General features: G+C 47.3%; 7 protein-coding genes and 3 long non-coding RNA genes across 14 annotated transcripts in view; all 10 read left to right on the forward strand.

Moving 5' to 3' along the window:
- The window catches only part of LOC147651059 (uncharacterized), a 7,684-nt gene extending 4,796 nt beyond the window's left edge, over nt 1-2,888 (forward strand). For both annotated transcript variants that reach the window (XR_015274811.1, XR_015274812.1), the window contains exons 12-16: nt 750-868; nt 1,317-1,387; nt 1,602-1,689; nt 2,399-2,480; nt 2,699-2,888. The gene's annotated coding sequence lies outside the window, so the exon portion shown is untranslated. The remainder of the gene's footprint in view (nt 1-749; nt 869-1,316; nt 1,388-1,601; nt 1,690-2,398; nt 2,481-2,698) is intronic.
- An 18,744-nt stretch (nt 2,889-21,632) lies between these two features.
- LOC147651060 (uncharacterized) lies at nt 21,633-29,440 on the forward strand. 3 transcript variants are annotated; one of them, XM_086845645.1, is made up of 17 exons: nt 21,633-21,717; nt 21,829-22,114; nt 22,210-22,483; nt 22,812-22,903; nt 22,989-23,090; nt 23,370-23,494; nt 23,571-23,733; nt 23,820-23,926; nt 24,143-24,256; nt 24,403-24,521; nt 24,681-25,766; nt 26,087-26,372; nt 27,292-27,418; nt 27,867-27,937; nt 28,152-28,239; nt 28,949-29,032; nt 29,251-29,440. In XM_086845645.1, the coding sequence occupies exons 3-11, from the start codon at nt 22,441-22,443 to the stop codon at nt 25,718-25,720; spliced, it is 1,905 nt and encodes a 634-aa protein (XP_086701771.1). In that variant the 5' UTR covers nt 21,633-21,717; nt 21,829-22,114; nt 22,210-22,440; the 3' UTR covers nt 25,721-25,766; nt 26,087-26,372; nt 27,292-27,418; nt 27,867-27,937; nt 28,152-28,239; nt 28,949-29,032; nt 29,251-29,440. The 3 variants fall into 3 exon arrangements, with proteins under 3 accessions (XP_086701771.1, XP_086701770.1, XP_086701772.1); XM_086845644.1 differs by having other exon boundaries at nt 21,646-22,114; XM_086845646.1 differs by having other exon boundaries at nt 21,646-22,114; nt 26,092-26,372.
- A 10,944-nt stretch (nt 29,441-40,384) lies between these two features.
- LOC147651061 (uncharacterized) lies at nt 40,385-45,170 on the forward strand. The gene is made up of 10 exons (XM_086845864.1): nt 40,385-40,677; nt 41,006-41,097; nt 41,183-41,284; nt 41,564-41,688; nt 41,765-41,927; nt 42,014-42,120; nt 42,337-42,450; nt 42,597-42,715; nt 42,875-43,960; nt 44,281-45,170. Exons 1-9 carry the CDS (start codon nt 40,635-40,637, stop codon nt 43,912-43,914), a joined length of 1,905 nt encoding a protein of 634 aa, XP_086701990.1. The 5' UTR covers nt 40,385-40,634; the 3' UTR covers nt 43,915-43,960; nt 44,281-45,170.
- Nucleotides 45,171-45,441: 271 nt separating this feature from the next.
- On the forward strand, nt 45,442-47,636 carry LOC147651062 (uncharacterized). The gene is made up of 4 exons (XR_015274971.1): nt 45,442-46,131; nt 46,346-46,433; nt 47,142-47,225; nt 47,444-47,636. It is a non-coding gene; the product is annotated as an uncharacterized LOC147651062 (long non-coding RNA).
- A 20,691-nt stretch (nt 47,637-68,327) lies between these two features.
- Nucleotides 68,328-69,417, forward strand: LOC147651063 (G2/M phase-specific E3 ubiquitin-protein ligase-like). Its single transcript, XM_086846672.1, has 3 exons — nt 68,328-68,630; nt 68,959-69,050; nt 69,136-69,417. Exons 1-3 carry the CDS (start codon nt 68,588-68,590, stop codon nt 69,415-69,417), a joined length of 417 nt encoding a protein of 138 aa, XP_086702798.1. The 5' UTR covers nt 68,328-68,587.
- Nucleotides 69,418-69,492: 75 nt separating this feature from the next.
- Nucleotides 69,493-72,445, forward strand: LOC147651064 (uncharacterized). Its single transcript, XM_086846673.1, has 7 exons — nt 69,493-69,641; nt 69,718-69,880; nt 69,967-70,073; nt 70,290-70,403; nt 70,550-70,668; nt 70,828-71,913; nt 72,234-72,445. The coding sequence occupies exons 1-6, from the start codon at nt 69,493-69,495 to the stop codon at nt 71,865-71,867; spliced, it is 1,692 nt and encodes a 563-aa protein (XP_086702799.1). The 3' UTR covers nt 71,868-71,913; nt 72,234-72,445.
- Nucleotides 72,446-73,160: 715 nt separating this feature from the next.
- Nucleotides 73,161-75,585, forward strand: LOC147651065 (uncharacterized). Its single transcript, XR_015274965.1, has 4 exons — nt 73,161-74,081; nt 74,296-74,383; nt 75,093-75,174; nt 75,393-75,585. It is a non-coding gene; the product is annotated as an uncharacterized LOC147651065 (long non-coding RNA).
- A 27,193-nt stretch (nt 75,586-102,778) lies between these two features.
- On the forward strand, nt 102,779-110,586 carry LOC147651066 (uncharacterized). The gene is made up of 17 exons (XM_086845635.1): nt 102,779-102,863; nt 102,975-103,260; nt 103,356-103,629; nt 103,958-104,049; nt 104,135-104,236; nt 104,516-104,640; nt 104,717-104,879; nt 104,966-105,072; nt 105,289-105,402; nt 105,549-105,667; nt 105,827-106,912; nt 107,233-107,518; nt 108,438-108,564; nt 109,013-109,083; nt 109,298-109,385; nt 110,095-110,178; nt 110,397-110,586. Exons 3-11 carry the CDS (start codon nt 103,587-103,589, stop codon nt 106,864-106,866), a joined length of 1,905 nt encoding a protein of 634 aa, XP_086701761.1. The 5' UTR covers nt 102,779-102,863; nt 102,975-103,260; nt 103,356-103,586; the 3' UTR covers nt 106,867-106,912; nt 107,233-107,518; nt 108,438-108,564; nt 109,013-109,083; nt 109,298-109,385; nt 110,095-110,178; nt 110,397-110,586.
- A 10,843-nt stretch (nt 110,587-121,429) lies between these two features.
- Nucleotides 121,430-125,638, forward strand: LOC147651067 (uncharacterized). 2 transcript variants are annotated; one of them, XM_086845861.1, is made up of 11 exons: nt 121,430-121,456; nt 121,558-121,823; nt 122,152-122,243; nt 122,329-122,430; nt 122,710-122,834; nt 122,911-123,073; nt 123,160-123,266; nt 123,483-123,596; nt 123,743-123,861; nt 124,021-125,106; nt 125,427-125,501. In XM_086845861.1, the coding sequence occupies exons 2-10, from the start codon at nt 121,781-121,783 to the stop codon at nt 125,058-125,060; spliced, it is 1,905 nt and encodes a 634-aa protein (XP_086701987.1). In that variant the 5' UTR covers nt 121,430-121,456; nt 121,558-121,780; the 3' UTR covers nt 125,061-125,106; nt 125,427-125,501. The 2 variants fall into 2 exon arrangements, with proteins under 2 accessions (XP_086701987.1, XP_086701986.1); XM_086845860.1 differs by lacking the exon at nt 121,430-121,456 and having other exon boundaries at nt 121,490-121,823; nt 124,021-125,638.
- Nucleotides 125,639-127,206: 1,568 nt separating this feature from the next.
- On the forward strand, nt 127,207-128,782 carry LOC147651068 (uncharacterized). The gene is made up of 4 exons (XR_015274962.1): nt 127,207-127,277; nt 127,492-127,579; nt 128,288-128,371; nt 128,590-128,782. It is a non-coding gene; the product is annotated as an uncharacterized LOC147651068 (long non-coding RNA).
- The last annotated feature ends 10,476 nt before the right edge of the window (nt 128,783-139,258 follow it).

Genomic DNA, 139,258 nt, shown 5'->3' on the forward strand with positions numbered 1-139,258 from the left:
ATTTCTACTTGCCAAGGTTGTGGGAGATTAATGAGAGGTAACTCCTGCTTGCATCTCAGGAATTTCGAGGTGCACGCCTTGAGAAGGCATTGGGATTTTTGCAGAGTGGTGAAAAAGCTTCTTGTTGTGCCCTAAACTTCTCAAACAAGGAAAAAGGTGACACAGCAGTCATACCAAGTTACCTAGAGCCCAAGAGGATTTTAAGGAAAATGGGTGTTAAGGTAGAGGGAGGAGCAAAATCCTGGAGTTGACCCCAAGCTCCATGAACATTCTGTTAGTTACCAAATTCTATTCCTGGACCTTCAGAAAAAGGAAACTGAATGACACTGAAGGATCATTGGGGTGTCCTAACCTCAGATAAAGTGAGGCCTTATGAAATGAAGATGAAGGAATATTTAATCAAGTCACAGTCAGGTAGGAATGAAAGGAAACCGTGCCGAGTTATCCAAAATATTAAAATGCAACAACACAAAGCAACAGGCCCAGCACACTTGTGCTGTATTCAGGAGCTATTCACTGTCTTCTGGATGCAATGATAAATATTTAGGAATACATAGGAGATGCCTAGAAGAAAGTGGAAGATCCTGGAGCAGAGCTACAGCTCAGGAAATCAGGGAGGAGAAGATTCTGTCCTTCCTAAATCTGTCTTTCCCGGTATAAATATTTCACTTGAAAGAAGGAATTTTTCCTGGCAAGCAGAGAAATAATCTGGTTTTGGCTTTCTTTCTCTTTTGCTGCTGGTTTTGCAGGGCCTCACATACTTGGAACGATAAAACCGGAAAAAGTCACGTGGCAAGAGGATTCACATTTCCAAGACATCACTTCTGAGAGTGCTGATGATGTCAGAAATTGCAAAGCACCAAGAAAGGCAAGTTCCATTTGTATTTGTTGTCTACTTGGCTGTAGTAGTTGGATGCTGTGGGAATATTAGTGGCAGCACTGAGGAAATGGGAAACTGACACTGCACACCTCTGAGCAAGGAAAGTCATCTTGGAAAACCACTGGTGCTGTGTGGAGTCCAGAGTCCCAGCAGCCCATTGGATGTGAAGTTGAATGTGAAGAGAGAGAAGCTGAGCACAAGAAATGGACTGGGTTGTTTTGGTTTGGCCAACCCCAAACTGAGTTTGGCCACAAGGCAAAGACACAGTCAGTTTTTGTGTCAAACGTGGGGTCTTTTTATAGAAGGCTTTATTTGCATACTATGCAGTAAAGCTCTTCCGTGTATCCCATTTCTCTGAGGCACTACAGCTCTAACTCGTGCCCATGGGATTTGATAGGACCTTTTAGGATGCTAAAACCCCTTTGTACTTGTCTAGGGTTCTTTCTCTACCACGCACAGAAAGTGCTAGAGTTTTCTTCTTCTCCATAGATGACGCACGCCTAAGAGGTATGACACAACTTCCTCAGTCCCCTTTTGTATATTTTTCCCTTTTAAACCCTTACTGGACTTGAGTAAGGAAGAAAAAATGCTGCCTGGTTATGAATGCTCTGTAGTCAAAATTTGCCATCCTTTCTTGTGGTCAAAGTTGTGGTAGAATCCCATGAGACAGTCCTGGTAAAAAATAAAGGCTGAGCAGCTTTCTGCCTTTCCTTTCTTTCAGATAATTACCTCATAGCTATAGGAACGTTTAGAGCTTAGCAGAAAAATAGTCACTAGACAGGTTAGCGAGACATTTGGGATCCTTTCAGGTAGGTCTATCTCCTTTAACTTTTTCCTGTCTTTCTGGTGTTACTGTTAGACATGCCGAGTGTTCTTGTCAGCCACATACGTCCGTGCGGTTCTTCATCCTAATGAATCTGGGGCTTGCTCTTCTGAAGCCAGTGAATTTTCGATTTAAAAACAAAGACAACAACAACAAAAAAAACCATACACAGCCCCCAAAAATTACACAGGCCACCAAAACAATTGCTTGTTCTATTTTGTAGAATATAGTCTCAAGACAGGCTTAAATGACGTTTGTTTCTTGAGACTTGCTAGATAACGCGGATGAAATGTATGGCTGTGTTCATACAGTTACGGCCCTGCAATCTTCCAGCCCGTCTGATTTGCAGGGTGTGTCAGAATGGAGATCTCAGCCCCTGGCAGGCAGCGCTTCTGGGGCCAGCTGTGGGATCCTGCTGCTGAGCATTTAATGCAAGAGCTGCTGTTTCACTGCAATTTAGATTTCAGCATGTTCAGGGAGACAGCTGCTGCCTTTCATTTTTCTTAGTACACCAGGCTACAGTAGGGAACATTTCTGCTGGAGCCAACATGTGGTGGGGGAGAAGAGAATAGGAGGGACGTGGAGGATAGAGCTTCTGACTTTATTGTGTTGTTCATTCATGATTGTTGGGAGCAGCAGCCGAATCAGAAGAGTTGAACCCTATTGATTGGTGTTGTGTTTTCTTTTGTGCACAGGGCCTAAAGTTATTTTGTAGATCTGTAGAGCTCAGTGAAGACAAAGTGGGTTGGGAAGACATATGTAGATTTATTGCTTGAGGTGAGTATGGAACATTGGCTCCCTGGTAACTGTGGCTGAATGCTGAGCATGGGGAGGGAACACGGCTATGGATGTGCATGCAAAATTAATTCAGGACCTCCAGAAGAGCCTGAAACTTTGGAACTGTCAGGGAACAAATGGGTGTTGGTATACTGGTGTGTGTAACATGATGTTGTGATGTCCAGCCAAGTAAACCACTGCATCTCTCTCTGTTACAGGAGCAGCTAGCTAGCTAGATGTAAGGGAAGTGTTTAAGAGAAACAGTGACTTTAGAGACTTCTGCAAGTAGTGGATTCAAAAACTTCTCCTAGGAATATGTTAGATTTTCATTAATTTCTGGATCGTCTAAGGAAGCATAAGAATTCCATAGGGAAACTGAACCCAAACTAATAAACCCTTTCTTGAAAAGAATCGTGTAATATTTGTTCCTTGAAGAAGTTGCCAAGCAACCTTACCGTTTAAATCCTTTCAAGGATCTAAGAGCAATGTCAAAGGCCTCCCAGGCCTGGGCCAGGCTGGGCCGCAGCAGTGCCCCCAGCCCTCCAGGAGCCTACGGGCTCTGCCAAGCATAAAAAGACACTGCCCCCAGCCCCGGGGGCTTGGCCTGACAGCCGAGCCCAGAGCAGCAGAGCTGTCACACTCCCCGCTGGTTCTGGTCGCTCTCAGGCGCGAGCAACGCCCGTGGGTGCCCTGGACAGCACAGGAGCAGCACAGGGGCACTTGCCAGGGCCTGGAGAAGCACAGGGGTCAGCTTCTGCACGGCGACACAGCAGGCATGCTGCAGGGGACAGAGCCAATGGCAGCCAGTGTCAGCAGCTCTGTGGGGCTCTCAGACCACAGCGTCGTCCCCAAGGGCTGCTCTGTCCCTGCCTGCGTGCCTGCCTGATGGGCAGGGCTGGAGGCCTTGGAGAACAGCGGCCATTGCGGGCACGGGGCTCCCAACAGCTGCCCCCTGGCCCAGCTGGGCCCCACTTGAGGAGGAAGGAGGCTGCCAGCCCTGGCCTGCCTGAGCAGCTCCTGCCTCCTTTGGCCTCTGCTCTGGGCCCCACGCTGGCCACCCCGACAGCCCCTGGGACAGGCTGTGAGAGGGGCTGCTTTGCCCTCACCTTGCTCACTAACATCAGGGCCCTCCTGCTCCCTGTCACACATGATTCTGGTCAGGGGTGAGTCCCTGTGCAGGAACACCACGGTCTCCTCCACGTGCGAGTCCTCTCTCTCCATGGCAGAAAAAAAAGAGTGCTCCTTCATAGCAGCATACTTGTCTTGATACTGTCTCATGGTTTCCGTGGAATCGAAGCACTCAGCTCCCTTTACCTGGGGTATTTGAGGGGCAACTGTATCAAATCCCAGCATTACATTGTTAGAACTGTAGAGAGCAATGGCTAGCTAGCAAAGGTCATGTTCCCATGCAGCAGTTAGCTGGGAAAGAATTAGACAGTAGAGTTCGGTTAGTGTGAGATGTTGCAAAGTCAGGAAGACCTTAGTGATAACTGTTAACTGAGAACAGGACGCTGTGATCAGAAGAATGTGAATTCAGCATAGGTGAGCGATCACAGGAATGTGGAATTAGGTGGAGTTGACCTTAAATGAAAATATCCAATAACGAGCTTGCTTTTGCACTAGGTATGAGCCTAATTATTGAAGCTATATAAGTGGTTTTAGAGTTACCAATAAATGAGACTTGCTGATCATTCATATTGAGTGCTGCATTTCTTCCGCCAAACTCATCAAGGTGCCCAAACAGCAGGGACCTTTGGGACCTTTGGGATCTTTGGGACCTTAAAAAGGAGTTGGAGTCAGCCAAGGGAGTTGGTGTCAGGGGACGGGTCCTCCGCAGCAAGGACGGCCAAACGCAACAGCTGTGCCGTGTTCCAGGCAACCTCACAGGAGAGTCCTGGTCAAAAAGCAACGTTGCCGCGCCCCAGGCGTCCTTATAGAAGAGTCCTGCTGTAAGGTGCTGCTGAAACTTTGTAGGGGCTGCAACAGCACGCACTGACAGTAAGATGGAAAGGCAAGCAGCATATGATTTATTTACCTGCTTTTTAGAAAAGCGACAGGTTAAAGATTTTGATTTGTGCAAGGAGCTTCCTGGACTTCTTGCTTATGGGTATGCCCGGGGGTGTTTTCAGAATCCCCATACAGTCCATGAATTAAGTGAGTGGCAAAAATTTGGAGATAAATTGTGGGAAGCTGTTTTAAATGATGATAGAACTGCTAAAAAAAATGGGAAAACTGTGGCGGACAGTTCATAATGTTCTTTTGCAGTATCAGGCTGAAGAGGCAGCTGCCACAAAGGCATCTGCAGCTATGTCAAAAAATAGATCATTAGAGGGAATGAATGAGTGTCCATTGCCACCCGCCACGAATACAGTAATTTTGACTCGCCCCGCGCCATCACTGACCCCTGCCGCAGCTACTAATCCTTTTGTGCCATCTTCAATACCTTCACCTACTAACCTTGCTTCTGGAACGGAGCCTTCGGCACCGTTACCACCCTCCCCTATGAGAAATCCTGAGGTAGGGCATGAGTTAGGTGAGGCTATTGCACGGGAAAGAAGGGAGACATGGGCTGCATTGGCACGGAATATTTTGCAAGAGGGTGATCAGGAAATAGCAGACGCTGTATTGGAAGTAGCATGTCCCGTAACCTTTGCATCAATTCAACGGGGAGGAATACAAGCTCAAATGACAGCTTTAGATTGGAAGTGGTTAGCACAGTTGTGATCTACAGTCAGTCAGTTTGGAGTGACCAGTGAACCGGTTAGACAAAGGATTGATTATTTGTGGGCTACACAGATTTTGTTGCCTGCAGATTGTAGGAGTATTATGAAATTGATTCTTAGTCAGCATCAGTGTGATAAGCAAGAGACCCTTTTGTTCACCTAAACATGTAGCTACGATGCTTTGCAAAACTATGCTTTGTGGAATCAGGATGAGGTTGAAGGTTGCTACTGACGCTTGCATAAATCACTAACGGCCTTGCGAGCTTTCTTGAATTCCAGAAAGTCACCATAGATAAGCCTTAACAGAAAACAGTGAAGAAAGGTCAAAAGGATAAGATTGAGGAAGACCTATGATCTTCATCCCGCGACCACCAGAAGGCAGAAAAAAGACCCCCTAGCAACCGGAGACACATGCGCAGAGACGCCAGAGAAAGGACACGTAACCCGGAAGCCGGGTTAAAAGGGGGAGTACGGAAACCAGCGGCGCGGCAGTTGCGTGGAGCGGGAATTCTCCTGCTCCCCTGTCACCCAGCGCTGATCTATTGCTTATTGCTTGCTTGCTGTGATTAATAAAACTTTTCTCTGATTGAACCATATCACTCTCTTGAGGGAATTCATAACAAATTTGGTGCCCGTGACTCGGATGCAATCTGTAGGGCAGATTCTGGGCACTGCCAGGGGGGCGCCCCGCTAATATTTAGCGGCCCGGAGGACCGGTTTCTGCCTCGGTTGCACCGACGAACCTAAATTTAAGGCAAGTAGCAAAAGGGAGACTGGTCGACCCCTTAAAATCTGTGCACAGAGTCCGGACGAAGCCGCGGGACGCGTGAGTATTACGGGAACCGTTCGGTTGGGGTCAGGATCCCGGAGTGTGGCGAAGTGGTGTGTGTGTGAGAGGGGGACTGGTAGCCAGATTCCCCAAGCGAGTGCGGACCCTCAGTAGTGCGGTTCCCATTGGCCCGCGAGGGCGTGGGCCACGAACCAGGGGAAGTGAAAGAGGCTGTGTGATTTGAAGGCACTCCGGAAGAATGGGGCAGGGGAAGAGCAAGCACCCTGTATCTATTAAACTCCCACCGGTACCTAGAGATAGTCCATTGGGTTTTATACTAGATAATTGGAAGCATTTCCCGGGAACAGAAAATAAAGATAGGGCAAAAATGAATCACTATTGTGTAGAAGTATGGGGAGGAAAGGAAATTTCAAAGAATGTATTTTGGCCTATATTTGGATCAACCGAAGATTGGGTTAAACAAAAATTAAACTCCTGGGTAAATACAAAGATCCTCTTTAGCTCAGAGGAAAGTGCTTATGCAGAGACCTGGGTAGTAAATCCCGAGGTTTTTATATTTGACAGAGAACTCAGGGGAGGGGAAGGGAAAGAAAAAGAAACCCCGAAAAGAAGATGCTTTGATAATCCCCCCCAACTCCATTTGTACCACCACCACCACCACGAGCCCCTCCCCCTCCAAACCCCGAGGAGGAGGATTTAGACATGCCAGATGTGGGGCCTGTTACCAGGAATAGATCCAGAAGGAACCAGGAGAACCTATTCCCATTAAGAGAGATGCCAATGGGTGGCCCTCAAGCTGGAATAGGGTTTATATCTGTCCCCCTTAGTTCGGGGGATGTTAGAGACTTCAAAAAGGAAATGGGGCATTTGTTGGAAGATCCATTGGGGGTTGCAGAAAGAGTTGATCAATTCTTAGGACCCAATATGTACACATGGGAGGAATTACAATCTATCCTGAATATTTTATTTACGGCAGAAGAGAAAAACATGATTAGAAGAGAAGGAATGCGCATTTGGGATGCTCAGCATGTCCAGGGACCACTGGCAGATGTAAAGTGGCCCCTCCAAAATCCCCATTGGGATGACCAAAATCCAGCGCACAGAATAAATATGCAGGATTTGAGGACTATTATAATTCAAGGAATTAGGGAGGCAGTCCCGAGAGGTCATAATATAAATAAAGCATTCAATGAGAGGCAAAAGAAAGACGAAACTCCTACGGAATGGTTAGAAAGACTAAGAAAGAGTTTTCAACTATATTCCGGAATGGATCCAGACACCCAATTGGGGCAAGCACTGCTTAAAGCACAATTTGTGGCAAAAGCCTGGGAGGATATTCGGCGGAAGATAGAAAAATTGGATGGGTGGCAAGACAGAGGTTTGGATGAGCTTTTGCGGGAGGCACAAAAAGCGTATGTTAGGAGAGAAGAGGAGGCTCAGAATCGGCAAATTAAGATGATGGTGGCTGCTGTGAGAGAGAGTAGAGATCAAACCTGGAAAGGGAAACAACAGAGACCGATCAGAGATTCAAATGAAAGACAGAACACTAAGGTTTGTTTTTATTGTGGAAAGAAAGGACACTTTAAGAGAGAATGTAGGGTGAGGATCCAGGATGAAAAGATGTTCAAAGAAGACTAGGGGGCTCAGGGGCTCCTTATTCTGGGGACCCGAAAACACCAGAAAGAGCCCTTGATAAAGTTAAAAGTGGGTCCCCAGCACCAAGAAATAACATTCTTGGTAGATACTGGAGCTGAGAGATCAACCATTCAGTTTTTACCTAAAGGATGTAGTATATCCAAAGAAACTGCCACGGTAGTGGGGGCAAAGGGGGAACCCTTTGAAGTGGGGGCTATTAAAGATGTGGTGATAGAATCAGAGTCAAAAATTGGGTTGGGAAATTTTTGATTAGTACCAGAAGCAGATTATAATTTGTTGGGACGGGATTTAATTATTGAATTAGGAATACATTTAGATATAGTTGATAAGGAGGTGAAGATAAAGCTATGCCCTTTAAGAGTGGAAGATGAAGACAAAATAAACCCAGAAGTGTGGTATACACCTGAGAGTGTGGGACAGTTGAGGATAACCCCATTCTTGGTCACTATTAAGAACCCAGAAATCCCAGTTAGAATAAAACAATATCCCTTGTCACTTGAGGGACAAAGAGGGTTGAAACCAGAAATTGACAGACTCTTAAGTAAGGGACTATTAGAACCATGTATGTCACCTTTTAACACACCCATACTGCCAGTAAAGAAGCCAGATGGGACTTATCGCTTGGTACAAGATTTAAGAGAAATTAACAAACGCACAGTAGCACGGTTCCCCATAGTTGCAAACCCGTACACATTACTAAGCAAGCCGGGACGCAACAGTTTGTGGTACAGTGTTACAGATTTAAAAGATGCATTCTGGGCCTGCCCCTTTGATGAGACTAGCCGAGATTATTTCGCATTTGAATGGGAAGATCCAGATACGGGGAGGAGACAACAACTGAGATGGACAGTATTCCCCCAGGGATTCACAGAATCCCCCAGTTTGTTTGGGCAGGCATTGGAGCAGATTTTACAGGATTATCAGACAGACCCAGGAGTGACCTTGATACAATATGTAGATGATTTGCTTTTAGCTGGGAAAGAGGAGGAAGATGTAAGGAGAGAGAGTATTAAGTTGTTAAATTTCCTGGGTTTAAAGGGATTGAAAGTATCCAAGGCAAAACTCCAATTTGTAGAAGAAGAAGTAAAATATTTAGGCCATTACCTTAAAAACGGGGAGAAAAAGATAGACCCTGAAGGGATAGAAGGAATTCTGTCACTACCGGTTCCCAAAAATAAAAGGCAGATACATGAAATCTTGGGGTTAACAGGGTACTGTAGACAGCGGATTGAAAACTATAGCAGCAAAGTTAAATTTTTATATCATAAATTGACACAGGAGGGATTAATGAAATGAGTTCAGAAGACACAGAAAAATTTCCGGGAGCTACAAGAAAGTTTAATTCATGCTCCTGTCTTGAGTCTTCCAGATTTGAAAAGACCCTTTCATTTGTTTGTAAATGTGGAAAATGGGATTGCCTTCGGAGTCCTGACTCAGGAGTGGGCAGGGAGAAAGAAGCTGATAGGGTATCTATCAAAGATCTTGGACCCCGTGAGTAAGGGCTGGCCAACTTGTCTGCAAGTAGTAGCAGGATGTGCCCTACTGATGGAGGAAGCTAGGAAAATCACCTTTAATAGCAATTTGAAGGTAATGTCCCCCCATAACATTCGGGGTGTGTTACAACAAAAGGCGGATAAGTGGATTTCAGATGCTAGACTTCTAAAATATGAAGGAATTTTAGTTGAGGCCCCAAACTTAATATTAGAAACCACTGCTTTACAAAACCCGGCTGCATTTTTGTATGGAGAACCCGAAGGCGAACCTTTGACACATGACTGTAGAACTACAATTCAGGAACAAACCAAAATTAGACCTGATTTGGAAGAAGAGGAATTAGAAAGCGGAGAAAAGCTGCTTGTGGATGGGTCCTCCAGAGTAATAGAAGGAAGGAGGAAAACAGGCTATGCCATCGTACGAGGACCTGATTTACAAGTCTTAGAATCAGGTCCATTAGACAAATCTTGGTCAGCCCAAGCCTGCGAATTGTATTCAGTATTAAGGGCATTGAAACTACTAGAAGGAAAGGAGGGGACAATATATACAGATTCCAGATATAGTTACGGAGTGGTGCATACGTTCGGTAAACTGTGGGAAGAAAGAGGTTTAATAAACTCCCAAGGGAAATATTTAGTTCATCAAAAACTGATAATTGCAGTATTAAAAGCCCTGAGAAGGCCCAAAAGGTTGGCAGTGGTTCATTTGAAAGGACACCAGAAGGGAATGGACTGGAGGAGTAGAGGAAATAATGCCGCCGACCAGGAGGTGAAACGAGTGGCATTACGAACCATGGTCCTAAAAGAAAGAGGGGGGCATGAAGAAATTTTGAAACATAGGGATAGTGACTTAAGAAGTAGATTTACTGAGGAAGAGAGGTTAAAACTCCCAGAGACAGGAGCAATAGAAAACCCAGAGGGGAGATGGTTTCTCCCAGATGGCCGGGAAGTACTACCAAAAGCCATAGCTCAAAGAATATTAGAAAAAATACATCAAAGGACACATTGGGGAGCACAGGGGTTAACAGACTATTTTGCTGCGAGGTATATGAGCACAGGTATCCGAGACTTAGCTAAGCAAATTACTAGAAGCTGCCTCCCATGTTTACGAACGAATAGGAAAAATCTCAGAAAATTACCGTATGGAGGGAGACCCCTGGCAAAAAGACCCTTTGCAAATATTCAGATTGATTTCACAGAACTACCAAAGGTAGGGAGACTTAAATATCTCCTGGTCCTAGTAGACCATCTCACCCATTTCGTAGAAGCTTTCCCAACATCTAGGGAAACTTCACAAACAGTTGTAAAGGTGTTATTAGAAGAAATAATCCCTAGATATGGAGTACCAGAGACAATAGACTCTGACAAAGGTCCCCACTTTACATCAAAAATAACTCAAGAGGTGGCAGAAGCATTAGGAATAAAGTGGGAACAACACGCCCCTTGGCACCCTCAAAGTTCTGGAAGAGTAGAAAGGATGAATGGGGAAATAAAAAAGCAACTTACCAAGCTGGTGATGGAAAGGAAATTATCATGGGTTAAGCGTGTTCCACTAGCCCTTGTGAATATTCGAACCCAGCCAAGGGCAGATTTGGGAATTTCCCCTTTTGAGATGTTATACGGTATGCCCTATAATATAGAGGAAGTTCAAACACATCCAAACGTGAGTGATCAATACATCAATAAGTACTTAATAAAATTAATGAAGTTCAAAAGGGCATTGTGGGAAAAAGGGATGCTAGCTCCAAGACCACCATTGGATTTTATATTACACCAGGTACAACCCGGAGAGTGGGTGCTGATAAGAAGTTGGAAAGAGAATCCCCTAACACCGAAGTGGGAGGGACCGTATCAAGTCCTACTAACAAGTGATTCTGCAGTCCAAACAGCAGAGAAAGGCTGGACACATGCGAGTCGAATAAAAGGACCTGTGAAGCCACCAAAAGCTAATAACTGGGAAGTGGTTAGCCCGGCTGGGGATTTGAAACTTAAGATATCCCAAACAAAATAACATCTAAGAGCTATTAACTTGCTTAGAAATTTATGAATAGTAAACTCCATAAAGGCTTTTATATAGAATATAAAATACCTCCATCTAGTGGTGAGGAAATATATAATAGAAGTGTTAAAATAGGCTGTGCTTTATGCCGAGGTTGTTATCCTTTTGTCTGTTTTAAATGTATAATATGTGAAGAACATTGGTGGACCCACGGTCATATAGGCTACCCACCAAGAGGGCTGTGTAGATCTTGCTACACTGCCCAGAGGAGACTCACTGATTGGGCCCTAGTAACCAGAATACAAGCGGGAGAGTTTGAGACAGGATCAGAGAAGTGGTGGGCCATCTACTCTAAAGGAGTCAATCCCTCGTATTATTGTTACCATCCAAACGAACCTGCGCCTTTTGTAGCAAATATAGTAGCTGGGTTGTGCAGACGGTGGCTCCAGGAATTGAGGTGCAATACCCCTTTAGTAAAACATAAAAGTTGGGAAAAATACATACAAAGAATCAATAAAAGAAGGAGTAATTCCCCTCCTGAAGAGTACTCTTGCTGCCGAGAAGATGGTACACCCCGTGTCCCGCGGCAACCGGGTCGACGACGGCAGAGGCAGAAGAGTAATAAACTGTGGAGGGAAACACTCCAATATACATGGGACCAAAAGGTCATGGTCCTGGAAATGCCACAAGAGTGGGAATGAGACAACCCAGCAAAATAATTTCAGGGGAATCCAAATTGACACTTCACAAAAGAAAAGCCTCTATTATAGCAGGGGAAGCCAATGCTCATTAAAGAAGTCAGTAACATTTATAATCTTAATCAGCACATTTTTTAACATTTAACATTTGTACAAGCAAGACTCACGAACCCTTCAATTGGTCTTTAATTTGATGGGAAGACCAGGTCATTATCCAATCACAGATCACCTCTGAAGCCCCCAGCTTTCAAGTTACACTAGACTCTCTCATTAAGTGGAAGGGTACTAGTTATAAACGGCCCGGGTGTAAGGTACTATATATGTGCCCAGCTTCTAATCCAGGCAGAGGATATTGTAATTATCCTGGTGAATTTTATTGTAGATATTGGGGCTGTGAAACAATTTCCATGGGGTGGAAAGTACAGAACCCAGATAAGCATCTAAAGGTTGAACGGGGTCCACACGGATGTATAAAGCCCAGGACAGATCCCTCGGGGGCAGTAATGTATGTTGGGACTTGCAAATTTCACTATATCAATATCACACAATCCCAAGACCCTGGGTGGTTATTGGGACGAACTTGGGGTCTCAGGGTATGGGAACCTGGAAAAGATCAGGGAATGCACATTCTTATAAAGGAAGAGGTGGTTCCCCATGATTCGAGATCTGTGGGACCAAATCCAGTGGTGTGGGGAGCAGTAGACCCCAAAGTAAGGGATCAGAATAACCATTCAGAAAAACTAGAAAATAGCAAGTTCCAAGTATCAACCACGGTAGGGATACCCCAAGAATATGGAAACGAAGCCCTTTGGAAAATTTTACAGGCTACCTTTAAAGCGTTAAATAATACACACCCAAATTTAACTAGGGAATGTTGGTTATGCTATAACATTAACCCACCCTTTTATGAAGCCATAGGCTCCATAGCAGAACCAAAAAGGGTAAACGGTACCAATCCTGCTGCCTGCTTATGGAAAACAGGAAGAGAAGATACCCCAGGAATAACATTATCTCGAGTCACTGGAAAAGGAAAATGTCTAGGAAATGTGCCCCCAAATAAGAATCATTTATGTCAGACAAAAATGCAGATTAAGGACCCTTGCAAGCCAGCTCAGTGGCTGATTCCAGCAGCTAATACTAAATGGGTTTGTAACACCTTAGGAGTAACCCCATGTGTTTCTATAACAGCCTTTAATGAAACCTACGAATTTTGCATACAGGTTATAATAGTTCCCAGGATTATTTATCATTCTGAAGAATATGTGTATACACAATACCAAAACCCAGAACATCATTTGGTGAAGCGAGAACCCCTCATGGCACTAACAGTAGCCGTATTGCTAGGCATAGGAGGAGCTGGACTAGGAACAGGTATAGCATCCTTAGCGAATCAACACCAGGGGTTCAGAGAGCTTAGAATTTCAGTAGATGAGGATTTAAGAAGAATCGATAAATCTATAGAAGACCTCACAGATTCCCTAGACTCGCTAGCTGAGGTGGCCTTGCAAAATAGAAGGGGATTAAATCTATTATTTTTACAGCAAGGGGGCCTATGTGCTGCGATCAGGGAAGAATGCTGTGTATATGTAAACAAAAGTGGGGTAGGAAGAGAAACTATGGCCAAATTACGGGAAGGACTGGAAAAGAGAAAGAGAGAACAAGAAATGCAACAAAGTTGGTACGAATCCTGGTTTAACTATTCTCCCTGGTTAACAACTCTGCTATCTACCATAGCGGGACCGCTAATTTGACTAATTTTAGGACTTAGTTTTGGCCCTTGCATTTTCAAAAAAATCATTAGCATCATGAAAAGCAAGTTAGAAGCAGCTCACCTTATGTTAATACAAGCTAAATATGAAACCTTAAATGGGGAAGAGACAGAAGATTATTTAGAACTAAGTAAAAGAGAACTACAAAGATTTAGCGAACAAAAGTAAGGCATAGAAAAAGGGGGGGATTGTGATAAGCAGAGACCCTTTTGTTCGCCTAAACATGTAGATACGATGTTAGCAAAACTATGCTTTGTGGAATCAGGATGAGGTTGAAGGTTGCCACTGACGCTTGCATAAATCACTAACGGCCTTGCGAGCTTTCTTGAATTCCAGAAAGTCACCAAAGATAAGCCTTAACAGAAAACAGTGAAGAAAGGTCAAAAGGATAAGACTGAGGAAGACCTATGATCTTCATCCCGCGACCACCAGAAGGCAGAAAAAAGACCCCCTAGCAACCGGAGACACATGCGCAGAGACAGCAGAGAAAGGACACGTAACCCGGAAGCCGGGTTAAAAGGGGGAGTATGGAAACCAGCGGTGCGGCAGTTCCGTGGAGCGGGAATTCTCCTGCTCCCCTGTCGCCCAGCGCTGATCTATTGCTTATTGCTTGCTTGCTGTGATTAATAAAACTCTTCTCTGATTGAACCATATCACTCTCTTGAGGGAATTCATAACAATCAGCAGCTGTTGTTTAATGCACAGCGGCAAGCTTATTGTCAAGAAAGTGTAAATGTGCAAAGACAGGCAGGTGATTCACTGCACGGGCTAACTTTGGAAGAACTTACAGGATTAGGAGCATATAGTCAAGTGGAAGCACAAGCTATTCTGGGGCTACCCAAGTTGAGAGAAGGGATGCGGTTAGTGCAAGCTGCATTTGATCGGATTAAGGAGCCAGGAGGTTATTCCATCTTATATGGGTATTAAACAAGGGCCAGATGAGCCATTTGGAGCATTTATTGATAAAGCGGCTGCAGCTATAGAGCGGGCAGGTGTTCCTGAATATATGAGGGGAGCATTATTAAAACCATGTGCATTACAAAGTTGTAATGCAGCAACCAGGTCAGTTTTAAATTCCCTAAATGCTAACTGGACTATTGAAGAGGCATTAGAAAGGATGTCTAATATACCAGTGGGCTCACAGGCAATATTAGTCCAGGCAATTAAAGAACTAGGGCAAGGGTTAGAAAGCAGGCTGCAGCTACTCAGAGTCAGGTTTTAGCAGCTCTTGCACCCCTACAAGCACCTACAACCAACAATGGCAGGATTCCAGCCTCCCGACTCAAATGTTTTCGCTGTGGCAACCTTGGACATATTTGGAAGGAATGTACTGTGCCATCTGTTTGGGGCAATCACTGTCGGTCTAATACCCACGCTGATAATGTCTGCCGCCGGCGATCGGGAAACGGGAAGGCCAGCGCGAGGAGCCGCCGCGCCAGGACACAAATAGCAGCTGCCGGAACATCAGTGCTTCAACTTCCCTCCAGCCTGCCACAGCAGGGAGCCTCGGCCTGGACCTGGCAGCCTCAGTGACTGTGGATTTATTGACATCCCAGCCCTACAAGATTCCCACGGGAATTATTGGACCAGTGATAATAAATGGAAAAGCTGTGGGTGCAGTAGTGTTGGGACATTCATCTGCTAGTCTAATGGGACTGTTTATTTTACCTGGAGTAATTGATGTGGACTATTCTGGTGAAATATATATCATGGCATATACGCTGGCACCACCAGCCAGAATTGATAAGGGACAGGGAATTGCACAATTCGTGCCACTACCGCAATATACCCATCAGTTGACACCATTGAAAAATCAATGACAGGGTACAGGTGGATTTGGTTCTACAGGAGGACTTACATTACTTACTCTGGACTTAAACACTTGACCCAAGCAAACAGTTGTTCTCAATTATAACGGAGAATCCCATCAATTAGAAGGATTATTGGATACTGGAGCAGACTCAAGCATTGTTGCTCCACAGTATTGGCCCCAGGAATGGCCTTTGTTGCCTAGTACGGTTACTGTTAAAGGGGTGGGAGGCTTAACTTTGGCAAAAAAGTCTCCACAAATCCAGATTCAATTAGATGGGAAGGTCATCAGTTCTGTTTTGTCAATTGTCCCATTATCAGACAAGGTTCAATTTCTAATAGGGAGAGATATTTTGTCACAACTTGGTGTTATTTTGACCAGTGAGCACCCTTTAGAATAGAGGCCATTGTTTGGACTTTCCCACTCCCACTTAAATGGATAATTCAGGAACCAGTATGGGTTGAACAGTGGCTTTTAAAAAGGGAAAGTCTGCAGTAAGCTCATCAATTAGTGCTGGAACAATATCAACAAGGACATTTAAAGTTGTCAACAAGTCCTTGGAATACCCCTATTTTTGTTATAAAAAAGAAGTCTGGGAAATATCGATTGCTGCATGACTTACGTGCAGTAAATGAACAATTGGAGCCAACGGGGGCACTACAACCCGGTTTGCCCAAGCCTGCAATGTTGCCAAAAGATTGGCCCTTGTTAATAATTGATTTAAAGGACTGTTTTTTCACTATCCCACTGCATGAACAGGATACTTGCAGATTTGCTTTTACCTTGCCTTCATTAAATCGAGCAGAACCAGACATGAGATTTGAATGGACAGTTTTACCACAAGGTATGTGTAATTCTCCTACCTTGTGCCAGCTTGATGTTGATAATGCTTTGCAGCCACTACGTGTTCAGTGGCCTACAACTATTATTTATCATTATATGGACCATATTCTTTTTGCTCAGTCGCAACCTTTTGCAGATAAACAAGTTAAAGACATTCAAACACAACTACTTCAGAATGGACTGCTTGTTGCACCTGAGAAAATACAGCTGTCATCCCCATGGAAATATCTCGGGTGGACTGTAACTGAGCAGTATGTTGCCCCTCAGAAACTGTCATTAAACCTGTCACTTCTTACTGTTCATGATGCTCAGCGATTGCTAGGAGATTTACAATGGCTTAAACCTGTTGTGGGTATTCCTAATGAGCTTTTACAATCCTTACAACCTTTGTTAAAGGGTACTGATCCTACAGCACCTATACAGGTCACCAGTGAACAACAAGAAGCTCTCAATAAAATAATGGACTGTATCCAGACAGGTGTTGTTCGTAGGTGAGATCCAGACTTGGACATTAACCTTACTGTATGGTTTGGACCTCAACATCTCATCGGCGCCTTAATGCAACAACAGAAGAAAACAGGGGAGATATGGGTATTAGAGTGGTTGATGCCACCACTACAACAGAGACATACTTTAATTCAAAAAATTGAAATTTTAGCAAATTGGATAAAACAAGGGCGGAAGCGATTGTGCCAAATTATGGGTGCAGATCCAGCTGAAATTCAGATAGCAATAAAAAAGGACACTTTAGATTGGTATTTAATTCACAGTTCGACACTGCAAGAAGCATTGCTTGACAACAGCAGTGTGGGCAGTACTGAGGAAGTGCCTCGAATACCAGTACGATGGATAGGCCAGCAGAATTGGATTGAGAAGCCCAAACGATCATTTGTGCCAACAGCAGGGGCATCAAGTGTGTTCACTGATGCTGGAAAGAAATCTCGTACAGCTGCTGCTATATGGCAAGATTCACAAGGACAATGGAACCATCATCCTATTCCAGCTCAAAAGGAGGATACATTACAAATTCTGGAATTAGTCGCTGTTGTTTGGCTTTTGGTGCAGTTTAAGGGTCCTGTTAATGTGGTAACTGATTCTTCATACGTTGCAGGAGTGAGTGACCGTACTGAAAATGCAGACATAAAGGAAGTAAGAAACCTTTGTTTATATGAACTGTTTTTGCAACTTCAAAGAGCAGTAAAATTGAGGATGGCTGCCTTTGCTATTATCCATATTCGTAGCCACAAATGGCATGTGGGTTTAGGAGAAGGAAATGCTAGGGCAGACCGATTGGTTTCACTGTCCCAAAATAGCCCTGTCCCATCACAGATATTAGCTAGAGAAGCTCATGCTAGATTGCTTGATGGCTATTATGCCATCTTTCACCAAAATGCAAAAGGTCTCCATTGGGAGTTTCCGATACCATTAGAGGAGGCTCGGGCTATTGTCAAAGCATGTCCTATTTGTAGTTTTCATACTCAAGGCAGTGGATTGGGTCTTGGGGTAAACCCTAGAGGATTACAGGCTAATGAGTTGTGGCAAATGGATATTACTCATGTTGCAGAGTTTGGGAGAGTTAAATATGTACATGTCACCGTCGATACTTATAGTCATTACATCTGGGCTACAGCTCAATCTGGCGAGAAAGCACAGAATGTTGAGCGACATTTAGTAAATTGTTTTGCAGTCATGGGAGTTCTACGTTCTATTAAAACAGGCAATGGACCTGCTTATTGTAGTAGTAGAATTAAGCAGGTGATGCAATCATGGGGAATCAAACACATAACAGGGATTCCACATTCCCCCACAAGTCAGGCAATAGTAGAACAAGCAAATGGTAGCTTAAAACAATATCCAAATAAATTTAGGGAGATCAAAGATCCACAAGAACAATTATTACGTTGTTTATTTGTTTTAAATTTTCTGTGTATTTTTGGAAACAGTGATTTGCCTGCAGCAGTACATCATAGTGCACCTGAAGCAGAGAAAACTCAAAGTCCAATATGGGTTCGCTATAAAGATCCAAAAACAGGTCTGTGGGGAGGTCCCAGCAAGGTACTGTATTGGGGACTGTCATGGAGTTACTTTACCTTTAAGGGAGTTGGAGCTGCTGGGAAGTGCTTGGAGTCTTTTCTCCTGGCCAATTATCGGTCATTGCTGGGAATTGACAGCAGTTTAGGCCATTGAAAAGTGGGATCAACTTGTGAACCCTACCTTAAAATGTAAAAGCAGAGCTCTCTGGGTTCTCTTTGTTTCCTGGCTGTGGAGGGTGGCGGAGCCCCAGGCCTCCCGTCCCTGACCAGGCCATGCGGCCGGGCGCGGATGGGGCCGGGCCTGCCCCGTCTCCCGGCCGGGAGATGGGGGGGCCCAGGGAAGGTTTTCCTCGGGCCTGGGCCGGGCCGAGCCGATCTCTGGCTCGGCTGCAGGTTTTGCTGTAACTAATTCACTAGAAACCGCCCAGTGAAGAAAGAGAGAGGCCCTGGACTTGCAGTGGGTTGGAACAGCGACTACACGCTCCAGAGCAGCCATGAAGAACTTTCCATCACAGACGGCTCCAGCTCCTGTTCGGCAGAGATCTCCGAACCATCTACAAAAGCCTGGGCAAGATGTTAACTCTTTCATTACCCAGATGAGACTTGCGGATTAATCTTTTTATCCAGAGAGAGAGAGAGAGAAAGATCAACATGAAAAGAGACTTTATAAACTACCAGTGACAAGAAAGAAAAGAAGCTTCAAGAAAGGTAGAGAATTAAGAAGATGCTTTAATTAAGCTGAAATATCTCCCTGTTAAAACTATGGAGATGGACAATGAAGTCCTGAAAAGAACTCCTTTAATTCATGATATAAGATCTAGAGAGGAATAGTGTTCAAAGTGTAAATTTGAGTAAAGAGTAATTATAGTATAGTGAAGTGCTGGGAGATTAAAAGCCTTGAGAGGCAATGAGAAAACTGTTGAGAGATTTAAAGCCTTGAGAGGCAATGAGAAAACTGTTTTCTGGTGAAGCTCACAGAAACAGATGAAGAAGACTTTTTTTGCCTTTGAATAACATATCCTTAAAAATGCTATCTCTAGACTCATGGCCCATACATACTTCAGAGTGATGTGAAAATGGGAGGAGTGAACTCTAATAATAGCAGCTCTGAGCAGCTAACATTAGGGCAATAGAAAACTATAACAAAAATAGTTTTCTTGTGAGAAACTCCATAAATTAACAGGAAGAAACTTCTGTTTCTCTATACAGACTGGTGAAAAGACTAGCAAGAACTGGGACTGTTTTAACCATCAGAGTTCCAGAGTTTTTGTCTCTGTTGTCATGTGAACAAGGGAATAGTGGGTAGATATAGATGCTAAATCTGAACTACAGTGCCTGTACAAATTGCAGGCCGCATGGCTCCTCAGGCTGCTTGAGAAAGTATCCTGGGAAAAATATGAGAAGGAATTAAAACAATTCTCAGGGACACTAAACAGCCTTGCAGGTGTTGTTTTGCAGCCTCTTGTTTCTCCTTGCAGGAGACAGTCAGGGGGGCAGAGTGCCCCTGACCAATGATGGTAATGTAGCACTTTGTTAGCCAATAAGAGTTTCTTTTCTGTACTTTCCACGTATCTGTCTATAAGAGAGAGCTGAAGCAATAAACTAAGGAATTCTCGTGTTGTGACTCCCTTGAGAGTCCAGTGTCGTTCTTTCTAGCCGTTCCCAATCGGAACGACAGGTAGATAGGGGATGGAAAGGTTGTTCTGGAAGTTTATTCTGGTGTTCTTATTATTGTGGTTTGTCAATAAACTTTCTTTTTTTTCCCTTTTAAGTTGTATGCCTGTTTTGCTCTTGTTCTAATCCATATCTCACAGCAAGAAGTAAGTAATTTTCTTAGTTATTAGTTTAAAACCACGACAGGGACGTGGTTATCTTTGTGTGCCTACCCCCACACGGCCTGTCTGGGTGCCGAGCCGATGGACTAAACCTGCCGATCCCAGTGATTTACCTTCAGCTGATCCAGAAAATTCAGCAGATACTTCCCGCTCTCTACCATCAACATAGAGATGAGACCCTGATGAACTCTCACATGCAAATCTTGTGTACAGTACCAAATTGTGAATGTTATCCTTTTGTATGTTCCATTTGTAAAGTGTGTAAAGAAAAGTGGTAGACACATTCTAAGTGGGGTCGATCGCCAAGAGGGATTTGCACAGAGTGTTACAAGTTTGAAAGAAATTTGACTGAGATTGCATTACAGGAAGGTGTGCAAACAGGACAATTTGAAAAAGGATCTGATCGATGGTGGGAGATTTATGCTTTTGGGATAAATCCGGAAAATTATTGTTATCATCCTAATACCCCTTTACCATATATTATTGAAATAATTGCAATACGTTGTTGCAAAACACTGACAAAAGTCAGGTGTGATATTCCAGGGGTAAAAAATAAAAATTGGGAGCAATTCTTAAAACGGCAGTCTCGAGAAAAAGGGTCTTTCCTTGAAAGTTATCCCTGCTGCCGAGAAGATGGAACACCCCATGGTTCGATGCAACCGAATCGACGGGCGAGACAGAGGGCTAAAAGAAAAGGGAAGCAAGATCTCACATGGGATCCAGCCAAGATGCTGGCCGAACTGCCGCAATCCGTTTAAAGTCCTTAAAAGGCTATCTCTGATCCGGTTATTGCGGTGGTTTACCATAATAAAGGGAAATGAAGGGTGTACAGAGAGGCTGTATGCGGTCCTGAGCAACTTCTTGCCTCAGCTGGCAAAACTGAAGCTAGCTACAAGCAAGAATTTAACTCCCCCTATCTCTGCTGGGAAAGAATCAATGCTGAGAGTGGAGGAGAACCTGTGTTTGAACAGACAGCCAAAAGAACACCCCTGGTTTCCCCCCATCCCCTGGGCCTAGCTTAAAGCTGCAGGACCCATGTCCGGGCGTAGAGCAGATGACAGGGGAGACAGTGTCATACAGTCAACCTAGACATTGCCCTTGAAAGGTAACCACTCCTTCGTGGGCCTGGATACTTTTAGGGAAACATGAAAAGCAAGGCAGTGCTTAGGGAAGCTGTGTTTTTTCAATATATTTGCTAGAAGGAAAACTTGGACCAAACTAGCAACGTTCCTTTACTGTGGGAAAAACATCCTCCTGGTTTGGACTACCGAGACAAGGACGGTTGAAACCTCTCCAGTCAGACGTACACAGAAAACTCCCAAGGAATTCTGTGGGTTTCCGCTGAGTCAGTGTAAAAGATGATGTTTCTCAGGAGCTTTATACTAATACTTAATACTAAATTTTTAATACAAAATGTCAAAGTTATTAGATTATTAGATGACAGGCGAATTGCGGTTGGGAGGCAGCTGACGTGGTCCCCAGCTTGATAAACACTGTTCCCAACAGTGATCAGCACGGGCATGAAATCAGGTTCATCTCAGTTTATTGCCGAGAGGTCTAGAGGAACATGTCAGTGCACCAAGAGCAGGTTTGGAATCTGTGCAGTGCAAGAGACTCTGCACAAGCTCTCTGGGCAACCGACTGCCAGGGGCAGGAGCCCTGGGGTGGCCGTGCCTGAACAGCACCTTTGTGCCTACAGTGCCACCCTCGATGGCTGCCCTGGAGCCTGGGATTGGACCCTGGACTTGCTGCAGGAGTCTCTGGCCTGGTTCCGTGCTGACCAAAGGCTTGGAACCATGTCAGAACCTCGGTTGCCAAGGGGGTGGCCTCAAGTGGCTGCCGGGCATGTGAGGCCATGGCTGCGTGAATCTTGGGAGCAAGATGCTGATGTCAGAGTGGCCATTGTGACGCGTGCGACCAAAGCCCCAAAAGGGAAGGCTGGGCTCAGGCCGTGTGTCACTGCGACCTGGCAACGGGAGGAGAAGGTAAGGCAGGGAAGCAGCTGCCCAGGGACCAGAGGGGCCCCACACCTCGGCGCTCTGGGCCTGTGCTGCAGGCTCACCTGCCTCTCCCTTCCCAGAATCAGCGCAGGAATATCCAGAGGAGACGGCGGTGTTCCTCAGCGCGACGACGGGAGCAGAAGGCGGACAGGAGCAGGGCTCACGCAGGGCTGACCAGGGAGTAGCACCCTCGTAGCTCTGGGCCTGTTCTCCAAACTCCCATCACTTTTCTTCCTCCCACAGAGAGAGAGGACCAGCACCTGGCGGAGACAGCGGCGTTCCTGGACAGGGACTCAGCGCTGACAGCCGCCATGTGCGACAGGGAGCAGGAGGGCCCTGATGGCAGGGAGCCAGGTGAGGGCAAAGCAGCCCCTCCCACAGCCTGGCCGAGGGGCTGTCGGGGTGGCCAGCGTGGGGCCCAGAGCAGAGGCCAAAGGAGGCAGGAGCTGCTCAGGCAGGCCAGGGCTGGCAGCCTCCTTCCTCCTCAAGTGGGGCCCAGCTGGGCCAGGGGGCAGCTGTTGGGAGCCCCGTGCCCGCAATGGCCGCTGTTCTCCAAGGCCTCCAGCCCTGCCCATCAGCCAGGCACGCAGGCAGGGACAGAGCAGCCCTTGGGGTCGATGCTGCAGGCTGAGAGCCCCACAGAGCTGCTGACGCCCGCTGCCATTGTGTCTGTCCCCTGCAGCATGCCTGCTGTGTCGCCGTGCAGAGGCTGACCCGGACACCTGCGGCGACAAACAGGAGAAATACGGGCTCTATGCCCACATCTTCTGCCTGGTGAGTGGCTCCGGGCACTCCCTCCAGCATTGCAAGGGGCAGTCCCTGCCACCCTGTCCTCATCAGCTCTTCCCATTTTCTGCAGTATTTTGCCACGCTGCTTTTCCGGCAAGCAAAAAAATGTGTTGGACTCCTGGGTTTCCTCCTTCAAGATATCCAGCTTGCAATCAGGCGGGCGGCATGGAAGGTGAGGGCCTGGCAAAAGAGCAGGGAGATTTGTGCCAGGAGAGGCTGGCCAGAGCTTAGCCCAGAGCCCCAGCAAGGAAGGCTGGCCATGCAGCCGGCTGTGGGACAAAGTCTGGCTCCCAGCAGCTCCGTGGAGCCTCTGGCACAGGAGCTCCCCTCACCAGCTGGCTCTGTGGGCTGAGCGCCAGCAGCGGCCCCATCCTGCTCTCTGCCTGCAGCCCTGGGGCTGCCTGGGGAGGTCCCCAGGCTGCCGCTGATGGGGCTGCCTGGCTCATTCCAGCACTGCTGCGTCTGCGGCCAGAGCGGGGCCACCATCCTGTGCTGCAAGGAAGGCTGCAACAGATGGTTCCACCTGCCCTGTGCCAAGGAGGGCGGCTGTGTCACGCAGTACATTGCCCCATACAGGTAGCTCCTCTCCCCTTCTGGCCACCCTTGGGGAAGGACCAAGACTTTCTCATTAGGCCCATCCCTTTGTCCCCAGGTCCTTCTGCCCTGAACACCGTCCAGTGCAGATGGTGCAGGTGACTCCAGAGCCGGGCACCGAATGCCCCATCTGCATGGAGCCAGTGGAGGACAGAATGACCTTCAAGACCATCGTGTGCCCGACGTGCAAAAGAGCCTGGTTCCACAGGGACTGCCTCCAGGTGGGAGCCATGCCCTCAGGCCTGGGACACAGCAGGTGCTCAGCAGCACCAGGGCCTGGCTCACACTGCTTCTGTTTGCCCTGCAGGGACAGGCCATGCGCGCTGGTCTTTTGCACTTCAGCTGCCCCCTCTGCAGAGATAGTGAGGAATTCCTTGTGGAGATGTTCCGCATGGGGATCCGCACCCCCATCAGGTTGGTGTCCTTCTGCGGGGCTCACAAGGCAGGAGGGTGCAAGTGCCGTGCTGTGCCAGGCCCTGCCCCAGCAGTCCAAGCCCTGCCCCATCCAGGGAGTCTGGACTTGCGCTTCTCAGGGGACTTGGAAAAGCATTGGAGGAAGAGCAGGGTCACCCTGTTACCTCCGTGAGGGCAGGGCAGAAGAAACACATCAGCTTTTCCTTTCTCCATCAGAGGGCCAACATGGGAAGACAACAATGCCTTTGCGGATCTAGGAGAGAGGCACAGCAGGTGCAATGCCAGGGAATGCCTTTACCCAGGAGGCAGGGAGGAGGCAGAGGAAGAGGGGTGAGTTGGGAAGCTGCACCCGGGGCTCTGCAGGGAACCTGTGTCTCAGGAAGGGCTGAAAGCAGAAGGAGCCAGTGGTGCTGGGCTGCACAATCCCATGCTGGGACACTTTGTCTTCAGTGCCATCAACCCGTTTGTTTTCCCAGGCCCTGGGAGCTGCTCTTGTGCTCCTCCTGTGCTGCTGAGGGCACCCACAGGCGCTGCTCTGGCCTGACAGTGAGGACAACCCACTGGGAGTGTGAGAGCTGTGCTGGTCTCGGCACGGGTATGAGGCAAAGCAGGCGGGTGTCCCTGGGCTGGGGCCAGTGCCCAGGCTGGGCACGGCAAAGCCCATGGGCTCCTGGAGGGCTGGGGGCAGTGCTCTGGTCGGGCATGGCCTGCTCCAGGCCTGGCAGGCCTCGGACATTCCTGTTTGCTCTTACAGCTGCCACGGAGGAGCCAGAGCTCAATGGCCCCAGCCTGACCGGACAGTCAGGACTGGAATCTTCTCAGGGCCTCTCAGAATCTGAGGCCATCAGCCCCACCAGCAGCCCGGTGTCATCGGCTCTGGCTCCCCGTTCTCCATCTCCAGAGGCCAGCAGCCACAGCAGCCCCCAGCGTGCAGCCTCATCCTTGGCAGACAGCAGCAGCCCAAGCACATCAAGGCCAAGACACAGCAGCTCCATGGGCCCTGAGGACAGGGTCCATTCCAGGCGTGCTGGGCCTGACCGCAGGCGAAGCCGCTCTCGCCAGCAGAGTCGGGCCACAGATAGACCCGTCCGGTCACGGAGTCGCCGTGACAGGAGCAGCGAGACAAGACCAAGGGCTGAGAGGCCCAGGCCCAGGGACACACCATCGCAGGCTTCCCCCAGATGCAGCTGCCCCTGCTGTCAAGCTCGGGCCTTAAGTCCACCTGTCTGGTCAAGGAGTCACTGTGACCAGAGCAGCAGGACAACATCAAGGACAGAGAGGCCCAGGCAAAGGCAGACACCATCGCGGGCAGCCCCCAGACTCAGCCGATCCCGCCAGGAAGCTCAGGCCCAGAGTCCACCTGCCCGGTCGAGGAGTCGCCGAGACAGGAGCAGCAGCACAACATCGAGGGCAGAGAGGCCCAGGCAAAGGGAGGCACCATCGCAGGCAGCCCCCAGACGCAGCCGCTCCCGACTACCACGTCAAGTCTCGAATCGACCTGTCCAGTCCAGCGGTCTCCAGGACAGGAACAGGAGGACAGCAGCAAATGCTGAGAGGCGCAGGCAAAGGGAGACATCCTCGGGGACGTCCCCCAGACGCAGCCGCTCCCGCCTGCAACGTCGGGCCTCAAACCGACCTGTCCGGTCCAGGAGTTGGCAGGACGGGAGCAGGAGGACAGCAGCCAGTGCTGAGAGGCCCAGGCGCAGGGGGACACCGTCGGGGACGTCGCGCTGGAGCAACCGCTCCCGCCAGCCACGTCGGGCCTCAACTCGGACCTCTAACAGCAGCACGTAGTGTCATCTTCTCTTTCTAGTCCCTCTGTTTGTGGCTGTAAGTGAAGGTGAGAAGGGTCAGTACAGGGACCTTGAGATTTGCAGGTCTGTGGAAAACCCAGACTAGCTCTTGGCATTTCTATGATCCTTGATTTCTATGTTACCATGTATTGTGAAGGGAAAAGCCACCTGAGGACATAGCTAATTAAAAAGGACACTCATTGCTGCCTTTAGACAGATATTTCCCCACTGCTTCCCCTTGAAAGTGAACCAGTCCTTAATGGCTTGGATACGTTTAGGGAGACATGACGAGCAAGGTGGCTCTTAGGGAAGCTGTCTTTGAAAAGGCCGTGGGCTGTGTTGCTATCCTTGATCAATCTCATTTCAGTATAGCCTTTCTTCAGTAAAGCAGAGGGAGAAGGAAGAGAGTGAGACACTGCCTCAAGTGTCTGGAGAAATCGACTGCGACACTGCTGCTGATTTAAAAGACTTGCTTGGACCTTCAAAGGTCAAACCGGAAAAGACAGTGGAAATAGCCTGGGACCAAGAGGATGCGCAGGACTCTGCCCCAGACGAACGTCTGGGACCTTTGCCTGAAAACGACGGAACTCAGGAGTCGAGTGCTTTCAAGTTTTCCTTCTTTGAAGACACAGAGGAGTTGGGCATCAAAGAAGGTAACAGCAGAACCCTCCTAACGGAGCCATTTCTAAGGAACAGCTTCTGGCAGGCACTGTAGAGCAATATGGTGTGAAGAAGGTCAGAGGATTTTAATCCAGAGGATTAAATCCAGAGGATTTTCAGCAGCAGAAGTTAGTAATTATGCTGAAGTATTTTGATCTTCATTTCTACTTGCCAAGGTTGTGGGAGATTAACGAGAGTTAACTCCTGCTTGCATCTCAGGAATTTCGAGGTGCACGCCTTGAGAAGGCATTGGGATTTTTGCAGAGTGGTGAAAGAGCTTCTTGTTGTCATCCCCTAAACTTCTCAAAGAGGGAAAAAGGTGACACAGCAGTCATACCAAGTTACCTAGGGCCCAAGAGGATTTTAAGGAAAATGGGTGTTAAGGTAGAGGGAGGAGCAAAATCCTGGAGTTGACCCCAAGCTCCATGAACATTCTGTTAGTTACCAAATTCTATTCCTGGACCTTCAGAAAAAGGAAACTGAATGACACTGAAGGATCATTGGGGTGTCCTAACCTCAGATAAAATGAGGCCTTATGAAATGATGATGAAGGAATATTTAATCAAGTCACAGTCAGGTAGGAATGAAAGGAAGCCGTGCCGAGTTATCCAAAATACTAAAATGCAAGAACACAAAGCAACAAGCCCACCACACTTGTGCTGTATTCAGGAGCTATTCACTGTCTTCTGGATGCAATGATAAATATTTAAGAATACATAGGAGATGCCTAGAAGAAAGTGGAAGATCCTGGAGCAGAGCTACAGCTCAGGAAATCAGGGAGGAGAAGATTCTGTCCTTCCTAAATCTGTCTTTCCCGGTATAAATATTTCACTTGAAAGAAGGAATTTTTCCTGGCAAGCAGAGAAATAATCTGGTTTGGGCTTTCTTTCTCTTTTGCTGCTGGTTTTGCAGGGCCTCACATACTTGGAACGATAAAACCGGAAAAAGTCACGTGGCAAGAGGATTCACATTTCCAAGACATCACTTCTGAGGGTGCTGATGAGCCGGAGATGTCAGAAATTGCAAAGCACCAAGAAAGGCAAGTTCCATTTGTATTTGTTGTCTACTTGGCTGTAGTAGTTGGATGCTGTGGGAATATTAGTGGCAGCACTGAGGAAATGGGAAACTGACACTGCACACCTCTGAGCAAGGAAAGTCATCTTGGAAAACCACTGGTGCTGTGTGGAGTCCAGAGTCCCAGCAGCCCATTGGATGTGAAGTTGAATGTGAAGAGAGAGAAGCTGAGCACAAGAAATGGACTGGGTTGTTTTGGTTTGGCCAACCCCAAACTGAGTTTGGCCACAAGGCAAAGACACAGTCAGTTTTTGTGTCAAACGTGGGGTCTTTTTATAGAAGGCTTTATTTGCATACTATGCAGGAAAGCTCTTCCGTGTATCCCATTTCTCTGAGGCACTACAGCTCTAACTCGTGCCCATGGGATTTGATAGGACCTTTTAGGATGCTAAAACCCCTTTGTACTTGTCTAGGGTTCTTTCTCTACCACGCACAGAAAGTGCTAGAGTTTTCTTCTTCTCCATAGATGACGCACGCCTAAGAGGTATGACACAACTTCTTCAGTCCCCTTTTGTATATTTTTCCCTTTTAAACCCTTACTGGACTTGAGTAAGGAAGAAAAAATGCTGCCTGGTTATGAATGCTCTGTAGTCAAAATTTGCCATCCTTTCTTGTGGTCAAAGTTGTGGTAGAATCCCATGAGACAGTCCTGGTAAAAAATAAAGGCTGAGCAGCTTTCTGCCTTTCCTTTCTTTCAGATAATTACCTCATAGCTATAGGAACGTTTAGAGCTTAGCAGAAAAATAGTCACTAGACAGGTTAGCGAGACATTTGGGATCCTTTCAGGTAGGTCTATCTCCTTTAACTTTTTCCTGTCTTTCTGGTGTTACTGTTAGACATGCCGAGTGTTCTTGTCAGCCACATACGTCCGTGCGGTTCTTCATCCTAATGAATCTGGGGCTTGCTCTTCTGAAGCCAGTGAATTTTCGATTTAAAAACAAAGACAACAACAACAAAAAAAACCATACACAGCCCCCAAAAATTACACAGGCCACCAAAACAATTGCTTGTTCTATTTTGTAGAATATAGTCTCAAGACAGGCTTAAATGACGTTTGTTTCTTGAGACTTGCTAGATAACGCGGATGAAATGTATGGCTGTGTTCATACAGTTACTGCCCTGCAATCTTCCAGCCCGTCTGATTTGCAGGGTGTGTCAGAATGGAGATCTCAGCCCCTGGCAGGCAGCGCTTCTGGGGCCAGCTGTGGGATCCTGCTGCTGAGCATTTAATGCAAGAGCTGCTGTTTCACTGCAATTTAGATTGCAGCATGTTCAGGGAGACAGCTGCTGCCTTTCATTTTTCTTAGTACACCAGGCTGCAGTAGGGAACATTTCTGCTGGAGCCAACATGTGGTGGGGGGCAAGAGAATAGGAGGGACGTGGAGGATAGAGCTTCTGACTTTATTGTGTTGTTCATTCATGATTGTTGGGAGCAGCAGCCGAATCAGAAGAGTTGAACCCTATTGATTGGTGTTGTGTTTTCTTTTGTGCACAGGGCCTAAAGTTATTTTTTGTAGATCTGTAGAGCTCAGTGAAGAGAAAGTGGGTTGGGAAGACATATGTAGATTTATTGCTTGAGGTGAGTATGGAACATCTGTTCCCTGGTAGCTGTGGCTGAATGCTGAGCATGGGGAGGGAACACGGCTATGGATGTGCATGCAAAATTAATTCAGGACCTCCAGAAGAGCCTGAAGCTTTGGAACTGTCAGGGAACAAATGGGTGTTGGTATACTGGTGTGTGTAACATGATGTTGTGATGTCCAGCCAAGTAAACCACTGCATCTCTCTCTGTTACAGGAGCAGCTAGCTAACTAGATGTAAGGGAAGTGTTTAAGAGAAACAGTGACTCTAGAGACTTCTGCAAGTAGTGGATTCAAAAACTTCTCCTAGGAATATGTTAGATTTTCATTAATTTCTGGATCGTCTAAGGAAGCATAAGAATTCCATAGGGAAACTGAACCCAAACTAATAAACCCTTTCTTGAAAAGAATCGTGTCATATTTGTTCCTTGAAGAAGCTGCCAAACAACCTTACCTTTTAAATCCTTTAAGGGATCTAACAGGAAAACATATTGACAAACCCGGTCAGGCAGTGTTTCTGAGCTGGCGCTGATGCTCTCGGGTTCCGGGGAGCCACGGGAAGGCTCCAGTCCGGACTGTCCGGTCAGGCTGGGGCCACTGAGCTCTGGCTCAGCTTTGGTGGCTGTGAGGGCAATCAGCAATGTCAAAGGCCTCCCAGGCCTGGGCCAGGCTGGGCCGCAGCAGTGCCCCCAGCCCTCCAGAAGCCTACAGGCTCTGCCAAGCCCAAAAGGACACTGCCCCCAGCCCCAGGGGCTTGGCCTGACAGCCGAGCCCAGAGCAGCAGAGCTGTCACACTCCCCGCTGGTTCTGGTCGCTCTCAGGCGCGAGCAACGCCCGTGGGTGCCCTGGACAGCACAGGAGCAGCACAGGGGCACTTGCCAGGGCCTGGAGAAGCACAGGGGTCAGCTTCTGCACGGCGACACAGCAGGCATGCTGCAGGGGACAGAGCCAATGGCAGCGGGCATGAGCAGCTCTGTGGGGCTCTCAGCCCGCAGCATCGGCCCCAAGAGCTGCTCTGTCCCTGCCTGCGTGCCTGCCTGATGGGCAGGGCTGGAGGCCTTGGAGAACAGCGGCCATTGCGGGCACAGGGCTCCCAACAGCTGCCCCCTGGCCCAGCTGGGCCCCACTTGAGGAGGAAGGAGGCTGCCAGCCCTGGCCTGGCTGAGCAGCTCCTGCCTCCTTTGGCCTCTGCTCTGGGCCCCACGCTGGCCACCCCGACAGCCCCTGGGCCAGGCTGTGAGAGGGGCTGCTTTGCCCTCACCTTGCTCACTAACATCAGGGCCCTCCTGCTCCCTGTCACACATGATTCTGGTCAGTGGTGAGTCCCTGTGCAGGAACACCACGGTCTCCTCCACGTGCAAGTCCTCTCTCTCCATGGCAGAAAAAAAAGAGTGCTCCTTCATAGCAGCATACTTGTCTTGATACTGTCTCATGGTTTCAGTGGAATCGAAGCACTCAGCTCCCTTTACCTGGGGTATTTGAGGGGCAACTGTATCAAATCCCAGCATTACATTGTTAGAACTGTAGAGAGCAATGGCTAGCTAGCAAAGGTCATGTTCCCATGCAGCTGTTAGCTGGGAAAGAATTAGACAGTAGAGTTCGGTTAGTGTGAGATGTTGCAAAGTCAGGAAGACCTTAGTGATAACTGCTAACTGAGAACAGGACGCTGTGATCAGAAGAATGTGAATTCAGCATAGGTGAGCGATCACAGGAATGTGGAATTAGGTGGAGTTGACCTTAAATGAAAATATCCAATAACGAGCTTGCTTTTGCACTAGGTATGAGCCTAATTATTGAAGCTATATAAGTGGTTTTAGAGTTACCAATAAATGAGACTTGCTGATCATTCATATTGAGTGCTGCATTTCTTCCGCCGAACTCATCAAGGTGCCCAAACAGCAGGGACCTTTGGGACCTTTGGGATCTTTGGGACCTTAAAAAGGAGTTGGATTCGGCCAAGGGAGTTGGTGTCAGGGGACAGGTCCTCCGCAGCAAGGACGGCCAAACGCAACAGCTGTGCCGTGTTCCAGGCAACCTCACAGGAGAGTCCTGGTCAAAAAGCAACGTTGCCACGCCCCAGGCGTCCTTATAGAAGAGTCCTGCTGTAAGGTGCTGCTGAAACTTTGTAGGGGCTGCAACAGCGCGCGCTGACGGTAAGATGGAAAGGCAAGCAGCGTATGATTTATTTACCTGCTTTTTAGAAAAGCGACAGGTTAAAGATTTTGATTTGTGCAAGGAGCTTCCTGGACTTCTTGCTTATGGGTATGCCCGGGGTTGTTTTCAGAATCCCCATACAGTCCATGAATTAAGTGAGTGGCAAAAATTTGGAGATAAATTGTGGGAAGCTCTTTTAAATGATGATAGAACTGCTAAAAAAATGGGAAAACTGTGGCAGACAGTTCATAATGTTCTTTTGCAGTATCAGGCTGAAGAGGCAGCTGCCACAAAGGCATCTGCAGCTATGTCAAAAAATAGATTATTAGAGGGAATGAATGAGTGTCCATTGCCACCCTCCACGAATACAGTAATTTTGACTCGCCCCGTGCCGTCACTGACCCCTGCCGCAGCTACTAATCCTTTTGTGCCATCTTCAATTCCTTCACCTACTAACCTTGCTTCTGGAACGGAGCCTTCGGCACCATTACCACCCTCCCCTATGAGAAATCCTGAGGTAGGGCATGAGTTAGGTGAGGCTATTGCACGGGAAAGAAGGGAGACATGGGCTGCATTGGCACGGAATATTTTGCAAGAGGGTGATCAGGAAATAGCAGACGCTGTATTGGAAGTAGCATGTCCCGTAACCTTTGCATCGATTCAACGGGGAGGAATACAAGCTCAAATGACAGCTTTAGATTGGAAGTGGTTAGCACAGTTGTGATCTACAGTCAGTCAGTTTGGAGTGACCAGTGAACCGGTTAGACAAAGGATTGATTATTTGTGGGCTACACAGATTTTGTTGCCTGCAGATTGTAGTATTATGAAATTGATTCTTAGTCAGCATCAGTGTGATAAGCAAGAGACCCTTTTGTTCGCCTAAACATGTAGCTACGATGCTTTGCAAAACTATGCTTTGTGGAATCAGGATGAGGTTGAAGGTTGCTGCTGACACTTGCATAAATCTCTAACGGCCTTGCGAGCTTTCTTGAATTCCAGAAAGTCACCAAAGATAAGCCTTAACAGAAAACAGTGAAGAAAGGTCAAAAGGATAAGACTGAGGAAGACCTATGATCTTCATCCCGCGACCACCAGAAGGCAGAAAAAAGACCCCCTAGCAACCGGAGACACATGCGCAGAGACACCAGAGAAAGGACACGTAACCCGGAAGCCGGGTTAAAAGGGGGAGTACGGAAACCAGCGGTGCGGCAGTTCCGTGGAGCGGGAATTCTCCTGCTCCCCTGTCACCCAGCACTGATCTATTGCTTATTGCTTGCTTGCTGTGATTAATAAAACTTTTCTCTGATTGAACCAGATCACTCTCTTGAGGGAATTCATAACAATCAGCAGTTGTTGTTTAATGCACAGTGGCAAGCTTATTGTCAAGAAAGTGTAAATGTGCAAAGACAGGCAGGTGATTCACTGCATGGGCTAACTTTGGAAGAACTTACAGGATTAGGAGCATATAGTCAAGTGGAAGCACAAGCTATTCTGGGGCTAGACAAGTTGAGAGAAGGGATGCGGTTAGTGCAAGCTGCATGTGATCGGATTAAGGAGCCAGGAGGTATTCCATCTTATATGGGTATTAAACAAGGGCCAGATGAGCCATTTGGAGCATTTATTGATAAAGCGGCTGCAGCTATAGAGCGGGCAGGTGTTCCTGAATATATGAGTGGAGCATTATTAAAACCATGTGCCTTACAAAGTTGTAATGCAGCAACCAGGTCAGTTTTAAATTCCCTAAATGCTAACTGGACTATTGAAGAGGCATTAGAAAGGATGTCTAATATACCGGTGGGCTCACAGGCAATGTTAGTCCAGGCAATTAAAGAACTAGGGCAAGGGTTAGAAAGCAGGCTGCAGCTACTCAGAGTCAGGTTTTAGCAGATCTTGCACCCCTACAAGCAGCTACAACCAACAATGGCAGGATTCCAGCCTCCCGACTCAAATGTTTTTGCTGTGGCAACCTTGGACATATTTGGAAGGAATGTACTGTACCCTCTGTTTGGGGCAATCAGTGTCGGTCCAATACCCACGCTGATAATGTCTGCCGCCGGCGATCGGGAAGTGGGAAGGCCAGCGCGAGGAGCCGCCGCGCCAGGACACAAATAGCAGCTGCCGGAACATCAGTGCTTCAACTTCCCTCCAGCCTGCCACAGCAGGGAGCCTCGGCCTGGACCTGGCAGCCTCAGTGACTGTGGATTTATTGACATCCCAGCCCTACAAGATTCCCACGGGAATTATTGGACCAGTGATAATAAATGGAAAAGCTGTGGGTGCAGTAGTGTTGGGACATTCATCTGCTAGTCTAATGGGACTGTTTATTTTACCTGGAGTAATTGATGTGGACTATTCTGGTGAAATATATATCATGGCATATACGCTGGCACCACCAGCCAGAATTGATAAAGGACAGCGAATTGCACAATTGGTGCCACTACCGCAATATACCCATCAGTTGACACCATTGAAAAATCAATGACAGGGTACAGGTGGATTTGGTTCTACAGGAGGACTTACATTACTTACTCTGGACTTAAACACTTGACCCAAGCAAACAGTTGTTCTCAATTATAACGGAGAATCCCATCAATTAGAAGGATTATTGGATACTGGAGCAGACTCAAGCATTGTTGCTCCACAGTATTGGCCCCAGGAATGGCCTTTGTTGCCTAGTACGGTTACTGTTAAAGGGGTGGGAGGCTTAACTTTGGCAAAAAAGTCTCCACAAATCCAGATTCAATTAGATGGGAAGGTCATCAGTTCTGTTTTGTCAATTGTCCCATTATCAGACAAGGTTCAATTTCTAATAGGGAGAGATATTTTGTCACAACTTGGTGTTATTTTGACCAGTGAGCACCCTTTAGAATAGAGGCCATTGTTTGGACTTTCCCACTCCCACTTAAATGGATAATTCAGGAACCAGTATGGGTTGAACAGTGGCTTTTAAAAAGGGAAAGTCTGCAGTAAGCTCATCAATTAGTGCTGGAACAATATCAACAAGGACATTTAAAGTTGTCAACAAGTCCTTGGAATACCCCTATTTTTGTTATAAAAAAGAAGTCTGGGAAATATCGATTGCTGCATGACTTACGTGCAGTAAATGAACAATTGGAGCCAACGGGGGCACTACAACCCGGTTTGCCCAAGCCTGCAATGTTGCCAAAAGATTGGCCCTTGTTAATAATTGATTTAAAGGACTGTTTTTTCACTATCCCACTGCATGAACAGGATACTTGCAGATTTGCTTTTACCTTGCCTTCATTAAATCGAGCAGAACCAGACATGAGATTTGAATGGACAGTTTTACCACAAGGTATGCGTAATTCTCCTACCTTGTGCCAGCTTGATGTTGATAATGCTTTGCAGCCACTACGTGTTCAGTGGCCTACAACTATTATTTATCATTATATGGACCATATTCTTTTTGCTCAGTCGCAACCTTTTGCAGATAAACAAGTTAAAGACATTCAAACACAACTACTTCAGAATGGACTGCTTGTTGCACCTGAGAAAATACAGCTGTCGTCCCCATGGAAATATCTCGGGTGCACTTTAACTGAGCAGTATGTTGCCCCTCAGAAACTGTCATTAAACATGTCACTTCATATTGTTCATGATGCTCAGCGATTGCTAGGAGATTTACAATGGCTTAAACCTGTTGTGGGTATTCCTAATGAGCTTTTACAATCCTTACGACCTTTGTTAAAGGGTACTGATCCTACAGCACCTATACAGGTCACCAGTGAACAACAAGAAGCTCTCAATAAAATAATGGACTGTATCCAGACAGGTGTTGTTCGTAGCTGAGATCCAGACTTGGACATTAACCTTACTGTATGGTTTGGACCTCAACATCTCATTGGCGCCTTAACGCAACAACAGAAGAAAACAGGGGAGGTATGGGTATTAGAGTGGTTGATGCCACCACTACAACAGAGACATACTTTAATTCAAAAAATTGAAATTTTAGCAAATTGGATAAAACAAGGGCGGAAGCGATTGTGCCAAATTATGGGTGCAGATCCAGCTGAAATTCAGGTAGCAATAAAAAAGGACACTTTAGATTGGTATTTAATTCACAGTTCGACACTGCAAGAAGCATTGCTTGACAACAGCAGTGTGGGCAGTACTGAGGAAGTGCCTCGAATACCACTACGATGGATAGGCCAGCAGAATTGGATTGAGAAGCCCAAACGATCATTTGTGCCAACAGCAGGGGCATCAAGTGTGTTCACTGATGCTGGAAAGAAATCTCGTACAGCTGCTGCTATATGGCAAGATTCACAAGGACAATGGAACCATCATCCTATTCCAGCTCAAAAGGAGGATACATTACAAATTCTGGAATTAGTCGCTGTTGTTTGGCTTTTGGTGCAGTTTAAGGGTCCTGTTAATGTGGTAACTGATTCTTCATACGTTGCAGGAGTGAGTGACTGTACTGAAAATGCAGACATAAAGGAAGTAAGAAACCTTCGTTTATATGAACTGTTTTTGCAACTTCAAAGAGCAGTAAAATTGAGGATGGCTGCCTTTGCTATTATCCATATTCGTAGCCACAAATGGCATGTGGGTTTAGGAGAAGGAAATGCTAGGGCAGACCGATTGGTTTCACTGTCCCAAAATAGCCCTGTCCCATCACAGATATTAGCTAGAGAAGCTCATGCCATCTTTCACCAAAATGCAAAAGGTCTCCATTGGGAGTTTCCGATACCATTAGAGGAGGCTCGGGCTATTGTCAAAGCATGTCCTATTTGTAGTTTTCATACTCAAGGCAGTGGATTGGGTCTTGGGGTAAACCCTAGAGGATTACAGGCTAATGAGTTGTGGCAAATGGATATTACTCATGTTGCAGAGTTTGGGAGAGTTAAATATGTACATGTCACCGTCGATACTTATAGTCATTACATCTGGGCTACAGCTCAATCTGGCGAGAAAGCACGGAATGTTGAGCGACATTTAGTAAATTGTTTTGCAGTCATGGGAGTTCTACGTTCTATTAAAACAGGCAATGGACCTGCTTATTGTAGTAGTAGAATTAAGCAGGTGATGCAATCATGGGGAATCAAACACATAACAGGGATTCCACATTCCCCCACAAGTCAGGCAATAGTAGAACGAGCAAATGGTACCTTAAAACAATATCCAAATAAATGTAGGGAGATCAAAGATCCACAAGAACAATTATTACGTTGTTTATTTGTTTTAAATTTTCTGTGTATTTTTGGAAACAGTGATTTGCCTGCAGCAGTACATCATAGTGCACCTGAAGCAGAGAAAACTCAAAGTCCAATATGGGTTCGCTATAAAGATCCAAAACCAGGTCTGTGGGGAGGTCCCAGCAAGGTACTGTATTGGGGACTGTCATGGAGTTACTTTACCTTTAAGGGAGTTGGAGCTGCTGGGAAGTGCTTGGAGTCTTTTCTCCTGACCAATTATCGGTCATTGCTGGGAATTGACAGCAGTTTAGGCCATTGAAAAGTGGGATCAACTTGTGAACCCTACCTTAAAATGTAAAAGCAGAGCTCTCTGGGTTCTCTTTGTTTTCTGGCTGTGGAGGGTGGCGGAGCCCCAGGCCTCCCGTCCCTGCCCAGGCCATGCGGCCGGGCGGGGATGGGGCCGGGCCTGCCCTGTCTCCCGGCCGGGAGATGGGGGGGCCCAGGGAAGGTTTTCCTCGGGCCCGGGCCGGGCCGAGCCGATCTCTGGCTCGGCTGCAGGTTTTGCTGTAACTAATTCACTAGAAACTGCCCAGTGAAGAAAGAGAGAGGCCCTGGACTTGCAGCGGGTTGGAACAGCGACTACACGCTCCAGAGCAGCCATGAGGAACTTTCCATCACAGACGGCTCCAGCTCCTGTTCGGCAGAGACCTCCAAACCATCTACAAAAGCCTGGGCAAGATGTTAACTCTTTCATTACCCAGATGAGACTTGCGGATTAATCTTTTTATCCAGAGAGAGAGAGAGAGAAAGGTCAACATGAAAAGAGACTTTATAAACTACCAGTGACAAGAAAGAAAAGAAGCTTCAAGAAAGGTAGAGAATTAAGAAGATGCTTTAATTAAGCTGAAATATCTCCCTGTTAAAACTATGGAGATGGACAATTAAGTCCTGAAAAGAACTCCTTTAATTCATGATATAAGATCTAGAGAGGAATAGTGTTCAAAGTGTAAATTTGAGTAAAGAGTAATTATAGTATAGTGAAGTGCTGGGAGATTAAAAGCCTTGAGAGGCAATGAGAAAACTGTTGAGAGATTTAAAGCCTTGAGAGGCAATGAGAAAACTGTTTTCTGGTGAAGCTCACAGAAACAGATGAAGAAGACTTTTTTTGCCTTTGAATAACATATCCTTAAAAAGCTATCTCTAGACTCATGGCCCATACATACTTCAGAGTGATGTGAAAATGGGAGGAGTGAACTCTAATAATAGCAGCTCTGAGCAGCTAACATTAGGGCAATAGAAAACTATAAGAAAAATAGTTTTCTTGTGAGAAACTCCATAAATTAACAGGAAGAAACTTCTGTTTCTCTATACAGACTGGTGAAAAGACTAGCAAGAACTGGGACTGTTTTAACCATCAGAGTTCCAGAGTTTTTGTCTCTGTTGTCATGTGAACAAGGGAATAGTGGGTAGATATAGATGCTAAATCTGAACTACAGTGCCTGTACAAATTGCAGGCCGCATGGCTCCTCAGGCTGCTTGAGAAAGTATCCTGGGAAAAATATGAGAAGGAATTAAAACAATTCTCAGGGACACTAAACAGCCTTGCAGGTGTTGTTTTGCAGCCTCTTGTTTCTCCTTGCAGGAGACAGTCAGGGGGGCAGAGTGCCCCTGACCAATGATGGTAATGTAGCACTTTGTTAGCCAATAAGAGTTTCTTTTCTGTACTTTCCACGTATCTGTCTATAAGAGAGAGCTGAAGCAATAAACTAAGGAATTCTCGTGTTGTTACTCCCTTGAGAGTCCAGTGTCGTTCTTTCTAGCCGTTCCCAATCGGAACGACAGGTAGATAGGGGATGGAAAGGTTGTTCTGGAAGTTTATTCTGGTGTTCTTATTATTGTGGTTTGTCAATAAACTTTCTTTTTTTTCCCTTTTAAGTTGTATGCCTGTTTTGCTCTTCTTCTAATCCATATCTCACAGCAAGAAGTAAGTAATTTTCTTAGTTATTAGTTTAAAACCACGACAGGGACATGGTTATCTTTGTGTGCCTACCCCCACACGGCCTGTCTGGGTGCCGAGCCGATGGACTAAACCTGCCGATCCCAGTGATTTACCTTCAGCTGATCCAGAAAATTCAGCAGATACTTCTCGCTCTCTACCATCAACATAGAGATGAGACCCTGATGAACTCTCACATGCAAATCTTGTGTACAGTACCAAATTGTGAATGTTATCCTTTAGTATGTTCCATTTGTAAAGTGTGTAGAGAAAAGTGGTAGACACATTCTAAGTGGGGTCGATCGCCAAGAGGGATTTGCACAGAGTGTTACAAGTTTGAAAGAAATTTGACTGAGATTGCATTACAGGAAGGTGTGCAAACAGGACAATTTGAAAAAGGATCTGATCGATGGTGGGAGATTTATGCTTTTGGGATAAATCCGGAAAATTATTGTTATCATCCTAATACCCCTTTACCATATATTATTGAAATAATTGCAATACGTTGTTGCAAAACACTGACAAAAGTCAGGTGTGATATCCCAGGGGTAAAAAATAAAAGTTGGGAGCAATTCTTAAAACGGCAGTCTCGAGAAAAAGGGTCTTTCCTTGAAAGTTATCCCTGCTGCCGAGAAGATGGAACACCCCATGGTTCGAAGCAACCGAATCGACGGGCGAGACAGAGGGCTAAAAGAAAAGGGAAGCAAGATCTCACATGGGATCCAGCCAAGATGCTGGCCGAACTGCCGCAATCCGTTTAAAGTCCTTAAAGGGCTATCTCTGATCAGGTTATTGCGGTGGTTTACCATAATAAAGGGAAATGAAGGGTGTGCAGGGAAGCTCTATGTGGTCCTGAGCAACTTCTTGCCTCAGCTGGCAAAACTGAAGCTAGCTACAAGCAAGAATTTAACTCCCCCTATCTCTGCTGGGAAAGAATCAATGCTGAGAGTGGAGGAGAACCTGTGTTTGAACAGACAGCCAAAAGAACACCCCTGGTTTCCCCCCTTCCCCTGGGCCTAGCTTAAAGCTGCAGGACCCATGTCCGGGCGTAGAGCAGATGACAGGGGAGACAGTGTCATACAGTCAACCTAGACATTGCCCTTGAAAGGTAACCACTCCTTCATGGGCCTGGATACTTTTAGGGAAACATGAAAAGCAAGGCAGTGCTTAGGGAAGCTGTGTTTTTTCAATATATTTGCTAGAAGGAAAACATGGACCAAACTAGCAACGTTCCTTTACTGTGGGAAAAACATCCTCCTGGTTTGGACTACCGAGACAAGGACGGTTGAAACCTCTCCAGTCAGACGTACACAGAAAACTCCCAAGGAATTCTCTGGGTTTCCGCTGAGTCAGTGTAAAAGATGATGTTTCTCAGGAGCTTAATACTAATACTTAATACTAAATTTTTAATACAAAATGTCAAAGTTATTAGATTATTAGATGACAGGCGAATTGCGGTTGGGAGGCAGCTGACGTGGTCCCCAGCTTTATCTCCTGTTCCCAACAGTGATCAGCACGGGCATGAAATCAGGTTCATCTCAGTTTATTGCCGAGAGGTCTAGAGGAACATGTCGGTGCACCAAGAGCAGGTTTGGAATCTGTGCAGTGCAAGAGACTCTGCACAAGCTCTCTGGGCAACCGACTGCCAGGGGCAGGAGCCCTGGGGTGGCCGTGCCTGAACAGCACCTTTGTGCCTACAGTGCCACCCTCGATGGCTGCCCTGGAGCCTGGGATTGGACCCTGCACTTGCTGCAGGAGTCTCTGGCCTGGTTCCGTGCTGACCAAAGGCTTGGAACCATGTCAGAACCTCGGTTGCCAAGGGGGTGGCCTCAAGTGGCTGCCGGGCATGTGAGGCCATGGCTGCGTGAATCTTGGGAGCAAGATGCTGATGTCAGAGTGGCCAAAGCCCCAAAAGGGAAGGCTGGGCTCAGGCCGTGTGTCAGTGCGACCTGGCAACGTGAGGAGAAGGTAAGGCAGGGAAGCAGCTGCCCAGGGACCAGAGGGGCCCCACACCTCGGGCCTCTGGGCCTGTGCTGCAGGCTCACCTGCCTCTCCCTTCCCAGAATCAGCGCAGGAATATCCAGAGGAGACGGCGGTGTTCCTCAGCGCGACGACGGGAGCAGAAGGCGGACAGGAGCAGGGCTCACGCAGGGCTGACCAGGGAGTAGCACCCTCGTAGCTCTGGGCCTGTTCTCCAAACTCCCATCACTTTTCTTCCTCCCACAGAGAGAGGACCAGCACCTGGCGGAGACAGCGGCGTTCCTGGACAGGGACTCAGCGCTGACAGCCGCCATGTGCGACAGGGAGCAGGAGGGCTCTGATGGCAGAGAGCAAGGTGAGGGCAAAGCAGCCCCTCTCACAGCCTGGCCCAGGGGCTGTCGGGGTGGCCAGCGTGGGGCCCAGAGCAGAAGCCAAAGGAGGCAGGAGCTGCTCAGCCAGGCCAGGGCTGGCAGCCTCCTTCCTCCTCAAGTGGGGCCCAGCTGGGCCAGGGGGCAGCTGTTGGGAGCCCCGTGCCCACAATGGCCGCTGCTCTCCAAGGCCTCCAGCCCTGCCCATCAGGCAGGCACGCAGGCAGGGACAGAGCAGCCCTTGGGGCCGATGCTGCGGGCTGAGAGCCCCACAGAGCTGCTGACGCCCGCTGCCATTGTGTCTGTCCCCTGCAGCATGCCTGCTGTGTCGCCGTTCAGAGGCTGACCCGGACACCTGCGGCGACAAACAGGAGAAATACGGGCTCTATGCCCACATCTTCTGCCTGGTGAGTGGCTCCGGGCACTCCCTCCAGCATTGCAAGGGGCAGTCCCTGCCACCCTGTCCTCATCAGCTCTTCCCATTTTCTGCAGTATTTTGCCACGCTGCTTTTCCGGCAAGCAAAAAAATGTGTTGGACTCCTGGGTTTCCTCCTTCCAGATATCCAGCTTGCAGTCAGGCGGGCGGCATGGAAGGTGAGGGCCTGGCAAAAGAGCAGGGAGATTTGTGCCAGGAGAGGCTGGCCAGAGCTTAGCCCAGAGCCCCAGCAAGGAAGGCTGGCCATGAAGCCGGCTGTGGGACAAAGTCTGGCTCCCAGCAGCTCCGTGGAGCCTCTGGCACAGGAGCTCCCCTCACCAGCTGGCTCTGTGGGCTGAGCGCCAGCAGCGGCCCCATCCTGCTCCCTGCCTGCAGCCCTGGGGCGGCCTGGGGAGGTCCCCAGGCTGCCGCTGATGGGGCTGCCTGGCTCATTCCAGCACTGCTGCGTCTGCGGCCAGAGCGGGGCCACCATCCTGTGCTGCAAGGAAGGCTGCAACAGATGGTTCCACCTGCCCTGTGCCAAGGAGGGCGGCTGTGTCACGCAGTACATTGCCCCATACAGGTAGCTCCTCTCCCCTTCTGGCCACCCTTGGGGAAGGACCAAGACTTTCTCATTAGGCCCATCCCTTTGTCCCCAGGTCCTTCTGCCCTGAGCACCGTCCAGTGCAGATGGTGCAGGTGACTCCAGAGCCGGGCACCGAATGCCCCATCTGCATGGAGCCAGTGGAGGACAGAATGACCTTCAAGACCATCGTGTGCCCGACGTGCAAAAGAGCCTGGTTCCACAGGGACTGCCTCCAGGTGGGAGCCATGCCCTCAGGCCTGGGACACAGCAGGTGCTCAGCAGCACCAGGGCCTGGCTCACACTGCTTCTGTTTGCCCTGCAGGGACAGGCCATGCGCGCTGGTCTTTTGTACTTCAGCTGCCCCCTCTGCAGAGATCATGAGGAATTCCTTGTGGAGATGTTCCGCATGGGGATCCGCACCCCCATCAGGTTGGTGTCCTTCTGCGGGGTGCACAAGGCAGGAGGGTGCAAGTGCTGTGCTGTGCCAGGCCCTGCCCCAGCAGTCCAAGCCCTGCCCCATCCAGGGAGTCTGGACTTGCGCTTATCAGGGGACTTGGAAAAGCATTGGAGGAAGAGCAGGGTCACCCTGTTACCTCCGTGAGGGCAGGGCAGAAGAAACACATCAGCTTTTCCTTTCTCCATCAGAGGGCCAACATGGGAAGACAACAATGCCTTTGCGGATCTAGGAGAGAGGCACAGCAGGTGCAATGCCAGGGAATGCCTTTACCCAGGAGGCAGGGAGGAGGCAGAGGAAGAGGGGTGAGTTGGGAAGCTGCACCCGGGGCTCTGCAGGGAACCTGTGTCTCAGGAAGGGCTGAAAGCAGAAGGAGCCAGTGGTGCTGGGCTGCACAATCCCATGCTGGGACACTTTGTCTTTAGTGCCATCAACCCGTTTGTTTTCCCAGGCCCTGGGAGCTGCTCTTGTGCTCCTCCTGTGCTGCTGAGGGCACCCACAGGCGCTGCTCTGGCCTGACAGTGAGGACAACCCACTGGGAGTGTGAGAGCTGTGCTGGTCTCGGCACGGGTATGAGGCAAAGCAGGCGGGTGTCCCTGGGCTGGGGCCAGTGCCCAGGCTGGGCACGGCAAAGCCCATGGGCTCCTGGAGGGCTGGGGGCAGTGCTCTGGTCGGGCATGGCCTGCTCCAGGCCTGGCAGGCCTCGGACATTCTTGTTTGCTCTTACAGCTGCCACGGATGAGCCAGAGCTCAATGGCCCCAGCCTGACCGGACAGTCAGGACTGGAATCTTCTCAGGGCCTCTCAGTATCTGAGGCCATCAGCCCCACCAGCAGCCCGGTGTCATCAGCTCTGGCTCCCCGTTCTCCATCTCCAGAGGCCAGCAGTCACAGCAGCCCCCAGCGTGCAGCCTCATCCTTGGCAGACAGCAGCAGCCCAAGCACATCAAGGCCAAGACACAGCAGCTCCATGGGCCCTGAGGACAGGGTCCATTCCAGGCGTGCTGGGCCTGACCGCAGGCGAAGCCGCTCTCGCCAGCAGAGTCGGGCCACAGATAGACCCGTCCGGTCACGGAGTCGGCGTGACAGGAGCAGCGAGACAAGACCAAGGGCTGAGAGGCCCAGGCCCAGGGACACACCATCCCAGGCTTCCCCCAGATGCAGCTGCCCCTGCTGTCAAGCTCGGGCCTTAAGTCCACCTGTCTGGTCAAGGAGTCACTGTGACCAGAGCAGCAGGAGAACATCAAGGACAGAGAGGCCCAGGCAAAGGCAGACACCATCGCGGGCAGCCCCCAGACTCAGCCGATCCCGCCAGGAAGCTCAGGCCCAGAGTCCACCTGCCCGGTCGAGGAGTCGCCGAGACAGGAGCAGCAGCACAACATCGAGGGCAGAGAGGCCCAGGCAAAGGGAGGCACCATCGCAGGCAGCCCCCAGACGCAGCCGCTCCCGACTACCACGTCAAGTCTCGAATCGACCTGTCCAGCCCAGCGGTCTCCAGGACAGGAACAGGAGGACAGCAGCAAATGCTGAGAGGCGCAGGCAAAGGGAGACATCCTCGGGGACGTCCCCCAGACGCAGCCGCTCCCGCCTGCAACGTTGGGCCTCAAACCGACCTGTCCGGTCCAGGAGTCGGCAGGACGGGAGCAGGAGGACAGCAGCCAGCGCTGAGAGGCCCAGGCGCAGGGGGACACCGTCGGGGACGTCGCGCTGGAGCAACCGCTCCCGCCAGCCACGTCGGGCCTCAACTCGGACCTCTAACAGCAGCACGTAGTGTCATCTTCTCTTTCTAGTCCCTCTGTTGGTGGCTGTAAGTGAAGGTGAGAAGGGTCAGTACAGGGACCTTGAGATTTGCAGGTCTGTGGAAAACCCAGATTAGCTCTTGGCATTTCTGTGATCCTTGATTTCTATGTTACCATGTATTGTGAAGGGAAAAGCCACCTGAGGACATAGCTAATTAAAAAGGACACTCATTGCTGCCTTTAGACAGATATTTCCCCACTGCTTCCCCTTGAAAGTGAACCAGTCCTTAATGGCTTGGATACGTTTAGGGAGACATGACGAGCAAGGTGGCTCTTAGGGAAGCTGTCTTTGAAAAGGCCGTGGGCTGTGTTGCTATCCTTGATCAATCTCATTTCAGTAAAGCCTTTCTTCAGTAAAGCAGAGGGAGAAGGAAGAGAGTGAGACACTGCCTCAAGTGTCTGGAGAAATCGACTGCGACACTGCTGCTGATTTAAAAGACTTGCTTGGACCTTCAAAGGTCAAACCGGAAAAGACAGTGGAAATAGCCTGGGACCAAGAGGATGCGCAGGACTCTGCCCCAGACGAAGGTCTGGGACCTTTGCCTGAAAACGACAGAACTCAGGAGTCGAGTGCTTTCAAGTTTTCCTTCTTTGAAGACACAGAGGAGTTGGGCATCAAAGAAGGTAACAGCAGAACCCTCCTAACGGAGCCATTTCTAAGGAACAGCTTCTGGCAGGCACTGTAGAGCAATATGGTGTGAAGAAGGTCAGAGGATTTTAATCCAGAGGATTAAATCCAGAGGATTTTCAGCAGCAGAAGTTAGTAATTATGCTGAAGTATTTTGATCTTCATTTCTACTTGCCAAGGTTGTGGGAGATTAATGAGAGTTAACTCCTGCTTGCATCTCAGGAATTTCGAGGTGCACGCCTTGAGAAGGCATTGGGATTTTTGCAGAGTGGTGAAAGAGCTTCTTGTTGTCATCCCCTAAACTTCTCAAAGAGGGAAAAAGGTGACACAGCAGTCATACCAAGTTACCTAGGGCCCAAGAGGATTTTAAGGAAAATGGGTGTTAAGGTAGAGGGAGGAGCAAAATCCTGGAGTTGACCCCAAGCTCCATGAACATTCTGTTAGTTACCAAATTCTATTCCTGGACCTTCAGAAAAAGGAAACTGAATGACACTGAAGGATCATTGGGGTGTCCTAACCTCAGATAAAATGAGGCCTTATGAAATGAAGATGAAGGAATATTTAATCAAGTCACAGTCAGGTAGGAATGAAAGGAAGCCGTGCCGAGTTATCCAAAATACTAAAATGCAAGAACACAAAGCAACAAGCCCACCACACTTGTGCTGTATTCAGGAGCTATTCACTGTCTTCTGGATGCAATGATAAATATTTAAGAATACATAGGAGATGCCTAGAAGAAAGTGGAAGATCCTGGAGCAGAGCTACAGCTCAGGAAATCAGGGAGGAGAAGATTCTGTCCTTCCTAAATCTGTCTTTCCCGGTATAAATATTTCACTTGAAAGAAGGAATTTTTCCTGGCAAGCAGAGAAATAATCTGGTTTGGGCTTTCTTTCTCTTTTGCTGCTGGTTTTGCAGGGCCTCACATACTTGGAACGATAAAACCGGAAAAAGTCACGTGGCAAGAGGATTCACATTTCCAAGACATCACTTCTGAGGGTGCTGATGAGCCGGAGATGTCAGAAATTGCAAAGCACCAAGAAAGGCAAGTTCCATTTGTATTTGTTGTCTACTTGGCTGTAGTAGTTGGATGCTGTGGGAATATTAGTGGCAGCACTGAGGAAATGGGAAACTGACACTGCACACCTCTGAGCAAGGAAAGTCATCTTGGAAAACCACTGGTGCTGTGTGGAGTCCAGAGTCCCAGCAGCCCATTGGATGTGAAGTTGAATGTGAAGAGAGAGAAGCTGAGCACAAGAAATGGACTGGGTTGTTTTGGTTTGGCCAACCCCAAACTGAGTTTGGCCACAAGGCAAAGACACAGTCAGTTTTTGTGTCAAACGTGGGGTCTTTTTATAGAAGGCTTTATTTGCATACTATGCAGGAAAGCTCTTCCGTGTATCCCATTTCTCTGAGGCACTACAGCTCTAACTCGTGCCCATGGGATTTGATAGGACCTTTTAGGATGCTAAAACCCCTTTGTACTTGTCTAGGGTTCTTTCTCTACCACGCACAGAAAGTGCTAGAGTTTTCTTCTTCTCCATAGATGACGCACGCCTAAGAGGTATGACACAACTTCCTCAGTCCCCTTTTGTATATTTTTCCCTTTTAAACCCTTACTGGACTTGAGTAAGGAAGAAAAAATGCTGCCTGGTTATGAATGCTCTGTAGTCAAAATTTGCCATCCTTTCTTGTGGTCAAAGTTGTGGTAGAATCCCATGAGACAGTCCTGGTAAAAAATAAAGGCTGAGCAGCTTTCTGCCTTTCCTTTCTTTCAGATAATTACCTCATAGCTATAGGAACGTTTAGAGCTTAGCAGAAAAATAGTCACTAGACAGGTTAGCGAGACATTTGGGATCCTTTCAGGTAGGTCTATCTCCTTTAACTTTTTCCTGTCTTTCTGGTGTTACTGTTAGACATGCCGAGTGTTCTTGTCAGCCACATACGTCCGTGCGGTTCTTCATCCTAATGAATCTGGGGCTTGCTCTTCTGAAGCCAGTGAATTTTCGATTTAAAAACAAAGACAACAACAACAAAAAAAACCATACACAGCCCCCAAAAATTACACAGGCCACCAAAACAATTGCTTGTTCTATTTTGTAGAATATAGTCTCAAGACAGGCTTAAATGACGTTTGTTTCTTGAGACTTGCTAGATAACGCGGATGAAATGTATGGCTGTGTTCATACAGTTACTGCCCTGCAATCTTCCAGCCCGTCTGATTTGCAGGGTGTGTCAGAATGGAGATCTCAGCCCCTGGCAGGCAGCGCTTCTGGGGCCAGCTGTGGGATCCTGCTGCTGAGCATTTAATGCAAGAGCTGCTGTTTCACTGCAATTTAGATTTCAGCATGTTCAGGGAGACAGCTGCTGCCTTTCATTTTTCTTAGTACACCAGGCTGCAGTAGGGAACATTTCTGCTGGAGCCAACATGTGGTGGGGGGCAAGAGAATAGGAGGGAGTGGAGGATAGAGCTTCTGACTTTATCGTGTTGTTCATTCATGATTGTTGGGAGCAGCAGCCGAATCAGAAGAGTTGAACCCTATTGATTGGTGTTGTGTTTTCTTTTGTGCACAGGGCCTAAAGTTATTTTTTGTAGATCTGTAGAGCTCAGTGAAGAGAAAGTGGGTTGGGAAGACATATGTAGATTTATTGCTTGAGGTGAGTATGGAACATCTGTTCCCTGGTAGCTGTGGCTGAATGCTGAGCATGGGGAGGGAACACGGCTATGGATGTGCATGCAAAATTAATTCAGGACCTCCAGAAGAGCCTGAAGCTTTGGAACTGTCAGGGAACAAATGGGTGTTGGTATACTGGTGTGTGTAACATGATGTTGTGATGTCCAGCCAAGTAAACCACTGCATCTCTCTCTGTTACAGGAGCAGCTAGCTAACTAGATGTAAGGGAAGTGTTTAAGAGAAACAGTGACTCTAGAGACTTCTGCAAGTAGTGGATTCAAAAACTTCTCCTAGGAATATGTTAGATTTTCATTAATTTCTGGATCGTCTAAGGAAGCATAAGAATTCCATAGGGAAACTGAACCCAAACTAATAAACCCTTTCTTGAAAAGAATCGTGTCATATTTGTTCCTTGAAGAAGCTGCCAAACAACCTTACCTTTTAAATCCTTTAAGGGATCTAACAGGAAAACATATTGACAAACCCGGTCAGGCAGTGTTTCTGAGCTGGCGCTGATGCTCTCGGGTTCCGGGGAGCCACGGGAAGGCTCCAGTCCGGACTGTCCGGTCAGGCTGGGGCCACTGAGCTCTGGCTCAGCTTTGGTGGCTGTGAGGGCAATCAGCAATGTCAAAGGCCTCCCAGGCCTGGGCCAGGCTGGGCCGCAGCAGTGCCCCCAGCCCTCCAGGAGCCTACGGGCTCTGCCAAGCATAAAAGGACACTGCCCCCAGCCCCGGGGGCTTGGCCTGACAGCCGAGCCCAGAGCAGCAGAGCTGTCACACTCCCCGCTGGTTCTGGTCGCTCTCAGGCGCGAGCAACGCCCGTGGGTGCCCTGGACAGCACAGGAGCAGTACAGGGGCACTTGCCAGGGCCAGGGGAAGCACAGGGGTCAGCTTCTGCACGGCGACACAGCAGGCATGCTGCAGGGGACAGAGCCAATGGCAGCCGGCGTCAGCAGCTCTGTGGGGCTCTCAGCCCACAGCGTCGACCCCAAGAGCTGCTCTGTCCCTGCCTGCGTGCCTGCCTGATGGGCAGGGCTGGAGGCCTTGGAGAACAGCGGCCATTGCGGGCACGGGGCTCCCAACAGCTGCCCCCTGGCCCAGCTGGGCCCCACTTGAGGAGGAAGGAGGCTGCCAGCCCTGGCCTGCCTGAGCAGCTCCTGCCTCCTTTGGCCTCTGCTCTGGGCCCCACGCTGGCCACCCCGACAGCCCCTGGGCCAGGCTGTGGGAGGGCTGCTTTGCCCTCACATTGCTCACTTATATCAGGGCCCTCCTGCTCCCTGTCACACATGATTCTGGTCAGGGGTGACTCCCTGTGCAGGAACACCACGGTCTCCTCCACGTGCGAGTCCTCTCTCTCCATGGCAGAAAAAAAAGAGTGCTGCTTCATAGCAGCATACTTGTCTTGATACTGTCTCATGGTTTCCGTGGAATCGAAGCACTCAACTCCCTTTACCTGGGATATCTGAGGGACAACTGTATCAAATCCCGGCATTACATTGTTAGAACTGTAGAGAGCAATGGCTAGCTAGCAAAGGTCATGTTCCCATGCAGCAGTTAGCTGGGAAAGAATTAGACAGTAGAGTTCGGTTAGTGTGAGATGTTGCAAAGTCAGGAAGACCTTAGTGATAACTGTTAACTGAGAACAGGACGCTGTGATCAGAAGAATGTGAATTCAGCATAGGTGAGCGATCACAGGAATGTGGAATTAGGTGGAGTTGACCTTAATTGAAAATATCCAATAACGAGCTTGCTTTTGCACTAGGTATGAGCCTAATTATTGAAGCTATATAAGTGGTTTTAGAGTTACCAATAAATGAGACTTGCTGATCATTCATATTGAGTGCTGCATTTCTTCCGCCGAACTCATCATGGTGCCCAAACAGCAGGGACCTTTGGGACCTTTGGGATCTTTGGGACCTTAAAAAGGAGTTGGAGTCAGCCAAGGGAGTTGGTGTCAGGGGACGGGTCCTCCGCAGCAAGGACGGCCAAACGCAACAGCTGTGCCGTGTTCCAGGCAACCTCACAGGAGAGTCCTGGTCAAAAAGCAACGTTGCCACGCCCCAGGCGTCCTTATAGAAGAGTCCTGCTGTAAGGTGCTGCTGAAACTTTGTAGGGGCTGCAACAGCGCGCGCTGACGGTAAGATGGAAAGGCAAGCAGCGTATGATTTATTTACCTGCTTTTTAGAAAAGCGACAGGTTAAAGATTTTGATTTGTGCAAGGACCTTCCTGGACTTCTTGCTTATGGGTATGCCCGGGGTTGTTTTCAGAATCCCCATACAGTCCATGAATTAAGTGAGTGGCAAAAATTTGGAGATAAATTGTGGGAAGCTCTTTTAAATGATGATAGAACTGCTAAAAAAATGGGAAAACTGTGGCAGACAGTTCATAATGTTCTTTTGCAGTATCAGGCTGAAGAGGCAGCTGCCACAAAGGCATCTGCAGCTATGTCAAAAAATAGATTATTAGAGGGAATGAATGAGTGTCCATTGCCACCCTCCACGAATACAGTAATTTTGACTCGCCCCGTGCCGTCACTGACCCCTGCCGCAGCTACTAATCCTTTTGTGCCATCTTCAATTCCTTCACCTACTAACCTTGCTTCTGGAACGGAGCCTTCGGCACCGTTACCACCCTCCCCTATGAGAAATCCTGAGGTAGGGCATGAGTTAGGTGAGGCTATTGCACGGGAAAGAAGGGAGACATGGGCTGCATTGGCACGGAATATTTTGCAAGAGGGTGATCAGGAAATAGCAGACGCTGTATTGGAAGTAGCATGTCCCGTAACCTTTGCATCGATTCAACGGGGAGGAATACAAGCTCAAATGACAGCTTTAGATTGGAAGTGGTTAGCACAGTTGCGATCTACAGTCAGTCAGTTTGGAGTGACCAGTGAACCGGTTAGACAAAGGATTGATTATTTGTGGGCTACACAGATTTTGTTGCCTGCAGATTGTAGGAGTATTATGAAATTGATTCTTAGTCAGCATCAGTGTGATAAGCAAGAGACCCTTTTGTTCGCCTAAACATGTAGCTACGATGCTTTGCAAAACTATGCTTTGTGGAATCAGGATGAGGTTGAAGGTTGCTGCTGACACTTGCATAAATCTCTAACGGCCTTGAGAGCTTTCTTGAATTCTAGAAAGTCACCAAAGATAAGCCTTAACAGAAAACAGTGAAGAAAAGTCAAAAGGATAAGACTGAGGAAGACCTATGATCTTCATCCCGCGACCACCAGAAGGCAGAAAAAAGACCCCCTAGCAACCGGAGACACATGCGCAGAGACACCAGAGAAAGGACACGTAACCCGGAAGCCGGGTTAAAAGGGGGAGTACGGAAACCAGCGGCGCGGCAGTTGCGTGGAGCGGGAATTCTCCTGCTCCCCTGTCACCCAGCGCTGATCTTATTGCTTATTGCTTGCTTGCTGTGATTAATAAAACTTTTCTCTGATTGAACCAGATCACTCTCTTGAGGGAATTCATAACAAATTTGGTTTCCGTGACTCGGATGCAATCTGTAGGGCAGATTCTCGGCACTGCCAGGGGGGCGCCCCGCTAATATTTAGCGGCCCGGAGGACCGGTTTCTGCCTCGGTTGCACCGACGAACCTAAATTTAAGGCAAGTAGCAAAAGGGAGACTGGTCGACCCCTTAAAATCTGTGCACAGAGTCCGGACGAAGCCGCGGGACGCGTGAGTATTACGGGAACCGTTCGTTTGGGGTCAGGATCCCGGAGTGTGGCGAAGTGGTGTGTGTGTGAGAGGGGGACTGGTAGCCAGATTCCCCAAGCGAGTGCGGACCCTCAGTAGTGCGGTTCCCATTGGCCCGCGAGGGCGTGGGCCACGAACCAGGGGAAGTGAAAGAGGCTGTGTGATTTGAAGGCACTCCGGAAGAATGGGGCAGGGGAAGAGCAAGCACCCTGTATCTATTAAACTCCCACCGGTACCTAGAGATAGTCCATTGGGTTTTATACTAGATAATTGGAAGCATTTCCCGGGAACAGAAAATAAAGATAGGGCAAAAATGAATCACTATTGTGTAGAAGTATGGGGAGGAAAGGAAATTTCAAAGAATGTATTTTGGCCTATATTTGGATCAACCGAAGATTGGGTTAAACAAAAATTAAACTCCTGGGTAAATACAAAGATCCTCTTTAGCTCAGAGGAAAGTGCTTATGCAGAGATCTGGGTAGTAAAGCCCGAGGTTTTTATATTTGACAGAGAACTCAGGGGAGGGGAAGGGAAAGAAAAAGAAACCCCGAAAAGAAGATGCTTTGATAATCCCCCCCAACTCCATTTGTACCACCACCACCACCACGAGCCCCTCCCCCTCCAAACCCCGAGGAGGAGGATTTAGACATGCCAGATGTGGGGCCTGTTACCAGGAATAGATCCAGAAGGAACCAGGAGAACCTATTCCCATTAAGAGAGATGCCAATGGGTGGCCCTCAAGCTGGAATAGGGTTTATATCTGTCCCCCTTAGTTCGGGGGATGTTAGAGACTTCAAAAAGGAAATGGGGCATTTGTTGGAAGATCCATTGGGGGTTGCAGAAAGAGTTGATCAGTTCTTAGGACCCAATATGTACACATGGGAGGAATTACAATCTATCCTGAATATTTTATTTACGGCAGAAGAGAAAAACATGATTAGAAGGGAAGGAATGCGCATTTGGGATGCTCAGCATGTCCAGGGACCACTGGCAGATGTAAAGTGGCCCCTCCAAAATCCCCATTGGGATGACCAAAATCCAGCGCACAGAATAAATATGCAGGATTTGAGGACTATTATAATTCAAGGAATTAGGGAGGCAGTCCCAAGAGGTCATAATATAAATAAAGCATTCAATGAGAGGCAAAAGAAAGACGAAACTCCTACGGAATGGTTAGAAAGACTAAGAAAGAGTTTTCAACTATATTCCGGAATGGATCCAGACACCCAATTGGGGCAAGCACTGCTTAAAGCACAATTTGTGGCAAAAGCCTGGGAGGATATTCGGCGGAAGATAGAAAAATTGGATGGGTGGCAAGACAGAGGTTTGGATGAGCTTTTGCGGGAGGCACAAAAAGCGTATGTTAGGAGAGAAGAGGAGGCTCAGAATCGGCAAATTAAGATGATGGTGGCTGCTGTGAGAGAGAGTAGAGATCAAACCTGGAAAGGGAAACAACAGAGACCGATCAGAGATTCAAATGAAAGACAGAACACTAAGGTTTGTTTTTATTGTGGAAAGAAAGGACACTTTAAGAGAGAATGTAGGGTGAGGATCCAGGATGAAAAGATGTTCAAAGAAGACTAGGGGGCTCAGGGGCTCCTTATTCTGGGGACCCGAAAACACCAGAAAGAGCCCTTGATAAAGTTAAAAGTGGGTCCCCAGCACCAAGAAATAACATTCTTGGTAGATACTGGAGCTGAGAGATCAACCATTCAGTTTTTACCTAAAGGATGTAGTATATCCAAAGAAACTGCCACGGTAGTGGGGGCAAAGGGGGAACCCTTTGAAGTGGGGGCTATTAAAGATGTGGTGATAGAATCAGAGTCAAAAATTGGGTTGGGAAATTTTTGATTAGTACCAGAAGCAGATTATAATTTGTTGGGACGGGATTTAATTATTGAATTAGGAATACATTTAGATATAGTTGATAAGGAGGTGAAGATAAAGCTATGCCCTTTAAGAGTGGAAGATGAAGACAAAATAAACCCAGAAGTGTGGTATACACCTGAGAGTGTGGGACAGTTGAGGATAACCCCATTCTCGGTCACTATTAAGAACCCAGAAATCCCAGTTAGAATAAAACAATATCCCTTGTCACTTGAGGGACAAAGAGGGTTGAAACCAGAAATTGACAGACTCTTAAGTAAGGGACTATTAGAACCATGTATGTCACCTTTTAACACACCCATACTGCCAGTAAAGAAGCCAGATGGGACTTATCGCTTGGTACAAGATTTAAGAGAAATTAATAAACGTACAGTAGCACGGTTCCCCATAGTTGCAAACCCGTACACATTACTAAGCAAGCCGGGACACAACAGTTTGTGGTACAGTGTTACAGATTTAAAAGATGCATTCTGGGCCTGCCCCTTTGATGAGACTAGCCGAGATTATTTCGCATTTGAATGGGAAGATCCAGATACGGGGAGGAGACAACAACTGAGATGGACAGTATTCCCCCAGGGATTCACAGAATCCCCCAGTTTGTTTGGGCAGGCATTGGAGCAGATTTTACAGGATTATCAGACAGACCCAGGAGTGACCTTGATACAATATGTAGATGATTTGCTTTTAGCTGGGAAAGAGGAGGAAGATGTAAGGAGAGAGAGTATTAAGTTGTTAAATTTCCTGGGTTTAAAGGGATTGAAAGTATCCAAGGCAAAACTCCAATTTGTAGAAGAAGAAGTAAAATATTTAGGCCATTACCTTAAAAACGGGGAGAAAAAGATAGACCCTGAAGGGATAGAAGGAATTCTGTCACTACCGGTTCCCAAAAATAAAAGGCAGATACATGAAATCTTGGGGTTAACAGGGTACTGTAGACAGTGGATTGAAAACTATAGCAGCAAAGTTAAATTTTTATATCATAAATTGACACAGGAGGGATTAATGAAATGAGTTCAGAAGACACAGAAAAATTCCGGGACCTACAAGAAAGTTTAATTCATGCTCCTGTCTTGAGTCTTCCAGATTTGAAAAGACCCTTTCATTTGTTTGTAAATGTGGAAAATGGGATTGCCTTCGGAGTCCTGACTCAGGAGTGGGCAGGGAGAAAGAAGCTGATAGGGTATCTATCAAAGATCTTGGACCCCGTGAGTAAGGGCTGGCCAACTTGTCTGCAAGTAGTAGCAGGATGTGCCCTACTGGTGGAGGAAGCTAGGAAAATCACCTTTAATAGCAATTTGAAGGTAATGTCCCCCCATAACATTCGGGGTGTGTTACAACAAAAGGCGGATAAGTGGATTTCAGATGCTAGACTTCTAAAATATGAAGGAATTTTAGTTGAGGCCCCAAACTTAATATTAGAAACCACTGCTTTACAAAACCCGGCTGCATTTTTGTATGGAGAACCCGAAGGCGAACCTTTGACACATGACTGTAGAACTACAATTCAGGAACAAACCAAAATTAGACCTGATTTGGAAGAAGAGGAATTAGAAAGCGGAGAAAAGCTGCTTGTGGATGGGTCCTCCAGAGTAATAGAAGGAAGGAGGAAAACAGGCTATGCCATCGTACGAGGACCTGATTTGCAAGTCTTAGAATCAGGTCCATTAGACAAATCTTGGTCAGCCCAAGCCTGCGAATTGTATTCAGTATTAAGGGCATTGAAACTACTAGAAGGAAAGGAGGGGACAATATATACAGATTCCAGATATAGTTATGGAGTGGTGCATACGTTCGGTAAACTGTGGGAAGAAAGAGGTTTAATAAACTCCCAAGGGAAATATTTAGTTCATCAAAAACTGATAATTGCAGTATTAAAAGCCCTGAGAAGGCCCAAAAGGTTGGCAGTGGTTCATTTGAAAGGACACCAGAAGGGAATGGACTGGAGGAGTAGAGGAAATAATGCCGCCGAACAGGAGGTGAAACGAGCGGCATTACGAACCATGGTCCTAAAAGAAAGAGGGAGGCATGAAGAAATTTTGAAACATAGGGATAGTGACTTAAGAAGTAGATTTACTGAGGAAGAGAGGTTAAAACTCCCAGAGACAGGAGCAATAGAAAACCCAGAGGGGAGATGGTTTCTCCCAGATGGCCGGGAAGTACTACCAAAAGCCATAGCTCAAAGAATATTAGAAAAAATACATCAAAGGACACATTGGGGAGCACAGGGGTTAACAGACTATTTTGCTGCAAGGTATATGAGCACAGGTATCCGAGACTTAGCTAAGCAAATTACTAGAAGCTGCCTCCCATGTTTACGAACGAATAGGAAAAATCTCAGAAAATTACCGTATGGAGGGAGACCCCTGGCAAAAAGACCCTTTGCAAATATTCAGATTGATTTCACAGAACTACCAAAGGTAGGGAGACTTAAATATCTCCTGGTCCTAGTAGACCATCTCACCCATTTCGTAGAAGCTTTCCCAACATCTAGGGAAACTTCACAAACAGTTGTAAAGGTGTTATTAGAAGAAATAATCCCTAGATATGGAGTACCAGAGACAATAGACTCTGACAAAGGTCCCCACTTTACATCAAAAATAACTCAAGAGGTGGCAGAAGCATTAGGAATAAAGTGGGAACAACACGCCCCTTGGCACCCTCAAAGTTCTGGAAGAGTAGAAAGGATGAATGGGGAAATAAAAAAGCAACTTACCAAGCTGGTGATGGAAAGGAAATTATCATGGGTTAAGCGTGTTCCACTAGCCCTTGTGAATATTCGAACCCAGCCAAGGGCAGATTTGGGAATTTCCCCTTTTGAGATGTTATACGGTATGCCCTATAATATAGAGGAAGTTCAAACACATCCAAACGTGAGTGATCAATACATCAATAAGTACTTAATAAAATTAATGAAGTTCAAAAGGGCATTGTGGGAAAAAGGGATGCTAGCTCCAAGACCACCATTGGATTTTATATTACACCAGGTACAACCCGGAGAGTGGGTGCTGATAAGAAGTTGGAAAGAGAATCCCCTAACACCGAAGTGGGAGGGACCGTATCAAGTCCTACTAACAAGTGATTCTGCAGTCCAAACAGCAGAGAAAGGCTGGACACATGCGAGTCGAATAAAAGGACCTGTGAAGCCACCAAAAGCTAATAACTGGGAAGTGGTTAGCCCGGCTGGGGATTTGAAACTTAAGATATCCCAAACAAAATAACATCTAAGAGCTATTAACTTGCTTAGAAATTTATGAATAGTAAACTCCATAAAGGCTTTTATATAGAATATAAAATACCTCCATCTAGTGGTGAGGAAATATATAATAGAAGTGTTAAAATAGGCTGTGCTTTATGCCGAGATTGTTACCCTTTTGTCTGTTTTAAATGTATAATATGTGAAGAACATTGGTGGACCCACGGTCATATAGGCTACCCACCAAGAGGGCTGTGTAGATCTTGCTACACTGCCCAGAGGAGACTCACTGATTGGGCCCTAGTAACCAGAATACGAGCGGGAGAGTTTGAGACAGGATCAGAGAAGTGGTGGGCCATCTACTCTAAAGGAGTCAATCCCTCGTATTATTGTTACCATCCAAACGAACCTGCGCCTTTTGTAGCAAATATAGTAGCTGGGTTGTGCAGACGGTGGCTCCAGGAATTGAGGTGCAATACCCCTTTAGTAAAACATAAAAGTTGGGAAAAATACATACAAAGAATCAATAAAAGAAGGAGTAATTCCCCTCCTGAAGAGTACTCTTGCTGCCGAGAAGATGGTACACCCCGTGTCCCGCAGCAACCGGGTCGACGACGGCAGAGGCAGAAGAGTAATAAACTGTGGAGGGAAACACTCCAATACACATGGGACCAAAAGGTCATGGTCCTGGAAATGCCACAAGAGTGGGAATGAGACAACCCAGCAAAATAATTTCAGGGGAATCCAAATTGACACTTCACAAAAGAAAAGTCTCTATTATAGCAGGGGAAGCCAATGCTCATTAAAGAAGTCAGTAACATTTATAATCTTAATCAGCACATTTTTTAACATTTAACATTTGTACAAGCAAGACTCACGAACCCTTCAATTGGTCTTTAATTTGATGGGAAGACCAGGTCATTATCCAATCACAGATCACCTCTGAAGCCCCCAGCTTTCAAGTTACACTAGACTCTCTCATTAAGTGGAAGGGTACTAGCTATAAACGGCCCGGGCGTAAGGTACTATATATGTGCCCAGCTTCTAATCCAGGCAGAGGATATTGTAATTATCCTGGTGAATTTTATTGTAGATATTGGGGCTGTGAAACAATTTCCATGGGGTGGAAAGTACAGAACCCAGATAAGCATCTAAAGGTTGAAAGGGGTCCACACGGATGTATAAAGCCCAGGACAGATCCCTCGGGGGCAGTAATGTATGTTGGGACTTGCAAATTTCACTATATCAATATCACACAATCCCAAGACCCTGGGTGGTTATTGGGACGAACCTGGGCTCTCAGGGTATGGGAACCTGGAAAAGATCAGGGAATGCACATTCTTATAAAGGAAGAGGTGGTTCCCCATGATTCGAGATCTGTGGGACCAAATCCAGTGGTGTGGGGAGCAGTAGACCCCAAAGTAAGGGATCAGAATAACCATTCAGAAAAACTAGAAAATAGCAAGTTCCAAGTATCAACCACGGTAGGGATACCCCAAGAATATGGAAACGAAGCCCTTTGGAAAATTTTACAGGCTACCTTTAAAGCGTTAAATAATACACACCCAAATTTAACTAGGGAATGTTGGTTATGCTATAACATTAACCCACCCTTTTATGAAGCCATAGGCTCCATAGCAGAACCAAAAAGGGTAAACGGTACCAAGCCTGCTGCCTGCTTATGGAAAACAGGAAGAGAAGATACTCCAGGGATAACATTATCTCGAGTCACTGGAAAAGGAAAATGTCTAGGAAATGTGCCCCCAGATAAGAATCATTTATGTCAGACAAAAATGCAGATTAAGGACCCTCGCAAGCCAGCTCAGTGGCTGATTCCAGCAGCTAATACTAAATGGGTTTGTAACACCTTAGGAGTAACCCCATGTGTTTCTATAACAGCCTTTAATGAAACCTACGAATTTTGCATACAGGTTATAATAGTTCCCAGGATTATTTATCATTCTGAAGAATATGTGTATACACAATACCAAAACCCAGAACATCATTTGGTGAAGCGAGAACCCCTCATGGCACTAACAGTAGCCGTATTGCTAGGCATAGAAGGAGCTGGACTAGGAACAGGTATAGCATCCTTAGCGAATCAACACCAGGGGTTCAGAGAGCTTAGAATTTCAGTAGATGAGGATTTAAGAAGAATCGATAAATCTATAGAAGACCTCACAGATTCCCTAGACTCGCTAGCTGAGGTGGCCTTGCAAAATAGAAGGGGATTAAATCTATTATTTTTACAGCAAGGGGGCCTATGTGCTGCGATCAGGGAAGAATGCTGTGTATATGTAAACAAAAGTGGGGTAGGAAGAGAAACTATGGCCAAATTACGGGAAGGACTGGAAAAGAGAAAGAGAGAACAAGAAATGCAACAAAGTTGGTACGAATCCTGGTTTAACTATTCTCCCTGGTTAACAACTCTGCTATCTACCATAGCGGGACCGCTAATTTGACTAATTTTAGGACTTACTTTTGGCCCTTGCATTTTCAAAAAAATCATTAGCATCATGAAAAGCAAGTTAGAAGCAGCTCACCTTATGTTAATACAAGCTAAATATGAAACCTTAAATGGGGAAGAGACAGAAGATTATTTAGAACTAAGTAAAAGAGAACTACAAAGATTTAGCGAACAAAAGTAAGGCATAGAAAAAGGGGGGGATTGTGATAAGCAGAGACCATTTTGTTCGCCTGAACATGTAGATACGATGCTTTGCAAAACTATGCTTTGTGGAATCAGGATGAGGTTGAAAGTTGCTACTGACGCTTGCATAAATCACTAACGGCCTTGCGAGCTTTCTTGAATTCCAGAAAGTCACCAAAGATAAGCCTTAACAGAAAACAGTGAAGAAAGGTCAAAAGGATAAGACTGAGGAAGACCTATGATCTTCATCCCGCGACCACCAGAAGGCAGAAAAAAGACCCCCTAGCAACCGGAGACACATGCGCAGAGACGCCAGAGAAAGGACACGTAACCCGGAAGCCGGGTTAAAAGGGGGAGTACGGAAACCAGCGGTGCGGCAGTTGCGTGGAGCGGGAATTCTCCTGCTCCCCTGTCGCCCAGCGCTGATCTATTGCTTATTGCTTGCTTGCTGTGATTAATAAAACTTTTCTCTGATTGAACCAGATCACTCTCTTGAGGGAATTCATAACAATCAGCAGTTGTTGTTTAATGCACAGTGGCAAGCTTATTGTCAAGAAAGTGTAAATGTGCAAAGACAGGCAGGTGATTCACTGCATGGGCTAACTTTGGAAGAACTTACAGGATTAGGAGCATATAGTCAAGTGGAAGCACAAGCTATTCTGGGGCTAGACAAGTTGAGAGAAGGGATGCGGTTAGTGCAAGCTGCATGTGATCGGATTAAGGAGCCAGGAGGTTATTCCATCTTATATGGGTATTAAACAAGGGCCAGATGAGCCATTTGGAGCATTTATTGATAAAGCGGCTGCAGCTATAGAGCGGGCAGGTGTTCCTGAATATATGAGTGGAGCATTATTAAAACCATGTGCCTTACAAAGTTGTAATGCAGCAACCAGGTCAGTTTTAAATTCCCTAAATGCTAACTGGACTATTGAAGAGGCATTAGAAAGGATGTCTAATATACCGGTGGGCTCACAGGCAATGTTAGTCCAGGCAATTAAAGAACCAGGGCAAGGGTTAGAAAGCAGGCCGCAGCTACTCAGAGTCAGGTTTTAGCAGATCTTGCACCCCTACAAGCAGCTACAACCAACAATGGCAGGATTCCAGCCTCCCGACTCAAATGTTTTTGCTGTGGCAACCTTGGACATATTTGGAAGGAATGTACTGTACCCTCTGTTTGGGGCAATCAGTGTCGGTCCAATACCCACGCTGATAATGTCTGCCGCCGGCGATCGGGAAGTGGGAAGGCCAGCGCGAGGAGCCGCCGCGCCAGGACACAAATAGCAGCTGCCGGAACATCAGTGCTTCAACTTCCCTCCAGCCTGCCACAGTAGGGAGCCTCGGCCTGGACCTGGCAGCCTCAGTGACTGGGGATTTATTGACATCCCAGCCCTACAAGATTCCCATGGGAATTATTGGACCAGTGATAATAAATGGAAAAGCTGTGGGTGCAGTAGTGTTGGGACATTCATCTGCTAGTCTAATGGGACTGTTTATTTTACCTGGAGTAATTGATGTGGACTATTCTGGTGAAATATATATCATGGCATATACGCTGGCACCACCAGCCAGAATTGATAAGGGACAGGGAATTGCACAATTCGTGCCACTACCGCAATATACCCATCAGTTGACACCATTGAAAAATCAATGACAGGTTACAGGTGGATTTGGTTCTACAGGAGGACTTACATTACTTACTCTGGACTTAAACACTCGACCCAAGCAAACAGTTGTTCTCAATTATAACGGAGAATCCCATCAATTAGAAGGATTATTGGATACTGGAGCGGACTCAAGCATTGTTGCTCCACAGTATTGGCCCCAGGAATGGCCTTTGTTGCCTAGTACGGTTACTGTTACAGGGGTTGGAGGCTTAACTTTAGTGAAAAAGTCTCCACAAATCCAGATTCAATTAGATGGGAAGGTCATCAGTTCTGTTTTGTCAATTGTCCCATTATCAGACAAGGTTCAATGTCTAATAGGGAGAGATATTTTGTCACAACTTGGTGTTATTTTGACCAGTAAGCACCCTTTAGAATAGAGGCCATTGTTTGGACTTTCCCACTCCCACTTAAATGGATAATTCAGGAGCCAGTATGGGTTGAACAGTGGCTTTTAAAAAGGGAAAGTCTGCAATAAGCTCATCAATTAGTGCTGGAACAATATCAACAAGGACATTTAAAGTTGTCAACAAGTCCTTGGAATACCCCTATTTTTGTTATAAAAAAGAAGTCTGGGAAATATCGGCTTACGTGCAGTAAATGAACAAATGAAGCCAATGGGGGTGCTACAACCCGGTTTGCCCAAGCCTGCAATGTTGCCAAAAGATTGGCCCTTGTTAATAATTGATTTAAAGGACTGTTTTTTCACTATCCCACTGCATGAACAGGATACTTGCAGATTTGCTTTTACCTTGCCTTCATTAAATCGAGCAGAACCAGACATGAGATTTGAATGGACAGTTTTACCACAAGGTATGCGTAATTCTCCTACCTTGCGCCAGTGTCGTGGTTTTAAACCAGTAACTCAAAAAACTACTTATTTCTTGTTGTGAGATATGGATTAAAACAAGAGCAAAACAGGCTTAAGACTTAAAAGGAATAAAGACAGTTTATTAACAAACTACAAGAATGAGAATACCAGAATAAACTTTCAGAAAACTCCCTTATCTTCTACATCTTAACTATTCCTCTGTACACACGACAACATAGAGACAAATAACTTTAGGACTTTGGTGGTTAAAAACAGTCTTAATTCTTGCTACAGTCTTTCATCAGTCTTTGTAGAGAAACAGAAGTCTCTTTCTGTTAGCTTACGGAGTTTCTCACGAGAAAACTATTTTTCATCATAGTTTTCTATTTCTCTAATGCCAGCTGCCCGGAAATCTGTCATTAGATCTTCTCTTCCCATTTCACATCTCTAAGGTGTGTATGGGTCACAGAGTTTAGGAATCTTATTTTTAAGGATAAGTTATTCAAAGGCAGAAGTCTTCTTCATTTGTCTCTGTGAGCCTTCTTGGAAAACAGTTTTCTCTTTGCCCCTAAAGCTTCAAAATCTTCACGCAACTCAATTCCAGCAACTCACAGTATCACAAGTACTCTCTCTCTCTCTCTTCTGCTCAAAAGTTACATTTTGAATATCTCATTCCTCTTAATACTCTTATCATGAATTAAAGGAGTCTTTTTATACTATTATTGTCCATCTCCATAGCTTTAACAGAAAGATATTTCAGCTGTAAAGCATCTCCTTATTCTCTCTTTCTTATCTAAACTTAACTCTTTTCTTCACTATTTTTGGTGGTTCTATGATGTCTCCTCTATGTTGATTGTCTCTCTCTCTGTCTTTCTGAGAAGAGGAGTAATCTGTATGTTTATCCAGGTAGTAAAAGAATTAAAAGCTTTAAGAAAACTGCAAGAGTTCATGGTGTTAAGTTTCAGTCTAGCAGCAAAAACTGAAAACCAAGCTCGGCTGGCCAGCGCTGCTTCTCTTCTCCCTCCCCCCCCCCTCCACCCCGCGGCCTTGTAGGCCTGGAGAGGGGGGGGAGGAGGCCAAGACAGAGCCTGCTACCTTGTCCGAAGCCGGAAACCAAAGAGAACAAGAGAATTCTGTCTGTACTTCTTAAGGGGGTGTTTACAAGTTGAATTCACTTTTTAATGGTCAGATCTGCTGTCAATTCTTGAAAATGACCGATAATTGGTCAGGAGGGAAAAACTCCCATCAGCCACCAGCAGCTTCAACTTCCTCTCCCTCCAAGCTGTCTTAAAGGTAAAGCTACCCCATGACAGCCAGCTTGATGTTGATAATGCTTTGCAGCCACTACGTGTTCAGTGGCCTACAACTATTATTTATCATTATATGGACCATATTCTTTTTGCTCAGTCGCAACCTTTTGCAGATAAACAAGTTAAAGACATTCAAACACAACTACTTCAGAATGGACTGCTTGTTGCACCTGAGAAAATACAGCTGTCGTCCCCATGGAAATATCTCGGGTGCACTTTAACTGAGCAGTATGTTGCCCCTCAGAAACTGTCATTAAACATGTCACTTCATATTGTTCATGATGCTCAGCGATTGCTAGGAGATTTACAATGGCTTAAACCTGTTGTGGGTATTCCTAATGAGCTTTTACAATCCTTACGACCTTTGTTAAAGGGTACTGATCCTACAGCACCTATACAGGTCACCAGTGAACAACAAGAAGCTCTCAATAAAATAATGGACTGTATCCAGACAGGTGTTGTTCGTAGGTGAGATCCAGACTTGGACATTAACCTTACTGTATGGTTTGGACCTCAACATCTCATCGGTGCCTTAACGCAACAACAGAAGAAAACAGGGGAGGTATGGGTATTAGAGTGGTTGATGCCACCACTACAACAGAGACATACTTTAATTCAAAAAATTGAAATTTTAGCAAATTGGATAAAACAAGGGCGGAAGCGATTGTGCCAAATTATGGGTGCAGATCCAGCTGAAATTCAGGTAGCAATAAAAAAGGACACTTTAGATTGGTATTTAATTCACAGTTCGACACTGCAAGAAGCATTGCTTGACAACAGCAGTGTGGGCAGTACTGAGGAAGTGCCTCGAATACCACTACGATGGATAGGCCAGCAGAATTGGATTGAGAAGCCCAAACGATCATTTGTGCCAACAGCAGGGGCATCAAGTGTGTTCACTGATGCTGGAAAGAAATCTCGTACAGCTGCTGCTATATGGCAAGATTCACAAGGACAATGGAACCATCATCCTATTCCAGCTCAAAAGGAGGATACATTACAAATTCTGGAATTAGTCGCTGTTGTTTGGCTTTTGGTGCAGTTTAAGGGTCCTGTTAATGTGGTAACTGATTCTTCATACGTTGCAGGAGTGAGTGACTGTACTGAAAATGCAGACATAAAGGAAGTAAGAAACCTTCGTTTATATGAACTGTTTTTGCAACTTCAAAGAGCAGTAAAATTGAGGATGGCTGCCTTTGCTATTATCCATATTCGTAGCCACAAATGGCATGTGGGTTTAGGAGAAGGAAATGCTAGGGCAGACCGATTGGTTTCACTGTCCCAAAATAGCCCTGTCCCATCACAGATATTAGCTAGAGAAGCTCATGCCATCTTTCACCAAAATGCAAAAGGTCCCCATTGGGAGTTTCCGATACCATTAGAGGAGGCTCGGGCTATTGTCAAAGCATGTCCTATTTGTAGTTTTCATACTCAAGGCAGTGGATTGGGTCTTGGGGTAAACCCTAGAGGATTACAGGCTAATGAGTTGTGGCAAATGGATATTACTCATGTTGCAGAGTTTGGGAGAGTTAAATATGTACATGTCACCGTCGATACTTATAGTCATTACATCTGGGCTACAGCTCAATCTGGCGAGAAAGCACGGAATGTTGAGCGACATTTAGTAAATTGTTTTGCAGTCATGGGAGTTCTACGTTCTATTAAAACAGGCAATGGACCTGCTTATTGTAGTAGTAGAATTAAGCAGGTGATGCAATCATGGGGAATCAAACACATAACAGGGATTCCACATTCCCCCACAAGTCAGGCAATAGTAGAACGAGCAAATGGTACCTTAAAACAATATCCAAATAAATGTAGGGAGATCAAAGATCCACAAGAACAATTATTACGTTGTTTATTTGTTTTAAATTTTCTGTGTATTTTTGGAAACAGTGATTTGCCTGCAGCAGTACATCATAGTGCACGTGAAGCAGAGAAAACTCAAAGTCCAATATGGGTTCGCTATAAAGATCCAAAACCAGGTCTGTGGGGAGGTCCCAGCAAGGTACTGTATTGGGGACTGTCATGGAGTTACTTTACCTTTAAGGGAGTTGGAGCTGCTGGGAAGTGCTTGGAGTCTTTTCTCCTGACCAATTATCGGTCATTGCTGGGAATTGACAGCAGTTTAGGCCATTGAAAAGTGGGATCAACTTGTGAACCCTACCTTAAAATGTAAAAGCAGAGCTCTCTGGGTTCTCTTTGTTTCCTGGCTGTGGAGGGTGGCGGAGCCCCAGGCCTCCCGTCCCTGCCCAGGCCATGCGGCCGGGCGGGGATGGGGCCGGGCCTGCCCCGTCTCCCGGCCGGGAGATGGGGGGGCCCAGGGAAGGTTTTCCTCGGGCCCGGGCCGGGCCGAGCCGATCTCTGGCTCGGCTGCAGGTTTTGCTGTAACTAATTCACTAGAAACTGCCCAGTGAAGAAAGAGAGAGGCCCTGGACTTGCAGCGGGTTGGAACAGCGACTACACGCTCCAGAGCAGCCATGAGGAACTTTCCATCACAGACGGCTCCAGCTCCTGTTCGGCAGAGATCTCCGAACCATCTACAAAAGCCTGGGCAAGATGTTAACTCTTTCATTACCCAGATGAGACTTGCGGATTAATCTTTTTATCCAGAGAGAGAGAGAGAGAAAGGTCAACATGAAAAGAGACTTTATAAACTACCAGTGACAAGAAAGAAAAGAAGCTTCAAGAAAGGTAGAGAATTAAGAAGATGCTTTAATTATGCTGAAATATCTCCCTGTTAAAACTATGGAGATGGACAATGAAGTCCTGAAAAGAACTCCTTTAATTCATGATATAAGATCTAGAGAGGAATAGTGCTCAAAGTGTAAATTTGAGTAAAGAGTAATTATAGTATAGTGAAGTGCTGGGAGATTAAAAGCCTTGCGAGGCAATGAGAAAACTGTTGAGAGATTTAAAGCCTTGAGAGGCAATGAGAAAACTGTTTTCTGGTGAAGCTCACAGAAACAGATGAAGAAGACTTTTTTTGCCTTTGAATAACATATCCTTAAAAATGCTATCTCTAGACTCATGGCCCATACATACTTCAGAGTGATGTGAAAATGGGAGGAGTGAACTCTAATAATAGCAGCTCTGAGCAGCTAACATTAGGGCAATAGAAAACTATAAGAAAAATAGTTTTCTTGTGAGAAACTCCATAAATTAACAGGAAGAAACTTCTGTTTCTCTATACAGACTGGTGAAAAGACTAGCAAGAACTGGGACTGTTTTAACCATCAGAGTTCCAGAGTTTTTGTCTCTGTTGTCATGTGAACAAGGGAATAGTGGGTAGATATAGATGCTAAATCTGAACTACAGTGCCTGTACAAATTGCAGGCCGCATGGCTCCTCAGGCTGCTTGAGAAAGTATCCTGGGAAAAATATGAGAAGGAATTAAAACAATTCTCAGGGACACTAAACAGCCTTGCAGGTGTTGTTTTGCAGCCTCTTGTTTCTCCTTGCAGGAGACAGTCAGGGGGGCAGAGTGCCCCTGACCAATGATGGTAATGTAGCACTTTGTTAGCCAATAAGAGTTTCTTTTCTGTACTTTCCACGTATCTGTCTATAAGAGAGAGCTGAAGCAATAAACTAAGGAATTCTCGTGTTGTTACTCCCTTGAGAGTCCAGTGTCGTTCTTTCTAGCCGTTCCCAATCGGAACGACAGGTAGATAGGGGATGGAAAGGTTGTTCTGGAAGTTTATTCTGGTGTTCTTATTATTGTGGTTTGTCAATAAACTTTCTTTTTTTTCCCTTTTAAGTTGTATGCCTATTTTGCTCTTGTTCTAATCCATATCTCACAGCAAGAAGTAAGTAATTTTCTTAGTTATTAGTTTAAAACCACGACAGGGACGTGGTTATCTTTGTGTGTCTACCAACACACAGCCTGTCTGGGTGCCGAGTCGATGGACTAAACCTGCTGATCCCAGTGATTTACCTTCAGCTGATCCAGAAAATTCAGCAGATACTTCTCGCTCTCTACCATCAACATAGAGATGAGACCCTGATGAACTCTCACATGCAAATCTTGTGTACAGTACCAAATTGTGAATGTTATCCTTTAGTATGTTCCATTTGTAAAGTGTGTAAAGAAAAGTGGTAGACACATTCTAAGTGGGGTCGATCGCCAAGAGGGATTTGCACAGAGTGTTACAAGTTTGAAAGAAATTTGACTGAGATTGCATTACAGGAAGGTGTGCAAACAGGACAATTTGAAAAAGGATCTGATCGATGGTGGGAGATTTATGCTTTTGGGATAAATACGGAAAATTATTGTTATCATCCTAATACCCCTTTACCATATATTATTGAAATAATTGCAATACGTTGTTGCAAAACACTGACAAAAGTCAGGTGTGATATCCCAGGGGTAAAAAATAAAAATTGGGAGCAATTCTTAAAACGGCAGTCTCGAGAAAAAGGGTCTTTCCTTGAAAGTTATCCCTGCTGCCGAGAAGATGGAACACCCCATGGTTCGAAGCAACCGAATCGACGGGCGAGACAGAGGGCTAAAAGAAAAGGGAAGCAAGATCTCACATGGGATCCAGCCAAGATGCTGGCCGAACTGCCGCAATCCGTTTAAAGTCCTTAAAGGGCTATCTCTGATCAGGTTATTGCGGTGGTTTACCATAATAAAGGGAAATGAAGGGTGTGCAGGGAAGCTCTATGCAGTCCTGAGCAACTTCTTGCCTCAGCTGGCAAAACTGAAGCTAGCTACAAGCAAGAATTTAACTCCCCCTATCTCTGCTGGGAAAGAATCAATGCTGAGAGTGGAGGAGAACCTGTGTTTGAACAGACAGCCAAAAGAACACCCCTGGTTTCCCCCCATCCCCTGGGCCTAGCTTAAAGCTGCAGGACCCATGTCCGGGCATAGAGCAGATGACAGGGGAGACAGTGTCATACAGTCAACCTAGACATTGCCCTTGAAAGGTAACCACTCCTTCATGGGCCTGGATACTTTTAGGGAAACATGAAAAGCAAGGCAGTGCTTAGGGAAGCGGTGTTTTTTCAATATATTTGCTAGAAGGAAAACATGGACCAAACTAGCAACGTTCCTTTACTGTGGGAAAAACATCCTCCTGGTTTGGACTACCGAGACAAGGACGGTTGAAACCTCTCCAGTCAGACGTACACAGAAAACTCCCAAGAAATTCTCTGGGTTTCCACTGAGTCAGTGTAAAAGATGATGTTTCTCGGGAGCTTAATACTAATACTTAATACTAAATTTTTAATACAAAATGTCAAAGTTATTAGATTATTAGATGACAGGCGAATTGCGGTTGGGAGGCAGCTGACGTGGTCCCCAGCTTTATCTCCTGTTCCCAACAGTGATCAGCACGGGCATGAAATCAGGTTCATCTCAGTTTATTGCCGAGAGGTCTAGAGGAACATGTCGGTGCACCAAGAGCAGGTTTGGAATCTGTGCATTGCAAGAGACTCTGCACAAGCTCTCTGGGCAACCGACTGCCAGGGGCAGGAGCCCTGGGGTGGCCATGCCTGAACAGCACCTTTGTGCCTACAGTGCCACCCTCGATGGCTGCCCTGGAGCCTGGGATTGGACCCTGCACTTGCTGCAGGAGTCTCTGCCCTGGTTCCGCGCTGACCAAAGGCTTGGAACCATGTCAGAACCTCGGTTGCCAAGGGGGTGGCCGCAAGTGGCTACCGGTCATGTGAGGCCATGGCTGCTTGAATCTTGGGAGCATGATGCTGACGTCAGAGTGGCCATTGTGACGCGTGCGACCAAAGCCCCAAAAGGGAAGGCTGGGCTCAGGCCGTGTGTCAGTGCGACCTGGCAACGGGAGGAGAAGGTAAGACAGGGAAGCAGCTGCCCAGGGACCAGAGGGGCCCCACACCTCGGGCCTCTGGGCCTGTGCTGCAGGCTCACCTGCCTCTCCCTTCCCAGAATCAGCGCAGGAATATCCAGAGGAGACGGCGGTGTTCCTCAGCGCGACGACGGGAGCAGAAGGCGGACAGGAGCAGGGCTCACGCAGGGCTGACCAGGGAGTAGCACCCTCGTAGCTCTGGGCCTGTTCTCCAAACTCCCATCACTTTTCTTCCTCCCACAGAGAGAGGACCAGCACCTGGCGGAGACAGCGGCGTTCCTGGACAGGGACTCAGAGCTGACAGCCGCCATGTGCGACAGGGAGCAGGAGGGCTCTGATGGCAGAGAGCAAGGTGAGGGCAAAGCAGCCCCTCTCACAGCCTGGCCCAGGGGCTGTCGGGGTGGCCAGCGTGGGGCCCAGAGCAGAGGCCAAAGGAGGCAGGAGCTGCTCAGCCAGGCCAGGGCTGGCAGCCTCCTTCCTCCTCAAGTGGGGCCCAGCTGGGCCAGGGGGCAGCTGTTGGGAGCCCCGTGCCCGCAATGGCCGCTGCTCTCCAAGGCCTCCAGCCCTGCCCATCAGGCAGGCACGCAGGCAGGGACAGAGCAGCCCTTGGGGCCGATGCTGCGGGCTGAGAGCTCCACAGAGCTGCTGACGCCGGCTGCCATTGTGTCTGTCCCCTGCAGCATGCCTGCTGTGTCGCCGTTCAGAGGCTGACCCGGACACCTGCGGCGACAAACAGGAGAAATACGGGCTCTATGCCCACATCTTCTGCCTGGTGAGTGGCTCCGGGCACTCCCTCCAGCACTGCAAGGGGCAGTCCCTGCCACCCTGTCCTCATCAGCTCTTCCCATTTTCTGCAGTATTTTGCCACGCTGCTTTTCCGGCAAGCAAAAAAATGTGTTGGACTCCTGGGTTTCCTCCTTCCAGATATCCAGCTTGCAGTCAGGCGGGCGGCATGGAAGGTGAGGGCCTGGCAAAAGAGCAGGGAGATTTGTGCCAGGAGAGGCTGGCCAGAGCTTAGCCCAGAGCCCCAGCAAGGAAGGCCGGCCATGCAGCCGGCTGTGGGACAAAGTCTGGCTCCCAGCAGCTCCGTGGAGCCTCTGGCACAGGAGCTCCCCTCACCAGCTGGCTCTGTGGGCTGAGCGCCAGCAGCGGCCCCATCCTGCTCCCTGCCTGCAGCCCTGGGGCGGCCTGGGGAGGTCCCCAGGCTGCCGCTGATGGGGCTGCCTGGCTCATTCCAGCACTGCTGCGTCTGCGGCCAGAGCGGGGCCACCATCCTGTGCTGCAAGGAAGGCTGCAACAGATGGTTCCACCTGCCCTGTGCCAAGGAGGGCGGCTGTGTCACGCAGTACATTGCCCCATACAGGTAGCTCCTCTCCCCTTCTGGCCACCCTTGGGGAAGGACTGAGACTTTCTCATTAGGCCTATCCCTTTGTCCCCAGGTCCTTCTGCCCTGAACACCGTCCAGTGCAGATGGTGCAGGTGACTCCAGAGCCGGGCACCGAATGCCCCATCTGCATGGAGCCAGTGGAGGACAGAATGACCTTCAAGACCATCGTGTGCCCGACGTGCAAAAGAGCCTGGTTCCACAGGGACTGCCTCCAGGTGGGAGCCATGCCCTCAGGCCTGGGACACAGCAGGTGCTCAGCAGCACCAGGGCCTGGCTCACACTGCTTCTGTTTGCCCTGCAGGGACAGGCCATGCGCGCTGGTCTTTTGCACTTCAGCTGCCCCCTCTGCAGAGATCATGAGGAATTCCTTGTGGAGATGTTCCGCATGGGGATCCGCACCCCCATCAGGTTGGTGTCCTTCTGCGGGGCTCACAAGGCAGGAGGGTGCAAGTGCCGTGCTGTGCCAGGCCCTGCCCCAGCAGTCCAAGCCCTGCCCCATCCAGGGAGTCTGGACTTGCGCTTCTCAGGGGACTTGGAAAAGCATTGGAGGAAGAGCAGGGTCACCCTGTTACCTCCGTGAGGGCAGGGCAGAAGAAACACATCAGCTTTTCCTTTCTCCATCAGAGGGCCAACATGGGAAGACAACAATGCCTTTGCGGATCTAGGAGAGAGGCACAGCAGGTGCAATGCCAGGGAATGCCTTTACCCAGGAGGCAGGGAGGAGGCAGAGGAAGAGGGGTGAGTTGGGAAGCTGCACCCGGGGCTCTGCAGGGAACCTGTGTCTCAGGAAGGGCTCAAAGCAGAAGGAGCCGGTGGTGCTGGGCTGCACAATCCCATGCTGGGACACTTTGTCTTCAGTGCTATCAACCCGTTTGTTTTCCCAGGCCCTGGGAGCTGCTCTTGTGCTCCTCCTGTGCTGCTGAGGGCACCCACAGGCGCTGCTCTGGCCTGACAGTGAGGACAACCCACTGGGAGTGTGAGAGCTGTGCTGGTCTCGGCACGGGTATGAGGCAAAGCAGGCGGGTGTCCCTGGGCTGGGGCCAGTGCCCAGGCTGGGCATGGCAAAGCCCATGGGCTCCTGGAGGGCTGGGGGCAGTGCTCTGGTCGGGCATGGCCTGCTCCAGGCCTGGCAGGCCTCGGACATTCTTGTTTGCTCTTACAGGTGCCAGGGATGAGCCGGAGCTCAATGGCCCCAGCCTGACCGGACAGTCAGGACTGGAATCTTCTCAGGGCCTCTCAGAATCTGAGGCCATCAGCCCCACCAGCAGCCCGGTGTCATCAGCTCTGGCTCCCCGTTCTCCATCTCCAGAGGCCAGCAGTCACAGCAGCCCCCAGCGTGCAGCCTCATCCTTGGCAGACAGCAGCAGCCCAAGCACATCAAGGCCAAGACACAGCAGCTCCATGGGCCCTGAGGACAGGGTCCATTCCAGGCGTGCTGGGCCTGACCGCAGGCGAAGTCGCTCTCGCCAGCAGAGTCGGGCCCCAGATAGACCCGTCCGGTCACGGAGTCGCCGTGACAGGAGCAGCGAGACAAGACCAAGGGCTGAGAGGCCCAGGCCCAGGGACACACCATCGCAGGCTTCCCCCAGATGCAGCTGCCCCTGCTGTCAAGCTCGGGCCTTAAGTCCACCTGTCTGGTCAAGGAGTCACTGTGACCAGAGCAGCAGGAGAACATCAAGGACAGAGAGGCCCAGGCAAAGGCAGACACCATCGCGGGCAGCCCCCAGACTCAGCCGATCCCGCCAGGAAGCCCAGGCCCAGAGTCCACCTGCCCGGTCGAGGAGTCGCCGAGACAGGAGCAGCAGCACAACATCGAGGGCAGAGAGGCCCAGGCAAAGGGAGGCACCATCGCAGGCAGCCCCCAGACGCAGCCGCTCCCGACTACCACGTCAAGTCTCGAATCGACCTGTCCAGCCCAGCGGTCTCCAGGACAGGAACAGGAGGACAGCAGCAAATGCTGAGAGGCGCAGGCAAAGGGAGACATCCTCGGGGACGTCCCCCAGACGCAGCCGCTCCCGCCTGCAACGTTGGGCCTCAAACCGACCTGTCCGGTCCAGGAGTCGGCAGGACGGGAGCAGGAGGACAGCAGCCAGCGCTGAGAGGCCCAGGCGCAGGGGGACACCGTCGGGGACGTCGCGCTGGAGCAACCGCTCCCGCCAGCCACGTCGGGCCTCAACTCGGACCTCTAACAGCAGCACGTAGTGTCATCTTCTCTTTCTAGTCCCTCTGTTGGTGGCTGTAAGTGAAGGTGAGAAGGGTCAGTACAGGGACCTTGAGATTTGCAGGTCTGTGGAAAACCCAGATTAGCTCTTGGCATTTCTATGATCCTTGATTTCTATGTTACCATGTATTGTGAAGGGAAAAGCCACCTGAGGACATAGCTAATTAAAAAGGACACTCATTGCTGCCTTTAGACAGATATTTCCCCACTGCTTCCCCTTGAAAGTGAACCAGTCCTTAATGGCTTGGATACGTTTAGGGAGACATGACGAGCAAGGTGTCTCTTAGGGAAGCTGTCTTTGAAAAGGCCGTGGGCTGTGTTGCTATCCTTGATCAATCTCATTTCAGTAAAGCCTTTCTTCAGTAAAGCAGAGGGAGAAGGAAGAGAGTGAGACACTGCCTCAAGTGTCTGGAGAAATCGACTGCGACACTGCTGCTGATTTAAAAGACTTGCTTGGACCTTCAAAGGTCAAACCGGAAAAGACTGTGGAAATAGCCTGGGACCAAGAGGATGCGCAGGACTCTGCCCCAGACGAACGTCTGGGACCTTTGCCTGAAAACGACGGAACTCAGGAGTCGAGTGCTTTCAAGTTTTCCTTCTTTGAAGACACAGAGGAGTTGGGCATCAAAGAAGGTAACAGCAGAACCCTCCTAACGGAGCCATTTCTAAGGAACAGCTTCTGGCAGGCACTGTAGAGCAATATGGTGTGAAGAAGGTCAGAGGATTTTAATCCAGAGGATTAAATCCAGAGGATTTTCAGCAGCAGAAGTTAGTAATTATGCAGAAGTATTTTGATCTTCATTTCTACTTGCCAAGGTTGTGGGAGATTAATGAGAGGTAACTCCTGCTTGCATCTCAGGAATTTCGAGGTGCACGCCTTGAGAAGGCATTGGGATTTTTGCAGAGTGGTGAAAAAGCTTCTTGTTGTGCCCTAAACTTCTCAAACAAGGAAAAAGGTGACACAGCAGTCATACCAAGTTACCTAGAGCCCAAGAGGATTTTAAGGAAAATGGGTGTTAAGGTAGAGGGAGGAGCAAAATCCTGGAGTTGACCCCAAGCTCCATGAACATTCTGTTAGTTACCAAATTCTATTCCTGGACCTTCAGAAAAAGGAAACTGAATGACACTGAAGGATCATTGGGGTGTCCTAACCTCAGATAAAGTGAGGCCTTATGAAATGAAGATGAAGGAATATTTAATCAAGTCACAGTCAGGTAGGAATGAAAGGAAACCGTGCCGAGTTATCCAAAATACTAAAATGCAACAACACAAAGCAACAAGCCCACCACACTTGTGCTGTATTCAGGAGCTATTCACTGTCTTCTGGATGCAATGATAAATATTTAAGAATACATAGGAGATGCCTAGAAGAAAGTGGAAGATCCTGGAGCAGAGCTACAGCTCAGGAAATCAGGGAGGAGAAGATTCTGTCCTTCCTAAATCTGTCTTTCCCGGTATAAATATTTCACTTGAAAGAAGGAATTTTTCCTGGCAAGCAGAGAAATAATCTGGTTTTGGCTTTCTTTCTCTTTTGCTGCTGGTTTTGCAGGGCCTCACATACTTGGAACGATAAAACCGGAAAAAGTCACGTGGCAAGAGGATTCACATTTCCAAGACATCACTTCTGAGGGTGCTGATGAGCCGGAGATGTCAGAAATTGCAAAGCACCAAGAAAGGCAAGTTCCATTTGTATTTGTTGTCTACTTGGCTGTAGTAGTTGGATGCTGTGGGAATATTAGTGGCAGCACTGAGGAAATGGGAAACTGACACTGCACACCTCTGAGCAAGGAAAGTCATCTTGGAAAACCACTGGTGCTGTGTGGAGTCCAGAGTCCCAGCAGCCCATTGGATGTGAAGTTGAATGTGAAGAGAGAGAAGCTGAGCACAAGAAATGGACTGGGTTGTTTTGGTTTGGCCAACCCCAAACTGAGTTTGGCCACAAGGCAAAGACACAGTCAGTTTTTGTGTCAAACGTGGGGTCTTTTTATAGAAGGCTTTATTTGCATACTATGCAGGAAAGCTCTTCCGTGTATCCCATTTCTCTGAGGCACTACAGCTCTAACTCGTGCCCATGGGATTTGATAGGACCTTTTAGGATGCTAAAACCCCTTTGTACTTGTCTAGGGTTCTTTCTCTACCACGCACAGAAAGTGCTAGAGTTTTCTTCTTCTCCATAGATGACGCACGCCTAAGAGGTATGACACAACTTCCTCAGTCCCCTTTTGTATATTTTTCCCTTTTAAACCCTTACTGGACTTGAGTAAGGAAGAAAAAATGCTGCCTGGTTATGAATGCTCTGTAGTCAAAATTTGCCATCCTTTCTTGTGGTCAAAGTTGTGGTAGAATCCCATGAGACAGTCCTGGTAAAAAATAAAGGCTGAGCAGCTTTCTGCCTTTCCTTTCTTTCAGATAATTACCTCATAGCTATAGGAACGTTTAGAGCTTAGCAGAAAAATAGTCACTAGACAGGTTAGCGAGACATTTGGGATCCTTTCAGGTAGGTCTATCTCCTTTAACTTTTTCCTGTCTTTCTGGTGTTACTGTTAGACATGCCGAGTGTTCTTGTCAGCCACATACGTCCGTGCGGTTCTTCATCCTAATGAATCTGGGGCTTGCTCTTCTGAAGCCAGTGAATTTTCGATTTAAAAACAAAGACAACAACAACAAAAAAAACCATACACAGCCCCCAAAAATTACACAGGCCACCAAAACAATTGCTTGTTCTATTTTGTAGAATATAGTCTCAAGACAGGCTTAAATGACGTTTGTTTCTTGAGACTTGCTAGATAACGCGGATGAAATGTATGGCTGTGTTCATACAGTTACTGCCCTGCAATCTTCCAGCCCGTCTGATTTGCAGGGTGTGTCAGAATGGAGATCTCAGCCCCTGGCAGGCAGCGCTTCTGGGGCCAGCTGTGGGATCCTGCTGCTGAGCATTTAATGCAAGAGCTGCTGTTTCACTGCAATTTAGATTGCAGCATGTTCAGGGAGACAGCTGCTGCCTTTCATTTTTCTTAGTACACCAGGCTACAGTAGGGAACATTTCTGCTGGAGCCAACATGTGGTGGGGGGCAAGAGAATAGGAGGGACGTGGAGGATAGAGCTTCTGACTTTATCGTGTTGTTCATTCATGATTGTTGGGAGCAGCAGCCGAATCAGAAGGGTTGAACCCTATTGATTGGTGTTGTGTTTTCTTTTGTGCACAGGGCCTAAAGTTATTTTGTAGATCTGTAGAGCTCAGTGAAGACAAAGTGGGTTGGGAAGACATATGTAGATTTATTGCTTGAGGTGAGTATGGAACATTGGCTCCCTGGTAACTGTGGCTGAATGCTGAGCATGGGGAGGGAACACGGCTATGGATGTGCATGCAAAATTAATTCAGGACCTCCAGAAGAGCCTGAAACTTTGGAACTGTCAGGGAACAAATGGGTGTTGGTATACTGGTGTGTGTAACATGATGTTGTGATGTCCAGCCAAGTAAACCACTGCATCTCTCTCTGTTACAGGAGCAGCTAGCTAGCTAGATGTAAGGGAAGTGTTTAAGAGAAACAGTGACTTTAGAGACTTCTGCAAGTAGTGGATTCAAAAACTTCTCCTAGGAATATGTTAGATTTTCATTAATTTCTGGATCGTCTAAGGAAGCATAAGAATTCCATAGGGAAACTGAACCCAAACTAATAAACCCTTTCTTGAAAAGAATCGTGTAATATTTGTTCCTTGAAGAAGTTGCCAAGCAACCTTACCGTTTAAATCCTTTCAAGGATCTAAGAGCAATGTCAAAGGCCTCCCAGGCCTGGGCCAGGCTGGGCCGCAGCAGTGCCCCCAGCCCTCCAGGAGCCTACGGGCTCTGCCAAGCATAAAAAGACACTGCCCCCAGCCCCGGGGGCTTGGCCTGACAGCCGAGCCCAGAGCAGCAGAGCTGTCACACTCCCCGCTGGTTCTGGTCGCTCTCAGGCGCGAGCAACGCCCGTGGGTGCCCTGGACAGCACAGGAGCAGCACAGGGGCACTTGCCAGGGCCTGGAGAAGCACAGGGGTCAGCTTCTGCACGGCGACACAGCAGGCATGCTGCAGGGGACAGAGCCAATGGCAGCCAGTGTCAGCAGCTCTGTGGGGCTCTCAGACCGCAGCGTCGTCCCCAAGGGCTGCTCTGTCCCTGCCTGCGTGCCTGGCTGATGGGCAGGGCTGGAGGCCTTGGAGAACAGCGGCCATTGCGGGCACGGGGCTCCCAACAGCTGCCCCCTGGCCCAGCTGGGCCCCACTTGAGGAGGAAGGAGGCTGCCAGCCCTGGCCTGGCTGAGCAGCTCCTGCCTCCTTTGGCCTCTGCTCTGGGCCCCACGCTGGCCACCCCGACAGCCCCTGGGACAGGCTGTGAGAGGGGCTGCTTTGCCCTCACCTTGCTCACTAACATCAGGGCCCTCCTGCTCCCTGTCACACATGATTCTGGTCAGGGGTGAGTCCCTGTGCAGGAACACCACGGTCTCCTCCACGTGCGAGTCCTCTCTCTCCATGGCAGAAAAAAAAGAGTGCTCCTTCATAGCAGCATACTTGTCTTGATACTGTCTCATGGTTTCCGTGGAATCGAAGCACTCAGCTCCCTTTACCTGGGGTATTTGAGGGGCAACTGTATCAAATCCCAGCATTACATTGTTAGAACTGTAGAGAGCAATGGCTAGCTAGCAAAGGTCATGTTCCCATGCAGCAGTTAGCTGGGAAAGAATTAGACAGTAGAGTTCGGTTAGTGTGAGATGTTGCAAAGTCAGGAAGACCTTAGTGATAACTGTTAACTGAGAACAGGACGCTGTGATCAGAAGAATGTGAATTCAGCATAGGTGAGCGATCACAGGAATGTGGAATTAGGTGGAGTTGACCTTAATTGAAAATATCCAATAACGAGCTTGCTTTTGCACTAGGTATGAGCCTAATTATTGAAGCTATATAAGTGGTTTTAGAGTTACCAATAAATGAGACTTGCTGATCATTCATATTGAGTGCTGCATTTCTTCCGCCAAACTCATCAAGGTGCCCAAACAGCAGGGACCTTTGGGACCTTTGGGATCTTTGGGACCTTAAAAAGGAGTTGGAGTCAGCCAAGGGAGTTGGTGTCAGGGGACGGGTCCTCCGCAGCAAGGACGGCCAAACGCAACAGCTGTGCCGTGTTCCAGGCAACCTCACAGGAGAGTCCTGGTCAAAAAGCAACGTTGCCGCGCCCCAGGCGTCCTTATAGAAGAGTCCTGCTGTAAGGTGCTGCTGAAACTTTGTAGGGGCTGCAACAGCACGCACTGACAGTAAGATGGAAAGGCAAGCAGCATATGATTTATTTACCTGCTTTTTAGAAAAGCGACAGGTTAAAGATTTTGATTTGTGCAAGGAGCTTCCTGGACTTCTTGCTTATGGGTATGCCCGGGGGTGTTTTCAGAATCCCCATACAGTCCATGAATTAAGTGAGTGGCAAAAATTTGGAGATAAATTGTGGGAAGCTGTTTTAAATGATGATAGAACTGCTAAAAAAAATGGGAAAACTGTGGCGGACAGTTCATAATGTTCTTTTGCAGTATCAGGCTGAAGAGGCAGCTGCCACAAAGGCATCTGCAGCTATGTCAAAAAATAGATCATTAGAGGGAATGAATGAGTGTCCATTGCCACCCGCCACGAATACAGTAATTTTGACTCGCCCCGCGCCATCACTGACCCCTGCCGCAGCTACTAATCCTTTTGTGCCATCTTCAATACCTTCACCTACTAACCTTGCTTCTGGAACGGAGCCTTCGGCACCGTTACCACCCTCCCCTATGAGAAATCCTGAGGTAGGGCATGAGTTAGGTGAGGCTATTGCACGGGAAAGAAGGGAGACATGGGCTGCATTGGCACGGAATATTTTGCAAGAGGGTGATCAGGAAATAGCAGACGCTGTTTTGGAAGTAGCATGTCCCGTAACCTTTGCATCAATTCAACGGGGAGGAATACAAGCTCAAATGACAGCTTTAGATTGGAAGTGGTTAGCACAGTTGTGATCTACAGTCAGTCAGTTTGGAGTGACCAGTGAACCGGTTAGACAAAGGATTGATTATTTGTGGGCTACACAGATTTTGTTGCCTGCAGATTGTAGGAGTATTATGAAATTGATTCTTAGTCAGCATCAGTGTGATAAGCAAGAGACCCTTTTGTTCACCTAAACATGTAGCTACGATGCTTTGCAAAACTATGCTTTGTGGAATCAGGATGAGGTTGAAGGTTGCTACTGACGCTTGCATAAATCACTAACGGCCTTGCGAGCTTTCTTGAATTCCAGAAAGTCACCATAGATAAGCCTTAACAGAAAACAGTGAAGAAAGGTCAAAAGGATAAGATTGAGGAAGACCTATGATCTTCATCCCGCGACCACCAGAAGGCAGAAAAAAGACCCCCTAGCAACCGGAGACACATGCGCAGAGACACCAGAGAAAGGACACGTAACCCGGAAGCCGGGTTAAAAGGGGGAGTACGGAAACCAGCGGCGCGGCAGTTGCGTGGAGCGGGAATTCTCCTGCTCCCCTGTCACCCAGCGCTGATCTATTGCTTATTGCTTGCTTGCTGTGATTAATAAAACTTTTCTCTGATTGAACCAGATCACTCTCTTGAGGGAATTCATAACAAATTTGGTGCCCGTGACTCGGATGCAATCTGTAGGGCAGATTCTCGGCACTGCCAGGGGGGCGCCCCGCTAATATTTAGCGGCCCGGAGGACCGGTTTCTGCCTCGGTTGCACCGACGAACCTAAATTTAAGGCAAGTAGCAAAAGGGAGACTGGTCGACCCCTTAAAATCTGTGCACAGAGTCCGGACGAAGCCGCGGGACGCGTGAGTATTACGGGAACCGTTCGGTTGGGGTCAGGATCCCGGAGTGTGGCGAAGTGGTGTGTGTGTGAGAGGGGGACTGGTAGCCAGATTCCCCAAGCGAGTGCGGACCCTCAGTAGTGCGGTTCCCATTGGCCTGCGAGGGCGTGGGCCACGAACCAGGGGAAGTGAAAGAGGCTGTGTGATTTGAAGGCACTCCGGAAGAATGGGGCAGGGGAAGAGCAAGCACCCTGTATCTATTAAACTCCCACCGGTACCTAGAGATAGTCCATTGGGTTTTATACTAGATAATTGGAAGCATTTCCCGGGAACAGAAAATAAAGATAGGGCAAAAATGAATCACTATTGTGTAGAAGTATGGGGAGGAAAGGAAATTTCAAAGAATGTATTTTGGCCTATATTTGGATCAACCGAAGATTGGGTTAAACAAAAATTAAACTCCTGGGTAAATACAAAGATCCTCTTTAGCTCAGAGGAAAGTGCTTATGCAGAGACCTGGGTAGTAAATCCCGAGGTTTTTATATTTGACAGAGAACTCAGGGGAGGGGAAGGGAAAGAAAAAGAAACCCCGAAAAGAAGATGCTTTGATAATCCCCCCCAACTCCATTTGTACCACCACCACCACCACGAGCCCCTCCCCCTCCAAACCCCGAGGAGGAGGATTTAGACATGCCAGATGTGGGGCCTGTTACCAGGAATAGATCCAGAAGGAACCAGGAGAACCTATTCCCATTAAGAGAGATGCCAATGGGTGGCCCTCAAGCTGGAATAGGGTTTATATCTGTCCCCCTTAGTTCGGGGGATGTTAGAGACTTCAAAAAGGAAATGGGGCATTTGTTGGAAGATCCATTGGGGGTTGCAGAAAGAGTTGATCAATTCTTAGGACCCAATATGTACACATGGGAGGAATTACAATCTATCCTGAATATTTTATTTACGGCAGAAGAGAAAAACATGATTAGAAGAGAAGGAATGCGCATTTGGGATGCTCAGCATGTCCAGGGACCACTGGCAGATGTAAAGTGGCCCCTCCAAAATCCCCATTGGGATGACCAAAATCCAGCGCACAGAATAAATATGCAGGATTTGAGGACTATTATAATTCAAGGAATTAGGGAGGCAGTCCCAAGAGGTCATAATATAAATAAAGCATTCAATGAGAGGCAAAAGAAAGACGAAACTCCTACGGAATGGTTAGAAAGACTAAGAAAGAGTTTTCAACTATATTCCGGAATGGATCCAGACACCCAATTGGGGCAAGCACTGCTTAAAGCACAATTTGTGGCAAAAGCCTGGGAGGATATTCGGCGGAAGATAGAAAAATTGGATGGGTGGCAAGACAGAGGTTTGGATGAGCTTTTGCGGGAGGCACAAAAAGCGTATGTTAGGAGAGAAGAGGAGGCTCAGAATCGGCAAATTAAGATGATGGTGGCTGCTGTGAGAGAGAGTAGAGATCAAACCTGGAAAGGGAAACAACAGAGACCGATCAGAGATTCAAATGAAAGACAGAACACTAAGGTTTGTTTTTATTGTGGAAAGAAAGGACACTTTAAGAGAGAATGTAGGGTGAGGATCCAGGATGAAAAGATGTTCAAAGAAGACTAGGGGGCTCAGGGGCTCCTTATTCTGGGGACCCGAAAACACCAGAAAGAGCCCTTGATAAAGTTAAAAGTGGGTCCCCAGCACCAAGAAATAACATTCTTGGTAGATACTGGAGCTGAGAGATCAACCATTCAGTTTTTACCTAAAGGATGTAGTATATCCAAAGAAACTGCCACGGTAGTGGGGGCAAAGGGGGAACCCTTTGAAGTGGGGGCTATTAAAGATGTGGTGATAGAATCAGAGTCAAAAATTGGGTTGGGAAATTTTTGATTAGTACCAGAAGCAGATTATAATTTGTTGGGACGGGATTTAATTATTGAATTAGGAATACATTTAGATATAGTTGATAAGGAGGTGAAGATAAAGCTATGCCCTTTAAGAGTGGAAGATGAAGACAAAATAAACCCAGAAGTGTGGTATACACCTGAGAGTGTGGGACAGTTGAGGATAACCCCATTCTCGGTCACTATTAAGAACCCAGAAATCCCAGTTAGAATAAAACAATATCCCTTGTCACTTGAGGGACAAAGAGGGTTGAAACCAGAAATTGACAGACTCTTAAGTAAGGGACTATTAGAACCATGTATGTCACCTTTTAACACACCCATACTGCCAGTAAAGAAGCCAGATGGGACTTATCGCTTGGTACAAGATTTAAGAGAAATTAACAAACGCACAGTAGCACGGTTCCCCATAGTTGCAAACCCGTACACATTACTAAGCAAGCCGGGACGCAACAGTTTGTGGTACAGTGTTACAGATTTAAAAGATGCATTCTGGGCCTGCCCCTTTGATGAGACTAGCCGAGATTATTTCGCATTTGAATGGGAAGATCCAGATACGGGGAGGAGACAACAACTGAGATGGACAGTATTCCCCCAGGGATTCACAGAATCCCCCAGTTTGTTTGGGCAGGCATTGGAGCAGATTTTACAGGATTATCAGACAGACCCAGGAGTGACCTTGATACAATATGTAGATGATTTGCTTTTAGCTGGGAAAGAGGAGGAAGATGTAAGGAGAGAGAGTATTAAGTTGTTAAATTTCCTGGGTTTAAAGGGATTGAAAGTATCCAAGGCAAAACTCCAATTTGTAGAAGAAGAAGTAAAATATTTAGGCCATTACCTTAAAAACGGGGAGAAAAAGATAGACCCTGAAGGGATAGAAGGAATTCTGTCACTACCGGTTCCCAAAAATAAAAGGCAGATACATGAAATCTTGGGGTTAACAGGGTACTGTAGACAGTGGATTGAAAACTATAGCAGCAAAGTTAAATTTTTATATCATAAATTGACACAGGAGGGATTAATGAAATGAGTTCAGAAGACACAGAAAAATTTCCGGGAGCTACAAGAAAGTTTAATTCATGCTCCTGTCTTGAGTCTTCCAGATTTGAAAAGACCCTTTCATTTGTTTGTAAATGTGGAAAATGGGATTGCCTTCGGAGTCCTGACTCAGGAGTGGGCAGGGAGAAAGAAGCTGATAGGGTATCTATCAAAGATCTTGGACCCCGTGAGTAAGGGCTGGCCAACTTGTCTGCAAGTAGTAGCAGGATGTGCCCTACTGATGGAGGAAGCTAGGAAAATCACCTTTAATAGCAATTTGAAGGTAATGTCCCCCCATAACATTCGGGGTGTGTTACAACAAAAGGCGGATAAGTGGATTTCAGATGCTAGACTTCTAAAATATGAAGGAATTTTAGTTGAGGCCCCAAACTTAATATTAGAAACCACTGCTTTACAAAACCCGGCTGCATTTTTGTATGGAGAACCCGAAGGCGAACCTTTGACACATGACTGTAGAACTACAATTCAGGAACAAACCAAAATTAGACCTGATTTGGAAGAAGAGGAATTAGAAAGCGGAGAAAAGCTGCTTGTGGATGGGTCCTCCAGAGTAATAGAAGGAAGGAGGAAAACAGGCTATGCCATCGTACGAGGACCTGATTTACAAGTCTTAGAATCAGGTCCATTAGACAAATCTTGGTCAGCCCAAGCCTGCGAATTGTATTCAGTATTAAGGGCATTGAAACTACTAGAAGGAAAGGAGGGGACAATATATACAGATTCCAGATATAGTTACGGAGTGGTGCATACGTTCGGTAAACTGTGGGAAGAAAGAGGTTTAATAAACTCCCAAGGGAAATATTTAGTTCATCAAAAACTGATAATTGCAGTATTAAAAGCCCTGAGAAGGCCCAAAAGGTTGGCAGTGGTTCATTTGAAAGGACACCAGAAGGGAATGGACTGGAGGAGTAGAGGAAATAATGCCGCCGACCAGGAGGTGAAACGAGTGGCATTACGAACCATGGTCCTAAAAGAAAGAGGGGGGCATGAAGAAATTTTGAAACATAGGGATAGTGACTTAAGAAGTAGATTTACTGAGGAAGAGAGGTTAAAACTCCCAGAGACAGGAGCAATAGAAAACCCAGAGGGGAGATGGTTTCTCCCAGATGGCCGGGAAGTACTACCAAAAGCCATAGCTCAAAGAATATTAGAAAAAATACATCAAAGGACACATTGGGGAGCACAGGGGTTAACAGACTATTTTGCTGCGAGGTATATGAGCACAGGTATCCGAGACTTAGCTAAGCAAATTACTAGAAGCTGCCTCCCATGTTTACGAACGAATAGGAAAAATCTCAGAAAATTACCGTATGGAGGGAGACCCCTGGCAAAAAGACCCTTTGCAAATATTCAGATTGATTTCACAGAACTACCAAAGGTAGGGAGACTTAAATATCTCCTGGTCCTAGTAGACCATCTCACCCATTTCGTAGAAGCTTTCCCAACATCTAGGGAAACTTCACAAACAGTTGTAAAGGTGTTATTAGAAGAAATAATCCCTAGATATGGAGTACCAGAGACAATAGACTCTGACAAAGGTCCCCACTTTACATCAAAAATAACTCAAGAGGTGGCAGAAGCATTAGGAATAAAGTGGGAACAACACGCCCCTTGGCACCCTCAAAGTTCTGGAAGAGTAGAAAGGATGAATGGGGAAATAAAAAAGCAACTTACCAAGCTGGTGATGGAAAGGAAATTATCATGGGTTAAGCGTGTTCCACTAGCCCTTGTGAATATTCGAACCCAGCCAAGGGCAGATTTGGGAATTTCCCCTTTTGAGATGTTATACGGTATGCCCTATAATATAGAGGAAGTTCAAACACATCCAAACGTGAGTGATCAATACATCAATAAGTACTTAATAAAATTAATGAAGTTCAAAAGGGCATTGTGGGAAAAAGGGATGCTAGCTCCAAGACCACCATTGGATTTTATATTACACCAGGTACAACCCGGAGAGTGGGTGCTGATAAGAAGTTGGAAAGAGAATCCCCTAACACCGAAGTGGGAGGGACCGTATCAAGTCCTACTAACAAGTGATTCTGCAGTCCAAACAGCAGAGAAAGGCTGGACACATGCGAGTCGAATAAAAGGACCTGTGAAGCCACCAAAAGCTAATAACTGGGAAGTGGTTAGCCCGGCTGGGGATTTGAAACTTAAGATATCCCAAACAAAATAACATCTAAGAGCTATTAACTTGCTTAGAAATTTATGAATAGTAAACTCCATAAAGGCTTTTATATAGAATATAAAATACCTCCATCTAGTGGTGAGGAAATATATAATAGAAGTGTTAAAATAGGCTGTGCTTTATGCCGAGGTTGTTATCCTTTTGTCTGTTTTAAATGTATAATATGTGAAGAACATTGGTGGACCCACGGTCATATAGGCTACCCACCAAGAGGGCTGTGTAGATCTTGCTACACTGCCCAGAGGAGACTCACTGATTGGGCCCTAGTAACCAGAATACAAGCGGGAGAGTTTGAGACAGGATCAGAGAAGTGGTGGGCCATCTACTCTAAAGGAGTCAATCCCTCGTATTATTGTTACCATCCAAACGAACCTGCGCCTTTTGTAGCAAATATAGTAGCTGGGTTGCGCAGACGGTGGCTCCAGGAATTGAGGTGCAATACCCCTTTAGTAAAACATAAAAGTTGGGAAAAATACATACAAAGAATCAATAAAAGAAGGAGTAATTCCCCTCCTGAAGAGTACTCTTGCTGCCGAGAAGATGGTACACCCCGTGTCCCGCGGCAACCGGGTCGACGACGGCAGAGGCAGAAGAGTAATAAACTGTGGAGGGAAACACTCCAATATACATGGGACCAAAAGGTCATGGTCCTGGAAATGCCACAAGAGTGGGAATGAGACAACCCAGCAAAATAATTTCAGGGGAATCCAAATTGACACTTCACAAAAGAAAAGCCTCTATTATAGCAGGGGAAGCCAATGCTCATTAAAGAAGTCAGTAACATTTATAATCTTAATCAGCACATTTTTTAACATTTAACATTTGTACAAGCAAGACTCACGAACCCTTCAATTGGTCTTTAATTTGATGGGAAGACCAGGTCATTATCCAATCACAGATCACCTCTGAAGCCCCCAGCTTTCAAGTTACACTAGACTCTCTCATTAAGTGGAAGGGTACTAGTTATAAACGGCCCGGGTGTAAGGTACTATATATGTGCCCAGCTTCTAATCCAGGCAGAGGATATTGTAATTATCCTGGTGAATTTTATTGTAGATATTGGGGCTGTGAAACAATTTCCATGGGGTGGAAAGTACAGAACCCAGATAAGCATCTAAAGGTTGAACGGGGTCCACACGGATGTATAAAGCCCAGGACAGATCCCTCGGGGGCAGTAATGTATGTTGGGACTTGCAAATTTCACTATATCAATATCACACAATCCCAAGACCCTGGGTGGTTATTGGGACGAACTTGGGGTCTCAGGGTATGGGAACCTGGAAAAGATCAGGGAATGCACATTCTTATAAAGGAAGAGGTGGTTCCCCATGATTCGAGATCTGTGGGACCAAATCCAGTGGTGTGGGGAGCAGTAGACCCCAAAGTAAGGGATCAGAATAACCATTCAGAAAAACTAGAAAATAGCAAGTTCCAAGTATCAACCACGGTAGGGATACCCCAAGAATATGGAAACAAAGCCCTTTGGAAAATTTTACAGGCTACCTTTAAAGCGTTAAATAATACACACCCAAATTTAACTAGGGAATGTTGGTTATGCTATAACATTAACCCACCCTTTTATGAAGCCATAGGCTCCATAGCAGAACCAAAAAGGGTAAACGGTACCAATCCTGCTGCCTGCTTATGGAAAACAGGAAGAGAAGATACCCCAGGAATAACATTATCTCGAGTCACTGGAAAAGGAAAATGTCTAGGAAATGTGCCCCCAAATAAGAATCATTTATGTCAGACAAAAATGCAGATTAAGGACCCTTGCAAGCCAGCTCAGTGGCTGATTCCAGCAGCTAATACTAAATGGGTTTGTAACACCTTAGGAGTAACCCCATGTGTTTCTATAACAGCCTTTAATGAAACCTACGAATTTTGCATACAGGTTATAATAGTTCCCAGGATTATTTATCATTCTGAAGAATATGTGTATACACAATACCAAAACCCAGAACATCATTTGGTGAAGCGAGAACCCCTCATGGCACTAACAGTAGCCGTATTGCTAGGCATAGGAGGAGCTGGACTAGGAACAGGTATAGCATCCTTAGCGAATCAACACCAGGGGTTCAGAGAGCTTAGAATTTCAGTAGATGAGGATTTAAGAAGAATCGATAAATCTATAGAAGACCTCACAGACTCCCTAGACTCGCTAGCTGAGGTGGCCTTGCAAAATAGAAGGGGATTAAATCTATTATTTTTACAGCAAGGGGGCCTATGTGCTGCGATCAGGGAAGAATGCTGTGTATATGTAAACAAAAGTGGGGTAGGAAGAGAAACTATGGCCAAATTACGGGAAGGACTGGAAAAGAGAAAGAGAGAACAAGAAATGCAACAAAGTTGGTACGAATCCTGGTTTAACTATTCTCCCTGGTTAACAACTCTGCTATCTACCATAGCGGGACCGCTAATTTGACTAATTTTAGGACTTACTTTTGGCCCTTGCATTTTCAAAAAAATCATTAGCATCATGAAAAGCAAGTTAGAAGCAGCTCACCTTATGTTAATACAAGCTAAATATGAAACCTTAAATGGGGAAGAGACAGAAGATTATTTAGAACTAAGTAAAAGAGAACTACAAAGATTTAGCGAACAAAAGTAAGGCATAGAAAAAGGGGGGGATTGTGATAAGCAGAGACCCTTTTGTTCGCCTAAACATGTAGATACGATGTTAGCAAAACTATGCTTTGTGGAATCAGGATGAGGTTGAAGGTTGCCACTGACGCTTGCATAACTCACTAACGGCCTTGCGAGCTTTCTTGAATTCCAGAAAGTCACCAAAGATAAGCCTTAACAGAAAACAGTGAAGAAAGGTCAAAAGGATAAGACTGAGGAAGACCTATGATCTTCATCCCGCGACCACCAGAAGGCAGAAAAAAGACCCCCTAGCAACCGGAGACACATGCGCAGAGACGCCAGAGAAAGGACACGTAACCCGGAAGCCGGGTTAAAAGGGGGAGTACGGAAACCAGCGGCGCGGCAGTTGCGTGGAGCGGGAATTCTCCTGCTCCCCTGTCACCCAGCGCTGATCTATTGCTTATTGCTTGCTTGCTGTGATTAATAAAACTTTTCTCTGATTGAACCATATCACTCTCTTGAGGGAATTCATAACAAATTTGGTGCCCGTGACTCGGATGCAATCTGTAGGGCAGATTCTGGGCACTGCCAGGGGGGCGCCCCGCTAATATTTAGCGGCCCGGAGGACCGGTTTCTGCCTCGGTTGCACCGACGAACCTAAATTTAAGGCAAGTAGCAAAAGGGAGACTGGTCGACCCCTTAAAATCTGTGCACAGAGTCCGGACGAAGCCGCGGGACGCGTGAGTATTACGGGAACCGTTCGGTTGGGGTCAGGATCCCGGAGTGTGGCGAAGTGGTGTGTGTGTGAGAGGGGGACTGGTAGCCAGATTCCCCAAGCGAGTGCGGACCCTCAGTAGTGCGGTTCCCATTGGCCCGCGAGGGCGTGGGCCACGAACCAGGGGAAGTGAAAGAGGCTGTGTGATTTGAAGGCACTCCGGAAGAATGGGGCAGGGGAAGAGCAAGCACCCTGTATCTATTAAACTCCCACCGGTACCTAGAGATAGTCCATTGGGTTTTATACTAGATAATTGGAAGCATTTCCCGGGAACAGAAAATAAAGATAGGGCAAAAATGAATCACTATTGTGTAGAAGTATGGGGAGGAAAGGAAATTTCAAAGAATGTATTTTGGCCTATATTTGGATCAACCGAAGATTGGGTTAAACAAAAATTAAACTCCTGGGTAAATACAAAGATCCTCTTTAGCTCAGAGGAAAGTGCTTATGCAGAGACCTGGGTAGTAAATCCCGAGGTTTTTATATTTGACAGAGAACTCAGGGGAGGGGAAGGGAAAGAAAAAGAAACCCCGAAAAGAAGATGCTTTGATAATCCCCCCCAACTCCATTTGTACCACCACCACCACCACGAGCCCCTCCCCCTCCAAACCCCGAGGAGGAGGATTTAGACATGCCAGATGTGGGGCCTGTTACCAGGAATAGATCCAGAAGGAACCAGGAGAACCTATTCCCATTAAGAGAGATGCCAATGGGTGGCCCTCAAGCTGGAATAGGGTTTATATCTGTCCCCCTTAGTTCGGGGGATGTTAGAGACTTCAAAAAGGAAATGGGGCATTTGTTGGAAGATCCATTGGGGGTTGCAGAAAGAGTTGATCAATTCTTAGGACCCAATATGTACACATGGGAGGAATTACAATCTATCCTGAATATTTTATTTACGGCAGAAGAGAAAAACATGATTAGAAGAGAAGGAATGCGCATTTGGGATGCTCAGCATGTCCAGGGACCACTGGCAGATGTAAAGTGGCCCCTCCAAAATCCCCATTGGGATGACCAAAATCCAGCGCACAGAATAAATATGCAGGATTTGAGGACTATTATAATTCAAGGAATTAGGGAGGCAGTCCCAAGAGGTCATAATATAAATAAAGCATTCAATGAGAGGCAAAAGAAAGACGAAACTCCTACGGAATGGTTAGAAAGACTAAGAAAGAGTTTTCAACTATATTCCGGAATGGATCCAGACACCCAATTGGGGCAAGCACTGCTTAAAGCACAATTTGTGGCAAAAGCCTGGGAGGATATTCGGCGGAAGATAGAAAAATTGGATGGGTGGCAAGACAGAGGTTTGGATGAGCTTTTGCGGGAGGCACAAAAAGCGTATGTTAGGAGAGAAGAGGAGGCTCAGAATCGGCAAATTAAGATGATGGTGGCTGCTGTGAGAGAGAGTAGAGATCAAACCTGGAAAGGGAAACAACAGAGACCGATCAGAGATTCAAATGAAAGACAGAACACTAAGGTTTGTTTTTATTGTGGAAAGAAAGGACACTTTAAGAGAGAATGTAGGGTGAGGATCCAGGATGAAAAGATGTTCAAAGAAGACTAGGGGGCTCAGGGGCTCCTTATTCTGGGGACCCGAAAACACCAGAAAGAGCCCTTGATAAAGTTAAAAGTGGGTCCCCAGCACCAAGAAATAACATTCTTGGTAGATACTGGAGCTGAGAGATCAACCATTCAGTTTTTACCTAAAGGATGTAGTATATCCAAAGAAACTGCCACGGTAGTGGGGGCAAAGGGGGAACCCTTTGAAGTGGGGGCTATTAAAGATGTGGTGATAGAATCAGAGTCAAAAATTGGGTTGGGAAATTTTTGATTAGTACCAGAAGCAGATTATAATTTGTTGGGACGGGATTTAATTATTGAATTAGGAATACATTTAGATATAGTTGATAAGGAGGTGAAGATAAAGCTATGCCCTTTAAGAGTGGAAGATGAAGACAAAATAAACCCAGAAGTGTGGTATACACCTGAGAGTGTGGGACAGTTGAGGATAACCCCATTCTCGGTCACTATTAAGAACCCAGAAATCCCAGTTAGAATAAAACAATATCCCTTGTCACTTGAGGGACAAAGAGGGTTGAAACCAGAAATTGACAGACTCTTAAGTAAGGGACTATTAGAACCATGTATGTCACCTTTTAACACACCCATACTGCCAGTAAAGAAGCCAGATGGGACTTATCGCTTGGTACAAGATTTAAGAGAAATTAACAAACGCACAGTAGCACGGTTCCCCATAGTTGCAAACCCGTACACATTACTAAGCAAGCCGGGACGCAACAGTTTGTGGTACAGTGTTACAGATTTAAAAGATGCATTCTGGGCCTGCCCCTTTGATGAGACTAGCCGAGATTATTTCGCATTTGAATGGGAAGATCCAGATACGGGGAGGAGACAACAACTGAGATGGACAGTATTCCCCCAGGGATTCACAGAATCCCCCAGTTTGTTTGGGCAGGCATTGGAGCAGATTTTACAGGATTATCAGACAGACCCAGGAGTGACCTTGATACAATATGTAGATGATTTGCTTTTAGCTGGGAAAGAGGAGGAAGATGTAAGGAGAGAGAGTATTAAGTTGTTAAATTTCCTGGGTTTAAAGGGATTGAAAGTATCCAAGGCAAAACTCCAATTTGTAGAAGAAGAAGTAAAATATTTAGGCCATTACCTTAAAAACGGGGAGAAAAAGATAGACCCTGAAGGGATAGAAGGAATTCTGTCACTACCGGTTCCCAAAAATAAAAGGCAGATACATGAAATCTTGGGGTTAACAGGGTACTGTAGACAGTGGATTGAAAACTATAGCAGCAAAGTTAAATTTTTATATCATAAATTGACACAGGAGGGATTAATGAAATGAGTTCAGAAGACACAGAAAAATTTCCGGGAGCTACAAGAAAGTTTAATTCATGCTCCTGTCTTGAGTCTTCCAGATTTGAAAAGACCCTTTCATTTGTTTGTAAATGTGGAAAATGGGATTGCCTTCGGAGTCCTGACTCAGGAGTGGGCAGGGAGAAAGAAGCTGATAGGGTATCTATCAAAGATCTTGGACCCCGTGAGTAAGGGCTGGCCAACTTGTCTGCAAGTAGTAGCAGGATGTGCCCTACTGATGGAGGAAGCTAGGAAAATCACCTTTAATAGCAATTTGAAGGTAATGTCCCCCCATAACATTCGGGGTGTGTTACAACAAAAGGCGGATAAGTGGATTTCAGATGCTAGACTTCTAAAATATGAAGGAATTTTAGTTGAGGCCCCAAACTTAATATTAGAAACCACTGCTTTACAAAACCCGGCTGCATTTTTGTATGGAGAACCCGAAGGCGAACCTTTGACACATGACTGTAGAACTACAATTCAGGAACAAACCAAAATTAGACCTGATTTGGAAGAAGAGGAATTAGAAAGCGGAGAAAAGCTGCTTGTGGATGGGTCCTCCAGAGTAATAGAAGGAAGGAGGAAAACAGGCTATGCCATCGTACGAGGACCTGATTTACAAGTCTTAGAATCAGGTCCATTAGACAAATCTTGGTCAGCCCAAGCCTGCGAATTGTATTCAGTATTAAGGGCATTGAAACTACTAGAAGGAAAGGAGGGGACAATATATACAGATTCCAGATATAGTTACGGAGTGGTGCATACGTTCGGTAAACTGTGGGAAGAAAGAGGTTTAATAAACTCCCAAGGGAAATATTTAGTTCATCAAAAACTGATAATTGCAGTATTAAAAGCCCTGAGAAGGCCCAAAAGGTTGGCAGTGGTTCATTTGAAAGGACACCAGAAGGGAATGGACTGGAGGAGTAGAGGAAATAATGCCGCCGACCAGGAGGTGAAACGAGTGGCATTACGAACCATGGTCCTAAAAGAAAGAGGGGGGCATGAAGAAATTTTGAAACATAGGGATAGTGACTTAAGAAGTAGATTTACTGAGGAAGAGAGGTTAAAACTCCCAGAGACAGGAGCAATAGAAAACCCAGAGGGGAGATGGTTTCTCCCAGATGGCCGGGAAGTACTACCAAAAGCCATAGCTCAAAGAATATTAGAAAAAATACATCAAAGGACACATTGGGGAGCACAGGGGTTAACAGACTATTTTGCTGCGAGGTATATGAGCACAGGTATCCGAGACTTAGCTAAGCAAATTACTAGAAGCTGCCTCCCATGTTTACGAACGAATAGGAAAAATCTCAGAAAATTACCGTATGGAGGGAGACCCCTGGCAAAAAGACCCTTTGCAAATATTCAGATTGATTTCACAGAACTACCAAAGGTAGGGAGACTTAAATATCTCCTGGTCCTAGTAGACCATCTCACCCATTTCGTAGAAGCTTTCCCAACATCTAGGGAAACTTCACAAACAGTTGTAAAGGTGTTATTAGAAGAAATAATCCCTAGATATGGAGTACCAGAGACAATAGACTCTGACAAAGGTCCCCACTTTACATCAAAAATAACTCAAGAGGTGGCAGAAGCATTAGGAATAAAGTGGGAACAACACGCCCCTTGGCACCCTCAAAGTTCTGGAAGAGTAGAAAGGATGAATGGGGAAATAAAAAAGCAACTTACCAAGCTGGTGATGGAAAGGAAATTATCATGGGTTAAGCGTGTTCCACTAGCCCTTGTGAATATTCGAACCCAGCCAAGGGCAGATTTGGGAATTTCCCCTTTTGAGATGTTATACGGTATGCCCTATAATATAGAGGAAGTTCAAACACATCCAAACGTGAGTGATCAATACATCAATAAGTACTTAATAAAATTAATGAAGTTCAAAAGGGCATTGTGGGAAAAAGGGATGCTAGCTCCAAGACCACCATTGGATTTTATATTACACCAGGTACAACCCGGAGAGTGGGTGCTGATAAGAAGTTGGAAAGAGAATCCCCTAACACCGAAGTGGGAGGGACCGTATCAAGTCCTACTAACAAGTGATTCTGCAGTCCAAACAGCAGAGAAAGGCTGGACACATGCGAGTCGAATAAAAGGACCTGTGAAGCCACCAAAAGCTAATAACTGGGAAGTGGTTAGCCCGGCTGGGGATTTGAAACTTAAGATATCCCAAACAAAATAACATCTAAGAGCTATTAACTTGCTTAGAAATTTATGAATAGTAAACTCCATAAAGGCTTTTATATAGAATATAAAATACCTCCATCTAGTGGTGAGGAAATATATAATAGAAGTGTTAAAATAGGCTGTGCTTTATGCCGAGGTTGTTATCCTTTTGTCTGTTTTAAATGTATAATATGTGAAGAACATTGGTGGACCCACGGTCATATAGGCTACCCACCAAGAGGGCTGTGTAGATCTTGCTACACTGCCCAGAGGAGACTCACTGATTGGGCCCTAGTAACCAGAATACAAGCGGGAGAGTTTGAGACAGGATCAGAGAAGTGGTGGGCCATCTACTCTAAAGGAGTCAATCCCTCGTATTATTGTTACCATCCAAACGAACCTGCGCCTTTTGTAGCAAATATAGTAGCTGGGTTGCGCAGACGGTGGCTCCAGGAATTGAGGTGCAATACCCCTTTAGTAAAACATAAAAGTTGGGAAAAATACATACAAAGAATCAATAAAAGAAGGAGTAATTCCCCTCCTGAAGAGTACTCTTGCTGCCGAGAAGATGGTACACCCCGTGTCCCGCGGCAACCGGGTCGACGACGGCAGAGGCAGAAGAGTAATAAACTGTGGAGGGAAACACTCCAATATACATGGGACCAAAAGGTCATGGTCCTGGAAATGCCACAAGAGTGGGAATGAGACAACCCAGCAAAATAATTTCAGGGGAATCCAAATTGACACTTCACAAAAGAAAAGCCTCTATTATAGCAGGGGAAGCCAATGCTCATTAAAGAAGTCAGTAACATTTATAATCTTAATCAGCACATTTTTTAACATTTAACATTTGTACAAGCAAGACTCACGAACCCTTCAATTGGTCTTTAATTTGATGGGAAGACCAGGTCATTATCCAATCACAGATCACCTCTGAAGCCCCCAGCTTTCAAGTTACACTAGACTCTCTCATTAAGTGGAAGGGTACTAGTTATAAACGGCCCGGGTGTAAGGTACTATATATGTGCCCAGCTTCTAATCCAGGCAGAGGATATTGTAATTATCCTGGTGAATTTTATTGTAGATATTGGGGCTGTGAAACAATTTCCATGGGGTGGAAAGTACAGAACCCAGATAAGCATCTAAAGGTTGAACGGGGTCCACACGGATGTATAAAGCCCAGGACAGATCCCTCGGGGGCAGTAATGTATGTTGGGACTTGCAAATTTCACTATATCAATATCACACAATCCCAAGACCCTGGGTGGTTATTGGGACGAACTTGGGGTCTCAGGGTATGGGAACCTGGAAAAGATCAGGGAATGCACATTCTTATAAAGGAAGAGGTGGTTCCCCATGATTCGAGATCTGTGGGACCAAATCCAGTGGTGTGGGGAGCAGTAGACCCCAAAGTAAGGGATCAGAATAACCATTCAGAAAAACTAGAAAATAGCAAGTTCCAAGTATCAACCACGGTAGGGATACCCCAAGAATATGGAAACAAAGCCCTTTGGAAAATTTTACAGGCTACCTTTAAAGCGTTAAATAATACACACCCAAATTTAACTAGGGAATGTTGGTTATGCTATAACATTAACCCACCCTTTTATGAAGCCATAGGCTCCATAGCAGAACCAAAAAGGGTAAACGGTACCAATCCTGCTGCCTGCTTATGGAAAACAGGAAGAGAAGATACCCCAGGAATAACATTATCTCGAGTCACTGGAAAAGGAAAATGTCTAGGAAATGTGCCCCCAAATAAGAATCATTTATGTCAGACAAAAATGCAGATTAAGGACCCTTGCAAGCCAGCTCAGTGGCTGATTCCAGCAGCTAATACTAAATGGGTTTGTAACACCTTAGGAGTAACCCCATGTGTTTCTATAACAGCCTTTAATGAAACCTACGAATTTTGCATACAGGTTATAATAGTTCCCAGGATTATTTATCATTCTGAAGAATATGTGTATACACAATACCAAAACCCAGAACATCATTTGGTGAAGCGAGAACCCCTCATGGCACTAACAGTAGCCGTATTGCTAGGCATAGGAGGAGCTGGACTAGGAACAGGTATAGCATCCTTAGCGAATCAACACCAGGGGTTCAGAGAGCTTAGAATTTCAGTAGATGAGGATTTAAGAAGAATCGATAAATCTATAGAAGACCTCACAGACTCCCTAGACTCGCTAGCTGAGGTGGCCTTGCAAAATAGAAGGGGATTAAATCTATTATTTTTACAGCAAGGGGGCCTATGTGCTGCGATCAGGGAAGAATGCTGTGTATATGTAAACAAAAGTGGGGTAGGAAGAGAAACTATGGCCAAATTACGGGAAGGACTGGAAAAGAGAAAGAGAGAACAAGAAATGCAACAAAGTTGGTACGAATCCTGGTTTAACTATTCTCCCTGGTTAACAACTCTGCTATCTACCATAGCGGGACCGCTAATTTGACTAATTTTAGGACTTACTTTTGGCCCTTGCATTTTCAAAAAAATCATTAGCATCATGAAAAGCAAGTTAGAAGCAGCTCACCTTATGTTAATACAAGCTAAATATGAAACCTTAAATGGGGAAGAGACAGAAGATTATTTAGAACTAAGTAAAAGAGAACTACAAAGATTTAGCGAACAAAAGTAAGGCATAGAAAAAGGGGGGGATTGTGATAAGCAGAGACCCTTTTGTTCGCCTAAACATGTAGATACGATGTTAGCAAAACTATGCTTTGTGGAATCAGGATGAGGTTGAAGGTTGCCACTGACGCTTGCATAACTCACTAACGGCCTTGCGAGCTTTCTTGAATTCCAGAAAGTCACCAAAGATAAGCCTTAACAGAAAACAGTGAAGAAAGGTCAAAAGGATAAGACTGAGGAAGACCTATGATCTTCATCCCGCGACCACCAGAAGGCAGAAAAAAGACCCCCTAGCAACCGGAGACACATGCGCAGAGACAGCAGAGAAAGGACACGTAACCCGGAAGCCGGGTTAAAAGGGGGAGTACGGAAACCAGCGGTGCGGCAGTTCCGTGGAGCGGGAATTCTCCTGCTCCCCTGTCGCCCAGCGCTGATCTATTGCTTATTGCTTGCTTGCTGTGATTAATAAAACTCTTCTCTGATTGAACCATATCACTCTCTTGAGGGAATTCATAACAATCAGCAGCTGTTGTTTAATGCACAGCGGCAAGCTTATTGTCAAGAAAGTGTAAATGTGCAAAGACAGGCAGGTGATTCACTGCATGAGCTAACTTTGGAAGAACTTACAGGATTAGGAGCATATAGTCAAGTGGAAGCACAAGCTATTCTGGGGCTACCCAAGTTGAGAGAAGGGATGCGGTTAGTGCAAGCTGCATTTGATCGGATTAAGGAGCCAGGAGGTTATTCCATCTTATATGGGTATTAAACAAGGGCCAGATGAGCCATTTGGAGCATTTATTGATAAAGCGGCTGCAGCTATAGAGCGGGCAGGTGTTCCTGAATATATGAGGGGAGCATTATTAAAACCATGTGCATTACAAAGTTGTAATGCAGCAACCAGGTCAGTTTTAAATTCCCTAAATGCTAACTGGACTATTGAAGAGGCATTAGAAAGGATGTCTAATATACCAGTGGGCTCACAGGCAATATTAGTCCAGGCAATTAAAGAACTAGGGCAAGGGTTAGAAAGCAGGCCGCAGCTACTCAGAGTCAGGTTTTAGCAGCTCTTGCACCCCTACAAGCACCTACAACCAACAATGGCAGGATTCCAGCCTCCCGACTCAAATGTTTTCGCTGTGGCAACCTTGGACATATTTGGAAGGAATGTACTGTGCCATCTGTTTGGGGCAATCACTGTCGGTCTAATACCCACGCTGATAATGTCTGCCGCCGGCGATCGGGAAACGGGAAGGCCAGCGCGAGGAGCCGCCGCGCCAGGACACAAATAGAACATCAGTGCTTCAACTTCAGTCCAGCCTGCCACAGCAGGGAGCCTCGGCCTGGACCTGGCAGCCTCAGTGACTGTGGATTTATTGACATCCCAGCCCTACAAGATTCCCACGGGAATTATTGGACCAGTGATAATAAATGGAAAAGCTGTGGGTGCAGTAGTGTTGGGACATTCATCTGCTAGTCTAATGGGACTGTTTATTTTACCTGGAGTAATTGATGTGGACTATTCTGGTGAAATATATATCATGGCATATACGCTGGCACCACCAGCCAGAATTGATAAGGGACAGGGAATTGCACAATTCGTGCCACTACCGCAATATACCCATCAGTTGACACCATTGAAAAATCAATGACAGGGTACAGGTGGATTTGGTTCTACAGGAGGACTTACATTACTTACTCTGGACTTAAACACTTGACCCAAGCAAACAGTTGTTCTCAATTATAACGGAGAATCCCATCAATTAGAAGGATTATTGGATACTGGAGCAGACTCAAGCATTGTTGCTCCACAGTATTGGCCCCAGGAATGGCCTTTGTTGCCTAGTACGGTTACTGTTAAAGGGGTGGGAGGCTTAACTTTGGCAAAAAAGTCTCCACAAATCCAGATTCAATTAGATGGGAAGGTCATCAGTTCTGTTTTGTCAATTGTCCCATTATCAGACAAGGTTCAATTTCTAATAGGGAGAGATATTTTGTCACAACTTGGTGTTATTTTGACCAGTGAGCACCCTTTAGAATAGAGGCCATTGTTTGGACTTTCCCACTCCCACTTAAATGGATAATTCAGGAACCAGTATGGGTTGAACAGTGGCTTTTAAAAAGGGAAAGTCTGCAGTAAGCTCATCAATTAGTGCTGGAACAATATCAACAAGGACATTTAAAGTTGTCAACAAGTCCTTGGAATACCCCTATTTTTGTTATAAAAAAGAAGTCTGGGAAATATCGATTGCTGCATGACTTACGTGCAGTAAATGAACAATTGGAGCCAACGGGGGCACTACAACCCGGTTTGCCCAAGCCTGCAATGTTGCCAAAAGATTGGCCCTTGTTAATAATTGATTTAAAGGACTGTTTTTTCACTATCCCACTGCATGAACAGGATACTTGCAGATTTGCTTTTACCTTGCCTTCATTAAATCGAGCAGAACCAGACATGAGATTTGAATGGACAGTTTTACCACAAGGTATGTGTAATTCTCCTACCTTGTGCCAGCTTGATGTTGATAATGCTTTGCAGCCACTACGTGTTCAGTGGCCTACAACTATTATTTATCATTATATGGACCATATTCTTTTTGCTCAGTCGCAACCTTTTGCAGATAAACAAGTTAAAGACATTCAAACACAACTACTTCAGAATGGACTGCTTGTTGCACCTGAGAAAATACAGCTGTCATCCCCATGGAAATATCTCGGGTGGACTGTAACTGAGCAGTATGTTGCCCCTCAGAAACTGTCATTAAACCTGTCACTTCTTACTGTTCATGATGCTCAGCGATTGCTAGGAGATTTACAATGGCTTAAACCTGTTGTGGGTATTCCTAATGAGCTTTTACAATCCTTACAACCTTTGTTAAAGGGTACTGATCCTACAGCACCTATACAGGTCACCAGTGAACAACAAGAAGCTCTCAATAAAATAATGGACTGTATCCAGACAGGTGTTGTTCGTAGGTGAGATCCAGACTTGGACATTAACCTTACTGTATGGTTTGGACCTCAACATCTCATTGGCGCCTTAATGCAACAACAGAAGAAAACAGGGGAGATATGGGTATTAGAGTGGTTGATGCCACCACTACAACAGAGACATACTTTAATTCAAAAAATTGAAATTTTAGCAAATTGGATAAAACAAGGGCGGAAGCGATTGTGCCAAATTATGGGTGCAGATCCAGCTGAAATTCAGATAGCAATAAAAAAGGACACTTTAGATTGGTATTTAATTCACAGTTCGACACTGCAAGAAGCATTGCTTGACAACAGCAGTGTGGGCAGTACTGAGGAAGTGCCTCGAATACCAGTACGATGGATAGGCCAGCAGAATTGGATTGAGAAGCCCAAACGATCATTTGTGCCAACAGCAGGGGCATCAAGTGTGTTCACTGATGCTGGAAAGAAATCTCGTACAGCTGCTGCTATATGGCAAGATTCACAAGGACAATGGAACCATCATCCTATTCCAGCTCAAAAGGAGGATACATTACAAATTCTGGAATTAGTCGCTGTTGTTTGGGTTTTGGTGCAGTTTAAGGGTCCTGTTAATGTGGTAACTGATTCTTCATACGTTGCAGGAGTGAGTGACCGTACTGAAAATGCAGACATAAAGGAAGTAAGAAACCTTTGTTTATATGAACTGTTTTTGCAACTTCAAAGAGCAGTAAAATTGAGGATGGCTGCCTTTGCTATTATCCATATTCGTAGCCACAAATGGCATGTGGGTTTAGGAGAAGGAAATGCTAGGGCAGACCGATTGGTTTCACTGTCCCAAAATAGCCCTGTCCCATCACAGATATTAGCTAGAGAAGCTCATGCTAGATTGCTTGATGGCTATTATGCCATCTTTCACCAAAATGCAAAAGGTCTCCATTGGGAGTTTCCGATACCATTAGAGGAGGCTCGGGCTATTGTCAAAGCATGTCCTATTTGTAGTTTTCATACTCAAGGCAGTGGATTGGGTCTTGGGGTAAACCCTAGAGGATTACAGGCTAATGAGTTGTGGCAAATGGATATTACTCATGTTGCAGAGTTTGGGAGAGTTAAATATGTACATGTCACCGTCGATACTTATAGTCATTACATCTGGGCTACAGCTCAATCTGGCGAGAAAGCACGGAATGTTGAGCGACATTTAGTAAATTGTTTTGCAGTCATGGGAGTTCTACGTTCTATTAAAACAGGCAATGGACCTGCTTATTGTAGTAGTAGAATTAAGCAGGTGATGCAATCATGGGGAATCAAACACATAACAGGGATTCCACATTCCCCCACAAGTCAGGCAATAGTAGAACAAGCAAATGGTAGCTTAAAACAATATCCAAATAAATGTAGGGAGATCAAAGATCCACAAGAACAATTATTACGTTGTTTATTTGTTTTAAATTTTCTGTGTATTTTTGGAAACAGTGATTTGCCTGCAGCAGTACATCATAGTGCACCTGAAGCAGAGAAAACTCAAAGTCCAATATGGGTTCGCTATAAAGATCCAAAACCAGGTCTGTGGGGAGGTCCCAGCAAGGTACTGTATTGGGGACTGTCATGGAGTTACTTTACCTTTAAGGGAGTTGGAGCTGCTGGGAAGTGCTTGGAGTCTTTTCTCCTGGCCAATTATCGGTCATTGCTGGGAATTGACAGCAGTTTAGGCCATTGAAAAGTGGGATCAACTTGTGAACCCTACCTTAAAATGTAAAAGCAGAGCTCTCTGGGTTCTCTTTGTTTCCTGGCTGTGGAGGGTGGCGGAGCCCCAGGCCTCCCGTCCCTGCCCAGGCCATGCGGCCGGGCGGGGATGGGGCCGGGCCTGCCCCGTCTCCCGGCCGGGAGATGGGGGGGCCCAGGGAAGGTTTTCCTCGGGCCCGGGCCGGGCCGAGCCGATCTCTGGCTCGGCTGCAGGTTTTGCTGTAACTAATTCACTAGAAACCGCCCAGTGAAGAAAGAGAGAGGCCCTGGACTTGCAGTGGGTTGGAACAGCGACTACACGCTCCAGAGCAGCCATGAAGAACTTTCCATCACAGACGGCTCCAGCTCCTGTTCGGCAGAGATCTCCGAACCATCTACAAAAGCCTGGGCAAGATGTTAACTCTTTCATTACCCAGATGAGACTTGCGGATTAATCTTTTTATCCAGAGAGAGAGAGAGAGAAAGATCAACATGAAAAGAGACTTTATAAACTACCAGTGACAAGAAAGAAAAGAAGCTTCAAGAAAGGTAGAGAATTAAGAAGATGCTTTAATTAAGCTGAAATATCTCCCTGTTAAAACTATGGAGATGGACAATGAAGTCCTGAAAAGAACTCCTTTAATTCATGATATAAGATCTAGAGAGGAATAGTGTTCAAAGTGTAAATTTGAGTAAAGAGTAATTATAGTATAGTGAAGTGCTGGGAGATTAAAAGCCTTGAGAGGCAATGAGAAAACTGTTGAGAGATTTAAAGCCTTGAGAGGCAATGAGAAAACTGTTTTCTGGTGAAGCTCACAGAAACAGATGAAGAAGACTTTTTTTGCCTTTGAATAACATATCCTTAAAAATGCTATCTCTAGACTCATGGCCCATACATACTTCAGAGTGATGTGAAAATGGGAGGAGTGAACTCTAATAATAGCAGCTCTGAGCAGCTAACATTAGGGCAATAGAAAACTATAACAAAAATAGTTTTCTTGTGAGAAACTCCATAAATTAACAGGAAGAAACTTCTGTTTCTCTATACAGACTGGTGAAAAGACTAGCAAGAACTGGGACTGTTTTAACCATCAGAGTTCCAGAGTTTTTGTCTCTGTTGTCATGTGAACAAGGGAATAGTGGGTAGATATAGATGCTAAATCTGAACTACAGTGCCTGTACAAATTGCAGGCCGCATGGCTCCTCAGGCTGCTTGAGAAAGTATCCTGGGAAAAATATGAGAAGGAATTAAAACAATTCTCAGGGACACTAAACAGCCTTGCAGGTGTTGTTTTGCAGCCTCTTGTTTCTCCTTGCAGGAGACAGTCAGGGGGGCAGAGTGCCCCTGACCAATGATGGTAATGTAGCACTTTGTTAGCCAATAAGAGTTTCTTTTCTGTACTTTCCACGTATCTGTCTATAAGAGAGAGCTGAAGCAATAAACTAAGGAATTCTCGTGTTGTGACTCCCTTGAGAGTCCAGTGTCGTTCTTTCTAGCCGTTCCCAATCGGAACGACAGGTAGATAGGGGATGGAAAGGTTGTTCTGGAAGTTTATTCTGGTGTTCTTATTATTGTGGTTTGTCAATAAACTTTCTTTTTTTTCCCTTTTAAGTTGTATGCCTGTTTTGCTCTTGTTCTAATCCATATCTCACAGCAAGAAGTAAGTAATTTTCTTAGTTATTAGTTTAAAACCACGACAGGGACGTGGTTATCTTTGTGTGCCTACCCCCACACGGCCTGTCTGGGTGCCGAGCCGATGGACTAAACCTGCCGATCCCAGTGATTTACCTTCAGCTGATCCAGAAAATTCAGCAGATACTTCCCGCTCTCTACCATCAACATAGAGATGAGACCCTGATGAACTCTCACATGCAAATCTTGTGTACAGTACCAAATTGTGAATGTTATCCTTTTGTATGTTCCATTTGTAAAGTGTGTAAAGAAAAGTGGTAGACACATTCTAAGTGGGGTCGATCGCCAAGAGGGATTTGCACAGAGTGTTACAAGTTTGAAAGAAATTTGACTGAGATTGCATTACAGGAAGGTGTGCAAACAGGACAATTTGAAAAAGGATCTGATCGATGGTGGGAGATTTATGCTTTTGGGATAAATCCGGAAAATTATTGTTATCATCCTAATACCCCTTTACCATATATTATTGAAATAATTGCAATACGTTGTTGCAAAACACTGACAAAAGTCAGGTGTGATATTCCAGGGGTAAAAAATAAAAATTGGGAGCAATTCTTAAAACGGCAGTCTCGAGAAAAAGGGTCTTTCCTTGAAAGTTATCCCTGCTGCCGAGAAGATGGAACACCCCATGGTTCGATGCAACCGAATCGACGGGCGAGACAGAGGGCTAAAAGAAAAGGGAAGCAAGATCTCACATGGGATCCAGCCAAGATGCTGGCCGAACTGCCGCAATCCGTTTAAAGTCCTTAAAAGGCTATCTCTGATCCGGTTATTGCGGTGGTTTACCATAATAAAGGGAAATGAAGGGTGTACAGAGAGGCTGTATGCGGTCCTGAGCAACTTCTTGCCTCAGCTGGCAAAACTGAAGCTAGCTACAAGCAAGAATTTAACTCCCCCTATCTCTGCTGGGAAAGAATCAATGCTGAGAGTGGAGGAGAACCTGTGTTTGAACAGACAGCCAAAAGAACACCCCTGGTTTCCCCCCATCCCCTGGGCCTAGCTTAAAGCTGCAGGACCCATGTCTGGGCATTGAGCAGATGACAGGGGAGACAGTGTCAAGCAGTCAACCCAGACATTGCCCTTGAAAGGTAACCACTCCTTCGTGGGCCTGGATACTTTTAGGGAAACATGAAAAGCAAGGCAGTGCTTAGGGAAGCTGTGTTTTTTCAATATATTTGCTAGAAGGAAAACTTGGACCAAACTAGCAACGTTCCTTTACTGTGGGAAAAACATCCTCCTGGTTTGGACTACCGAGACAAGGACGGTTGAAACCTCTCCAGTCAGACGTACACAGAAAACTCCCAAGGAATTCTGTGGGTTTCCGCTGAGTCAGTGTAAAAGATGATGTTTCTCAGGAGCTTTATACTAATACTTAATACTAAATTTTTAATACAAAATGTCAAAGTTATTAGATTATTAGATGACAGGCGAATTGCGGTTGGGAGGCAGCTGACGTGGTCCCCAGCTTGATAAACACTGTTCCCAACAGTGATCAGCACGGGCATGAAATCAGGTTCATCTCAGTTTATTGCCGAGAGGTCTAGAGGAACATGTCAGTGCACCAAGAGCAGGTTTGGAATTTGTGCAGTGCAAGAGACTCTGCACAAGCTCTCTGGGCAACCGACTGCCAGGGGCAGGAGCCCTGGGGTGGCCGTGCCTGAACAGCACCTTTGTGCCTACAGTGCCACCCTCGATGGCTGCCCTGGAGCCTGGGATTGGACCCTGGACTTGCTGCAGGAGTCTCTGGCCTGGTTCCGTGCTGACCAAAGGCTTGGAACCATGTCAGAACCTCGGTTGCCAAGGGGGTGGCCTCAAGTGGCTGCCGGGCATGTGAGGCCATGGCTGCGTGAATCTTGGGAGCAAGATGCTGATGTCAGAGTGGCCATTGTGACGCGTGCGACCAAAGCCCCAAAAGGGAAGGCTGGGCTCAGGCCGTGTGTCAGTGCGACCTGGCAACGGGAGGAGAAGGTAAGGCAGGGAAGCAGCTGCCCAGGGACCAGAGGGGCCCCACACCTCGGCGCTCTGGGCCTGTGCTGCAGGCTCACCTGCCTCTCCCTTCCCAGAATCAGCGCAGGAATATCCAGAGGAGACGGCGGTGTTCCTCAGCGCGACGACGGGAGCAGAAGGCGGACAGGAGCAGGGCTCACGCAGGGCTGACCAGGGAGTAGCACCCTCATAGCTCTGGGCCTGTTCTCCAAACTCCCATCACTTTTCTTCCTCCCACAGAGAGAGAGGACCAGCACCTGGCGGAGACAGCGGCGTTCCTGGACAGGGACTCAGCGCTGACAGCCGCCATGTGCGACAGGGAGCAGGAGGGCCCTGATGGCAGGGAGCCAGGTGAGGGCAAAGCAGCCCCTCCCACAGCCTGGCCGAGGGGCTGTCGGGGTGGCCAGCGTGGGGCCCAGAGCAGAGGCCAAAGGAGGCAGGAGCTGCTCAGCCAGGCCAGGGCTGGCAGCCTCCTTCCTCCTCAAGTGGGGCCCAGCTGGGCCAGGGGGCAGCTGTTGGGAGCCCCGTGCCCGCAATGGCCGCTGTTCTCCAAGGCCTCCAGCCCTGCCCATCAGCCAGGCACGCAGGCAGGGACAGAGCAGCCCTTGGGGTCGATGCTGCGGGCTGAGAGCCCCACAGAGCTGCTGACGCCCGCTGCCATTGTGTCTGTCCCCTGCAGCATGCCTGCTGTGTCGCCGTGCAGAGGCTGACCCGGACACCTGCGGCGACAAACAGGAGAAATACGGGCTCTATGCCCACATCTTCTGCCTGGTGAGTGGCTCCGGGCACTCCCTCCAGCATTGCAAGGGGCAGTCCCTGCCACCCTGTCCTCATCAGCTCTTCCCATTTTCTGCAGTATTTTGCCACGCTGCTTTTCCGGCAAGCAAAAAAATGTGTTGGACTCCTGGGTTTCCTCCTTCCAGATATCCAGCTTGCAGTCAGGCGGGCGGCATGGAAGGTGAGGGCCTGGCAAAAGAGCAGGGAGATTTGTGCCAGGAGAGGCTGGCCAGAGCTTAGCCCAGAGCCCCAGCAAGGAAGGCTGGCCATGCAGCCGGCTGTGGGACAAAGTCTGGCTCCCAGCAGCTCCGTGGAGCCTCTGGCACAGGAGCTCCCCTCACCAGCTGGCTCTGTGGGCTGAGCGCCAGCAGCGGCCCCATCCTGCTCTCTGCCTGCAGCCCTGGGGCTGCCTGGGGAGGTCCCCAGGCTGCCGCTGATGGGGCTGCCTGGCTCATTCCAGCACTGCTGCGTCTGCGGCCAGAGCGGGGCCACCATCCTGTGCTGCAAGGAAGGCTGCAACAGATGGTTCCACCTGCCCTGTGCCAAGGAGGGCGGCTGTGTCACGCAGTACATTGCCCCATACAGGTAGCTCCTCTCCCCTTCTGGCCACCCTTGGGGAAGGACCAAGACTTTCTCATTAGGCCCATCCCTTTGTCCCCAGGTCCTTCTGCCCTGAACACCGTCCAGTGCAGATGGTGCAGGTGACTCCAGAGCCGGGCACCGAATGCCCCATCTGCATGGAGCCAGTGGAGGACAGAATGACCTTCAAGACCATCGTGTGCCCGACGTGCAAAAGAGCCTGGTTCCACAGGGACTGCCTCCAGGTGGGAGCCATGCCCTCAGGCCTGGGACACAGCAGGTGCTCAGCAGCACCAGGGCCTGGCTCACACTGCTTCTGTTTGCCCTGCAGGGACAGGCCATGCGCGCTGGTCTTTTGTACTTCAGCTGCCCCCTCTGCAGAGATAGTGAGGAATTCCTTGTGGAGATGTTCCGCATGGGGATCCGCACCCCCATCAGGTTGGTGTCCTTCTGCGGGGCTCACAAGGCAGGAGGGTGCAAGTGCCGTGCTGTGCCAGGCCCTGCCCCAGCAGTCCAAGCCCTGCCCCATCCAGGGAGTCTGGACTTGCGCTTCTCAGGGGACTTGGAAAAGCATTGGAGGAAGAGCAGGGTCACCCTGTTACCTCCGTGAGGGCAGGGCAGAAGAAACACATCAGCTTTTCCTTTCTCCATCAGAGGGCCAACATGGGAAGACAACAATGCCTTTGCGGATCTAGGAGAGAGGCACAGCAGGTGCAATGCCAGGGAATGCCTTTACCCAGGAGGCAGGGAGGAGGCAGAGGAAGAGGGGTGAGTTGGGAAGCTGCACCCGGGGCTCTGCAGGGAACCTGTGTCTCAGGAAGGGCTGAAAGCAGAAGGAGCCAGTGGTGCTGGGCTGCACAATCCCATGCTGGGACACTTTGTCTTCAGTGCCATCAACCCGTTTGTTTTCCCAGGCCCTGGGAGCTGCTCTTGTGCTCCTCCTGTGCTGCTGAGGGCACCCACAGGCGCTGCTCTGGCCTGACAGTGAGGACAACCCACTGGGAGTGTGAGAGCTGTGCTGGTCTCGGCACGGGTATGAGGCAAAGCAGGCGGGTGTCCCTGGGCTGGGGCCAGTGCCCAGGCTGGGCACGGCAAAGCCCATGGGCTCCTGGAGGGCTGGGGGCAGTGCTCTGGTCGGGCATGGCCTGCTCCAGGCCTGGCAGGCCTCGGACATTCCTGTTTGCTCTTACAGCTGCCACGGAGGAGCCAGAGCTCAATGGCCCCAGCCTGACCGGACAGTCAGGACTGGAATCTTCTCAGGGCCTCTCAGAATCTGAGGCCATCAGCCCCACCAGCAGCCCGGTGTCATCGGCTCTGGCTCCCCGTTCTCCATCTCCAGAGGCCAGCAGCCACAGCAGCCCCCAGCGTGCAGCCTCATCCTTGGCAGACAGCAGCAGCCCAAGCACATCAAGGCCAAGACACAGCAGCTCCATGGGCCCTGAGGACAGGGTCCATTCCAGGCGTGCTGGGCCTGACCGCAGGCGAAGCCGCTCTCGCCAGCAGAGTCGGGCCACAGATAGACCCGTCCGGTCACGGAGTCGCCGTGACAGGAGCAGCGAGACAAGACCAAGGGCTGAGAGGCCCAGGCCCAGGGACACACCATCGCAGGCTTCCCCCAGATGCAGCTGCCCCTGCTGTCAAGCTCGGGCCTTAAGTCCACCTGTCTGGTCAAGGAGTCACTGTGACCAGAGCAGCAGGACAACATCAAGGACAGAGAGGCCCAGGCAAAGGCAGACACCATCGCGGGCAGCCCCCAGACTCAGCCGATCCCGCCAGGAAGCTCAGGCCCAGAGTCCACCTGCCCGGTCGAGGAGTCGCCGAGACAGGAGCAGCAGCACAACATCGAGGGCAGAGAGGCCCAGGCAAAGGGAGGCACCATCGCAGGCAGCCCCCAGACGCAGCCGCTCCCGCCTGCCACGTCAAGTCTCGAATCGACCTGTCCAGTCCAGCGGTCTCCAGGACAGGAACAGGAGGACAGCAGCAAATGCTGAGAGGCGCAGGCAAAGGGAGACATCCTCGGGGACGTCCCCCAGACGCAGCCGCTCCCGCCTGCAACGTCGGGCCTCAAACCGACCTGTCCGGTCCAGGAGTCGGCAGGACGGGAGCAGGAGGACAGCAGCCAGTGCTGAGAGGCCCAGGCGCAGGGGGACACCGTCGGGGACGTCGCGCTGGAGCAACCGCTCCCGCCAGCCACGTCGGGCCTCAACTCGGACCTCTAACAGCAGCACGTAGTGTCATCTTCTCTTTCTAGTCCCTCTGTTGGTGGCTGTAAGTGAAGGTGAGAAGGGTCAGTACAGGGACCTTGAGATTTGCAGGTCTGTGGAAAACCCAGACTAGCTCTTGGCATTTCTATGATCCTTGATTTCTATGTTACCATGTATTGTGAAGGGAAAAGCCACCTGAGGACATAGCTAATTAAAAAGGACACTCATTGCTGCCTTTAGACAGATATTTCCCCACTGCTTCCCCTTGAAAGTGAACCAGTCCTTAATGGCTTGGATACGTTTAGGGAGACATGACGAGCAAGGTGGCTCTTAGGGAAGCTGTCTTTGAAAAGGCCGTGGGCTGTGTTGCTATCCTTGATCAATCTCATTTCAGTATAGCCTTTCTTCAGTAAAGCAGAGGGAGAAGGAAGAGAGTGAGACACTGCCTCAAGTGTCTGGAGAAATCGACTGCGACACTGCTGCTGATTTAAAAGACTTGCTTGGACCTTCAAAGGTCAAACCGGAAAAGACAGTGGAAATAGCCTGGGACCAAGAGGATGCGCAGGACTCTGCCCCAGACGAAGGTCTGGGACCTTTGCCTGAAAACGACGGAACTCAGGAGTCGAGTGCTTTCAAGTTTTCCTTCTTTGAAGACACAGAGGAGTTGGGCATCAAAGAAGGTAACAGCAGAACCCTCCTAACGGAGCCATTTCTAAGGAACAGCTTCTGGCAGGCACTGTAGAGCAATATGGTGTGAAGAAGGTCAGAGGATTTTAATCCAGAGGATTAAATCCAGAGGATTTTCAGCAGCAGAAGTTAGTAATTATGCTGAAGTATTTTGATCTTCATTTCTACTTGCCAAGGTTGTGGGAGATTAATGAGAGTTAACTCCTGCTTGCATCTCAGGAATTTCGAGGTGCACGCCTTGAGAAGGCATTGGGATTTTTGCAGAGTGGTGAAAGAGCTTCTTGTTGTCATCCCCTAAACTTCTCAAAGAGGGAAAAAGGTGACACAGCAGTCATACCAAGTTACCTAGGGCCCAAGAGGATTTTAAGGAAAATGGGTGTTAAGGTAGAGGGAGGAGCAAAATCCTGGAGTTGACCCCAAGCTCCATGAACATTCTGTTAGTTACCAAATTCTATTCCTGGACCTTCAGAAAAAGGAAACTGAATGACACTGAAGGATCATTGGGGTGTCCTAACCTCAGATAAAATGAGGCCTTATGAAATGATGATGAAGGAATATTTAATCAAGTCACAGTCAGGTAGGAATGAAAGGAAGCCGTGCCGAGTTATCCAAAATACTAAAATGCAAGAACACAAAGCAACAAGCCCACCACACTTGTGCTGTATTCAGGAGCTATTCACTGTCTTCTGGATGCAATGATAAATATTTAAGAATACATAGGAGATGCCTAGAAGAAAGTGGAAGATCCTGGAGCAGAGCTACAGCTCAGGAAATCAGGGAGGAGAAGATTCTGTCCTTCCTAAATCTGTCTTTCCCGGTATAAATATTTCACTTGAAAGAAGGAATTTTTCCTGGCAAGCAGAGAAATAATCTGGTTTTGGCTTTCTTTCTCTTTTGCTGCTGGTTTTGCAGGGCCTCACATACTTGGAACGATAAAACCGGAAAAAGTCACGTGGCAAGAGGATTCACATTTCCAAGACATCACTTCTGAGGGTGCTGATGAGCCGGAGATGTCAGAAATTGCAAAGCACCAAGAAAGGCAAGTTCCATTTGTATTTGTTGTCTACTTGGCTGTAGTAGTTGGATGCTGTGGGAATATTAGTGGCAGCACTGAGGAAATGGGAAACTGACACTGCACACCTCTGAGCAAGGAAAGTCATCTTGGAAAACCACTGGTGCTGTGTGGAGTCCAGAGTCCCAGCAGCCCATTGGATGTGAAGTTGAATGTGAAGAGAGAGAAGCTGAGCAGAAGAAATGGACTGGGTTGTTTTGGTTTGGCCAACCCCAAACTGAGTTTGGCCACAAGGCAAAGACACAGTCAGTTTTTGTGTCAAACGTGGGGTCTTTTTATAGAAGGCTTTATTTGCATACTATGCAGGAAAGCTCTTCCGTGTATCCCATTTCTCTGAGGCACTACAGCTCTAACTCGTGCCCATGGGATTTGATAGGACCTTTTAGGATGCTAAAACCCCTTTGTACTTGTCTAGGGTTCTTTCTCTACCACGCACAGAAAGTGCTAGAGTTTTCTTCTTCTCCATAGATGACGCACGCCTAAGAGGTATGACACAACTTCTTCAGTCCCCTTTTGTATATTTTTCCCTTTTAAACCCTTACTGGACTTGAGTAAGGAAGAAAAAATGCTGCCTGGTTATGAATGCTCTGTAGTCAAAATTTGCCATCCTTTCTTGTGGTCAAAGTTGTGGTAGAATCCCATGAGACAGTCCTGGTAAAAAATAAAGGCTGAGCAGCTTTCTGCCTTTCCTTTCTTTCAGATAATTACCTCATAGCTATAGGAACGTTTAGAGCTTAGCAGAAAAATAGTCACTAGACAGGTTAGCGAGACATTTGGGATCCTTTCAGGTAGGTCTATCTCCTTTAACTTTTTCCTGTCTTTCTGGTGTTACTGTTAGACATGCCGAGTGTTCTTGTCAGCCACATACGTCCGTGCGGTTCTTCATCCTAATGAATCTGGGGCTTGCTCTTCTGAAGCCAGTGAATTTTCGATTTAAAAACAAAGACAACAACAACAAAAAAAACCATACACAGCCCCCAAAAATTACACAGGCCACCAAAACAATTGCTTGTTCTATTTTGTAGAATATAGTCTCAAGACAGGCTTAAATGACGTTTGTTTCTTGAGACTTGCTAGATAACGCGGATGAAATGTATGGCTGTGTTCATACAGTTACTGCCCTGCAATCTTCCAGCCCGTCTGATTTGCAGGGTGTGTCAGAATGGAGATCTCAGCCCCTGGCAGGCAGCGCTTCTGGGGCCAGCTGTGGGATCCTGCTGCTGAGCAGTTAATGCAAGAGCTGCTGTTTCACTGCAATTTAGATTGCAGCATGTTCAGGGAGACAGCTGCTGCCTTTCATTTTTCTTAGTACACCAGGCTGCAGTAGGGAACATTTCTGCTGGAGCCAACATGTGGTGGGGGGCAAGAGAATAGGAGGGACGTGGAGGATAGAGCTTCTGACTTTATTGTGTTGTTCATTCATGATTGTTGGGAGCAGCAGCCGAATCAGAAGAGTTGAACCCTATTGATTGGTGTTGTGTTTTCTTTTGTGCACAGGGCCTAAAGTTATTTTTTGTAGATCTGTAGAGCTCAGTGAAGAGAAAGTGGGTTGGGAAGACATATGTAGATTTATTGCTTGAGGTGAGTATGGAACATCTGTTCCCTGGTAGCTGTGGCTGAATGCTGAGCATGGGGAGGGAACACGGCTATGGATGTGCATGCAAAATTAATTCAGGACCTCCAGAAGAGCCTGAAGCTTTGGAACTGTCAGGGAACAAATGGGTGTTGGTATACTGGTGTGTGTAACATGATGTTGTGATGTCCAGCCAAGTAAACCACTGCATCTCTCTCTGTTACAGGAGCAGCTAGCTAACTAGATGTAAGGGAAGTGTTTAAGAGAAACAGTGACTCTAGAGACTTCTGCAAGTAGTGGATTCAAAAACTTCTCCTAGGAATATGTTAGATTTTCATTAATTTCTGGATCGTCTAAGGAAGCATAAGAATTCCATAGGGAAACTGAACCCAAACTAATAAACCCTTTCTTGAAAAGAATCGTGTCATATTTGTTCCTTGAAGAAGCTGCCAAACAACCTTACCTTTTAAATCCTTTAAGGGATCTAACAGGAAAACATATTGACAAACCCGGTCAGGCAGTGTTTCTGAGCTGGCGCTGATGCTCTCGGGTTCCGGGGAGCCACGGGAAGGCTCCAGTCCGGACTGTCCGGTCAGGCTGGGGCCACTGAGCTCTGGCTCAGCTTTGGTGGCTGTGAGGGCAATCAGCAATGTCAAAGGCCTCCCAGGCCTGGGCCAGGCTGGGCCGCAGCAGTGCCCCCAGCCCTCCAGAAGCCTACAGGCTCTGCCAAGCCCAAAAGGACACTGCCCCCAGCCCCAGGGGCTTGGCCTGACAGCCGAGCCCAGAGCAGCAGAGCTGTCACACTCCCCGCTGGTTCTGGTCGCTCTCAGGCGCGAGCAACGCCCGTGGGTGCCCTGGACAGCACAGGAGCAGCACAGGGGCACTTGCCAGGGCCTGGAGAAGCACAGGGGTCAGCTTCTGCACGGCGACACAGCAGGCATGCTGCAGGGGACAGAGCCAATGGCAGCGGGCATGAGCAGCTCTGTGGGGCTCTCAGCCCGCAGCATCGGCCCCAAGAGCTGCTCTGTCCCTGCCTGCGTGCCTGCCTGATGGGCAGGGCTGGAGGCCTTGGAGAACAGCGGCCATTGCGGGCACAGGGCTCCCAACAGCTGCCCCCTGGCCCAGCTGGGCCCCACTTGAGGAGGAAGGAGGCTGCCAGCCCTGGCCTGGCTGAGCAGCTCCTGCCTCCTTTGGCCTCTGCTCTGGGCCCCACGCTGGCCACCCCGACAGCCCCTGGGCCAGGCTGTGAGAGGGGCTGCTTTGCCCTCACCTTGCTCACTAACATCAGGGCCCTCCTGCTCCCTGTCACACATGATTCTGGTCAGTGGTGAGTCCCTGTGCAGGAACACCACGGTCTCCTCCACGTGCAAGTCCTCTCTCTCCATGGCAGAAAAAAAAGAGTGCTCCTTCATAGCAGCATACTTGTCTTGATACTGTCTCATGGTTTCAGTGGAATCGAAGCACTCAGCTCCCTTTACCTGGGGTATTTGAGGGGCAACTGTATCAAATCCCAGCATTACATTGTTAGAACTGTAGAGAGCAATGGCTAGCTAGCAAAGGTCATGTTCCCATGCAGCTGTTAGCTGGGAAAGAATTAGACAGTAGAGTTCGGTTAGTGTGAGATGTTGCAAAGTCAGGAAGACCTTAGTGATAACTGCTAACTGAGAACAGGACGCTGTGATCAGAAGAATGTGAATTCAGCATAGGTGAGCGATCACAGGAATGTGGAATTAGGTGGAGTTGACCTTAAATGAAAATATCCAATAACGAGCTTGCTTTTGCACTAGGTATGAGCCTAATTATTGAAGCTATATAAGTGGTTTTAGAGTTACCAATAAATGAGACTTGCTGATCATTCATATTGAGTGCTGCATTTCTTCCGCCGAACTCATCAAGGTGCCCAAACAGCAGGGACCTTTGGGACCTTTGGGATCTTTGGGACCTTAAAAAGGAGTTGGATTCGGCCAAGGGAGTTGGTGTCAGGGGACAGGTCCTCCGCAGCAAGGACGGCCAAACGCAACAGCTGTGCCGTGTTCCAGGCAACCTCACAGGAGAGTCCTGGTCAAAAAGCAACGTTGCCACGCCCCAGGCGTCCTTATAGAAGAGTCCTGCTGTAAGGTGCTGCTGAAACTTTGTAGGGGCTGCAACAGCGCGCGCTGACGGTAAGATGGAAAGGCAAGCAGCGTATGATTTATTTACCTGCTTTTTAGAAAAGCGACAGGTTAAAGATTTTGATTTGTGCAAGGAGCTTCCTGGACTTCTTGCTTATGGGTATGCCCGGGGTTGTTTTCAGAATCCCCATACAGTCCATGAATTAAGTGAGTGGCAAAAATTTGGAGATAAATTGTGGGAAGCTCTTTTAAATGATGATAGAACTGCTAAAAAAATGGGAAAACTGTGGCAGACAGTTCATAATGTTCTTTTGCAGTATCAGGCTGAAGAGGCAGCTGCCACAAAGGCATCTGCAGCTATGTCAAAAAATAGATTATTAGAGGGAATGAATGAGTGTCCATTGCCACCCTCCACGAATACAGTAATTTTGACTCGCCCCGTGCCGTCACTGACCCCTGCCGCAGCTACTAATCCTTTTGTGCCATCTTCAATTCCTTCACCTACTAACCTTGCTTCTGGAACGGAGCCTTCGGCACCATTACCACCCTCCCCTATGAGAAATCCTGAGGTAGGGCATGAGTTAGGTGAGGCTATTGCACGGGAAAGAAGGGAGACATGGGCTGCATTGGCACGGAATATTTTGCAAGAGGGTGATCAGGAAATAGCAGACGGTGTATTGGAAGTAGCATGTCCCGTAACCTTTGCATCGATTCAACGGGGAGGAATACAAGCTCAAATGACAGCTTTAGATTGGAAGTGGTTAGCACAGTTGTGATCTACAGTCAGTCAGTTTGGAGTGACCAGTGAACCGGTTAGACAAAGGATTGATTATTTGTGGGCTACACAGATTTTGTTGCCTGCAGATTGTAGTATTATGAAATTGATTCTTAGTCAGCATCAGTGTGATAAGCAAGAGACCCTTTTGTTCGCCTAAACATGTAGCTACGATGCTTTGCAAAACTATGCTTTGTGGAATCAGGATGAGGTTGAAGGTTGCTGCTGACACTTGCATAAATCTCTAACGGCCTTGCGAGCTTTCTTGAATTCCAGAAAGTCACCAAAGATAAGCCTTAACAGAAAACAGTGAAGAAAGGTCAAAAGGATAAGACTGAGGAAGACCTATGATCTTCATCCCGCGACCACCAGAAGGCAGAAAAAAGACCCCCTAGCAACCGGAGACACATGCGCAGAGACACCAGAGAAAGGACACGTAACCCGGAAGCCGGGTTAAAAGGGGGAGTACGGAAACCAGCGGTGCGGCAGTTCCGTGGAGCGGGAATTCTCCTGCTCCCCTGTCACCCAGCACTGATCTATTGCTTATTGCTTGCTTGCTGTGATTAATAAAACTTTTCTCTGATTGAACCAGATCACTCTCTTGAGGGAATTCATAACAATCAGCAGTTGTTGTTTAATGCACAGTGGCAAGCTTATTGTCAAGAAAGTGTAAATGTGCAAAGACAGGCAGGTGATTCACTGCATGGGCTAACTTTGGAAGAACTTACAGGATTAGGAGCATATAGTCAAGTGGAAGCACAAGCTATTCTGGGGCTAGACAAGTTGAGAGAAGGGATGCGGTTAGTGCAAGCTGCATGTGATCGGATTAAGGAGCCAGGAGGTATTCCATCTTATATGGGTATTAAACAAGGGCCAGATGAGCCATTTGGAGCATTTATTGATAAAGCGGCTGCAGCTATAGAGCGGGCAGGTGTTCCTGAATATATGAGTGGAGCATTATTAAAACCATGTGCCTTACAAAGTTGTAATGCAGCAACCAGGTCAGTTTTAAATTCCCTAAATGCTAACTGGACTATTGAAGAGGCATTAGAAAGGATGTCTAATATACCGGTGGGCTCACAGGCAATGTTAGTCCAGGCAATTAAAGAACTAGGGCAAGGGTTAGAAAGCAGGCTGCAGCTACTCAGAGTCAGGTTTTAGCAGATCTTGCACCCCTACAAGCAGCTACAACCAACAATGGCAGGATTCCAGCCTCCCGACTCAAATGTTTTTGCTGTGGCAACCTTGGACATATTTGGAAGGAATGTACTGTACCCTCTGTTTGGGGCAATCAGTGTCGGTCCAATACCCACGCTGATAATGTCTGCCGCCGGCGATCGGGAAGTGGGAAGGCCAGCGCGAGGAGCCGCCGCGCCAGGACACAAATAGCAGCTGCCGGAACATCAGTGCTTCAACTTCCCTCCAGCCTGCCACAGCAGGGAGCCTCGGCCTGGACCTGGCAGCCTCAGTGACTGTGGATTTATTGACATCCCAGCCCTACAAGATTCCCACGGGAATTATTGGACCAGTGATAATAAATGGAAAAGCTGTGGGTGCAGTAGTGTTGGGACATTCATCTGCTAGTCTAATGGGACTGTTTATTTTACCTGGAGTAATTGATGTGGACTATTCTGGTGAAATATATATCATGGCATATACGCTGGCACCACCAGCCAGAATTGATAAAGGACAGCGAATTGCACAATTGGTGCCACTACCGCAATATACCCATCAGTTGACACCATTGAAAAATCAATGACAGGGTACAGGTGGATTTGGTTCTACAGGAGGACTTACATTACTTACTCTGGACTTAAACACTTGACCCAAGCAAACAGTTGTTCTCAATTATAACGGAGAATCCCATCAATTAGAAGGATTATTGGATACTGGAGCAGACTCAAGCATTGTTGCTCCACAGTATTGGCCCCAGGAATGGCCTTTGTTGCCTAGTACGGTTACTGTTAAAGGGGTGGGAGGCTTAACTTTGGCAAAAAAGTCTCCACAAATCCAGATTCAATTAGATGGGAAGGTCATCAGTTCTGTTTTGTCAATTGTCCCATTATCAGACAAGGTTCAATTTCTAATAGGGAGAGATATTTTGTCACAACTTGGTGTTATTTTGACCAGTGAGCACCCTTTAGAATAGAGGCCATTGTTTGGACTTTCCCACTCCCACTTAAATGGATAATTCAGGAACCAGTATGGGTTGAACAGTGGCTTTTAAAAAGGGAAAGTCTGCAGTAAGCTCATCAATTAGTGCTGGAACAATATCAACAAGGACATTTAAAGTTGTCAACAAGTCCTTGGAATACCCCTATTTTTGTTATAAAAAAGAAGTCTGGGAAATATCGATTGCTGCATGACTTACGTGCAGTAAATGAACAATTGGAGCCAACGGGGGCACTACAACCCGGTTTGCCCAAGCCTGCAATGTTGCCAAAAGATTGGCCCTTGTTAATAATTGATTTAAAGGACTGTTTTTTCACTATCCCACTGCATGAACAGGATACTTGCAGATTTGCTTTTACCTTGCCTTCATTAAATCGAGCAGAACCAGACATGAGATTTGAATGGACAGTTTTACCACAAGGTATGCGTAATTCTCCTACCTTGTGCCAGCTTGATGTTGATAATGCTTTGCAGCCACTACGTGTTCAGTGGCCTACAACTATTATTTATCATTATATGGACCATATTCTTTTTGCTCAGTCGCAACCTTTTGCAGATAAACAAGTTAAAGACATTCAAACACAACTACTTCAGAATGGACTGCTTGTTGCACCTGAGAAAATACAGCTGTCGTCCCCATGGAAATATCTCGGGTGCACTTTAACTGAGCAGTATGTTGCCCCTCAGAAACTGTCATTAAACATGTCACTTCATATTGTTCATGATGCTCAGCGATTGCTAGGAGATTTACAATGGCTTAAACCTGTTGTGGGTATTCCTAATGAGCTTTTACAATCCTTACAACCTTTGTTAAAGGGTACTGATCCTACAGCACCTATACAGGTCACCAGTGAACAACAAGAAGCTCTCAATAAAATAATGGACTGTATCCAGACAGGTGTTGTTCGTAGCTGAGATCCAGACTTGGACATTAACCTTACTGTATGGTTTGGACCTCAACATCTCATTGGCGCCTTAACGCAACAACAGAAGAAAACAGGGGAGATATGGGTATTAGAGTGGTTGATGCCACCACTACAACAGAGACATACTTTAATTCAAAAAATTGAAATTTTAGCAAATTGGATAAAACAAGGGCGGAAGCGATTGTGCCAAATTATGGGTGCAGATCCAGCTGAAATTCAGGTAGCAATAAAAAAGGACACTTTAGATTGGTATTTAATTCACAGTTCGACACTGCAAGAAGCATTGCTTGACAACAGCAGTGTGGGCAGTACTGAGGAAGTGCCTCGAATACCAGTACGATGGATAGGCCAGCAGAATTGGATTGAGAAGCCCAAACGATCATTTGTGCCAACAGCAGGGGCATCAAGTGTGTTCACTGATGCTGGAAAGAAATCTCGTACAGCTGCTGCTATATGGCAAGATTCACAAGGACAATGGAACCATCATCCTATTCCAGCTCAAAAGGAGGATACATTACAAATTCTGGAATTAGTCGCTGTTGTTTGGCTTTTGGTGCAGTTTAAGGGTCCTGTTAATGTGGTAACTGATTCTTTATACGTTGCAGGAGTGAGTGACTGTACTGAAAATGCAGACATAAAGGAAGTAAGAAACCTTCGTTTATATGAACTGTTTTTGCAACTTCAAAGAGCAGTAAAATTGAGGATGGCTGCCTTTGCTATTATCCATATTCGTAGCCACAAATGGCATGTGGGTTTAGGAGAAGGAAATGCTAGGGCAGACCGATTGGTTTCACTGTCCCAAAATAGCCCTGTCCCATCACAGATATTAGCTAGAGAAGCTCATGCCATCTTTCACCAAAATGCAAAAGGTCTCCATTGGGAGTTTCTGATACCATTAGAGGAGGCTCGGGCTATTGTCAAAGCATGTCCTATTTGTAGTTTTCATACTCAAGGCAGTGGATTGGGTCTTGGGGTAAACCCTAGAGGATTACAGGCTAATGAGTTGTGGCAAATGGATATTACTCATGTTGCAGAGTTTGGGAGAGTTAAATATGTACATGTCACCGTCGATACTTATAGTCATTACATCTGGGCTACAGCTCAATCTGGCGAGAAAGCACGGAATGTTGAGCGACATTTAGTAAATTGTTTTGCAGTCATGGGAGTTCTACGTTCTATTAAAACAGGCAATGGACCTGCTTATTGTAGTAGTAGAATTAAGCAGGTGATGCAATCATGGGGAATCAAACACATAACAGGGATTCCACATTCCCCCACAAGTCAGGCAATAGTAGAATGAGCAAATGGTACCTTAAAACAATATCCAAATAAATGTAGGGAGATCAAAGATCCACAAGAACAATTATTACGTTGTTTATTTGTTTTAAATTTTCTGTGTATTTTTGGAAACAGTGATTTGCCTGCAGCAGTACATCATAGTGCACCTGAAGCAGAGAAAACTCAAAGTCCAATATGGGTTCGCTATAAAGATCCAAAACCAGGTCTGTGGGGAGGTCCCAGCAAGGTACTGTATTGGGGACTGTCATGGAGTTACTTTACCTTTAAGGGAGTTGGAGCTGCTGGGAAGTGCTTGGAGTCTTTTCTCCTGACCAATTATCGGTCATTGCTGGGAATTGACAGCAGTTTAGGCCATTGAAAAGTGGGATCAACTTGTGAACCCTACCTTAAAATGTAAAAGCAGAGCTCTCTGGGTTCTCTTTGTTTTCTGGCTGTGGAGGGTGGCGGAGCCCCAGGCCTCCCGTCCCTGCCCAGGCCATGCGGCCGGGCGGGGATGGGGCCGGGCCTGCCCTGTCTCCCGGCCGGGAGATGGGGGGGCCCAGGGAAGGTTTTCCTCGGGCCCGGGCCGGGCCGAGCCGATCTCTGGCTCGGCTGCAGGTTTTGCTGTAACTAATTCACTAGAAACTGCCCAGTGAAGAAAGAGAGAGGCCCTGGACTTGCAGCGGGTTGGAACAGCGACTACACGCTCCAGAGCAGCCATGAGGAACTTTCCATCACAGACGGCTCCAGCTCCTGTTCGGCAGAGACCTCCAAACCATCTACAAAAGCCTGGGCAAGATGTTAACTCTTTCATTACCCAGATGAGACTTGCGGATTAATCTTTTTATCCAGAGAGAGAGAGAGAGAAAGGTCAACATGAAAAGAGACTTTATAAACTACCAGTGACAAGAAAGAAAAGAAGCTTCAAGAAAGGTAGAGAATTAAGAAGATGCTTTAATTAAGCTGAAATATCTCCCTGTTAAAACTATGGAGATGGACAATTAAGTCCTGAAAAGAACTCCTTTAATTCATGATATAAGATCTAGAGAGGAATAGTGCTCAAAGTGTAAATTTGAGTAAAGAGTAATTATAGTATAGTGAAGTGCTGGGAGATTAAAAGCCTTGCGAGGCAATGAGAAAACTGTTGAGAGATTTAAAGCCTTGAGAGGCAATGAGAAAACTGTTTTCTGGTGAAGCTCACAGAAACAGATGAAGAAGACTTTTTTTGCCTTTGAATAACATATCCTTAAAAAGCTATCTCTAGACTCATGGCCCATACATACTTCAGAGTGATGTGAAAATGGGAGGAGTGAACTCTAATAATAGCAGCTCTGAGCAGCTAACATTAGGGCAATAGAAAACTATAACAAAAATAGTTTTCTTGTGAGAAACTCCATAAATTAACAGGAAGAAACTTCTGTTTCTCTATACAGACTGGTGAAAAGACTAGCAAGAACTGGGACTGTTTTAACCATCAGAGTTCCAGAGTTTTTGTCTCTGTTGTCATGTGAACAAGGGAATAGTGGGTAGATATAGATGCTAAATCTGAACTACAGTGCCTGTACAAATTGCAGGCCGCATGGCTCCTCAGGCTGCTTGAGAAAGTATCCTGGGAAAAATATGAGAAGGAATTAAAACAATTCTCAGGGACACTAAACAGCCTTGCAGGTGTTGTTTTGCAGCCTCTTGTTTCTCCTTGCAGGAGACAGTCAGGGGGGCAGAGTGCCCCTGACCAATGATGGTAATGTAGCACTTTGTTAGCCAATAAGAGTTTCTTTTCTGTACTTTCCACGTATCTGTCTATAAGAGAGAGCTGAAGCAATAAACTAAGGAATTCTCGTGTTGTTACTCCCTTGAGAGTCCAGTGTCGTTCTTTCTAGCCGTTCCCAATCGGAACGACAGGTAGATAGGGGATGGAAAGGTTGTTCTGGAAGTTTATTCTGGTGTTCTTATTATTGTGGTTTGTCAATAAACTTTCTTTTTTTTCCCTTTTAAGTTGTATGCCTGTTTTGCTCTTCTTCTAATCCATATCTCACAGCAAGAAGTAAGTAATTTTCTTAGTTATTAGTTTAAAACCACGACAGGGACGTGGTTATCTTTGTGTGCCTACCCCCACACGGCCTGTCTGGGTGCCGAGCCGATGGACTAAACCTGCCGATCCCAGTGATTTACCTTCAGCTGATCCAGAAAATTCAGCAGATACTTCTCGCTCTCTACCATCAACATAGAGATGAGACCCTGATGAACTCTCACATGCAAATCTTGTGTACAGTACCAAATTGTGAATGTTATCCTTTAGTATGTTCCATTTGTAAAGTGTGTAGAGAAAAGTGGTAGACACATTCTAAGTGGGGTCGATCGCCAAGAGGGATTTGCACAGAGTGTTACAAGTTTGAAAGAAATTTGACTGAGATTGCATTACAGGAAGGTGTGCAAACAGGACAATTTGAAAAAGGATCTGATCGATGGTGGGAGATTTATGCTTTTGGGATAAATCCGGAAAATTATTGTTATCATCCTAATACCCCTTTACCATATATTATTGAAATAATTGCAATACGTTGTTGCAAAACACTGACAAAAGTCAGGTGTGATATCCCAGGGGTAAAAAATAAAAGTTGGGAGCAATTCTTAAAACGGCAGTCTCGAGAAAAAGGGTCTTTCCTTGAAAGTTATCCCTGCTGCCGAGAAGATGGAACACCCCATGGTTCGAAGCAACCGAATCGACGGGCGAGACAGAGGGCTAAAAGAAAAGGGAAGCAAGATCTCACATGGGATCCAGCCAAGATGCTGGCCGAACTGCCGCAATCCGTTTAAAGTCCTTAAAGGGCTATCTCTGATCAGGTTATTGCGGTGGTTTACCATAATAAAGGGAAATGAAGGGTGTGCAGGGAAGCTCTATGCGGTCCTGAGCAACTTCTTGCCTCAGCTGGCAAAACTGAAGCTAGCTACAAGCAAGAATTTAACTCCCCCTATCTCTGCTGGGAAAGAATCAATGCTGAGAGCGGAGGAGAACCTGTGTTTGAACAGACAGCCAAAAGAACACCCCTGGTTTCCCCCCATCCCCTGGGCCTAGCTTAAAGCTGCAGGACCCATGTCCGGGCGTAGAGCAGATGACAGGGGAGACAGTGTCATACAGTCAACCTAGACATTGCCCTTGAAAGGTAACCACTCCTTCATGGGCCTGGATACTTTTAGGGAAACATGAAAAGCAAGGCAGTGCTTAGGGAAGCTGTGTTTTTTCAATATATTTGCTAGAAGGAAAACATGGACCAAACTAGCAACGTTCCTTTACTGTGGGAAAAACATCCTCCTGGTTTGGACTACCGAGACAAGGACGGTTGAAACCTCTCCAGTCAGACGTACACAGAAAACTCCCAAGGAATTCTCTGGGTTTCCGCTGAGTCAGTGTAAAAGATGATGTTTCTCGGGAGCTTTATACTAATACTTAATACTAAATTTTTAATACAAAATGTCAAAGTTATTAGATTATTAGATGACAGGCGAATTGCGGTTGGGAGGCAGCTGACGTGGTCCCCAGCTTTATCTCCTGTTCCCAACAGTGATCAGCACGGGCATGAAATCAGGTTCATCTCAGTTTATTGCCGAGAGGTCTAGAGGAACATGTCGGTGCACCAAGAGCAGGTTTGGAATCTGTGCAGTGCAAGAGACTCTGCACAAGCTCTCTGGGCAACCGACTGCCAGGGGCAGGAGCCCTGGGGTGGCCGTGCCTGAACAGCACCTTTGTGCCTACAGTGCCACCCTCGATGGCTGCCCTGGAGCCTGGGATTGGACCCTGGACTTGCTGCAGGAGTCTCTGGCCTGGTTCCGTGCTGACCAAAGGCTTGGAACCATGTCAGAACCTCGGTTGCCAAGGGGGTGGCCTCAAGTGGCTGCCGGGCATGTGAGGCCATGGCTGCGTGAATCTTGGGAGCAAGATGCTGATGTCAGAGTGGCCAAAGCCCCAAAAGGGAAGGCTGGGCTCAGGCCGTGTGTCAGTGCGACCTGGCAACGTGAGGAGAAGGTAAGGCAGGGAAGCAGCTGCCCAGGGACCAGAGGGGCCCCACACCTCGGGCCTCTGGGCCTGTGCTGCAGGCTCACCTGCCTCTCCCTTCCCAGAATCAGCGCAGGAATATCCAGAGGAGACGGCGGTGTTCCTCAGCGCGACGACGGGAGCAGAAGGCGGACAGGAGCAGGGCTCACGCAGGGCTGACCAGGGAGTAGCACCCTCGTAGCTCTGGGCCTGTTCTCCAAACTCCCATCACTTTTCTTCCTCCCACAGAGAGAGGACCAGCACCTGGCGGAGACAGCGGCGTTCCTGGACAGGGACTCAGCGCTGACAGCCGCCATGTGCGACAGGGAGCAGGAGGGCTCTGATGGCAGAGAGCAAGGTGAGGGCAAAGCAGCCCCTCTCACAGCCTGGCCCAGGGGCTGTCGGGGTGGCCAGCGTGGGGCCCAGAGCAGAAGCCAAAGGAGGCAGGAGCTGCTCAGCCAGGCCAGGGCTGGCAGCCTCCTTCCTCCTCAAGTGGGGCCCAGCTGGGCCAGGGGGCAGCTGTTGGGAGCCCCGTGCCCACAATGGCCGCTGCTCTCCAAGGCCTCCAGCCCTGCCCATCAGGCAGGCACGCAGGCAGGGACAGAGCAGCCCTTGGGGCCGATGCTGCGGGCTGAGAGCCCCACAGAGCTGCTGACGCCCGCTGCCATTGTGTCTGTCCCCTGCAGCATGCCTGCTGTGTCGCCGTGCAGAGGCTGACCCGGACACCTGCGGCGACAAACAGGAGAAATACGGGCTCTATGCCCACATCTTCTGCCTGGTGAGTGGCTCCGGGCACTCCCTCCAGCATTGCAAGGGGCAGTCCCTGCCACCCTGTCCTCATCAGCTCTTCCCATTTTCTGCAGTATTTTGCCACGCTGCTTTTCCGGCAAGCAAAAAAATGTGTTGGACTCCTGGGTTTCCTCCTTCCAGATATCCAGCTTGCAGTCAGGCGGGCGGCATGGAAGGTGAGGGCCTGGCAAAAGAGCAGGGAGATTTGTGCCAGGAGAGGCTGGCCAGAGCTTAGCCCAGAGCCCCAGCAAGGAAGGCCGGCCATGCAGCCGGCTGTGGGACAAAGTCTGGCTCCCAGCAGCTCCGTGGAGCCTCTGGCACAGGAGCTCCCCTCACCAGCTGGCTCTGTGGGCTGAGCGCCAGCAGCGGCCCCATCCTGCTCCCTGCCTGCAGCCCTGGGGCGGCCTGGGGAGGTCCCCAGGCTGCCGCTGATGGGGCTGCCTGGCTCATTCCAGCACTGCTGCGTCTGCGGCCAGAGCGGGGCCACCATCCTGTGCTGCAAGGAAGGCTGCAACAGATGGTTCCACCTGCCCTGTGCCAAGGAGGGCGGCTGTGTCACGCAGTACATTGCCCCATACAGGTAGCTCCTCTCCCCTTCTGGCCACCCTTGGGGAAGGACCAAGACTTTCTCATTAGGCCCATCCCTTTGTCCCCAGGTCCTTCTGCCCTGAGCACCGTCCAGTGCAGATGGTGCAGGTGACTCCAGAGCCGGGCACCGAATGCCCCATCTGCATGGAGCCAGTGGAGGACAGAATGACCTTCAACACCATCGTGTGCCCGACGTGCAAAAGAGCCTGGTTCCACAGGGACTGCCTCCAGGTGGGAGCCATGCCCTCAGGCCTGGGACACAGCAGGTGCTCAGCAGCACCAGGGCCTGGCTCACACTGCTTCTGTTTGCCCTGCAGGGACAGGCCATGCGCGCTGGTCTTTTGTACTTCAGCTGCCCCCTCTGCAGAGATCATGAGGAATTCCTTGTGGAGATGTTCCGCATGGGGATCCGCACCCCCATCAGGTTGGTGTCCTTCTGCGGGGTGCACAAGGCAGGAGGGTGCAAGTGCTGTGCTGTGCCAGGCCCTGCCCCAGCAGTCCAAGCCCTGCCCCATCCAGGGAGTCTGGACTTGCGCTTATCAGGGGACTTGGAAAAGCATTGGAGGAAGAGCAGGGTCACCCTGTTACCTCCGTGAGGGCAGGGCAGAAGAAACACATCAGCTTTTCCTTTCTCCATCAGAGGGCCAACATGGGAAGACAACAACGCCTTTGCGGATCTAGGAGAGAGGCACAGCAGGTGCAATGCCAGGGAATGCCTTTACCCAGGAGGCAGGGAGGAGGCAGAGGAAGAGGGGTGAGTTGGGAAGCTGCACCCGGGGCTCTGCAGGGAACCTGTGTCTCAGGAAGGGCTGAAAGCAGAAGGAGCCAGTGGTGCTGGGCTGCACAATCCCATGCTGGGACACTTTGTCTTTAGTGCCATCAACCCGTTTGTTTTCCCAGGCCCTGGGAGCTGCTCTTGTGCTCCTCCTGTGCTGCTGAGGGCACCCACAGGCGCTGCTCTGGCCTGACAGTGAGGACAACCCACTGGGAGTGTGAGAGCTGTGCTGGTCTCGGCACGGGTATGAGGCAAAGCAGGCGGGTGTCCCTGGGCTGGGGCCAGTGCCCAGGCTGGGCACGGCAAAGCCCATGGGCTCCTGGAGGGCTGGGGGCAGTGCTCTGGTCGGGCATGGCCTGCTCCAGGCCTGGCAGGCCTCGGACATTCTTGTTTGCTCTTACAGCTGCCACGGATGAGCCAGAGCTCAATGGCCCCAGCCTGACCGGACAGTCAGGACTGGAATCTTCTCAGGGCCTCTCAGTATCTGAGGCCATCAGCCCCACCAGCAGCCCGGTGTCATCAGCTCTGGCTCCCCGTTCTCCATCTCCAGAGGCCAGCAGTCACAGCAGCCCCCAGCGTGCAGCCTCATCCTTGGCAGACAGCAGCAGCCCAAGCACATCAAGGCCAAGACACAGCAGCTCCATGGGCCCTGAGGACAGGGTCCATTCCAGGCGTGCTGGGCCTGACCGCAGGCGAAGCCGCTCTCGCCAGCAGAGTCGGGCCACAGATAGACCCGTCCGGTCACGGAGTCGGCGTGACAGGAGCAGCGAGACAAGACCAAGGGCTGAGAGGCCCAGGCCCAGGGACACACCATCGCAGGCTTCCCCCAGATGCAGCTGCCCCTGCTGTCAAGCTCGGGCCTTAAGTCCACCTGTCTGGTCAAGGAGTCACTGTGACCAGAGCAGCAGGAGAACATCAAGGACAGAGAGGCCCAGGCAAAGGCAGACACCATCGCGGGCAGCCCCCAGACTCAGCCGATCCCGCCAGGAAGCTCAGGCCCAGAGTCCACCTGCCCGGTCGAGGAGTCGCCGAGACAGGAGCAGCAGCACAACATCGAGGGCAGAGAGGCCCAGGCAAAGGGAGGCACCATCGCAGGCAGCCCCCAGACGCAGCCGCTCCCGACTACCACGTCAAGTCTCGAATCGACCTGTCCAGCCCAGCGGTCTCCAGGACAGGAACAGGAGGACAGCAGCAAATGCTGAGAGGCGCAGGCAAAGGGAGACATCCTCGGGGACGTCCCCCAGACGCAGCCGCTCCCGCCTGCAACGTTGGGCCTCAAACCGACCTGTCCGGTCCAGGAGTCGGCAGGACGGGAGCAGGAGGACAGCAGCCAGCGCTGAGAGGCCCAGGCGCAGGGGGACACCATCGGGGACGTCGCGCTGGAGCAACCGCTCCCGCCAGCCACGTCGGGCCTCAACTCGGACCTCTAACAGCAGCACGTAGTGTCATCTTCTCTTTCTAGTCCCTCTGTTTGTGGCTGTAAGTGAAGGTGAGAAGGGTCAGTACAGGGACCTTGAGATTTGCAGGTCTGTGGAAAACCCAGATTAGCTCTTGGCATTTCTGTGATCCTTGATTTCTATGTTACCATGTATTGTGAAGGGAAAAGCCACCTGAGGACATAGCTAATTAAAAAGGACACTCATTGCTGCCTTTAGACAGATATTTCCCCACTGCTTCCCCTTGAAAGTGAACCAGTCCTTAATGGCTTGGATACGTTTAGGGAGACATGACGAGCAAGGTGGCTCTTAGGGAAGCTGTCTTTGAAAAGGCCGTGGGCTGTGTTGCTATCCTTGATCAATCTCATTTCAGTAAAGCCTTTCTTCAGTAAAGCAGAGGGAGAAGGAAGAGAGTGAGACACTGCCTCAAGTGTCTGGAGAAATCGACTGCGACACTGCTGCTGATTTAAAAGACTTGCTTGGACCTTCAAAGGTCAAACCGGAAAAGACAGTGGAAATAGCCTGGGACCAAGAGGATGCGCAGGACTCTGCCCCAGACGAACGTCTGGGACCTTTGCCTGAAAACGACAGAACTCAGGAGTCGAGTGCTTTCAAGTTTTCCTTCTTTGAAGACACAGAGGAGTTGGGCATCAAAGAAGGTAACAGCAGAACCCTCCTAACGGAGCCATTTCTAAGGAACAGCTTCTGGCAGGCACTGTAGAGCAATATGGTGTGAAGAAGGTCAGAGGATTTTAATCCAGAGGATTAAATCCAGAGGATTTTCAGCAGCAGAAGTTAGTAATTATGCTGAAGTATTTTGATCTCCATTTCTACTTGCCAAGGTTGTGGGAGATTAATGAGAGTTAACTCCTGCTTGCATCTCAGGAATTTCGAGGTGCACGCCTTGAGAAGGCATTGGGATTTTTGCAGAGTGGTGAAAGAGCTTCTTGTTGTCATCCCCTAAACTTCTCAAAGAGGGAAAAAGGTGACACAGCAGTCATACCAAGTTACCTAGGGCCCAAGAGGATTTTAAGGAAAATGGGTGTTAAGGTAGAGGGAGGAGCAAAATCCTGGAGTTGACCCCAAGCTCCATGAACATTCTGTTAGTTACCAAATTCTATTCCTGGACCTTCAGAAAAAGGAAACTGAATGACACTGAAGGATCATTGGGGTGTCCTAACCTCAGATAAAATGAGGCCTTATGAAATGAAGATGAAGGAATATTTAATCAAGTCACAGTCAGGTAGGAATGAAAGGAAGCCGTGCCGAGTTATCCAAAATACTAAAATGCAACAACACAAAGCAACAAGCCCACCACACTTGTGCTGTATTCAGGAGCTATTCACTGTCTTCTGGATGCAATGATAAATATTTAAGAATACATAGGAGATGCCTAGAAGAAAGTGGAAGATCCTGGAGCAGAGCTACAGCTCAGGAAATCAGGGAGGAGAAGATTCTGTCCTTCCTAAATCTGTCTTTCCCGGTATAAATATTTCACTTGAAAGAAGGAATTTTTCCTGGCAAGCAGAGAAATAATCTGGTTTGGGCTTTCTTTCTCTTTTGCTGCTGGTTTTGCAGGGCCTCACATACTTGGAACGATAAAACCGGAAAAAGTCACGTGGCAAGAGGATTCACATTTCCAAGACATCACTTCTGAGGGTGCTGATGAGCCGGAGATGTCAGAAATTGCAAAGCACCAAGAAAGGCAAGTTCCATTTGTATTTGTTGTCTACTTGGCTGTAGTAGTTGGATGCTGTGGGAATATTAGTGGCAGCACTGAGGAAATGGGAAACTGACACTGCACACCTCTGAGCAAGGAAAGTCATCTTGGAAAACCACTGGTGCTGTGTGGAGTCCAGAGTCCCAGCAGCCCATTGGATGTGAAGTTGAATGTGAAGAGAGAGAAGCTGAGCACAAGAAATGGACTGGGTTGTTTTGGTTTGGCCAACCCCAAACTGAGTTTGGCCACAAGGCAAAGACACAGTCAGTTTTTGTGTCAAACGTGGGGTCTTTTTATAGAAGGCTTTATTTGCATACTATGCAGTAAAGCTCTTCCGTGTATCCCATTTCTCTGAGGCACTACAGCTCTAACTCGTGCCCATGGGATTTGATAGGACCTTTTAGGATGCTAAAACCCCTTTGTACTTGTCTAGGGTTCTTTCTCTACCACGCACAGAAAGTGCTAGAGTTTTCTTCTTCTCCATAGATGACGCACGCCTAAGAGGTATGACACAACTTCCTCAGTCCCCTTTTGTATATTTTTCCCTTTTAAACCCTTACTGGACTTGAGTAAGGAGGAAAAAATGCTGCCTGGTTATGAATGCTCTGTAGTCAAAATTTGCCATCCTTTCTTGTGGTCAAAGTTGTGGTAGAATCCCATGAGACAGTCCTGGTAAAAAATAAAGGCTGAGCAGCTTTCTGCCTTTCCTTTCTTTCAGATAATTACCTCATAGCTATAGGAACGTTTAGAGCTTAGCAGAAAAATAGTCACTAGACAGGTTAGCGAGACATTTGGGATCCTTTCAGGTAGGTCTATCTCCTTTAACTTTTTCCTGTCTTTCTGGTGTTACTGTTAGACATGCCGAGTGTTCTTGTCAGCCACATACGTCCGTGCGGTTCTTCATCCTAATGAATCTGGGGCTTGCTCTTCTGAAGCCAGTGAATTTTCGATTTAAAAACAAAGACAACAACAACAAAAAAAACCATACACAGCCCCCAAAAATTACACAGGCCACCAAAACAATTGCTTGTTCTATTTTGTAGAATATAGTCTCAAGACAGGCTTAAATGACGTTTGTTTCTTGAGACTTGCTAGATAACGCGGATGAAATGTATGGCTGTGTTCATACAGTTACTGCCCTGCAATCTTCCAGCCCGTCTGATTTGCAGGGTGTGTCAGAATGGAGATCTCAGCCCCTGGCAGGCAGCGCTTCTGGGGCCAGCTGTGGGATCCTGCTGCTGAGCATTTAATGCAAGAGCTGCTGTTTCACTGCAATTTAGATTTCAGCATGTTCAGGGAGACAGCTGCTGCCTTTCATTTTTCTTAGTACACCAGGCTGCAGTAGGGAACATTTCTGCTGGAGCCAACATGTGGTGGGGGGCAAGAGAATAGGAGGGAGTGGAGGATAGAGCTTCTGACTTTATCGTGTTGTTCATTCATGATTGTTGGGAGCAGCAGCCGAATCAGAAGAGTTGAACCCTATTGATTGGTGTTGTGTTTTCTTTTGTGCACAGGGCCTAAAGTTATTTTTTGTAGATCTGTAGAGCTCAGTGAAGAGAAAGTGGGTTGGGAAGACATATGTAGATTTATTGCTTGAGGTGAGTATGGAACATCTGTTCCCTGGTAGCTGTGGCTGAATGCTGAGCATGGGGAGGGAACACGGCTATGGATGTGCATGCAAAATTAATTCAGGACCTCCAGAAGAGCCTGAAGCTTTGGAACTGTCAGGGAACAAATGGGTGTTGGTATACTGGTGTGTGTAACATGATGTTGTGATGTCCAGCCAAGTAAACCACTGCATCTCTCTCTGTTACAGGAGCAGCTAGCTAACTAGATGTAAGGGAAGTGTTTAAGAGAAACAGTGACTCTAGAGACTTCTGCAAGTAGTGGATTCAAAAACTTCTCCTAGGAATATGTTAGATTTTCATTAATTTCTGGATCGTCTAAGGAAGCATAAGAATTCCATAGGGAAACTGAACCCAAACTAATAAACCCTTTCTTGAAAAGAATCGTGTCATATTTGTTCCTTGAAGAAGCTGCCAAACAACCTTACCTTTTAAATCCTTTAAGGGATCTAACAGGAAAACATATTGACAAACCCGGTCAGGCAGTGTTTCTGAGCTGGCGCTGATGCTCTCGGGTTCCGGGGAGCCACGGGAAGGCTCCAGTCCGGACTGTCCGGTCAGGCTGGGGCCACTGAGCTCTGGCTCAGCTTTGGTGGCTGTGAGGGCAATCAGCAATGTCAAAGGCCTCCCAGGCCTGGGCCAGGCTGGGCCGCAGCAGTGCCCCCAGCCCTCCAGGAGCCTACGGGCTCTGCCAAGCATAAAAGGACACTGCCCCCAGCCCCGGGGGCTTGGCCTGACAGCCGAGCCCAGAGCAGCAGAGCTGTCACACTCCCCGCTGGTTCTGGTCGCTCTCAGGCGCGAGCAACGCCCGTGGGTGCCCTGGACAGCACAGGAGCAGCACAGGGGCACTTGCCAGGGCCAGGGGAAGCACAGGGGTCAGCTTCTGCACGGCGACACAGCAGGCATGCTGCAGGGGACAGAGCCAATGGCAGCCGGCGTCAGCAGCTCTGTGGGGCTCTCAGCCCACAGCGTCGACCCCAAGAGCTGCTCTGTCCCTGCCTGCGTGCGTGCCTGATGGGCAGGGCTGGAGGCCTTGGAGAACAGCGGCCATTGCGGGCACGGGGCTCCCAACAGCTGCCCCCTGGCCCAGCTGGGCCCCACTTGAGGAGGAAGGAGGCTGCCAGCCCTGGCCTGCCTGAGCAGCTCCTGCCTCCTTTGGCCTCTGCTCTGGGCCCCACGCTGGCCACCCCGACAGCCCCTGGGCCAGGCTGTGGGAGGGCTGCTTTGCCCTCACATTGCTCACTTATATCAGGGCCCTCCTGCTCCCTGTCACACATGATTCTGGTCAGGGGTGACTCCCTGTGCAGGAACACCACGGTCTCCTCCACGTGCGAGTCCTCTCTCTCCATGGCAGAAAAAAAAGAGTGCTGCTTCATAGCAGCATACTTGTCTTGATACTGTCTCATGGTTTCCGTGGAATCGAAGCACTCAACTCCCTTTACCTGGGATATCTGAGGGACAACTGTATCAAATCCCGGCATTACATTGTTAGAACTGTAGAGAGCAATGGCTAGCTAGCAAAGGTCATGTTCCCATGCAGCAGTTAGCTGGGAAAGAATTAGACAGTAGAGTTCGGTTAGTGTGAGATGTTGCAAAGTCAGGAAGACCTTAGTGATAACTGTTAACTGAGAACAGGACGCTGTGATCAGAAGAATGTGAATTCAGCATAGGTGAGCGATCACAGGAATGTGGAATTAGGTGGAGTTGACCTTAATTGAAAATATCCAATAACGAGCTTGCTTTTGCACTAGGTATGAGCCTAATTATTGAAGCTATATAAGTGGTTTTAGAGTTACCAATAAATGAGACTTGCTGATCATTCATATTGAGTGCTGCATTTCTTCCGCCGAACTCATCATGGTGCCCAAACAGCAGGGACCTTTGGGACCTTTGGGATCTTTGGGACCTTAAAAAGGAGTTGGAGTCAGCCAAGGGAGTTGGTGTCAGGGGACGGGTCCTCCGCAGCAAGGACGGCCAAACGCAACAGCTGTGCCGTGTTCCAGGCAACCTCACAGGAGAGTCCTGGTCAAAAAGCAACGTTGCCACGCCCCAGGCGTCCTTATAGAAGAGTCCTGCTGTAAGGTGCTGCTGAAACTTTGTAGGGGCTGCAACAGCACGCACTGACGGTAAGATGGAAAGGCAAGCAGCGTATGATTTATTTACCTGCTTTTTAGAAAAGCGACAGGTTAAAGATTTTGATTTGTGCAAGGACCTTCCTGGACTTCTTGCTTATGGGTATGCCCGGGGTTGTTTTCAGAATCCCCATACAGTCCATGAATTAAGTGAGTGGCAAAAATTTGGAGATAAATTGTGGGAAGCTCTTTTAAATGATGATAGAACTGCTAAAAAAATGGGAAAACTGTGGCAGACAGTTCATAATGTTCTTTTGCAGTATCAGGCTGAAGAGGCAGCTGCCACAAAGGCATCTGCAGCTATGTCAAAAAATAGATTATTAGAGGGAATGAATGAGTGTCCATTGCCACCCTCCACGAATACAGTAATTTTGACTCGCCCCGTGCCGTCACTGACCCCTGCCGCAGCTACTAATCCTTTTGTGCCATCTTCAATTCCTTCACCTACTAACCTTGCTTCTGGAACGGAGCCTTCGGCACCGTTACCACCCTCCCCTATGAGAAATCCTGAGGTAGGGCATGAGTTAGGTGAGGCTATTGCACGGGAAAGAAGGGAGACATGGGCTGCATTGGCACGGAATATTTTGCAAGAGGGTGATCAGGAAATAGCAGACGCTGTATTGGAAGTAGCATGTCCCGTAACCTTTGCATCGATTCAACGGGGAGGAATACAAGCTCAAATGACAGCTTTAGATTGGAAGTGGTTAGCACAGTTGCGATCTACAGTCAGTCAGTTTGGAGTGACCAGTGAACCGGTTAGACAAAGGATTGATTATTTGTGGGCTACACAGATTTTGTTGCCTGCAGATTGTAGGAGTATTATGAAATTGATTCTTAGTCAGCATCAGTGTGATAAGCAAGAGACCCTTTTGTTCGCCTAAACATGTAGCTACGATGCTTTGCAAAACTATGCTTTGTGGAATCAGGATGAGGTTGAAGGTTGCTGCTGACACTTGCATAAATCTCTAACGGCCTTGAGAGCTTTCTTGAATTCTAGAAAGTCACCAAAGATAAGCCTTAACAGAAAACAGTGAAGAAAAGTCAAAAGGATAAGACTGAGGAAGACCTATGATCTTCATCCCGCGACCACCAGAAGGCAGAAAAAAGACCCCCTAGCAACCGGAGACACATGCGCAGAGACGCCAGAGAAAGGACACGTAACCCGGAAGCCGGGTTAAAAGGGGGAGTACGGAAACCAGCGGCGCGGCAGTTGCGTGGAGCGGGAATTCTCCTGCTCCCCTGTCACCCAGCGCTGATCTTATTGCTTATTGCTTGCTTGCTGTGATTAATAAAACTTTTCTCTGATTGAACCAGATCACTCTCTTGAGGGAATTCATAACAAATTTGGTTTCCGTGACTCGGATGCAATCTGTAGGGCAGATTCTCGGCACTGCCAGGGGGGCGCCCCGCTAATATTTAGCGGCCCGGAGGACCGGTTTCTGCCTCGGTTGCACCGACGAACCTAAATTTAAGGCAAGTAGCAAAAGGGAGACTGGTCGACCCCTTAAAATCTGTGCACAGAGTCCGGACGAAGCCGCGGGACGCGTGAGTATTACGGGAACCGTTCGGTTGGGGTCAGGATCCCGGAGTGTGGCGAAGTGGTGTGTGTGTGAGAGGGGGACTGGTAGCCAGATTCCCCAAGCGAGTGCGGACCCTCAGTAGTGCGGTTCCCATTGGCCCGCGAGGGCGTGGGCCACGAACCAGGGGAAGTGAAAGAGGCTGTGTGATTTGAAGGCACTCCGGAAGAATGGGGCAGGGGAAGAGCAAGCACCCTGTATCTATTAAACTCCCACCGGTACCTAGAGATAGTCCATTGGGTTTTATACTAGATAATTGGAAGCATTTCCCGGGAACAGAAAATAAAGATAGGGCAAAAATGAATCACTATTGTGTAGAAGTATGGGGAGGAAAGGAAATTTCAAAGAATGTATTTTGGCCTATATTTGGATCAACCGAAGATTGGGTTAAACAAAAATTAAACTCCTGGGTAAATACAAAGATCCTCTTTAGCTCAGAGGAAAGTGCTTATGCAGAGATCTGGGTAGTAAAGCCCGAGGTTTTTATATTTGACAGAGAACTCAGGGGAGGGGAAGGGAAAGAAAAAGAAACCCCGAAAAGAAGATGCTTTGATAATCCCCCCCAACTCCATTTGTACCACCACCACCACCACGAGCCCCTCCCCCTCCAAACCCCGAGGAGGAGGATTTAGACATGCCAGATGTGGGGCCTGTTACCAGGAATAGATCCAGAAGGAACCAGGAGAACCTATTCCCATTAAGAGAGATGCCAATGGGTGGCCCTCAAGCTGGAATAGGGTTTATATCTGTCCCCCTTAGTTCGGGGGATGTTAGAGACTTCAAAAAGGAAATGGGGCATTTGTTGGAAGATCCATTGGGGGTTGCAGAAAGAGTTGATCAGTTCTTAGGACCCAATATGTACACATGGGAGGAATTACAATCTATCCTGAATATTTTATTTACGGCAGAAGAGAAAAACATGATTAGAAGGGAAGGAATGCGCATTTGGGATGCTCAGCATGTCCAGGGACCACTGGCAGATGTAAAGTGGCCCCTCCAAAATCCCCATTGGGATGACCAAAATCCAGCGCACAGAATAAATATGCAGGATTTGAGGACTATTATAATTCAAGGAATTAGGGAGGCAGTCCCAAGAGGTCATAATATAAATAAAGCATTCAATGAGAGGCAAAAGAAAGACGAAACTCCTACGGAATGGTTAGAAAGACTAAGAAAGAGTTTTCAACTATATTCCGGAATGGATCCAGACACCCAATTGGGGCAAGCACTGCTTAAAGCACAATTTGTGGCAAAAGCCTGGGAGGATATTCGGCGGAAGATAGAAAAATTGGATGGGTGGCAAGACAGAGGTTTGGATGAGCTTTTGCGGGAGGCACAAAAAGCGTATGTTAGGAGAGAAGAGGAGGCTCAGAATCGGCAAATTAAGATGATGGTGGCTGCTGTGAGAGAGAGTAGAGATCAAACCTGGAAAGGGAAACAACAGAGACCGATCAGAGATTCAAATGAAAGACAGAACACTAAGGTTTGTTTTTATTGTGGAAAGAAAGGACACTTTAAGAGAGAATGTAGGGTGAGGATCCAGGATGAAAAGATGTTCAAAGAAGACTAGGGGGCTCAGGGGCTCCTTATTCTGGGGACCCGAAAACACCAGAAAGAGCCCTTGATAAAGTTAAAAGTGGGTCCCCAGCACCAAGAAATAACATTCTTGGTAGATACTGGAGCTGAGAGATCAACCATTCAGTTTTTACCTAAAGGATGTAGTATATCCAAAGAAACTGCCACGGTAGTGGGGGCAAAGGGGGAACCCTTTGAAGTGGGGGCTATTAAAGATGTGGTGATAGAATCAGAGTCAAAAATTGGGTTGGGAAATTTTTGATTAGTACCAGAAGCAGATTATAATTTGTTGGGACGGGATTTAATTATTGAATTAGGAATACATTTAGATATAGTTGATAAGGAGGTGAAGATAAAGCTATGCCCTTTAAGAGTGGAAGATGAAGACAAAATAAACCCAGAAGTGTGGTATACACCTGAGAGTGTGGGACAGTTGAGGATAACCCCATTCTCGGTCACTATTAAGAACCCAGAAATCCCAGTTAGAATAAAACAATATCCCTTGTCACTTGAGGGACAAAGAGGGTTGAAACCAGAAATTGACAGACTCTTAAGTAAGGGACTATTAGAACCATGTATGTCACCTTTTAACACACCCATACTGCCAGTAAAGAAGCCAGATGGGACTTATCGCTTGGTACAAGATTTAAGAGAAATTAATAAACGTACAGTAGCACGGTTCCCCATAGTTGCAAACCCGTACACATTACTAAGCAAGCCGGGACACAACAGTTTGTGGTACAGTGTTACAGATTTAAAAGATGCATTCTGGGCCTGCCCCTTTGATGAGACTAGCCGAGATTATTTCGCATTTGAATGGGAAGATCCAGATACGGGGAGGAGACAACAACTGAGATGGACAGTATTCCCCCAGGGATTCACAGAATCCCCCAGTTTGTTTGGGCAGGCATTGGAGCAGATTTTACAGGATTATCAGACAGACCCAGGAGTGACCTTGATACAATATGTAGATGATTTGCTTTTAGCTGGGAAAGAGGAGGAAGATGTAAGGAGAGAGAGTATTAAGTTGTTAAATTTCCTGGGTTTAAAGGGATTGAAAGTATCCAAGGCAAAACTCCAATTTGTAGAAGAAGAAGTAAAATATTTAGGCCATTACCTTAAAAACGGGGAGAAAAAGATAGACCCTGAAGGGATAGAAGGAATTCTGTCACTACCGGTTCCCAAAAATAAAAGGCAGATACATGAAATCTTGGGGTTAACAGGGTACTGTAGACAGTGGATTGAAAACTATAGCAGCAAAGTTAAATTTTTATATCATAAATTGACACAGGAGGGATTAATGAAATGAGTTCAGAAGACACAGAAAAATTCCGGGACCTACAAGAAAGTTTAATTCATGCTCCTGTCTTGAGTCTTCCAGATTTGAAAAGACCCTTTCATTTGTTTGTAAATGTGGAAAATGGGATTGCCTTCGGAGTCCTGACTCAGGAGTGGGCAGGGAGAAAGAAGCTGATAGGGTATCTATCAAAGATCTTGGACCCCGTGAGTAAGGGCTGGCCAACTTGTCTGCAAGTAGTAGCAGGATGTGCCCTACTGGTGGAGGAAGCTAGGAAAATCACCTTTAATAGCAATTTGAAGGTAATGTCCCCCCATAACATTCGGGGTGTGTTACAACAAAAGGCGGATAAGTGGATTTCAGATGCTAGACTTCTAAAATATGAAGGAATTTTAGTTGAGGCCCCAAACTTAATATTAGAAACCACTGCTTTACAAAACCCGGCTGCATTTTTGTATGGAGAACCCGAAGGCGAACCTTTGACACATGACTGTAGAACTACAATTCAGGAACAAACCAAAATTAGACCTGATTTGGAAGAAGAGGAATTAGAAAGCGGAGAAAAGCTGCTTGTGGATGGGTCCTCCAGAGTAATAGAAGGAAGGAGGAAAACAGGCTATGCCATCGTACGAGGACCTGATTTGCAAGTCTTAGAATCAGGTCCATTAGACAAATCTTGGTCAGCCCAAGCCTGCGAATTGTATTCAGTATTAAGGGCATTGAAACTACTAGAAGGAAAGGAGGGGACAATATATACAGATTCCAGATATAGTTATGGAGTGGTGCATACGTTCGGTAAACTGTGGGAAGAAAGAGGTTTAATAAACTCCCAAGGGAAATATTTAGTTCATCAAAAACTGATAATTGCAGTATTAAAAGCCCTGAGAAGGCCCAAAAGGTTGGCAGTGGTTCATTTGAAAGGACACCAGAAGGGAATGGACTGGAGGAGTAGAGGAAATAATGCCGCCGAACAGGAGGTGAAACGAGCGGCATTACGAACCATGGTCCTAAAAGAAAGAGGGAGGCATGAAGAAATTTTGAAACATAGGGATAGTGACTTAAGAAGTAGATTTACTGAGGAAGAGAGGTTAAAACTCCCAGAGACAGGAGCAATAGAAAACCCAGAGGGGAGATGGTTTCTCCCAGATGGCCGGGAAGTACTACCAAAAGCCATAGCTCAAAGAATATTAGAAAAAATACATCAAAGGACACATTGGGGAGCACAGGGGTTAACAGACTATTTTGCTGCAAGGTATATGAGCACAGGTATCCGAGACTTAGCTAAGCAAATTACTAGAAGCTGCCTCCCATGTTTACGAACGAATAGGAAAAATCTCAGAAAATTACCGTATGGAGGGAGACCCCTGGCAAAAAGACCCTTTGCAAATATTCAGATTGATTTCACAGAACTACCAAAGGTAGGGAGACTTAAATATCTCCTGGTCCTAGTAGACCATCTCACCCATTTCGTAGAAGCTTTCCCAACATCTAGGGAAACTTCACAAACAGTTGTAAAGGTGTTATTAGAAGAAATAATCCCTAGATATGGAGTACCAGAGACAATAGACTCTGACAAAGGTCCCCACTTTACATCAAAAATAACTCAAGAGGTGGCAGAAGCATTAGGAATAAAGTGGGAACAACACGCCCCTTGGCACCCTCAAAGTTCTGGAAGAGTAGAAAGGATGAATGGGGAAATAAAAAAGCAACTTACCAAGCTGGTGATGGAAAGGAAATTATCATGGGTTAAGCGTGTTCCACTAGCCCTTGTGAATATTCGAACCCAGCCAAGGGCAGATTTGGGAATTTCCCCTTTTGAGATGTTATACGGTATGCCCTATAATATAGAGGAAGTTCAAACACATCCAAACGTGAGTGATCAATACATCAATAAGTACTTAATAAAATTAATGAAGTTCAAAAGGGCATTGTGGGAAAAAGGGATGCTAGCTCCAAGACCACCATTGGATTTTATATTACACCAGGTACAACCCGGAGAGTGGGTGCTGATAAGAAGTTGGAAAGAGAATCCCCTAACACCGAAGTGGGAGGGACCGTATCAAGTCCTACTAACAAGTGATTCTGCAGTCCAAACAGCAGAGAAAGGCTGGACACATGCGAGTCGAATAAAAGGACCTGTGAAGCCACCAAAAGCTAATAACTGGGAAGTGGTTAGCCCGGCTGGGGATTTGAAACTTAAGATATCCCGAACAAAATAACATCTAAGAGCTATTAACTTGCTTAGAAATTTATGAATAGTAAACTCCATAAAGGCTTTTATATAGAATATAAAATACCTCCATCTAGTGGTGAGGAAATATATAATAGAAGTGTTAAAATAGGCTGTGCTTTATGCCGAGATTGTTACCCTTTTGTCTGTTTTAAATGTATAATATGTGAAGAACATTGGTGGACCCACGGTCATATAGGCTACCCACCAAGAGGGCTGTGTAGATCTTGCTACACTGCCCAGAGGAGACTCACTGATTGGGCCCTAGTAACCAGAATACGAGCGGGAGAGTTTGAGACAGGATCAGAGAAGTGGTGGGCCATCTACTCTAAAGGAGTCAATCCCTCGTATTATTGTTACCATCCAAACGAACCTGCGCCTTTTGTAGCAAATATAGTAGCTGGGTTGTGCAGACGGTGGCTCCAGGAATTGAGGTGCAATACCCCTTTAGTAAAACATAAAAGTTGGGAAAAATACATACAAAGAATCAATAAAAGAAGGAGTAATTCCCCTCCTGAAGAGTACTCTTGCTGCCGAGAAGATGGTACACCCCGTGTCCCGCAGCAACCGGGTCGACGACGGCAGAGGCAGAAGAGTAATAAACTGTGGAGGGAAACACTCCAATACACATGGGACCAAAAGGTCATGGTCCTGGAAATGCCACAAGAGTGGGAATGAGACAACCCAGCAAAATAATTTCAGGGGAATCCAAATTGACACTTCACAAAAGAAAAGTCTCTATTATAGCAGGGGAAGCCAATGCTCATTAAAGAAGTCAGTAACATTTATAATCTTAATCAGCACATTTTTTAACATTTAACATTTGTACAAGCAAGACTCACGAACCCTTCAATTGGTCTTTAATTTGATGGGAAGACCAGGTCATTATCCAATCACAGATCACCTCTGAAGCCCCCAGCTTTCAAGTTACACTAGACTCTCTCATTAAGTGGAAGGGTACTAGCTATAAACGGCCCGGGCGTAAGGTACTATATATGTGCCCAGCTTCTAATCCAGGCAGAGGATATTGTAATTATCCTGGTGAATTTTATTGTAGATATTGGGGCTGTGAAACAATTTCCATGGGGTGGAAAGTACAGAACCCAGATAAGCATCTAAAGGTTGAAAGGGGTCCACACGGATGTATAAAGCCCAGGACAGATCCCTCGGGGGCAGTAATGTATGTTGGGACTTGCAAATTTCACTATATCAATATCACACAATCCCAAGACCCTGGGTGGTTATTGGGACGAACCTGGGCTCTCAGGGTATGGGAACCTGGAAAAGATCAGGGAATGCACATTCTTATAAAGGAAGAGGTGGTTCCCCATGATTCGAGATCTGTGGGACCAAATCCAGTGGTGTGGGGAGCAGTAGACCCCAAAGTAAGGGATCAGAATAACCATTCAGAAAAACTAGAAAATAGCAAGTTCCAAGTATCAACCACGGTAGGGATACCCCAAGAATATGGAAACGAAGCCCTTTGGAAAATTTTACAGGCTACCTTTAAAGCGTTAAATAATACACACCCAAATTTAACTAGGGAATGTTGGTTATGCTATAACATTAACCCACCCTTTTATGAAGCCATAGGCTCCATAGCAGAACCAAAAAGGGTAAACGGTACCAAGCCTGCTGCCTGCTTATGGAAAACAGGAAGAGAAGATACTCCAGGGATAACATTATCTCGAGTCACTGGAAAAGGAAAATGTCTAGGAAATGTGCCCCCAGATAAGAATCATTTATGTCAGACAAAAATGCAGATTAAGGACCCTCGCAAGCCAGCTCAGTGGCTGATTCCAGCAGCTAATACTAAATGGGTTTGTAACACCTTAGGAGTAACCCCATGTGTTTCTATAACAGCCTTTAATGAAACCTACGAATTTTGCATACAGGTTATAATAGTTCCCAGGATTATTTATCATTCTGAAGAATATGTGTATACACAATACCAAAACCCAGAACATCATTTGGTGAAGCGAGAACCCCTCATGGCACTAACAGTAGCCGTATTGCTAGGCATAGAAGGAGCTGGACTAGGAACAGGTA

Source organism: Cyanistes caeruleus, chromosome 11 (genome assembly GCF_971803275.1).
Source record: "Cyanistes caeruleus chromosome 11, bCyaCae1.hap1.1, whole genome shotgun sequence".
NCBI lineage: Eukaryota > Metazoa > Chordata > Aves > Passeriformes > Paridae > Cyanistes > Cyanistes caeruleus.

Bases quoted from the DNA above. Each gene is read 5' to 3' on its own strand.
- LOC147651060 (XM_086845645.1), top strand. From the start codon at position 22,441: ATGTGCGACAGGGAGCAGGAGGGCCCTGATGGCAGGGAGCCAG. The intron at 23,091-23,369 runs GTGAGGGCCTGG...GGCTCATTCCAG, and splicing joins TCAGGCGGGCGGCATGGAAG to CACTGCTGCGTCTGCGGCCA. The intron at 24,522-24,680 runs GTATGAGGCAAA...TTGCTCTTACAG, and splicing joins CTGTGCTGGTCTCGGCACGG to CTGCCACGGAGGAGCCAGAG.
- LOC147651061 (XM_086845864.1), top strand. From the start codon at position 40,635: ATGTGCGACAGGGAGCAGGAGGGCTCTGATGGCAGAGAGCAAG. The intron at 41,689-41,764 runs GTAGCTCCTCTC...CTTTGTCCCCAG, and splicing joins CAGTACATTGCCCCATACAG to GTCCTTCTGCCCTGAGCACC. The intron at 42,451-42,596 runs GTGAGTTGGGAA...TTGTTTTCCCAG, and splicing joins GAGGAGGCAGAGGAAGAGGG to GCCCTGGGAGCTGCTCTTGT.
- LOC147651063 (XM_086846672.1), top strand. From the start codon at position 68,588: ATGTGCGACAGGGAGCAGGAGGGCTCTGATGGCAGAGAGCAAG. The intron at 68,631-68,958 runs GTGAGGGCAAAG...TGTCCCCTGCAG, and splicing joins CTCTGATGGCAGAGAGCAAG to CATGCCTGCTGTGTCGCCGT. The intron at 69,051-69,135 runs GTGAGTGGCTCC...CATTTTCTGCAG, and splicing joins ATGCCCACATCTTCTGCCTG to TATTTTGCCACGCTGCTTTT.
- LOC147651064 (XM_086846673.1), top strand. From the start codon at position 69,493: ATGGGGCTGCCTGGCTCATTCCAGCACTGCTGCGTCTGCGGCCAGAGC. The intron at 69,881-69,966 runs GTGGGAGCCATG...TTTGCCCTGCAG, and splicing joins TCCACAGGGACTGCCTCCAG to GGACAGGCCATGCGCGCTGG. The intron at 70,404-70,549 runs GTGAGTTGGGAA...TTGTTTTCCCAG, and splicing joins GAGGAGGCAGAGGAAGAGGG to GCCCTGGGAGCTGCTCTTGT.
- LOC147651066 (XM_086845635.1), top strand. From the start codon at position 103,587: ATGTGCGACAGGGAGCAGGAGGGCCCTGATGGCAGGGAGCCAG. The intron at 104,641-104,716 runs GTAGCTCCTCTC...CTTTGTCCCCAG, and splicing joins CAGTACATTGCCCCATACAG to GTCCTTCTGCCCTGAACACC. The intron at 105,073-105,288 runs GTTGGTGTCCTT...TTTCTCCATCAG, and splicing joins GGGATCCGCACCCCCATCAG to AGGGCCAACATGGGAAGACA.
- LOC147651067 (XM_086845861.1), top strand. From the start codon at position 121,781: ATGTGCGACAGGGAGCAGGAGGGCTCTGATGGCAGAGAGCAAG. The intron at 121,824-122,151 runs GTGAGGGCAAAG...TGTCCCCTGCAG, and splicing joins CTCTGATGGCAGAGAGCAAG to CATGCCTGCTGTGTCGCCGT. The intron at 122,835-122,910 runs GTAGCTCCTCTC...CTTTGTCCCCAG, and splicing joins CAGTACATTGCCCCATACAG to GTCCTTCTGCCCTGAGCACC.